This window comes from Pelobates fuscus, chromosome 1 (assembly GCF_036172605.1).
Source record: "Pelobates fuscus isolate aPelFus1 chromosome 1, aPelFus1.pri, whole genome shotgun sequence".
In the NCBI taxonomy this organism is placed as follows: Eukaryota; Metazoa; Chordata; class Amphibia; order Anura; family Pelobatidae; genus Pelobates; species Pelobates fuscus.
The window spans coordinates 441,537,971-441,682,149 of record NC_086317.1 but is presented as its reverse complement, the minus strand read 5'-3'; the positions used below and the strand labels follow the sequence as shown (position 1 = coordinate 441,682,149).

General features: G+C 43.5%; 2 protein-coding genes across 2 annotated transcripts; one reads left to right on the top strand and one right to left on the bottom strand.

The window, feature by feature from the left end:
• Positions 1 to 29,910: 29,910 nt before the first annotated feature.
• Positions 29,911 to 73,204, bottom strand: LATS2 (large tumor suppressor kinase 2). Its single transcript, XM_063429838.1, has 9 exons — positions 73,023 to 73,204; positions 70,122 to 70,356; positions 66,849 to 67,341; positions 43,956 to 44,088; positions 40,839 to 42,361; positions 34,352 to 34,934; positions 33,144 to 33,326; positions 32,201 to 32,307; positions 29,911 to 31,955 (listed from the first exon to the last, which is right to left on the bottom strand). Exons 3-9 carry the CDS (start codon positions 67,188 to 67,190, stop codon positions 31,464 to 31,466), a joined length of 3,363 nt encoding a protein of 1,120 aa, XP_063285908.1. The 5' UTR covers positions 67,191 to 67,341; positions 70,122 to 70,356; positions 73,023 to 73,204; the 3' UTR covers positions 29,911 to 31,463.
• Positions 73,205 to 124,106: 50,902 nt separating this feature from the next.
• Positions 124,107 to 132,454, top strand: SAP18 (Sin3A associated protein 18). The gene is made up of 4 exons (XM_063444895.1): positions 124,107 to 124,259; positions 130,611 to 130,720; positions 131,705 to 131,827; positions 132,237 to 132,454. The coding sequence occupies exons 1-4, from the start codon at positions 124,188 to 124,190 to the stop codon at positions 132,391 to 132,393; spliced, it is 462 nt and encodes a 153-aa protein (XP_063300965.1). The 5' UTR covers positions 124,107 to 124,187; the 3' UTR covers positions 132,394 to 132,454.
• Positions 132,455 to 144,179: the final 11,725 nt, after the last annotated feature.

Below are 144,179 nucleotides of genomic sequence, written 5' to 3'. Positions count from 1 at the left end.
ATGGCATGGTTAGTGATGGGGAGAGGGCGATGGCATGGTTAGTGATGGGGAGAGGGCAATGGCATGGTTAGTGATGGGGAGAGGGCAATGGAATGGTTAGTGATGGGGACAGGGCGATGACATGGTTAGTGATGGGGAGAGGGTGATGGAATGGTTAGTGATGGGGAGAGGGTGATGGAATGGTTAGTGATGGGGAGAGGGTGATGGCATGGTTAGTGATGGGGAGAGGGTGATGGAATGGTTAGTGATGGGGAGAGGGGGATGGCATATTTTGTGATGGGGAGAGGATGATGGAATGGTTAGCGATGGGGAGAGGGTGATGGAATGGTTAGTGATGGGGAGAGGGTGATGGCATGGTTAGTGATGGGGAGAGCGGTGATGGAATGGTTAGTGATGGGGAGAGGGTGATGGAATGGTTAGCGATGGGGAGAGGGTGATGGCATGGTTAGTGATGGGGAGAGGGTGATGGAATGGTTAGTGATGGGGAGAGGGTGATGGAATGGTTAGTGATGGGGAGAGGGTGATGGAATGGTTAGTGATGGGGAGAGGGTGATGGAATGGTTATTGATGGGGAGAGGGTGATGGAATGGTTAGTGATGGGGAGAGGGTGATGGAATGGTTATTGATGGGGAGAGGGTGATGGCATGGTTAGTGATGGGGAGAGGGGGATGGCATGGTTAGTGATGGGGAGAGGGTGATGACATGGTTAGTGATAGGGAGAGGGTGATGGAAAGATTAGTGATGGGGAGAGGGTGATTGCATGTTTAGTGAGGGGAGAGGGGGGTGGCATGGTTAGTGATGGGGAGAGGGTGATGGAAAGATTAGTGATGGGGAGAGGGTGATGGAATGGTTAGCGATGGGGAGAGGGTGATGGCATGGTTAGTGATGGGGAGAGGGTGATGGAATGGTTAGTGATGGGGAGAGGGTGATGGAATGGTTAGTGATGGGGAGAGCGTGATGGAATGGTTATTGATGGGGAGAGGGTGATGGCATGGTTAGTGATGGGGAGAGGGGGATGGCATGGTTAGTGATGGGGAGAGGGTAATGACATGGTTAGTGATGGGGAGAGGGTGATGGAAAGATTAGTGATGGGGAGAGGGTGATTGCATGTTTAGTGAGGGGAGAGGGGGATGGCATGGTTAGTGATGGGGAGAGGGTGATGGCATGGTTAGTGATGGGGAGAGGATGATGGAATGGTTAGTGATGGGGAGAGGGTGATGGAATGGTTAGTGATAGGGAGAGGGTGATGGAATGGTTATTGATGGGGAGAGGGTGATGGCATGGTTAGTGATGGGGAGAGGGGGATGGCATGGTTAGTGATGGGGAGAGGGTGATGACATGGTTAGTGATGGGGAGAGAGTGATGGAAAGATTAGTGATGGGGAGAGGGTGATTGCATGTTTAGTGAGGGGAGAGGGGGATGGAATGGGTGATGGAGTGGTTAGTGATGGGGAGAGGGGGATGGAATGGTTAGTGATGGGGAGAGGGGGATGGCATGGTTAGTGATGGGGAGAGGGTGATGGAAAGATTAGTGATGGGGAGAGGGTGATGGAATGGTTAGCGATGGGGAGAGGGTGATGGAATGGTTAGTGATGGGGAGAGGGTGATGGAATGGTTAGTGATGGGGAGAGCGTGATGGAATGGTTAGTGATGGGGAGAGCGTGATGGAATGGTTATTGATGGGGAGAGGGGGATGGCATGGTTAGTGATGGGGAGAGGGTGATGACATGGTTAGTGATGGGGAGAGGATGATGGAATTGTTAGTGATGGGGAGAGGGTAATGACATGGTTAGTGATGGGGAGAGGATGATGGAATTGTTAGTGATGGGGAGAGGGTAATGACATGGTTAGTGATGGGGAAGAGGGTGGTGACATGGTTAGTGATGGGGAGAGGGTAATGGCATGGTTAGTGATGGGGAGAGGGTAATGGCATGGTTAGCGATGGGGAAGAGGGTGGTGACATGGTTAGTGATGGGGAGAGGGTGATGGAATGGTTAGTGATGGGGAAGAGGGTGGTGACATGGTTAGTGATGGGGAAGAGGGTGGTGACATGGTTAGTGATGGGGAGAGGGTAATGGCATGGTTAGTGATGGGGAAGAGGGAGGTGACATGGTTAGTGATGGGAGAGGGGGATGGCATGGTTAGTGATGGGGAGAGGGTGATGGAGTGGTTAGTGATGGGGAGAGGGGGATGGAATGGTTAGTGATGGGGAGAGGGGGATGGAATGGTTAGTGATGGGGAGAGGGTGATGGAATGGTTAGTGATGGGGAGAGGGTAATGGCATGGTTAGTGATGGGGAGAGGGTAATGGCATGGTTAGCGATGGGGAAGAGGGTGGTGACATGGTTAGTGATGGGGAGAGGGTGATGGAATGGTTAGTGATGGGGAGAGGGTGATGGAATGGTTAGTGATGGGGAGAGGGTGATGGAATGGTTAGTGATGGGGAGAGGGTGATGGAATGGTTAGTGATGGGGAGAGGGGGATGGCATGGTTAGTGAGGGAAGAGGAGGATGGCATGGTTAGTGATGGGAGAGGGTGATGGAATGGTTAGTGATGGGGAGAGGGCGATGACATGGTTAGTGATGGGGAGAGGGCGATGGCATGGTTAGTGATGGGGAGAGGGTGATGGAATGGTTAGTGATGGGGAGAGAGTGATGGCATGGTTAGTGATGGGGAGAGGGTGATGGAATGGTTAGTGATGGGGAGAGGGTGATGGAATGGTTAGTGATGGGGAGAGGGTGATGGAATGGTTAGTGATGGGGAGAGGGTGATGGAATGGTTAGTGATGGGGAGAGGGTGATGGCATGGTTAGTGAGGGGAGAGGGGGATGGCATGGTTAGTGATGGGGAGAGGGTGATGACATGGTTAGTGATGGGGAGAGGGTGATGGAAAGATTAGTGATGGGGAGAGGGTGATTGCATGTTTAGTGAGGGGAGAGGGGGGTGGCATGGTTAGTGATGGGGAGAAGGTGATGGAAAGATTAGTGATGGGGAGAGGGTGATGGAATGGTTAGCGATGGGGAGAGGGTGATGGCATGGTTAGTGATGGGGAGAGGGTGATGGAATGGTTAGTGATGGGGAGAGGGTGATGGAATGGTTAGTGATGGGGAGAGCGTGATGGAATGGTTATTGATGGGGAGAGGGTGATGGCATGGTTAGTGATGGGGAGAGGGGGATGGCATGGTTAGTGATGGGGAGAGGGTAATGACATGGTTAGTGATGGGGAGAGGGTGATGGAAAGATTAGTGATGGGGAGAGGGTGATTGCATGTTTAGTGAGGGGAGAGGGGGATGGCATGGTTAGTGATGGGGAGAGGGTGATGGCATGGTTAGTGATGGGGAGAGGATGATGGAATGGTTAGTGATGGGGAGAGGGTGATGGAATGGTTAGTGATAGGGAGAGGGTGATGGAATGGTTATTGATGGGGAGAGGGTGATGGCATGGTTAGTGATGGGGAGAGGGGGATGGCATGGTTAGTGATGGGGAGAGGGTGATGACATGGTTAGTGATGGGGAGAGAGTGATGGAAAGATTAGTGATGGGGAGAGGGTGATTGCATGTTTAGTGAGGGGAGAGGGGGATGGCATGGGTGATGGAGTGGTTAGTGATGGGGAGAGGGGGATGGAATGGTTAGTGATGGGGAGAGGGGGATGGCATGGTTACTGATGGGGAGAGGGTGATGGAAAGATTAGTGATGGGGAGAGGGTGATGGAATGGTTAGCGATGGGGAGAGGGTGATGGCATGGTTAGTGATGGGGAGAGGGTGATGGAATGGTTAGTGATGGGGAGAGGGTGTTGGAATGGTTAGTGATGGGGAGAGCGTGATGGAATGGTTATTGATGGGGAGAGGGTGATGGCATGGTTAGTGATGGGGAGAGGGTGATGACATGGTTAGTGATGGGGAGAGGATGATGGAATTGTTAGTGATGGGGAGAGGGTAATGACATGGTTAGTGATGGGGAGAGGATGATGGAATTGTTAGTGATGGGGAGAGGGTAATGACATGGTTAGTGATGGGGAAGAGGGTGGTGACATGGTTAGTGATGGGGAGAGGGTAATGGCATGGTTAGTGATGGGGAGAGGGTAATGGCATGGTTAGCGATGGGGAAGAGGGTGGTGACATGGTTAGTGATGGGGAGAGGGTGATGGAATGGTTAGTGATGGGGAAGAGGGTGGTGACATGGTTAGTGATGGGGAAGAGGGTGGTGACATGGTTAGTGATGGGGAGAGGGTAATGGCATAGTTAGTGATGGGGAAGAGGGAGGTGACATGGTTAGTGATGGGAGAGGGGGATGGCATGGTTAGTGATGGGGAGAGGGTGATGGAGTGGTTAGTGATGGGGAGAGGGGGATGGAATGGTTAGTGATGGGGAGAGGGGGATGGAATGGTTAGTGATGGGGAGAGGGTGATGGAATGGTTAGTGATGGGGAGAGGGTAATGGCATGGTTAGTGATGGGGAGAGGGTAATGGCATGGTTAGCGATGGGGAAGAGGGTGGTGACATGGTTAGTGATGGGGAGAGGGTGATGGAATGGTTAGTGATGGGGAGAGGGTGATGGAATGGTTAGTGATGGGGAGAGGGTGATGGAATGGTTAGTGATGGGGAGAGGGTGATGGAATGGTTAGTGATGGGGAGAGGGGGATGGCATGGTTAGTGAGGGAAGAGGAGGATGGCATGGTTAGTGATGGGAGAGGGTGATGGAATGGTTAGTGATGGGGAGAGGGCGATGACATGGTTAGTGATGGGGAGAGGGCGATGGCATGGTTAGTGATGGGGAGAGGGTGATGGAATGGTTAGTGATGGGGAGAGAGTGATGGCATGGTTAGTGATGGGGAGAGGGTGATGGAATGGTTAGTGATGGGGAGAGGGTGATGGAATGGTTAGTGATGGGGAGAGGGTGATGGAATGGTTAGTGATGGGGAGAGGGTGATGGAATGGTTAGTGATGGGGAGAGGGTGATGGCATGGTTAGTGAGGGGAGAGGGGGATGGCATGGTTAGTGATGGGGAGAGGGTGATGACATGGTTAGTGATGGGGAGAGGGTGATGGAAAGATTAGTGATGGGGAGAGGGTGATTGCATGTTTAGTGAGGGGAGAGGGGGATGGCATGGTTAGTGATGGTGAGAGGGTGATGGCATGGTTGGTGATGGGGAGAGGGTAATGACATGGTTAGTGATGGGGAAGAGGGTGGTGACATGGTTAGTGATGGGGAGAGGGCGATGGCATGGTTAGTGATGGGGAGAGGGCGATGGCATGGTTAGTGATGGGGAGAGGGTGATGGAATGGTTAGTGATGGGGAGAGGGTAATGACATGGTTAGTGATGGGGAAGAGGGTGGTGACATGGTTAGTGATGGGGAGAGGGTAATGGCATGGTTAGTGATGGGGAGAGGGCGATGGCATGGTTAGTGATGGGGAGAGGGCAATGGCATGGTTAGTGATGGGGAGAGGGCAATGGAATGGTTAGTGATGGGGACAGGGCGATGACATGGTTAGTGATGGGGAGAGGGTGATGGAATGGTTAGTGATGGGGAGAGGGTGATGGAATGGTTAGTGATGGGGAGAGGGTGAGGGCATGGTTAGTGAGGGGAGAGGGTGATGGAATGGTTAGTGATGGGGAAGAGGGTGGTGACATGGTTAGTGATGGGGAGAGGATGATGGAATTGTTAGTGATGGGGAGAGGGTAATGACATGGTTAGTGATGGGGAAGAGGGTGGTGACATGGTTAGTGATGGGGAGAGGGTAATGGCATGGTTAGTGATGGGGAGAGGGTAATGGCATGGTTAGCGACGGGGAAGAGGGTGGTGACATGGTTAGTGATGGGGAGAGGGTGATGGAATGGTTAGTGATGGGGAAGAGAGTGGTGACATGGTTAGTGATGGGGAGAGGGTAATGGCATGGTTGGTGATGGGGAAGAGGGAGGTGACATGGTTAGTGATGGGGAGAGGGTGATGGAATGGTTAGTGATGGGGAGAGGGTGATGACATGGTTAGTGATGGGGAGAGGGCGATGACATGGTTAGTGATGGGGAGAGGGCGATTGAATGGTTAGTGATGGGGAGAGGGCAATTGAATGGTTAGTGATGGGGAGAGGGCGATGGCATGGTTAGTGATGGGGAGAGGGCAATGGAATGGTTAGTGATGGGGACAGGGCGATGACATGGTTAGTGATGGGGAGAGGGGGATGGAATGGTTAGTGATGGGGAGAGGGGGAGGGAATGGTTAGTGATGGGGAGAGGGTGATGACATGGTTAGTGATGGGGAGAGGGTAATGGCATGTTTTGTGATGGGGAGAGGATGATGGAATGGTTAGCGATGGGGAGAGGGTGATGGAATGGTTAGTGATGGGGAGAGGATGATGGAATGGTTAGCGATGGGGAGAGGGTGATGGAATGGTTAGTGATGGGGAGAGGGTGATGGCATGGTTAGTGATGGGGAGAGGGTGATGGAATGGTTAGTGATGGGGAGAGGGGGATGGCATGGTTAGTGATGGGGAGAGAGTGATGGCATGGTTAGTGATGGGAAGAGGGTGATGGAATGGTTAGTGATGGGGAGAGGGTGATGGAATGGTTAGTGATGGGGAGAGGGTGATGGAATGGTTAGTGATGGGGAGAGGGTGATGGAATGGTTAGTGATGGGGAGAGGGTGATGGCATGGTTAGTGAGGGGAGAGGGGGTTGGCATGGTTAGTGATGGGGAGAGGGTGATGACATGGTTAGTGATGGGGAGAGGGTGATGGAAAGATTAGTGATGGGGAGAGGGTGATTGCATGTTTAGTGAGGGGAGAGGGGGATGGCATGGTTAGTGATGGTGAGAGGGTGATGGCATGGTTGGTGATGGGGAGAGGGTAATGACATGGTTAGTGATGGGGAAGAGGGTGGTGACATGGTTAGTGATGGGGAGAGGGTAATGGCATGGTTAGTGATGGGGAGAGGGCGATGGCATGGTTAGTGATGGGGAGAGGGTGATGGAATGGTTAGTGATGGGGAGAGAGTGATGGCATGGTTAGTGATGGGGACAGGGCAATGGAATGGTTAGTGATGGGGACAGGGCGATGACATGGTTAGTGATGGGGAGAGGGGGATGGAATGGTTAGTGATGGGGAGAGGGGGAGGGAATGGTTAGTGATGGGGAGAGGGTGATGACATGGTTAGTGATGGGGAGAGGGTAATGGCATGTTTTGTGATGGGGAGAGGATGATGGAATGGTTAGCGATGGGGAGAGGGTGATGGAATGGTTAGTGATGGGGAGAGGATGATGGAATGGTTAGCGATGGGGAGAGGGTGATGGAATGGTTAGTGATGGGGAGAGGGTGATGGCATGGTTAGTGATGGGGAGAGGGTGATGGAATGGTTAGTGATGGGGAGAGGGGGATGGCATGGTTAGTGATGGGGAGAGAGTGATGGCATGGTTAGTGATGGGGAGAGGGTGATGGAATGGTTAGTGATGGGGAGAGGGTGATGGAATGGTTAGTGATGGGGAGAGGGTGATGGAATGGTTAGTGATGGGGAGAGAGTGATGGAATGGTTAGTGATGGGGAGAGGGTGATGGCATGGTTAGTGAGGGGAGAGGGGGTTGGCATGGTTAGTGATGGGGAGAGGGTGATGACATGGTTAGTGATGGGGAGAGGGTGATGGAAAGATTAGTGATGGGGAGAGGGTGATTGCATGTTTAGTGAGGGGAGAGGGGGATGGCATGGTTAGTGATGGTGAGAGGGTGATGGCATGGTTGGTGATGGGGAGAGGGTAATGACATGGTTAGTGATGGGGAAGAGGGTGGTGACATGGTTAGTGATGGGGAGAGGGTAATGGCATGGTTAGTGATGGGGAGAGGGCGATGGCATGGTTAGTGATGGGGAGAGGGTGATGGAATGGTTAGTGATGGGGAGAGAGTGATGGCATGGTTAGTGATGGGGAGAGGGTGATGGAATGGTTAGTGATGGGGAGAGGGTGATGGAATGGTTAGTGATGGGGAGAGGGTGATGGAATGGTTAGTGATGGGGAGAGGGTGATGGCATGGTTAGTGAGGGGAGAGGGTGATGGAATGGTTAGTGATGGGGAAGAGGGTGGTGACATGGTTAGTGATGGGGAGAGGGTAATGGCATGGTAAGTGATGGGGAAGAGGGAGGTGACATGGTTAGTGATGGGGAGAGGGTGATGGAATGGTTAGTGATGGGGAGAGGGTGATGACATGGTTAGTGATGGGGAGAGGGCGATTGAATGGTTAGTGATGGGGAGAGGGCGATTGAATGGTTAGTGATGGGGAGAGGGCGATTGAATGGTTAGTGATGGGGAGAGGGCGATGGCATGGTTAGTGATGGGGAGAGGGCAATGGAATGGTTAGTGATGGGGACAGGGCGATGACATGGTTAGTGATGGGGAGAGGGGGATGGAATGGTTAGTGATGGGGAGAGGGGGATGGAATGGTTAGTGATGGGGAGAGGGGGAGGGAATGGTTAGTGATGGGGAGAGGGTGATGACATGGTTAGTGATGGGGAGAGGGTAATGGCATGGTTAGTGATGGGGAGAGGGTGATGGCATGGTTAGTGATGGGGAGAGGGTGATGGCAAGGTTAGTGATGGGGAGAGGGTGATGGAATGGTTAGTGATGGGGAGAAGGTGATGGCATGGTTAGTGATGGGGAGAGGGGGTGGCATGGTTAGTGATTGGGAGAGGAGGATGGCATGTTTTGTGATGGGGAGAGGATGATGGAATGGTTAGCGATGGGGAGAGGGTGATGGAATGGTTAGTGATGGGGAGAGGATGATGGAATGGTTAGCGATGGGGAGAGGGTGATGGAATGGTTAGTGATGGGGAGAGGGTGATGGCATGGTTAGTGATGGGGAGAGGGTGATGGAATGGTTAGTGATGGGGAGAGGGTGATGGAATGGTTAGCGATGGGGAGAGGGTGATGGCATGGTTAGTGATGGGGAGAGGGTGATGGCATGGTTAGTGATGGGGAGAGGGTGATGGAATGGTTAGTGATGGGGAGAGGGTGATGGAATGGGTAGTGATGGGGAGAGGGTGATGGAATGGTTAGTGATGGGGAGAGGGGGATGGCATGGTTAGTGAGGGGAGAGGGGGATGGCATGATTAGTGATGGGGAGACGGTGATGGAGTGGTTAGTGATGGGGAGAGGGTGATGGAATGGTTAGTGATGGGGAGAGGGTGATGGAATGGTTAGTGATGGGGAGAGGGCGATGACATGGTTAGTGATGGGGAGAGGGCGATGGCATGGTTAGTGATGGGGAGAGGGCGATGGCATGGTTAGTGATGGGGAGTGGGTGATGGAATGGTTAGTGATGGGGAGAGAGTGATGGCATGGTTAGTGATGGGGAGAGGGTGATGGAATGGTTAGTGATGGGGAGAGGGTGATGGAATGGTTAGTGATGGGGAGAGGGTGATGGAATGGTTAGTGATGGGGAGAGGGTGATGGAATGGTTAGTGATGGGGAGAGGGTGATGGCATGGTTAGTGAGGGGAGAGGGGGATGGCATGGTTAGTGGTGGGGAGAGGGTGATGACATGGTTAGTGATGGGGAGAGGGTGATGGAAAGATTAGTGATGGGGAGAGGGTGATTGCATGTTTAGTGAGGGGAGAGGGGGATGGCATGGTTAGTGATGGTGAGAGGGTCATGGCATGGTTAGTGATGGGGAGAGGGTAATGACATGGTTAGTGATGGGGAGAGGGTAATGACATGGTTAGTGATGGGGAAGAGGGTGGTGACATGGTTAGTGATGGGGAGAGGGTAGTGGCATTGTTAGTGATGGGGAGAGGGCGATGGCATGGTTAGTAATGGGGAGAGGGTGATGGAATGGTTAGTGATGGGGAGAGAGTGATGGCATGGTTAGTGATGGGGAGAGGGTGATGGAATGGTTAGTGATGGGGAGAGGGTGATGGAATGGTTAGTGATGGGGAGAGGGTGATGGAATGGTTAGTGATGGGGAGAGGGTGATGGAATGGTTAGTGATGGGGAGAGGGTGATGGAATGGTTAGTGATGGGGAGAGGGTGATGGAATGGTTAGTGATGGGGAGAGGTTGATGACATGGTTAGTGATGGGGAGAGGGTGATGGAAAGATTAGTGATGGGGAGAGGGTGATTGCATGTTTAGTGAGGGGAGAGGGGGATGGCATGGTTAGTGATGGTGAGAGGGTGATGGCATGGTTAGCGATGGGGAGAGGGTAATGACATGTTTAGTGATGGGGAGAGGGTAATGGCATGGTTAGTGATGGGGAGAGGGTAATGGCATGGTTAGTGATGGGGAGAGGGTAATGGCATGGTTAGCGACGGGGAAGAGGGTGGTGACATGGTTAGTGATGGGGAGAGGGTGATGGAATGGTTAGTGATTGGGAAGAGGGTGGTGACATGGTTAGTGATGGGGAGAGGGTAATGGCATGGTTAGTGATGGGGAAGAGGGAAGTGACATGGTTAGTGATGGGGAGAGGGTGATGGAATGGTTAGTGATGGGGAGAGGGTTATGACATGGTTAGTGATGGGGAGAGGGCGAATGAATGGTTAGTGATGGGGAGAGGGCGATTGAATGGATAGTGATGGGGAGAGGGCGATTGAATGGTTAGTGATGGGGAGAGGGCGATGGCATGGTTAGTGATGGGGAGAGGGCAATGGAATGGTTAGTGATGGGGACAGGGTGATGACATGGTTAGTGATGGGGAGAGGGGGATGGAATGGTTAGTGATGGGGAGAGGGGGATGGAATGGTTAGTGATGGGGAAGAGGGAGGTGACATGGTTAGTGATGGGGAGAGGGTGATGAAATGGTTAGTGATGGGGAGAGGGTTATGACATGTTTAGTGATGGGGAGAGGGCGATTGAATGGTTAGTGATGGGGAGAGGGCGATTGAATGGTTAGTGATGGGGAGAGGGCGATTGAATGGTTAGTGATGGGGAGAGGGCGATGGCATGGTTAGTGATGGGGAGAGGGCAATGGAATGGTTAGTGATGGGGACAGGGCAATGACATGGTTAGTGATGGGGAGAGGGGGATGGAATGGTTAGTGATGGGGAGAGGGGGATGGAATGGTTAGTGATGGGGAGAGGGGGAGGGAATGGTTAGTGATGGGGAGAGGGTGATGACATGGTTAGTGATGGGGAGAGGGTAATGGCATGGTTAGTGATGGGGAGAGGGTGATGGCATGGTTAGTGATGGGGAGAGGGTGATGGAATGGTTAGTGATGGGGAGAGGGTGATGGAATGGTTAGTGATGGGGAGAGGGTGATGGCATGGTTAGTGATGGGGAGAGGATGATGGAATGGTTAGCGATGGGGAGAGGGTGATGTCAAGGTTAGTGATGGGGAGAGGGTGATGGAATGGTTAGTGATGGGGAGAAGGTGATGGCATGGTTAGTGATGGGGAGAGGGGGGTGGCATGTTTAGTGATGGGGAGAGGGGGATGGCATGTTTTGTGATGGGGAGAGGATGATGGAATGGTTAGCGATGGGGAGAGGGTGATGGAATGGTTAGTGATGGGGAGAGGGTGATGGCATGGTTAGTGATGGGGAGAGCGGTGATGGAATGGTTAGTGATGGGGAGAGGGTGATGGAATGGTTAGCGATGGGGAGAGGGTGATGGCATGGTTAGTGATGGGGAGAGGGTGATGGAATGGTTAGTGATGGGGAGAGGGTGATGGAATGGTTAGTGATGGGGAGAGGGGGATGGCATGGTTAGTGAGGGGAGAGGGGGATGGCATGGTTAGTGAGGGGAGAGGGGGGTGGCATGGTTAGTGATGGGGAGAGGGGGATGGCATGGTTAGTGATGGGGAGAGGGTGATGGAGTGGTTAGTGATGGGGAGAGGGTGATGGAATGGTTAGTGATGGGGAGAGGGCGATGACATGGTTAGTGATGGGGAGAGGGCGATGGCATGGTTAGTGATGGGGAGAGGGCGATGGCATGGTTAGTGATGTGGAGAGGGTGATGGAATGGTTAGTGATGGGGAGAGAGTGATGGCATGGTTAGTGATGGGGAGAGGGTGATGGAATGGTTAGTGATGGGGAGAGGGTGATGGAATGGTTAGTGATGGGGAGAGGGTGATGGAATGGTTAGTGATGGGGAGAGGGTGATGGAATGGTTAGTGAGGGGAGAGGGGGATGGCATGGTTAGTGATGGGGAGAGGGTGATGGAAAGATTAGTGATGGGGAGAGGGTGATTGCATGTTTAGTGAGGGGAGAGGGGGATGGCATGGTTAGTGATGGTGAGAGGGTGATGGCATGGTTAGTGATGGGGAGAGGGTAATGACATGGTTAGTGATGGGGAAGAGGGTGGTGACATGGTTAGACATGGGGAGAGGGTAATGGCATGGTTAGTGATGGGGAGAGGGTAATGGCATGGTTAGCGACGGGGAAGAGGGTGGTGACATGGTTAGTGATGGGGAGAGGGTGATGGAATGGTTAGTGATGGGGAAGAGGGTGGTGACATGGTTAGTGATGGGGAGAGGATGATGGAATTGTTAGTGATGGGAGAGGGTAATGACATGGTTAGTGATGGGGAAGAGGGTGGTGACATGGTTAGTGATGGGGAGAGGGTAATGGCATGTTAGTGATGGGGAGATGGTAATGGCATGGTTAGCGACGGGGAAGAGGGTGGTGACATGGTTAGTGATGGGGAGAGGGTGATGGAATGGTTAGTGATGTGGAGAGGGTGGTGACATGGTTAGTGATGGGGAGAGGGTAATGGCATGGTTAGTGATGGGGAAGAGGGTAATGGCATGGTTAGTGATGGGGAAGAGGGAGGTGACATGGTTAGTGATGGGGAGAGGGTGATGGAATGGTTAGTGATGGGGAGAGGGTGATGACATGGTTAGTGATGGGGAGAGGGCGAGGACATGGTTAGTGATGGGGAGAGGGCGATGACATGGTTAGTGATGGGGAGAGGGCGATTGAATGGTTAGTGATGGGGAGAGGGCGATGGCATGGTTAGTGATGGGGAGAGGGCAATGGAATGGTTAGTGATGGGGAGAGGGCGATGACATGGTTAGTGATGGGGAGAGGGGGATGGAATGGTTAGTGATGGGGAGAGGGGGATGGAATGGTTAGTGATGGGGAGAGGGGTAGGGAATGGTTAGTGATGGGGAGAGGGGGAGGGAATGGTTAGTGATGGGGAGAGGGGGCGGGAATGGTTAGTGATGGGGAGAGGGTGATGACATGGTTATTGATGGGGAGAGGGTAATGGCATGGTTAGTGTTGGGGAGAGGGTAATGGCATGGTTAGTGTTGGGGAGAGGGTAATGGCATGGTTAGTGATGGGGAGAGGATAATGGTATGGTTAGTGATGGGGAGAGGGTAATGGCATGTTTTGTGATGGGGAGAGGGTAATGGAATGGTTAGTGATGAGGAGAGGGTAATGAAATGGTTAGTGATGGGGAGAGGGTGATGGAATGGTTAGTGATGGGTAGAGGGCGATGACATGGTTAGTGATGGGGAGAGGGGGATGGAATGGTTAGTGATAGGGAAGAGGGTGATGGAATGGTTAGTGATGTGGAAGATGGTGATGGAATGGTTAGTGATGGGGAGAGGGTGATCGAATGGTTAGTGATGGGGAGAGGGTGATGGCATGGTTAGTGATGGGGAGAGGGTGATGGCATGGTTAGTGATGGGGAGAGGGTGATGGAATGGTTAGTGATGGGGAGAGAGTGATGGCATGGTTAGTGATGGGGAGAGGGGGGTGGCATGGTTAGTGATGGGGAGAGGGGGATGGCATGGTTAGTGATGGGGAAGAGGGTGATGGAATGGTTAGTGATGTGGAAGATGGTGATGGAATGGTTAGTAATGGGGAGAGGGATATGGAATGGTTAGTGATGGGGAGAGGGTGATGGCATGGTTAGTGAGGGGGGAGGGGGATGGAATGGTTAGTGATGGGGAGAGGGTGATGGAATGGTTAGTGATGGGGAGAGGGTGATTTAATGGTTATTGATGGGGAGAGGGTGATGGCATGGTTAGTGATGGGGAGAGGGTGATGGCATGGTTAGTGATGGGGAGAGGGTGATGGAATGGTTAGTGATGGGTGTAGGGATGTGAATAGCTGACACATTTCCATGCAGTTCTCTGAACATCACAGATTGTAGATTACTGGGCCAAGGTCCACACTGAAATCCAGGATGGTGAAAGGGTGGTAAAAGGGCAAAATAGGCAATTAGGGTAAACATGTTGCTGCTGCTGTCCCCTCGACCAAAGACCTCCATTGGCCCAACAGAATCCAAACTGGATAATAAAATAAAGTAATTATCTTGTGTAGTCACTCAATATATATCAGCTTTGACAAATTTGAATATTCAATTCGGTTGCACAAAATTTTCTGCAGCCAAATTTGACTCTGAATTAAGCAAGGCTCCTGAGGTATGGAACTTAAAGGAGCACTATAGGGTCAGGAACACAAACGTGTATTCCTGACCCTATAGTGTTAAAACCACCACACTCCCTGTCACACACACGCGCAGACAGCCACACACACACAGACATAGAATGTGACGGCATATAAGAACCATTCGGCCCATCTAGTCTGCCCAGACAGTCACACAGAGGCAGACAGCCACACAAAATCACACAGGCAGACACACATGCAGACAGCCGCACACAAACACAGAGGCAGACAGCCACACACAAACACACAGGCAGACATAGAATGTGACGGCAGGTAAGAACCATTCGGACCATCTAGTCTGCCCAGACAGTCACACATAAGCAGTCACACACACAGGCAGACAGTCAGACACACAGACAGACAAGCATACACACAGGCAGACAGTCACACACCCACACACAAAAAAGGGCAGACAGTCACACACACACAGGCAGAGAATCACACATAGTTACCTCTGTTTCTTGTGGAGGCAGACAGGCAGTGCAGCTCCTGGATTCTGGTTGTTGGGGGAAGCAGGGACTCCCTCCTGCTTCCCCTGCAGCAGTTACACTGCACTTTTAGCTCCGCCCCACCGCATGGTAAGCCCCGCCCCAACGCAATTTTTATTTATTTTTTATCCTGGCCAGCCATGTGTGAGCTGTGTCGGCCGCACGGCGCCCCCTGCTTCATGGCGCCCTGTGTGGCCGCACACCTCGCACAACCTAAGGCCAGCCCTGTCAGCTCCTTCCCACATATTGCATCCCATACGCACAAGTGAGCAGGCATACAACATGTGTAGTGATGTCGCGAACAAAAATGTTTCCGTTTGCGAACAGCGAACGCAAACTTCCGCAAATGTTCGCAAACGGGCGAACCGCCATAGACTTCAATAGGCAGGCGAATTTTAAAACCCACAGGGACTCTTTCTGGCCACAATAGTGATGGAAAAGTTGTTTCAAGAGGACTAACACCTGGACTGTGGCATGCCGGAGGGGGATCCATGGAAAATTACATAGTTGATGCAGAGTCTGGTTTTAATCCAAAAAGGGCATAAATCACCTAACATTCCTAAATTGTTTGGAATAACGTGCTTTAAAACATCAGGTATGATGTTGTATCGATCAGGTAGTGTAAGGGTTACGCCCGCTTCACAGTGACAGACCAAACTCCCCATTTAACGCACCGCAAACAACCGCAAACAGTCCATTTGCACAACTGCAAACTCCCCATTTGCACAAGGTTGGATACCAAGCTAGCCATGTCCCGTTCCTTGTCCTCACTGATGTCATTGAAGGTCTCTTCCTCCACCCAGCCACGTACAACACCAAGGGTCCCTGAAAGGTGACAACAAGCCCCCTGTATTTTTTTTTTTTTTTTTAAATGTACACTACTGTTACACCAGATATGAGTTGCACTGGTGTGACACTGTGCCCTGGCAGGCCCTGAAACGCACACGTGTGAAGGAAACTGACTGCTATTATATTACAGTCAAAAAAGTGTTTGTTTTTTTTAAATGCAAGCTATTGTGCAATTGCAATTATATTACACAGGGGAAAAAAAAGCAGATTGATGTTCTAGCCCTAAAAAGGGCTTTTTGGGGTGCTGTCCTTACAGCAGAGATCAGATGAGTCCTTCAGGACTGTAGTGGACACTGAATACACTAGCCTAGCTATCGATTTCCCTATGAAATCGGCAGCAGCTAAACTGTCCCTCCTCCCACTAAGAATGCAGCTTCCGGGGGGCGGGGCCTAGTTGTCATGGAGGAAAGACGCACTTCGTGTGAGCTCCCTCAATATCTCACTTTAAGCAGCTATCAACAAGCGAATTTCACCCCAGAAGGGGATGACCCAGCAATGTTGCTCCTACCTGACCGACCCGACATGCTTAATAGCGGTCAGCAACTCGACAGAGTCTTACGTACCTCCGCGTGGCAAGTGTGGCCTGGTGCTCACCGGGCGGGAGAGGCGGCCGATCTCCCGATCCTGGGATGCCCAGGAGCAGCTACTTCCCGGCAGGAGCTCCGTTACCCCCCCCCCCCCCCCTCGGACCGGTGGGGGTTATCCCGGTCCACCCCTGAGAGGCTGTCTGGAGCTAATGGACGCACAGAGCACAGCCGCCCAGGCTGACATACTCATCTGCGACTCTCCCAATATGGCGGCAGCCGCGTGTCCTGGTACCAGCAAAACATGGCAGGATATTGAGTCTAAGCTGGACAGACTCTTTAATCAATTTTGGAAGCAAATAACAAGCAGGAAGCCCAAACAAGCTCCACCACAGCCCCAACAAGCTCCACCACAGCTAAGCGAAGCAGTCCCCATTAAAATCCACCAACGCAAAAGGCGTCGAAGACGGGACCGGAGGCACAAACAGAAATACAGAGCCTGCCCCACGTCAAGCACTCGCCTCCACCTTAAGCCACCACAATCCCGCACCGGACGTGAAGCACCACCGGGACAGATCCGACCACCCGACAAAACAAGCTTCCACCACCTCAAGCCGCGAACCCGGCACTCAGCCAGAGACTTGCCTTTGTTGTTCCAGGTATCAGGGACTCCCAGGGTCTGCACCTGGCGCCCAGAAGGGATCGGATGAGCACAAGCAGTAAACAGCAGCCTGCCAAGCATGTCCCACTATAGCCGATCCTACACACCATGCCTTTGATCACATGAACTGCTCTCTGCACATTAACTAATCGTAAAGTAGCAAGCGTTTAAACATGTCATTATTTCACCTCCTAAAGAGTTTATTGTCGTAGTTCCTTACATGGCTTTACCTTAACCGTTCATGTATTATGTTATTCACTAGTCTCATCTCATGGGACGACTCACACTTGATTTATAACTAGTGCTGGAGCTGCTGATATAAATACACAATTGATAACGTGCAACAGAGGCGGCTCTAGACTTTATGAGGCGAAACTCAAACATGAGTCCCCACCAGGGCCGGACTGGGGATACAAAGCAGTCCTGGGAAAAAAAATCTATGCCAGCCCCATAAGTCATTGCGCCATATATTGTCGCATGTAATATGTAAGGCTATGTCTTGCCACCCCAGATGATTGAGTAATTATATATATTTCACTAATTTCACTAATATACATAAGCTCATTGACATAAAAATACAAGCTCACTCACTAGCAGACACACACACATGCAAGCAAGCAAACTCACTAGCAGGCGCACACACACACACAGCTTAATGTAGTGGTTCTGGTGTCTATAGCCTGTCCCTGCAGGCTTTTGAATGTAAACACTGATTTTCAGAGAAAAGGCAGTGTTTACATTGCTTCCTAGTGACAGACACTCAGACGGTCACTAGAGGCGCTTCCTGTGTCAGTGCGGATTGGCTGAGATCATCAAGCTTGATGATCTCAGTCATAGAGGCAGAGACCAGCATGACGTTGGAAAAAAAAAAAGTGAGTAAAACACTATTTTTACAAACACACACAGACACTACGACTGACACACACACACCATGACAGACATACACACACACCATGATACAGACACACAGTGACACAGAGACACACACACAAACACACAGCATGACACAGACACACACACAGCATGACACACACACACACACAGCATGACACAGACAGACACACTCCCACTGACATACATACTTGTTGCTACCTGTGTGGGTGGGTGGGCAGACTGATAGGTGCCCCTCCCCTTCTGTGCCCTCTTTTGCCTCCCGTGCCCTCTTTAGCCACCTCCCTTCCTGTGCCCTCTTTACCCCCCTCCCGTGCCCTCTTTAGCCACCTCCCTTCCTGTGCCCTCTTTAGCCCCATCCCGTGCCCTCTTTAGCCCCCCTTCCGACTTGTACCCTCTTCAGCCCCTTTTGTGCTCATCTTTTGGCCCCTCTCCCCTTCCTGTGCCCTTTGTTACCCCCCCTCCCCTCCTGTGCCCTTTGTTACCCCCCCTCCCCTCCTGTGCCCTTTGTTACCCCCCCTCCCCTTCCTGTGACCTCTTAGCCCCCTCCCCTCCTGTGCCCTTTGTTACCCCCCCTCCCCTTCCTGTGACCTCTTAGCCCCCTCCCCTCCTGTGCCATTTGTTACCCCCCTCCCCTTCCTGTGACCTCTTAGCCCCCTCCCCTCCTGTGCCCTTTGTTACCCCCCCTCCCCTCCTGCGCCCTTTGTTACCCCCACCCTCCCCTTCCTGTGACCTCTTAGCCCCCTCCCCTCCTGTGCCCTTTGTTACCCCCCCTCCCCTCCTGCGCCCTTTGTTACCCCCACCCTCCCCTTCCTGTGACCTCTTAGCCCCCTCCCCTCCTGTGCCCTTTGTTACCCCCCTCCCCTCCTGTGCCCTTTGTTACCCCCCACCCTCCCCTTCCTGTGACCTCTTAGCCCCCTCCCCTCCTGTGCCATTTGTTACCCCCCCTCCCCTCCTGTGCCATTTGTTACCCCCCCTCCCCTCCTGTGCCATTTGTTACCCCCCCTCCCCTCCTGTGCCCTTTGTTACCCCCCCTCATGTGCCCTTTGTTACCCCCCCTCCCCTCCTGTGCTCTTTGTTACCCCCCACCCTCCCCTTCCTGTGCCCTTTGTTACCCCCTCCCCTCCCCTCCTGTGCCCTTTGTTACCCCCTCCCCTCCTGTGCTCTTTGTTACCCCCCACCCTCCCCTTCCTGTGACCTTTGTTACTTCCCCCCCCCACCCCCTCCCCTCCCCTCCTGTGCTCACCTTCCAGCCCAGCCAGCCTTCCTGAAGCTCTTCTTGCGGCCGCAGGAGAAGCTCTTCTGGCGGCCGCTGGGGGAGCAGGCTGTTCTGTCTCTGCTCCCCCTCCCTCGCGCGCAGCTTAATGAGACCGGGGCCGGAATATGACGTCATATTCCGGCGCCGGTCTCTTTCTAGCGCGCGAGGGAGGGGGAGCAGAGACAGAACAGCCTGCTCCCCCAGCGGCCGCCAGAAGAGCTTCCCCTGCGGCCGCAAGGAGAGCTTCCCCTGCGGCCGCCATCCAAGCTCTCCATGCGGCCGCAGGACATCCACATGTCTCCCCGGCCCCAGGTGCCGACGGCCCACCGGGAAATTTCCCGGTATCCCGGTGGGCCAGTCCGGCCCTGGTCCCCACTAACAAAAAAGTGTCACATATACACATTGATGCACAGTTTACCTGTGTATGTGCCTGAGAGTGTGTCTGACAGAGAGTATCCTTGTGTGTGAGAATGTATGTCTCTGTGAGCATGTTTGCGTTTTTGTCTGAGACTGAAGTGTGTTGTGTGTATGGCGGGTGATGGTGTGAGGGGGTGATGGTGATAGGGAAAGGGGGGTGATGGTGAGAGTGAGCGGGGGTGATGTGAGAAAGAGGGGTGTTGATGTGAGAGGGAGGGGGGGTTGATGTGAGAGTGAGGGGGGGGTGATGTGAGAGTGAGGGGGTGATGTGAGGGGGGTGATGTGAGAAGGAGGGGGGGTGAGGCTGAGGGTGGTGAGGGGTGAGGCTGAGGGTGGTGAGGGGTGAGGCTGAGGAGGGTGGGGGGTGATGCTGAGGAGGGTGAGGGGGTGATGCTGAGGAGGGTGAGGGGGTGATGCTGCGGGTGGTTGGGGTGGGGAGGGTGATGCTGAGGGTGGTGAGGGGAGTTATGCTGAGGGTGGTGAGGCTGGTGAGGGAGGATGATGCTGAGGGTGGTGAGGGAGGGTGATGCTGAGGGTGGTGGGGAGGCTGAGGGTGCTGAGGCTTAGGGTGGTGGGGGCTGCTGAGGCTGAGGGTGGTGGGGGGTACTGAGGCTGGTGGGGAGGTGAGGAGGTGAGGCTGAGGGTGGTGGGGAGGGTGGTGAGGCTGAGGGTATTGGGGTGGGTGGGGAGGCTGAGGGGTGCTGAGGCTGAGGGTGGTGGGGGTGCTGAGGCTGAGGGTGGTGAGGCTGAAGGTGGTAGGGAGGCTGAGGGTGGTGAGGCTGAGGGTGGTGGGGAGGGTGGTAGGGAGGGTGGTGAGGCTGAGGGTGGTGGGGAGGGTGGTGATGCTGAGGGTGGTGAGGCTGGTAGGGAGGGTGATGAGGCTGAGGGTTTTCGCGAGACACATGGTCTGCAGCTCTGCTCGCTACGGAGCTGCAGACCGGTGTCTGCGGTGTCTGGCCGGGCAGCCAGGAGGGGCCTCGCACCCGGCGGCATACCGGGCAAGCCGCCGGGCCCCCTCCTGGTGTCAGGTCCTCGGTCAGTGACAGAGGACCTGACATAGTCTGCCCACAGGCGGTTTAGGCGGTTTAGGCCCCAGCCAGCACGAGGCCTTAGCCGGCCGCCTAAACCGCCTAATTAGAGAGCCGCCTCTGACGTGCAAGCTACACCCTAAACATGACAGCCATCTTTCACAACAATGTACTGCTATATACTCATACCCTCAGTGCAACTAGCCATGATATACGCATGTTCAGCCTAGCATGCTCAAATATAACACACTTCTGTCTAAAAAAAAAAAAAAAAAAATACAAACAAAAAGAATGCAGCTTCAGAACTAATCTAAATTTTATGCTGTCTAGGAGGTGGGAGGGTCTGGGAGGGAGGGTCTGCTGCTGATTGGCTGGAATGTGTCTGCTGACTGGGAGGTACAGGGTCAAAGTTTACTCAATGATGACGAATAGGGGGCGGACCGAACATCGCATATGTTCGCCATCCGTGGCGAACACGAAAAAGCTATGTTCGCCAGTGAACCGTTCGGGACATCACTAAACATGTGTTGAGTGGAGTGATCTCCACTATCTGTCCCTAGAAAACTATTAGCATGAGTTGTTTTAAAGAAAGTTTTGATCTTTGTTTTCCCTTCATTCATATATATAATTAAATCCAAAAAAATTGATAGTTACAGCGCTCCCCTCCTACCAGTTACTGAATGTAGCGTGGTCGAATCGCAGACCACAGTAGAGGTGCTTCTGTAACCTATACAGCGCCTTACTGCTTCCTGTCAGGCTAGGGAGAGCACACAGGAAATTCTCTATCGCAGTTTCGCCACACTATAAGAAAGAGATGAACTGGCAGGGGCTTGGGGGTGGACCACAAAGGAACAGGTAGGAGAAAGGGGGGGGGGGGTAAAGACACAATGAAGGGCTAGGGGGGGCGAATAAAGATCCACAATGGTGCTGGGGGTGGAAAGACCCAGAGTGGCTGGAGAATAGGAAAAAGAGACAAAGGAGTTGGGGGAAGAAAGTGACAAAGTTGGCTTTGTTTTGGGGGAGGAATACAAGTAGCTGGTCTTGCCTAGAGCGCAATAGTCTTGCACCAGCCCTGGATCTGGGAAGTGGCCAAACCCTCCAGCTCCTCCTGCTGCCTCATGGTTAGGTGTTGCTACCTTGGAGCCGGATAGAATCATACCAAGCCGTTTATGGGCATTCCATACACACTAGTTAGTTATCTATTACACAGTTTATTTCACCTCCAAAGGTGTTGTTTTATTTTTGCAGAAACCTGTTGTCTATGTCTATATAATGTAAAATGCGTTTCTTGCTGTATGCTTCTTGGTTATCTCTAAAATATTTTCTGGAATGTTGGGGTGTATTAAAGAGTTCGTAAGCCCTATGCTGCAATGCAGTGTTTCCCAACCCAGTCCTCAAGGCACACCTACCAGTCCAGGATTTAAGGATTACCCAGTTTTGTCTAAGGTGTTTTTAGAAAAAAAAGAAAAAACACCTTAGACACAACTGGGTCACCCCTAAATCCTGGACTGGTAGGTGTGCCTTGAGGACTGGGTTGGGAAACACTGCTGTAATGTATACGCCTGAAAAATGCAAATAAATATATATATAAATAAATCTATATATATACACACACACACCGGTATATATTTTAAAACTTCATTCCTGTATAGCAATATTTACACAAACTTCTATTTTGTTCTACATTTATGTACTATCCATCAAATGGCAGGTTTTAAATTACACTTTTTTCCATCAAGAAGTACTCCGTCAAACAAGTATACATGTAGACTTTTTCTTACAAACTTCTACATTTTGAGGCATCTAATTACCATAAGAACATCCTCAATTACAGGCAAGTGGCTACAGTTTGAGAGGGAGATGGATATGGATACACAATCTGACATTAAGATGATTAATATGTGAAATTTGAGAAGCTGGTACCTCACTGCAGCCTCATGTTTGGCAGACTGTCAGCAGTGACTTACATATATTCCTAACACGGTGAGGAGGTCAATGGTTGCATTACCTCTATCCAACCACTAGATGACAACCTTCGCAAACCATTTTAAGATTACTCTTGTGGTATGTAGCTATACATATTATCTACTAATATGAAATTGGCAATTTGTAGTTTGAATTATCTAACTTTAGGACCAGCTGAAAAAAAACACAAATTTTAATATTCTATCAAATTCCTTTAAAGGGTTACTCCAGGATCATAACCATTAGAGCCTGTTGGTGTGGTTATGTTGTCAGGACCTTTTAGCAACAGTTTGCCCCCTTACATGTGTCTCCACTGGGCTCCAATGTTCCCTGGTGTTCCATAGATGCACTTAAGTCCAGCAATTGACATTCATTGGCTGAGTGTGTCAGCTGACCAGCCAATGACTGTCATTCTGTGGAACCCTGGAAAACTAGTTCTGGCTGGCTGATGGCACCTCTATGGTGCGGCTGGAGGTGGGGTTACACCTCTGGCAACAGAAGGGTTAATCTCTGAATGTGCAGCATTTTATATCCAGACACCATAACCACTTTATATCTCTGAAGGGGTCATGAGAAGGCAAGCACCCTCAAGCAAGCATGCCTGCCACTTTTGTTAGCTCAGCGGAAGTAACAGAAGGAGGAAAAGAACCTTCCCAGCAGTTTGAGTCACAGCCAGTGAGGTGTTTCTTAATATAGATATAAAAGTGCCAATTTCTTAAAGAAATAGGCACTTTTGTAAAGTGCCATTAAAATGGGATACTCCAAACCCATTTTATTTTCACTGGAGTGCATCTAAAAACAGTTCACAAAAGCTGCATATCTTTTCTTTGCGGTCTTTGTAAGCCCTCCCCTTCTAACCCTGCCCAGACCTTCTGCGGCTGTCCAATCACAGACTTCCCAATGCAGCTCAATAAGAACTCCTTGCAAAGCAGGTGCTCTGGGCAATTGCTGCCTCTTGAGTTCACTTCCAGTGAGCTAAACTACCAGGAAGTAACAGGACCGGTTGTCTGATTGATAGCCAGGGGATGTAACAAGGTTAATGTATAAATGTGACTATTTCTGTTAAAATTTACACTTTTTGTAAAATGGAAAAAAACTACCACATATGAAGCACTTCAGCAAACTGAAGTGCTTAATTGGTCTTAAGTATATCTTTAAAGTGGCACTCTAGTATTACATTTTGGATGTCATCAGGGGACTTTGCACAACACAACTGCTAAACGGATTAGGAACCATTAAATATAAACTGGGACTATTCTTGGTAATCAGGGGGTGGTTGGCAAAAATTGCATTGATAACTAAACATTACTAAATCTAAAAGGGTAAAATCTAATGCTTTTACCATGAGTAAATTATATATAACACAATGAGATCATCTAAATGGAAACACAGAATAAAGGGTAGATTCACTAAACAGTGAATATGGGGGAAATTAATGCAGTGCAATATAGTATTCTAAAAGCATCAAGTGAGAATCTACTTGTAGAGCCTTGGGTGTTTTTTTTCTCCCTCTTTACCAGTTGCAGTGAGAGTTCTACATTTATTTTGAGCCTCTTGGCCATTCTCCTATTTGTGTTGACCAAGAGGAATTATTTGTTTAATTTCTTTTGGATTCTCCTTTTTGATTTGTTTTATATATGCACATTACAAAAGGCAGACAAGACGGAGCTTCAATTTATCCCAAACTCATCTAAATGGTTTGAAGTTAAAGTGGTGGACTGCACTAGGGTACAGATAGCCACATTTAGGCCAGAATTCCGACTTGTATTATGCACTCTGTTATTATAGCCTATTTGTAATTCTCTTGATCATATTTATTCAATGAGCTTAAAATAACATGGTTCTAAATTGTGCCCCAATGTGAAACTCTTGTAACACTAATTTTAATACATGCTTGGATGATATTTTACTATGACCAGAAAAAAAACCACACAGATATGGATTTATTAAGATTTTTTCTTTAATAATAAACTGTGCCAATAGAAGCTTTCAGAAGCGTTTATATAACAATAAATAACTTAAAATGAGTTCCTGAGAAAGAAACTGCCATGTTAAAAGCTGTCAGATAGGTGTATAAAACAAAATATCATAATTATTATAAAAGAAAGCCATAATACTGAATCTTAAAAGTCACAAGCGTATCCTAAGCCAAGCACAATGCTCATACCAGAGTAAATAAATACACAAAAATGACGAAACTTCGACTAAACCGAGAGAGCAACTGATAACTCTTGCCAAAAATGCACAATTACTCCTATCAGCCCCAACCAGACCCTGGTTGACTGGGTAGGTAGAATGAGCTATAAATCCCTATTATGTGTTACAGAGTTTGACATCAAAACAGTTGTGTTATGGCTTAACCCTTTCAGTGGCATGCTGCCTTCTTTTCATTATGGGGACCGATGATAAATAACAGTTTAAAACGCTGCATATAAAAAAAAAACTTAAATCTTTACCCAAATATTTTACAAATCTAATATTTGATGAACATTTTGGGCTGAACTTGAGTTGTATTTTTCAGCTTATATATAAAGACATTAAAAAATATAACTATGAACTAATTTTTCTTTTTTACGCAATATATTTCAGAGTTAAATTAGGTGGAAAACTATTCAGATGTCAATTATATTTTTATATATTTTGGAATTGAGAAATGCACGGTGTGTGTATACACACAGAAATCTTTACTTCATCGCTCTCAGTTCTTAATTCTGCTGTAAAAAGAATCAGCCTTCACTTTTTTGGGAGCTGTTAAAAGGAAAGTTACTTTGGAATGTTACTGTACAACAGTAACATTAAATGGATCCTACAGCCCCCCCCCCCCCCCCCCCCCCACATACCTCTGGGTTTAAAACCCCTTCAGCCACTTACCTTAATCCAGCGTCGGGCTCCTTCGGCACTGGTGACCTCTCCTCCCTCGCCGACGTCGGCTCCCTAGTGGAGCCGAATGCGCATGCGTGGCCAGAGGCGCGTGTGCATTCAAACCTGCCCATAGGAAAGCATTACTCAGTGCTTTCCTACCGGGATCTGAAATGACACTGGACTCTGTGAGGACGTCCAGCGTTAGATAAGTGCGATTTACTCAGTGTAAATCGCAAAAGCGCCTCTAGTGGCTGTCAGGGAGACAGTCACTAGAGGCTGGATTAACCCTCAGTGTAAACATAGCACTGGTTTAAGTTTATGTAAAAATATATTGTGGGAGGAAAAAACATCTGTAAAATTAATTCTTGTGTCAATGCCTTAACCCCTTAAGGACCAAACTTCTGGAATAAAAGGGAATAATGACATGTCACACATGCCATGTGTCCTTAAGGGGTTAAAGGACCACTATAGGCACCCAGACCACTTCAGCTTAATGAAATGGTCTGGGTGCCAGGTAAATCTAGGATTAACACTTTCTGCTGTAAACATAGCCGTTTCAGAGAAACGGCCATGTTTACAAATGGGTTAATCCAGCCTCTAGTGGCTGTCTCATTGACAGCCGTTAGAGGCGCTTCCGCGCTTTTCACTATGATTTTCACAGTGAGAAGACGCCAGCGTCCATAGGAAAGCATTGAGAATGCTTTCCTATGGACTGGCTGAATGTGCGCCTTCAGCCGATGACGGGGAAAGGAGGAGGAGAGTCCCCAGCTTCGAGGGAGCCCAGCGCTGGAAAAAAGGTAAGGGATTAACCCCTTACTCACCCTAGAGCCCGGCGGGAGGGGGGCCCAAGGACCCTATAGAGCCAGGAAAACGAGTATGTTTTTCTGGCATTATAGTGGTGCTTTAAGTGTCCCTTTAATGACACCCGCCACCTCAACTATTCATGAATCTATATTAGCTTCCAAACGGTCAATATAACTTACCGTAGTCTACCATATGCACAAGGTTTTAGAGTACTGCTGTACCCTCTGTGATCCCTTTCAGCTGTGATTTCTTCCAGCTGAAGTGGTAGAGGTTAACACAGTAAAGGAGTTTAAGCATGCGTGGGATAGGCATAAGGCTATCCTAACTATAAGATAAGGCCAGGGAATAATGAAAGTATTTAGAAAATTGGGCAGACTAGATGGGCCGGATGGTTTCACATTAATGACCATATTGGCAAAGTTGTCTTGACAAGCTCAAGGCTAAAGTGACATGCATTCCTATCACATATAGTGCTAAGGGCAAGCTGCAGAATCACTTTCAGATTACGCCACTTCTTCCTGTATTGCAAATAATTAATAGTAGGCGATAACTGATGGAGTTACCAGTAAAGAAAATTAAGTCCATGTTACCAGAAAAATTTTGAAATATTTTGCGAATAATCTTTGGCTCAAGAAACAATCAGAATAACAAAAAAATACCAAAAAACGGCAGAAAGTGTTTCCGACTAACAGACTATAAACATATATGTGCTCACATAAGAGTTGTGTATCAGTGAACATCACCCCAAAAGGGATCTTGGAACATTGTCAAACTGACATCACTGCTAATATGTGAGGGATCTCCATTATCAAAGTGAACTTTTGTTTACTTTAAAATATTAAAATTGTATGTAATAAAACGAAAATGTTCTCCATCTTAGCAAAAAGAAATAAAGATCTGATTTGCAGTTTTGTATAAAAATATCTGTTTAAAGTAGTGAAATGATAAATGAAATTTTTTTACAGTTTTTTTTTTTCGTTTCAACATTCGAGTACTGGCGTACAAAACTTTTTTTTTTCTTTTTTCTTTTTTTTTTTTAAACCGTTGTAAAAGAAGCTAACAATCTCAATCAAAACATCCTGGAATAAAACATATTGCTATTTTGTACTTGTTAAAAATAAAATTTAAAAATCACGGGGCCGGCCCATGTACCGGAAAGTCACAATGTATTATGTGAAAATCAGAACAACACAGTATTTAATTCATACATGATACTACCACATTCTTAATATAGATATCTCACCAAACCGTTACACAGCAGCTGAAAGCCTGCCCTTCTTTGGTATAGGGGCATTGAACAGAGACAAAATGTCACTATTTTAAAAAGGTACACTTAAAAAAAAAAAAAAAAAAAAAATTAAAAATCAGTTATGTGAATATACGACAGTAACAACTAAAAGCAATGAAAATGCAGACTACATTTTAACAAATATATTGCACAGAAAAATTCTATCACATATTCTTGGGTTAAATAGTCCTCTTGTAAGTTGTATTTTAGGTGAAATTCCAACTCTAGTAACTATGTATATATTTATAGAAATTTGTTTAGAATTTACAATTTACATTTTTTTTTTTTTTTTACCTATTTGATTACAAAGTCCTACTTTTTTTTTCTATGCCTAATACTCATAAGAGATCAGCATTAAAAAAAAATAAAAAAAAAATAGTAATAATAAAACCTTGGTTTCCATTTGGTTACATATTCCACATTGTGTATATAACAAAAAGTGATGGCTTTGCATTGCATTCCTCATCATGCCTAGTCGAAACAGCTGTGCTGTGCAGGAGCTGTTATAATCCAGGGGATAAAATAGATTTGACATTTGAATCTGAATTCTTTACAAAAACTTCTTAACATTGCAAAATCCTCTATCAATCGGCTCAGACCTGACTGAAGGTTCTATAAAGGTTTTTGGCAATGTTTAAAGAGGAACGGTCACTTCTCGGGATTTGTAATATTACTTATCTGTATATTTAACAAATATGTATATGTAAAATTAATGTCGTATTCACACCTCTTTAACATGCCTATGTGCCTTCATTTTAGCTCCTGTTCAGTCTTTGTTATTAAGCTCTGTTCTCTGCTCCTGGCAGGCAGGATAGATAACTTATTATACAAAGATGATACATGAAACAAGGTTTCTATTTCTCCTCTTAATTTGCAGTGTTTGCCCTGGAATGTGATGTAATTATCTAAATCTTAAAAGTCTTAACGGACCACTAATATCACCCCAGACCACTTCAGCTCCATGAAGTGGTCCTGTCATTTTAATCCTGCAATGTAAAACATTGCATTTTATATTCACTTATTGTTTTTAGAAACTTGGGTTAACATGGTACTCCAACCATTTTTTTTTTCTTAATGTTTCTGTTTTCAAAGCAAAATGGCGTTATACTTGAGGACCAGAACCCCCTGTTAATTAAAAAAGAATCCACACCTCTTTGTAAATTAAGGGTAGCCGTGCAAGGTTCAATCATAGGTTTCTCACAGAGAAGACTATAATTGGACCATTTAGCTAGCTCAGAGGGCATGCGTGCACGCTGAACCGGCGAGGGAAGAAGGTGAGGGAGTAAGTGGGAAGATTAAAAAAAAAATTAATAATTATGTTTGCGATTGGAAAGAAGGAGAGCTTCATTAAAGTAAGGAAGGAAGGGGACAGTAAGCTTCTCCTTGCATGTGCTCACCCTGTAAGAGAGAAGACTATTTACATCAGTAGCCAGGATGTTATTTATAATAGGCAGTCAGGAATAGAGTTCTGGGCTGCCTAAGTGACGTGTGCTAGGGGTGTAACTAGCCAACGCAAAAAAAAGTGGAGATTACTCCGTATGTGCAGTGTTTAAAGTGTAACACTGCACACACATACTGCTACACCACCATGACCACTTTCAAATCACGGAATTGGACCTAGAGTGTCCCTTTAAATCCACCTCTTGCGGCAGTCATACCGACAGCTATTAGAGGCACTTCCGCTGTGCTGGCACAATAAAACTTTCCTGTAGGGGAGCTTGTAAACACCCACAATGCTTATTGTGCATGTGCATCAGGTCCCCAATGGTCCTCTATGAGGGCATTGTATTATACTATTACCGGAGGAGGCCATGCCTCCTCATTGATGTGGGAGGCAGAGGGGAAGTTGCTGGAAAAAAGGCGAGTAAAACCTTTATTCTAAGGCAAATAGGAGGCTTGTATTCCTAACGATATGTTGTATTTCTTTAAACTAAAACATTTTTTTCCCTGTAGTAATCCAAGCTTGCCAGCTTTTTATCCCCTCAAATAAAAAGAGACATTAAAGAGAATACTAACCTTACATCTCATCTCAAAACCAAGGTCTCCCTGCAGTCAGTTTCTACTTCTGTGAAAAACGTTGGGACACCGATGCCGTAGGTGAAATGCACCATGGTCAGCAAAACTGAATATCTCAGTATGTGCAGCATTACATACTGAAAAACTGCCCATGTAGATAAGTGGTCATGGTGCTTGGAGTAACCCTTTAAATATAAATGTAAAAGAAAACTGAGTATCTCTTGAAAAAGTGTTAACACAAATAAGTCATTTTCAATGTTTTATTGATTGATGTAACTTCCAGAGAAGTGACCGTTCCTTTTTAATCATAATCTTACCAGGTATTACAAAGATTCCAACCAGTTATTCAAACATTGATTGGAACCGAGAACTCCCAGCCAAAGTATAACCAACCGATGGAATCCTATTTAAGGATGGGTGGAGTTTTTTAACAAGTAAAATGAGCCAGAGGTCCAGTTGCACCAATCATAACACCAGATGAGAATAAACTGATACAAATACCGGCTTGCCCCCCAGTTAAGTAACCTGACACCTTAATTTAAAATACATTTTCTAATAGAACATTTTTCCAATTTAATGATTTGCCACATTCCCTTTATACATAAAAATGTAACAACTCACGAAGATTGCATGTAACATGACTACTATGCCACGCTATACTATACAGTATAGTTGATGCACAGTGATCCATATTTCCTGTTTAACATGTCCTCAAAACGCTTGTAAAGAATAACATTATAAAAGTCTGAATAAATGGCAAAGGCTTACAATAATAAGCAACAGCACAATTAAGTTTCATTCATAACAGTAATACAAAGTGGGTATTAGAAATTACTTAAGTGCTCATTCTAAATTATAGTTATTGTGTAAGATGTACAGAAAAGTCTAGAAACAGATACACCTATCGTAATTACGTATTACAGGATGGAAAAAAATGACTGAATTCCTTTAGCGTACAAATATCTTGGAGACCGTTATGAAGATCACGTGTTCAGGGTTTATGGAGCAGCAAGTAATAAGAAGGATTTATAAGTCACAGAACAAAAGTGATGTTATTCTCACAGATACAGCTGGAAATATGTCAAAATCTACCTCACTAGGCCTCATGAAGAAACTCAAGCATTGTTAAATTGGTCATAAATACGCGCCTGGAAAATGCACGCAACAGGACAATCCAAACTCAGCAGGTGAACCCTGCACTTGGAATAATGTTCAAATGCTTAATTTCATCAATAAATAACATGAGATCTCAAAACCTTTATGAGAAACCCGAAGTAGACAGACTAAAATGCATTTTGAAAGCAGTGGACCACTTTGTACAACACAGCTTGCCGTAATGGGTTTTGTAAAGCTTTCAATGATCCGGATTACATTCCGTTGGCATCTTCGCATACTTTAACTCTGCAGGAGATAGAATGTTACTATACTTTTTACCACAAAATTCCATCTGTATTTAAAAAAAAAAAAAAAAAAGTATCATGTGGTGTGTTCTGAAGGAAATATCTAGGGACCCTCAAGTATATCAGATTCTGCTATAGTATGAACTTAATACAACTGTCTTCCCATAAATCCACCATCCTTCATTGTAGAACCTCTAGAAACTAAAAACACAAAACCAACAATTTCTCCCTTACATTAAATAACCAACTAAACTCTCTGGTCACCACCAGCTCTCAGGAGATTGGCACCAAAATGGATATAAAAATCACTAAAGCCCTTACATAGAAAGGCACAAATTGGGAGATTTCATCTCATACGTATAAAACTATAATATTAAAATCCCATTGTGAGCAACAGAATAACTGTTTTATTGCACCATTTTTGTCCAAATAGGTTTTCAGTTCTTGAGAAAATCAATACTGCTTGCTGTACTGTCAAGAATGGCAAGAATGGACACATATTGCCAAATAATATAAACAAATGTTTCACATAATCTGTAGAAATATGCCCTTATTAAAAACAAAGGTAACAGTCATAGTTTGAATTGTCTTCAAGGGTATAAGTGGGCTCCACCCTCTGATGGCAATTCAGGTTTACAATATCCAATATTTGATTTCATACATATACAGGCTGGCAGCCTTCCATTTCATTAGCTGAAACATTATGTTCCTCCTGGGTTTCTTCGTTAGGAGAACACTCCATCCTAGAAGGTTTTGGGTATCGAAAAGGATAGCCATTGTCATCAAAGAACCTCCGGAACGTGAACTCATAGAATGCATGTTCAGTATGTTTATTGGTAGGGCACACAAGTGCCTCCCATGTCATGGTACTATCACCACTATCATTCCAGGGACTCTCTTCTTCCACTGGGTCAAAATTGGAGGTATCCGTTGGGTGGCTAATTTTTGGGACATAAGGTGCTGGTTGGCGACGGAAATCAGCAGAAAAATCGATTGAGCTGAAGAAAGCGTGAGCCTTAATTTCATCCACCCCGTTTCTCCCCAGTCTGTCGTCAGGCGAGCAGCATAACTTGGTAATAAGGTCGGCTGCCTCTGGGCTTAACTTGACCTGGGAGGGAATCTGTAGACTGTTTTCCCAGTTTATTACCTGGAAAGACAGAAATTGAAAGTAAAAGACTGGTTTGAAAAGACAATGGATTATAGTTCAGTATTAAGATCACATATCAGCTAATATAGATTGTCAGAAGGAATATTTATTTGTGCAGTGCTAACATTAGGCCAAATAGGTTCAAAATAGGAAAGGTAAGGTGAGCTGGTCCTGCACAGCAGAGCTATGTGATGGCGATAGCCCTGAAACTAGTTACAGACAAACTTCCATATTAATATACCCACCCTCAGTTGAGTTTCGGTTGGGGTGGGGGCATAAAAAGGAGGCTGTCCCACCAGCATCTCATAGAGAATAACACCAACACTCCACCAATCACAGAGTTGAGTGTAACCTGCAGGACAATGGGAAAAAACAAAAGCAAAAAACAGGTTACCAGTCGTTCAAATACAGTGTGTTTCATAGTTACAAAAGAAAAATATTAAAATACCACTGCAAGCAACTAGAGTAATGAGGTCATTGCAATCACCATGCACAATGTACATGGTACAGACAGGCACATTCCAAATAACATTAAAAGCAGCACACCTTCAATGATCAGTTTGGAACTCTGTTTTGTTGCACACACCATTCAATGACAACACACAAATAACAGGTAATACGGCAAATCAGGACAGGCTAGTAAAGATAATATAATCATTCCAAAAGAAACCTTCTCATTCTTCCTTCAAGCATTGACCTAAAATCAGCCTCTGTTTAGGTTAAAGAAGAAACCATTAACCCACAAAATCAGTGCCTTTGCGCCACCCTTGACTGACTTCTCTTGCACTCCACAAAACCCTTCACCTCCTGCCTCTTTAATTCTGCTTCTCCATAATTCAATCAACTGATCATCAATCTCATGTTTGATCACACAACCCCTTCCTATCAGTAACTAGCACAGCTAATGTTCTGATTGAGAGTCCTTACATTGGATACTTTAGGATTCTATTTAAAAATCAGATGACACACTTGTGACACTGTATTCCAAATAACAACATCTAATTTCTAATTTGTGAAGAATCTTGCTTGGGTCCATCTACACTGTCAATTATCTTCACCTGTACTCCATTCACACAATCTGCTCCATACTTTGCTACTAGGGCTTCCCTAATTCTGTCCCATCCAATTCATTTTTGAATGAGCCCTTTAAGAAACCTAAAAAAACAAAATTAGGGATGTCAGACTTACCTTTTCGCAGAAGGACCTCCGGTGCTATGTAATTTGGTGTCCCAACTAATGAATGAGCCAGACACCTCTGGTGCTGTCGCTTGGCACGGTGTTCTAATGTCTTTAGCCGGTCTCCGCACCTGCAGTTTGACACATCATCCCAAAGTTCACTTGGTTCCATGCTGTCTTGTCTGATATGGCTTCCTAGAGGGGAGGTAGCAAATAAAGACAAGATCAAAGACATGTTGATCCAATTTCCATCAGTAGAACTGCAATGTACAAAATTATTAGCATGCAAAATAAATGCAATCGCTCTACTCCCTCCCTCCCCCCGTAAGTAAAGGGGAAAAAAAACAGTATTACAGTATTCTAGCAAAAATGCTAGAATACTGAACATTATAACCATAAACACGGATTTTGAATAGTAGAAAACCATCCTCCCCCCAAACAATTATTTAAAAAGCACTATAGGAATGGTTCTCTAACCAAAATCAGTGTTTTTCTTAATAAATGTTTAGTTATATCTATCATTTTTTATATTCATTATATCTAGTTCTACTTAGCCAGAACCTCCCCCTTTGAGGAGGGAGGACATGGGGGGCCATGCTGCTTTTAGATTCCTGTTGCCTGCATACTCATCCCAGATGATGTAGAATATGCACAGGATTGGCATTACCGGCCGTCAACTCTTGTTCTGGGCTGGCTAACGATGCCCCAATGACACTGCCGGAGGTGGAGTAATAAAGTAATTAAATGCAGTTCATGCAGTGCTTCATAATGAAAACGATACATCCTCCAGGCACCATGTACACTTTAAATCACTGAAGTCGTAATGGTGCATGGAGTAACCATTAAAGAACAAATGACAACATAGAACTGCATGAACGGAAAGTGCAGAAGAGACCATAAACTCGCAAAATCCAATGTTTAAAAATCTACAAACTGCAGGTATGTAGCAGTAAGACGCTGTAGGCCAGAGTTCCTCAAACTTTTTTCAAACTACGTACTTCCAGCAAATTATTGTTCACAAAAACAACCCCTAAAGATTGACTTATTGTGCAAAGAACGGCAATGTGAACAAAACATGAACCCTGATGAAATGATAAAGAAAATACATCATTAAAAGACTGAACAAAATTCACATGATTCAGGATTACTTGGCACAATGGACAGCAGCACAATTAAATAGCACTCTTGCACATTAACATGCTCAAAGTGCATCTTTTTACCTTTTTGGTAATATTTGGAGTTGTGGGTCCACCTAAATCCAGTACAAAGGCCAAAATCTGTCAGTTTGATATGACCATCCAAGTCTATGAGAATGTTGTCCGGCTTAATGTCCCTGTGAATAAATCCCATCTTGTGAACACTTTCAATGGCAAGAGTCAGTTCTGCAATATAGAACCTGGCAAGGTGCTCTGGAAACACCTCCATACGTATAAGGAGGCTCATCATGTCCCCACCCGGAATATAATCCATCACAAAGTACAAGTTGTCCTTATCCTGGAAGGAGTAGTAGAGTTTCACCACCCATTCATTGTCCGCCTCGGCCAGGATATCTCGCTCTGCTTTCACGTGAGCCACCTGATTTCGGTTCAGCACATCCTTCTTTCTCAGGGTTTTCATAGCATACAGAGCTTTAGTGTCCACTTTGCTTGCCAGGCACACTTCACCAAAAGCACCAATGCCCAATGTCTTTATCTTTACAAACAATGACTTGTCCATTTTGGCCCGTTTTAGTCTGTTGTAGTTGGACTCCTTCTGATAAAGGATTTTCCGCATTTGCTCTTGGACAGCTTCGCAGAGGCCAGCCTGTGGAACAGAAGCACAAAAATCAGTATTCTGAATCATTAGTAGAAAATAAAACTAAACAGAATAAAGCCATTTCCGTTCTTTCCTTTGCTCAGAAGACCTAAAGAAAGTATTAATCGTAAAAGACGCTGCATTCATAAGCTGCTCAGAAAGTTCACTAGAAACAAGAGTCAGACAGAAAGAGAAAGTTATTTTTTTTTTTTTTCAAACAAGAACATTCTAAAAATTCCAGTTGTTGGGGAAGGGGTGACACAGAGAGCACCTAGACACATACCAAGCCCTATTGTTGCATTAAAGAAGAAAAGGTAAAGCGAAAATAATTCAAAAGGCCCCCTGTCCCAATCTAGTGACAGGAAAAATAAAATGACGTGAATCAAATCTAAGGGATTTGGACACGAAGGTAAAAAGAAAACTTCCAACACATTACAATAGGGCAGGAGAAACGTATAGATTATTAAAATCCCAAAGCTGATCCTTACATTAAAAGTAAATATATTTGATATGCACATAATATCAGGCTAAGAAGGGACTTAAAAAAGGAAATACCTAATCTAAGATCTGATAAACACAAATGCTAATGTTGTGAATTAATTAGATAACGCATATAGTAAAACTGATAATGGAATGGAATCATCCTATCAATGAATTGTTAAAGCGAATATATTCTGCAGGTGTACCAATGATAAAGCCATACTACACTATCTACATTGATAACCTATCTGGCTCTGATAAATTACCCTAGTACATCATGTTTTTCTCAGCTAACTGGGTTTTGTTTTCAACCACATTACACTGGGACCTTGGGTAACAACAAACACAATCCATATTAAAGGGACACTGTAGTCACCAGAACATCTACAGCGGATTTTATTTGTTCTGTTGAGTTTAATCATTGCCTTTATGCTTGTTGCAGTTAACACTGTCCTTTCAGAGAAAATGCAGTGTTTACATTACAGCCTAGTGATAACTCCACTGGCCACTTCTCAGATGGCTACTAGAGGTGCTTACTGGGGCAGTGCTGCACAGTGTGACTGACATTCAGTGTCTCCACCCTCTGCATGGAGAACTGAACTTGCCTCATAGAGATGCATTGATTCAATGCCGTGTTTGGCTTGTGCTGGCTCTGCCCTTATCTGCCCTCCTTGACAAGCCCAGCCAATCCAATGTGATTGGCTCAGATCATCACTTCTAAAGATCTCAGCCAAGGAGGCAGATCAGGGACAGAGCCAGCAGCAGCAGACTGGAATAAAGCTAAGATTTTACTATAAATATAGGGACAAGGGGGGCTAGATGGAGGTTTTAACACTAAGGGTCAGGAATAGGTTTGTGTTCCTGACCCTATAGTGTTCTTTTAAATTTTAGACAGCACAATTCTAAATGTCATTTTATTTATGCTATAAATTCACTTTACTTTATCACAAACCCCAATTTTAGTCTGTTGCCAGCCATGTCTTACAAAAATGTCTGCTTAACTTTTTTATGATTATTGTTAATTCTTGAAAAAGACCTTACACTGTTTATAGGGTTATTATAAGTACCATAATAACTACAACACATCTTAAGTGTTATAATGCCAGAAATTCCCTGTCTATGGTAAGCTAGTACAGTACAGGAACGAAGATCAGTTTTACAGCCTACAGCAAGAATGTGGAGCACACTCATGGGTCATTATAATAAAAATAGCTTTCAAAGGAACAAAAATATTTATTAACCTTATAGTGTTCCTTACTATATATAAAATTAAATAAAACAATTAATGTACCTATAATAAAGAGCAAGGATAGTCTTTTCTTGGCAGACAAGCCACCTTCTAGTAGACCATCATCACTGCATGGTACACATTCAGTGAATATCAATGGTCTTAAGGAGAAGTACCTCTAGTGGCAATCAGTCTGACAGCCACTAGAGGTGTGGAATCTGACAAATTTAAACATTACTGAGAATGGACAGCATCCAGGTACCAAACCATGAATTAAGATGTAGTGGTCTTTGGTGTCCCTAAAGTTGACAAAAAAGGTGAAACTCCAAAGTCAACTTTTGTTTTGTCGAATTCCAGCAGCCATCTTATGAAGGTCCTCCATAGACCTTACAAGAGAGTACAGCACTGACCCGGCTCCTGGCAAATGAAGCACAAGGAACCAAAGAGGACAGCAGCATGAAGATGACGGCAGCCACAAGGGACAGCTTATGGCAAGTAAAACTACCTCCCCTGCAACCCATAGCACCAGATCCACAATGGGTCTGTCACTTTTGGGGACCTTTGGGAAATACAAAAAGATCCTCGAATCTGTGTTTCTCACTTATGTTTTGTCTTGTTTATTTCATTCTTGTGGTACCTGCGTGTACTTCATTACTATACCTTGATTCACGCACGCAATCTTAAATTGAAAACTAAACTAAAATAAATTTACACAAAAAAATCTGTGAAAGTGACAAAGCAGCTTTAATTATGATCTCCTAATTTGTTTGACAAAACAAAAAGTACAATTTTTTTTTCAAAAATACAAGTATCACAACTGCTACAAAATACAAACAAAAAAAAAACAGCTTCATAGGACAGCCTCCTAAAAACTATTGAACTTTACACTCAATTACATTAAGAACTTTAAAATCTACAAATATGTGCAAAATACCCCTTCTCATAACATCTGCAAAAATGAAACCAAATAGGTGTATAAATGGTAAATAAATTAATAAAATTCACGGACCTGAACGGAGTACATTGTGGATACAGGTAATTTTTTTCTGATAAAAAAAAAGGATGTAACGTGATCAATTTACGATTACATGTGTATTTACTACTGGAATCCTGTTTTAGGGTAGTCCAGACGAGGACCCTTGCTCACTGTGCCTAGAGGGGTATCAGCTACACCTCACTGACGAGGTCTAACAAGGCTAAATCGTTTGTAGGGGTTGCTGTATCTCTTGTACAGGAGGTAGTTAACTGGCATTTAGGGTCTTTCCAACAATTTTAAGGTGGGAAAAATATTTTGGTTGTTGTTTGCTCTCCGTATTCTCTTGCACGCAGTTTGGTTTTTTTTTTTACGTGTTTTTTTTCCATCTCGACTGCATTCACATAGTTGTGCTGTACTGTTCTTTATTTATTTTAAGGGACACTGTAATATGCAGTGTGTACTACCTGTACTCTAATACTATGGCAACCAATTCTAGTAATATGTTATCATGCAAGGATGTTCCCTGTTCCAGTGTACCCGCAAGTATGTGCTTACAATACTTTCCTTGGTGACAGACATCATAAAAGGAATCTGTGCTTATTCCTCTGCTCAAAACGTGCACACTATAAACGTCTACCCTGACTCTTCACTTGTTATTGTAAAGGAGCCTAAGTTGTAGCTGTGAACAGTCTCGACTGATAGACAACTTGAAAAAAAAATGAATCCGCAGTAAAGCTTCTATCCACATATGGAGCAGTTCATTTTATTTGATAAGCAAAATCTGTACAAATTGTTGATGACAAGTAGGTTATGGGTTAAAGGGGTTGCATAACTCCCATTAAAAACAATAAGAGCAACAGGATTGGCTGTGACCCTCACTTTCACTAAGGAAATGAAAAATCCTGTGGATTCGTAGCACATGTGGGCAGTACAATAACGTATGTATAGGATTTATTTATTTTTATGCTTAATAACGTTCTACAAAATACAGGTTGCATTCAGCCTTGAGTGTTCTTTTACCTGAACATACATTATAGTGACAAATTACTTGTTTTAAAGTTCTGCCCAGAAATACATTTTAAAAGGTATATAAACGCATCTCTTCGAAAACATACTCCTTTAATTTCTCAGAAACAATAACTCCATAGCAGTCACGCAATTCAATGAAAGTCAGTGACAGCTGTCTTTCCTCGGTGTGTCACATATTGATTTTAACAAATGCAAGGGGAGTACTAATGCACTGTATATTTATGGCCAACAGGCATTTAACATTGGGGTTTTTAGAAGGAGATAACGGGAGACTGACATCTGGCAATATTTCCATCAGGGAGATCCAGGCCGCTCTTATTTTGCCATGATATTGTTTGTACAGTTTGGAGAAGACATTTAAAGATTATTTTTCTAGACCATTGATTTTAATGTGTTTGAATATTATTCAAGTGCCCTTTAATGTTGTTATCTGCTGAACACGCTGGTTAACTCCGTTTTAACAGAAGGCATTTAAAAAAGCCTTCTCCCATATACATTTTTGTGTCCTTCAAGTTACTAAAAGTGTTCGAAATACCGTAAAAATAGGAATTATTTTTTACGTAAAATACAAAATAAGAAGAAAGTTCTTGGCACTATTCCTAGGACAACCATGCTTAATATGATGGCTAAGTGCATTATGCGCCATATCCTTCTAGGTGCTATTTTTAAGAGACTCTGAATTTAGTGGTTTAGATGTCATTTACACAAAAATAACTAGAGACAGCAAGGGAAGATTCTCACATTCTCAATAGTTTATTTCTTCCCCCGCAGCTGTCTGTACCAAGGTCATAATTAGACAATCTGCAAATACATTGTTCCCCAAATAACACCTAAACATAGCCAATCCATTACACCACTTTGTCCAGTCTAATTTGAGATGGATTTCTGAGCTGTTCTGGGTACAGTGAGAGAAGTCCATGGTTACGCCAAAAATAATTCAACCACTTAACTGCTTCTCTACCAAGTGAGTTATTTGTTACAAGTGTCAGGGAACAACGAGTAACATGATAGGGCAGTGCAAATTCTTAATGCTTCACTATGGACATGTCTTGCTGTCAATGATCAGCAATAGGAGACATATAAAAGGAGAGAGAGAATTCAAAAATGTGCTTTGTAAATACTCTGGTACATTAAAAAGGTAAAAGAATGGGGACATCATCCCGAAGAGTAAGAGGCCTAGAGGTGATAAGGTACCGTTAATGGAACCCAATAGGCAGACACAAAGTACACACTTACGAGTATACCTCTCCTCGAGCAGCAAACCGGTCACTCATATGACTACCCTAACGTGTTAAACGTAATCAAATACCATATCTGTATAGTACATAAAATTTTTCGAGTGATGTTCACACATTCTACGATGGGACCTGCGCGTCCACTATGTTCTGTTTGCTTGTTCAATCTATAGATTCATGCTGTTATACATTGCTCAGGGCACGCCCTGAAATGTTTATGTTTGAATAAAGCCATTTTGAACCTAAAAGAATGGGGACTATAACAGAACCCCATTTTCCAACATTCCAAAATGTGTCATTTACCGATGTGAGAGAGAGAGAAAGCAACACTTAATTTAATGAATATACAATACATGTACCAGTGTTAATTTTGTCGACCAACAATTTTAGACAACTAATTTTTTTCTGAGATTTAGTCGGCTAAAACTAAAACAATTTAGATGACCAAAACACGACTAAAACGAAAATGGAATTTTAGTCAAAAGACTATGACTAAAACTACATTGAAATTTGCTGCCAAAATTAAAACTGCACAGATGGACTGTGGAAGTTTAAAGAGAGACAGACCAGGGCTAGGGAGAGAGACATCTAGAGGGGTTGGGGAAGGGACAGAAGAGACAGATAGAGACTTTAACTAAACCCATCAGATTTTCCTACTGGAGATTTAGTCAACTAAAATGAAAACAATTCAGATGACTAAAATATGACTAAAATTGGCTTTTTAGTCAATAGACTATGACTAAAATTAAATTGAAATTTACTGCCAAATTCAACACTGGCATGCACACAGCTATTAAATGTGTTGGAATTTTTAAACTAACAAAACTGTACAAAAGTATTTATTTGGTAAGGCACTCAATCAAAATGAGATTAGAAGGTTGCTTGCCATAATGTGCCAGGACTACAGATAAAGAGACAGCAGTAAACATTTAAGTGTAGCGCAATGAAATATACCACACAATTACCTCTGCCATTTCTTGCTCCAACTGTAGCCTTCTATTGATCTTTTGCTGGTAGGTCTTCAGGACATTTTCCACATGCTGCTCCATGTAGAACTTAAAGGCAAAGGGTGAGTAACTCTTTATTCTGGACTCCCGCTTCTCTTCATCCTTAGTATTCTTACGCACCGGAACAGGGGATGTTTGGATTTGCTTTTTATCTTTCTTATCTTTTCCAGAGCCAACTTTGGGATTCTTGCTTACTTTCTCATTTTTGGTCTCCATGTTGACTTCTTCAACTGGAGCAGATGCCGTATTGTCCGCAAACCTAAGACTCTGGTCCACTCCCTTACATAAAGAGTTCACATCAAGCTGTTCTGAATTGTTCGGAGGCAAGAGACGCTTTGGATAAGGAGGTGGAGGAAATCTCATATCCTGATTTCCATAATCAACATCTATTCCATATGCACCAGCACCTTGAACTGGTACATTGTGAGACTCAATTATTTCTAAATTTTCTGTCACTTGTGCCTGAGCTGCCAACCAAGCTGGATGAGAAGGGCCTACAGCAGTTTGGGGTTCAGGTCTCATCACCCTCATGCTCTTCACTGGTTGGAGAATATGGGCTGATGTAACAGCCGTGATGGTATTCGGTACATCAGGTTTGCTTGGTGGAGTCTGTCGAATCTGCACCTGCTTTTGTTGTTGATGGTTATTGAAAGAATTTGTACGACTAGGCACCTGGGAATCTGGTCTGAACTGAACATGCTGTCGAGGTGATACATCCAACCCTGGTCCTTGGAGGGAATCTCTCCGAGACTGTGAATTTTGCCACTGACTGATATCATACAGATCCATATTTAAGCTATTTCTTGATGGGGTCATTAGGTTCTGAGGAGTGTCAGAAAACTCGCTTGTAAATGGGGAGCCCCTAGTAATAACATGCATTTGGTGAGAGGATGGACTTGATTGCTTGTGATGAGAGTGTTGCATATATAAACTAGCAGGCGGCTGCGGATATGCATGACTTGGACTGTTTTGAGGTATCTGACCTTTGCTTGGGATATTTACATAGGCTCCGTCTTGCTGTATTTTGTTTTGAAATGAAGGCGTTCTTTGTACTTGTACTCCATAACTCATGGGGTCTCCTTGCACAATGATGTTCTGGCGTCCATAGTGTGGATTGCTTGCGGTATGAGGAGGCTGCATCCCGAGACCTGCACCATTATGATTCCCAACAGCATAATTTATAGCCGCAGGCTCCAAATTTGTAGCATATGTCTTCTGCTGGAGCTGAAGGTTTCCAGGTGTACTATGAGCACTTACAGGAGGAGGCCTTTGTCCTGGTCCATTCATTGGTCCAGGAGGGGGTGCAGAAAGCAAGTAGTCCATATATGGCCGAGGAACGTCACCAAGCATGTTGGCACCTTCAACTGAAAAACCAGGCCCTTCATATCCTGTGTTGTTCATTGAATGGTATGATGGAAACGACTCATTTGATCCTTCAAAATTTGACCGGTGAGGCACATTATTTGGTATTGAGCCCTTACCTTTAACATCAAGAAACAAATATTTAATGTAATTTTTACTTTTTTTTTTTAAATCAAATTTATCAACAACATTTTAATACATACATGTCGCACAATTCTTGTAATTTAAAAAACTTAAGAAAGAATGTATCCATTGGTGTTCATATTAATAACTTAAAAAGGCAGACATATTTTTAGACAAAAACACGAGATTGATTGATCCTATATTACAAATTTATGGTTGTTTTGACTGGGAAAACTAAATTACTGCAATTAAATCCCAGGGGATTATTCATGTGGCATATATTACGCACCACATCATGAAGGGACATTTGAAGCACTAAACCCACTTCATATTATTCTGTGTGTGTAATTACAACATATAAATAAAAAATAATGTAAATTGAATCTACTCCTTAAAAATCCTGCAGCAGCAGGAAAATCCTTTGGATCTGTTATATCTGCAGTGAGTTCCCTCTCATCCAGGAGGAGGGGTAGCCTCTAAACCTGGTGGTGCTGTGTATATCCTGTTTCAGTACTACCAACTCTTTGCTGAAAGATGAACAGCAAGCAGCAGACCTGGTTGTGATTAACTTAATTCACAAAAAAACATGAATGGTGTAAAGTAACAGAAGTTGACAGTGCAGTGTATTAGTTTGTAGCTTCATTCATAGGTTTGTATTTTTAAATGAATGGAGTTACTGTGTGCCATGCATGCCCCTAGTAACAAGAACTCCCTCATAGAACATTAACATAGAATGGAATTCAAACCGGAACACAAACACAGACACAAACATACGGTGAATTCAAACCGGAACACAAATCTCATACAAATTGTACTAAGAGTATGCATGCAGACTGGGATCACACCAGCCCCATATTTCTGATTGGTTTAATACCAAAGGAACATTTATGGAACATCCATGTACCATAATCACTGCAGTCGACTGACCTGTCACCTAGTCTTTAGAAGAGTTTAACAAATTACCTGGGACCCCGTCACCCCAGGGTGCCTGTGCCACATCTGGTCTTTTCCTATACGAGAAAGCGGATGTCTTTATTCTGACACAAGGTCGCACTCATTGGATGAGAGAGTCCAGTTTACACTCTCAGCCAATGAGGACGACCCTACACTGCCCTGTTTAGAACAGTGGAGTTCCTTAGTCTACTGCATAGAGAATACAGAAACGGGATAAAACTCTGGGCACCCAGTGGGATCTAGATAAATTGGCAAATCATTCCAAAACAGTTTGAAAAATTGTTCTTAGTGGACACCAGAACATTCCTGGTACCATAATCTCTACAGCTGGTTATAGTGTTTACGGTGCTTGGATTGTTCCTTTAAAACCCTGGTATCAGCTAGGATTTGAGAGAGTAAGGCATCTTGCATGTAAACATTGCATAGAACATAAAGTTGTTGTTTTTTTTTGTGTATATTTTAGTGTACATAATAACGTGTAAAATGACAACCTGGTTAAGAATATTGGTAAAAATGACAATAAACCTCTCTACAGAAAAGATAGAACCTACACCTTTCATGCTTATAACTGTGGTAACAGGGCACCAATAAAAATGAAATAAGAACAACTCTTCTGTGTAGATCCAGAATTTTTACCTGGTGAGGTTTGCTTGATCACACGGACAATCTGCTCATTCCTTGGGTCCAGATATCCCATTTTGCTAATATATTCCAATGCAGCTTCAATACTTCTGCTCCCAGTCTGCTTCAGAGCTCGCACTGCCATTTCCTAAAAATAATTGTAAAAATAAAAGAAATTAAAAATAAAAACAAACCTCTACAGTGAAATGGTTAAAGCGGCTCTGTCAGTTCCAAGTACGTCCTAAAAATACAATCTTTATGAAATACTCATGTTGGCTGTTGGAATTTTAATTGAGGTTTCAACACAGCTTATTTATTTTATTTATAAAATATTTTACCAAGAAAGATACATTGAGATTTCTCTCGTTTTAAAAGATACCATAAGAAAAAGTAGGGACTACTTTATTGAAAACCCAGAGTTTGACAAACACCACCAGTATATGCACTGCAAAGTCTCTGCAAACTCCTGCCACAAACAAAGTTTACTCTATGCATTTGACGGAGAAGATGAGAATTAACAGTCACATCCTGTTACAGTTTGTGGATCATTTCTGGGTTTGGCTTCTGGTATCCAGTATTCTTTTTAGAATTCTGGTTTAGTTTTTCTTGTTTTTTTCTGGTTCTCTGTTCCATGTCTGGTTTTCTTTATGCTGGGTTTTCTGGGGTCATTCCTTTATTCCGTTCCTGGAATTCCCAGTCTCCTGGATTCCTTTAAATGTTTGTTTTTGTTTTGATCACACCCGTTCCTATGCAATTTATCATTTTTGTTTCAGGGTTCCCTGCTATCAGTGGTCTCATTCCTCTTCTCCTTTCTTTGCAGGTAGGTACTGGGTGTTTTATTGTTGTTCTTTTAGTCATGCATATCTAGGCAGTTATGACCCACCTTAATTGGAGTACTTTGGCGCAGTGGTGAGCTGCATACATCTTGGCCATTTATGTATGTCTAAATCTCCAATGTTTATTACATTTATAGTACTTGGTTCTCTCTCCTCTTGTTTTGCCTGGTTAGATTTTGTCTTGTATTCCCAGTTCATGTACAGTCATGTCCTGTTCTTGTGTACATGTTCTGGGTTCTGCTTTCTGTCCTGCTCCGGTTCTAGTCTGGTGCCTATTCTAGTCTTGCCTTGCCTTGTTTCTAGTACTGGATACATATCTGCATATTATCAAGCTGCTGGGATCTCCAGAAGCTGCATCAGGGCCCTGGTATGTGGCCGCACAAACCGTGGTACTCAACACCAGGGTGCGTGTGGTTACCCTGCACCAGACCCTGATCATTTCCACGCTGTGACTCCTGCTATCATCATGCATACAGGGGGTCCCGGTCTATGGTCCACCACCCATGACACTAACAAAACGTCATACAACTTGTAGTTCAAAATTCAACATGTTTGGCTGCTGAAGTACTTCGCATTACCTACCTCTCAATTTGAAATCTACAGATACATTTTACCTTCCTGCTACACACCCCTTTCCTCGTTTACCTTACTTTTTATCTCTTCCAGCTGGTCGCTTTCTCCTTCCTTATATTCTGTAAATTGTTCTTAGAGATATATTATTCTGTTTATTTGTTTTGAGAATTTAGTAGCAACTGTTCCTTGGTCCATGTTTATATGCCTGGATGTAATATCATTTATATAGCGTCAACACCTGGATACACAGTTTATTGTTTATATCAAACATTTCCTATTAGTAATACTGGATACTGGAAAAAAAATGTGTTCATTGTATTCTCCTGATTATTTTTATGTTACGTTTATTTATTTTTATATTTATTATTGATTGTTTTACTTACTTATTTATCATATGTTATTTTCATTATTGTTTTTTAAAAAATGTTAATAAAAAACAAACAAATTAAAAATAAAGTAAAGACAGTATGATTCAATTAATAGGTTAATGTTACCATTTCATTTTGGCCAGAAGATATGTAAGGTGGGGGGGGGGGGGGGGGGGTGTGTGAAATACTCGATTAAAAACATATGCGGGAGACAAATTAAAGCTTAGAATGCTTGTTGAACGTACTATGAAAGTCATCATTCCTGCCATTTTTCTCATTCTCTTGTTAGAATGTAAACATTTCATACCTGCTTATTAATGACACATTTCCAAGAACTGCACAGGAAAGGGGGGAGTTTAGTTAAAAAAATATTTCAATCTAAATAGAACTATTGCCATAAACTTTAAAAATCTCTTCTTCTATATTTAATTTTATATTTCACATAGATTGATTTCTTTTTTACATAGTATTGGTGATTTATGGTCATGATAAATGATGATAAACATTGGAAACAGGCCGAAATAATATTTTATTTAAGTATAACGTCTCGATTCTCCTCACAATAATTGTCCTGTATTGGTCATACTGGCCAAATAATAAAATGAACCGAGAACAACACGTGCAAACTAATTCTATATTTTCACCAAATATGAAGATGGCAAAGACGCCTTCAGGGAAAATTAGACAAGTTGATTACTTGCATTTCCATTAGTGAAGGGCTAAAAAAAAATAAAAAATTAAAGGGGCACCAACAGCTATATGCAGAGAGTGTCAGGCAACTAATGAACCAAACTCAGAAAGTGTAAGACAATCCTAAAAATTAGAACGTACTCCAGGTAAGGTATAAGAAATAAGCTACAAACATGTTAAGGAGTGTTCAAGAAACAAGCCATGGTGAAAAAGAACAGATAATTACTATATAGAAAAACAACCTAGGCTGAGAATACCAGAAGAGGATAATCAGGAAATTAGGTCAAAACCAAACAGAATCAATCAGCTTGGTAATGGTCAACAATGACAATGAAGGCCATTCCTTCGTGCAAAACCCTACCGAATGTCAAGCAGTCGGTTGATCAGAATTCACCAATGTGAATGTAACATTCTCTTTTGTCTGTGACACAAAAATAGTCTGTAAACCAAGCCGGCAAACAGTTATAAAAAAATACTGTCAGTTATGTTAGGAATCTCTCTTCACAGTCAGGATTAACAGTTTAGGCCACATTACCTTCCTAGCTATGTCAAGTATCTGTTGAACCAGCAGCATTTAGAAATAATGAAGACTCCAAAAATAATGTGTCCACAAAGAGCACGGTCAAGGGATTATTCATTCCCAAAATGGAAGAGACGTTTTTTTAATGGGCTAAGTTACCGTCTGTAAGCGCTCCATAAATAAGGGAACGTATCAGAGATTACGCCTAAGAGAACATACCGACATTCCTGTCTTGTTAATGCCGAGAGTATGTGACGAGCAGCAGAAGCAATGTCTCTTCCTTATGAATGAGAATCTATAAACTATACCTGGGGTACTAAAAGAAGTAGCAAAATAAATATACAAAACAATAATAGGATTGACATGGTGTTTGGCCATCAATTTAACTTACTGCTGGATTTCCAGCAAGTGGAGAAAAGTCAAGTGGTTGACCACAACTTTACATTTACATCAATATTGCATTTGGCCATCAATGTATTTAATGTGAATTACCGTAGGAATCCCAACAGAGGGGTAGGGGAACATAGTTTTACATTTCAGTTGATATTGAATATTGCCACCTATGTAGATAATATGGATTACCGTAGGTCTTTCAGCAGGCGGTGAGGGACCGTCCAAGTAGAAGCATGAAGAAACACTGTGTAAATTCCATTTTGCTAAATTTCCGTTCACAAATGAACTAAACTAAAATAAGGTGTTTTAAGAAGTTTAACCACTTAAGGACCAAACATCTGGAATAAAAGGGAATCATGACATGACACACCTCATGTGTCCTTAAGGGGTTAAAATACACCAGGGTACATGAAGAATAAAGAACCCTACTGACAAAAGCTTTCTACTAATTAGCAGAAGTGTATTGACATCTGTGGCTAATCTCTATTAGATCCTCTCAGTCTCCAAAACTGGGGACATAACAAATACGGTCCATTCCAAAGCAAGAATTCGTAATGAGGCATCACACAAATAATATGCAAATAGAACTTTGACCAAGAAAAAAAAAAGTTTAGAAATGTGCCATGGCTCCGTTTACAACTGGCAGTTGCCACATTTATTTAACAAAACTAAATAAAAGGTTTGTATCTCCAGTCTTCCTGACATGACACCATAAGTTAGCCGGGAATGTGAGGTACAATACGCAAAGCTGGGCGCAAGTCAACTCAACAATTGAAAAGAAAAAGAAAGGACCGCATCACTTTAAGAGATAATAGTCCACTAAATGGGTTTACACTTATTCCGACTGTGGCGTATATTTATAATTTGCAATTAAATTATTGCATCAAAATGGACGTTAATATTTATGTGGCAATCTGCTACAACATTCAAATCGCAAGCCATGCATGATATCTGGTAGAAATCTTAAGATACAAGAATCATCATTCATTCAGAACATGCCAATTCAATTTCACATTGACAATAAAAAACTGTAGATATTTTTTTCCCCCCAAAGAAAAGGGTTATATTGCCATCAGAAGCCTTCAGTGATCATGCATGCCTACATAGAACAGAACCAAAGCAAAGCTGGCAAAACGCGGAAGGATTACAGAGAAACGAGAGACAGATGTTGATGTGTACGTTTAGATTTTGCCCCCGGAGCTCGTAGACTGGATTGAATTTTCCTAATCCCAGCTTCTCCTCCCAGTTAAAATCTCACAGGATCAGTAATGTCAATATGGACCAGTCGCAGGGGCTTTGTGGTCTGTACAGGCACGCACACACACTTAAGGAAGAGTTAGAATGATTAGTTCTAACAGGATATCGGCACAGGAACAGAGTGGGACGTCGTTACTGCTCTATAGTATAGGAGAAATGAATGGAATTTATTGCTACTAAAAAGAAGCCTGCAAGAAAAAAAAGTTAACATTTCTGTGATTGAGCATTGTTTGTGCAGTGAATTCCCATGGTTGCTCACTATTAGTTTGTTTATTGCTCGGTCACGCTTTGAGAAGAACAGACTGCAAAACGGATAAACTAAATTTCTTTATTTAAAAAATATATTTTTTTATTTTCTAGACAATTTGTGAAATGCATCACAGTAAGTGACAAACCCCCCCCCCCCCCCCCTGTAGGATTAATTTCACGGAGATATTGAGGGGAAATTGGATTGGTGACTGAAACAGGCTCTCATACCGTGAAGTTACGCATGCGCAGTGCCGTGATTCTTTATGGCAGAATCTTAGGTGCATCGCGAAGAGCACCGCGCATGCGCCCAAGGCCCCCAATGCTCCTCTATGGGTGACGTCACTCGAAGAGGTTGCGGCAGCACCGAGGGAGAAACGGTGCTAGAGAAAATGTGTTATTTTAATTTATTTTCCTCAATCTGGGGGAGCCATAAATTAAACGGCCACATCAGAACTGTGGCTTTATCAATAGATATGTATGCCTAAAGCTACAGTGTTCGAATGTACCCAATTTTACTGCTATACATAAGGAAACATAGTTCATACATATTTTATGAAAACTAGAGTACTCAGGAAAAAACAAAAATTATATTCAGAAAAATGGATTTATATATTAGCAGATTAGATGCAGTTTATTTTTGGAGATATAGCCGCTTTAAACTGATGCTGTAACTGGATAAGTTGCATTTAGAATGCACGCTTATTTCAGGAGTACCAACGAAAGTACGTTGAATGGATCATCACTACCAGGAAATTTACAAGATAATCTGCCTGTATGTAAATTAAATGTATTTCTGATTCCTGGTTTATAGATCTTATCTTGTATTTTGACTATATTAATTCTGTATCACTGACCTTGGCTAGTTCATCGATTCGGTGTACCTCTATAGACCTCTGCTTGTTTCTTGACATACATATTCCTTGTATTTTGCACATTGAGCCCAGCCACTCTACAAGATAATAAGTATCTCTTATCTATTGTTTTCCTTGTCCTGTGTGGATTCATTCTGCATGTTGGGTTATACCTAACCTGACACCAATACAGAAAGCATGAGATCTGTGCCTTTAGTGCCAGATAACACAATCAATTCTCTATGGCTGATAAAATGTTTGTAACTTGCTTTGTGTGTGCACAAAATGCAGAGAGCACAAACTTAGACATGAAAAACTAGCAAAGATTATATCTAATAAAAAAAAAAAAAGTAAAAATAATTTTTTTTTAAAAAACCTTTCAGGGTCAGGAGATACGCATTCAGAGAATTATTGAAATTCTTCATACATAACTGACCAGCAGAAGATTCCACAGGAGCAGGACAATCCATCCCTTCATATCCCCTGACAGCAGCTGTAATCCCCTTACCACAAGACAAGTCTGGACAAAATAGTCCCTAACTCTTCACTGTAGTCTTGTAGATTTGATGAAGAGCAACAGACAGAACATCAGGACACGTGCTAAAAGAAGGGTCTAGAAACAGTGGTGTTTTGAAAGGTACGTCCAGCATCAGATAATGGACCAAATGTCTGTTTCGATTCAGGAAACACTCTAGTGGCTGTCTGGTAGACATCCACTGGAGGCAGACTTAGTGCTGCAATGTAAACATTGCAGTTCTCTGAAAGTGCAATATTTTACATTGCAGCACTAAGTGCAATAGGGACACTGCACCCAGATCACTTCAATTAGCTGAAGTGGTCTGGGTGCCTAAAGGTGGCATATGGATATTTTTATTTTCCAAAAGGGTATGAAGGACAGATGATCTCGAACACAAAGAAGTCACTCAATTGCCCCAGAAATTGACTTATGTACTCACATATTAGTAGAATTTATTATTATTATTTTTTTTTTTTTAAATCATGTGGTTTCAAATCATCCTTAAAAGGGAAACCAACATCTCTCTTGAAATTACACCATTACAATAAAACACTAATAATTTGGAACCTGTGTTCATTATTTTTTCATGTGATGCTCTGCATTCTTATAAAATGTACATTAAAGATTTAGCAATTTACATCACAATCCGCATCAATCCAAGCACAGCCAGGGCAAACACTCCATCACCAGAACATAATAGACTGCTCTTTCTCTCTCTGTGCGATAGGGTGTGTAACATTTTAGCGATACTGTGCCAAAAAAAAAATACTTTGAAGTCCCTTGGCGTGCTGGTCCTATTTCTTTAATTTTTTTTTAAATTAACTTGTGTGTAAGTTGCCATATGAAGCTCGGTCACTTCTAAGGACCGCCAAGATGTTCGTGTGTCCAATTATCTAAACTAGGTTTTGTACACTGCGTGTTGGGGTCATAGACCATGACATTGTGTTATGTATGGGTGCTGAAGCTGTTTTGTAGGGTTTTATTTGAGGGTATGTGGGCTATGTTACAATGTGTAGATGTGAGAGTGGTTTTTGGTATTGGGGTATTTGTGGTACCTCTCCAAGAGCACACGGTCAGAGCACAAAGTTTAACATTGCCACATACACTGCTAGACACACACAATGCTACGCGTGCACACGGTCACACTTCTAGACGCAAACAACTACTCCAACCACAGACCATACTTATTTTTGGTTACCTTTCTTTATTGTTCACCACTTAGCAGCAGGAAGGTAGCTTCCCTGTGGTCTAGTAGAGAGTCAGCTGGACGGGTATAGGGCAAGGGCAGGTGCCTTAGCAGGTTGCTCTCCTCTCGCATTGTTTCCCCTTCACAAGTGCATAGATCGGTTCCTCCTAGCTCTGCCACAAGTAAATTGATGGCTGCCCCTCACTTCTAGTTGCAGTCAGGCCAGCTCTGGGGGAGGTCCTCCGATCTCCACAGTCTGTGTGCATCTGGCAGCCTGGCGTGCCATAGATTGCTGACCCGGGCCGTGTGTATGCTGACTACTAAGTGCAAAGGACAGAGCTAATAACAATGATTGACAGGAAGCCAAGATGGAGACACCCAATTCCAGGATTCAGGGGTATAGATTTCTACTATTTATTTTGATTTTCATACCTCAAAAATGTGTTTATTGGGGGGGCGGAGCCAACGCTTAACCTGAACGGTCGCACACTCACAGGGCTCCGGCAAGCAGGATCCCGAAAGCCCCAAATTCAGCCCGAAAACGCTGTCACTGGCACTGACAGAAGGCCAGACGACACCCCAACACTAATGGGGAAGAAAACAAAAAAATTGTGACCAGATCGGCCCAGGCAATCTGCCGATATAGGTGATCTCTTGCGGAGGCCGCATGGCCCGGCGGGACCCAAGATGGCGGCTGACTTTGCCGACTTCGATGACTACTCTGATGGTTCAGAAGATACCATGCTGCATTACTCAGAGACCCTGGGATTTCGGAGGCCAGCACAGCCTGAACAGCCTGCACAGCCCGCACAGCCTGCACAGCCAGCACAGCCCGCACAGCCAGCACAGCCTGCACAGCCAGCACAGCCTGCACAGCCTGCACAGCCTGCACAGCCTGCACAGCATGCACAGCCAGCACAGCAGCTGGATCACCCGATCACTACAGCAATACTCACCGCTCTCCTCGCGGACTTACGCCAGTCGTTGTCAGCAGAGATATCCCAAGTAAGGGGAGATGTAAGAGAGTTCACAGCCCGCCTCACCACAGTAGAACAACTCACGCAAACTCATACAGCAGAGGTGCTTGACCTCCAGACACAGGTGAGAGACCTCACCATGGCCCACGCTGCAATGTCCCACCAAATAGCCGACATAGAAGATAAACGCAGGTGGAAACACATCAAAGTCAGAGGTATTTCCGACACGATGTCCCCAGCTGAAATGCCCCATTTCCTCCGCAGGCTATTCTCCACTTTACTGCCTCACAGACAAGCGAAGGGGATACAGCTGGATGGCATGTTCCGCCTGCCCAAACCTCCACAGCTCACAGGCGCCACAACCGGCGATCTCTTAATCAAGCTCCAAAACGGGCAGGATAAAGCAGCACTTATGGATGCCATAAAGGGGAAGACTCCACTCAGCTTTGAGGGCATGGACATAGCATTCTACTCAGACCTGTCACGCACAACCCTGCGATGGCGGCAAACCCTCAGACCGCTGACAACGCTACTACAGGCCAGCGGGGTGCCATACCGATGGGGACCAGCTCATGTGCTTATAATACAACACCAGGGCACTGAACAGCGGGTCAAGGACATAGCAGAGATGGACACTGTGGTGGCCAAACTTGGACTTGCAACCCCGAAAACAATGGCTTGGGACCCGGCCAATGTCATCCCGTTTGTTCCGACCAGCGAGGGTGCCGCCGGGAAAAAGACCTGAACTACCAGCTGCCGGCTGTATACCTATGTTTTATAAGTTGTTATTTGCCTCCCACACCTATCTCCCATGTTTCATATATTTCATACGCTCTGACTACTTATTTAAAGGGATACTAGGCACCCACTATAGACACCGGGAATAACCCGGACAATTGGCTCCAATATACCACCCTACCCCCCTCCCCCAGCTCCAAACAGCTCCCACCATATCTCAGCCTCACTACACGGAGCTGGCTCCTAAGCCATAAATATACTCCACCGAAATCCCCTACTTTAACCAACGTGCTTGTTTATACACTAGATTTCGTTCTGTACCTCTTCTTTTTATTATTTTTCTTTTATCCTACAAGCCTACACAACTCTGGGCCGCACACTCGCCCCCACTGACGGCACAACGCCGGACCACACCAGTTGGCATACCTAGGCTGTTTCCCCACACCTTAACAGCACAGACTCACCAGTCCCAACTAACGAAAGCAGACCAAGCAAAATCGCACTTTAAGACACACAAGGGACGCTCACTAGGCCCACTACCACTAGCCTACAATATTAACCTGAGATAAATAAGATGTTGTCACGTTGAGTTTTTCTTTCTCTTTTTATCACATGCTCTCCTTTTTAAAAAAATGTGCAGTACCTCCTATGCCATGATATTGTTTTCAACTGTTACTGTTATGAAGCTTGATATGGCTGTCGTGGCTACTCAAGTATGATGTAATGCTTGCACAACCAAAATAAAGAATTAAAAAAAAAAAAAATTTGTTTATTAAAACTAGTAGCTAAATAAACAGAATATTAAAAACCATGGGAAGAATAGTTCCCCCTTTAACCCCTTAAGGACACACGTGTGTGACATGTCAGGATTCCATTTTATTCCAGAAGCTTGGTCCTTAAGGGGTTTTAAAGGGACAAGGCTGGCACTATAACCATTTCATCTCATTGAATTGGTTATAATATCTCAGGTCTCCTGGCACAGTCCCTCCGTTCAGTGTTAAATTATTTTTCAGCAATTTACTAACTAAATAATTGTTCCAGGCTTCCCATATCCCAACCCCACTTGAGGAGTGGCTAAGGCAAAAAACACACACTTCCATCTAGCCATACCAACTCATACCTACAATGGGTGCTGTGATAGGCTGAATGCAATCAGCTGACACTCTCCGCCAATCACAGCCGCTCATTGCTGATCAGGCTTAGGTTCACACTTCAATCGCCCAGCACAGAAGGGAGCACACTGAATGGATAGATGTCACTAGGGGACCCGGTAGCCACTTCAATTAGATAAGTTAACGTCAGATATAGAGGGCATAAAGATTGGTAATGTCCACAATGTAGGTTTGTTTGCGGATGATATCCTTTCAATTAAAAGTCCATTTAAATCTATACATGCACTAAATTCTATTTTAAAGGAGTTTGGAGAAGTGTCATATTATAAAATCAATTCTCCCAAAACACAAGCACATAATATTTTCATATCTTGATTTGGATAAACTTTAAAAATAATAATAATAATAATAATACTTATTTGATGGGAAAATACTTTTGTTGTATATCTTGGTATAAACTTATGCAAAAACCTAAACAATATACATATAATTTACAAAAAAAAAAATGGCCCGACCTACAAAAAGACAAAAAGAAAGATTTTGATCTTACATGGGTGGGAAGAATGACATCAAGATGAAGATTCTTCCCCAAATATTATATTTTTTTTCAAACTATTCCTTTATCTATACCATTAAACTATTTTAATAAAATTAATTCAACTTTAATAAAATTTATATAGAAAAATAAACCAAGCAGGGTAAAATTTACTACTTTACAACATCTAAAGATAAATGGTGGAGTAGGAGTTCCAGACTTTCGTAAATATTATACATCAACAAATGCTGCTTCCGCTATTATGTTTAATATAGACTTCAACAAACCAAGATAGCTGGAGATGGAGTCAGATAAAATAAATTCCATTTCAATTAAAGACAGACATTTTATGATTACCTGCAAATAAAAAACTCCCCAAAAATTCTGATATGTTTCCTACTACCAAAATTACCCTTAAAGCTTGGGACACTATTTTTAAAACCGTTCGTCAATCATCTGGTTTATCAAGAGCCATGCCACTATCTATTTTGAATCATCATATTTTTCCATTAACATGACATTTTTGCAATTCATATTCTATATTCCATTTACATGGATTTTTTTTTTTTTTTTTTTTTTTTAGGAAATTCCATTATGTCATTTGTTAAAATGAAAGAAAAAATGTGATCTACTGGACCATGTTATCCCAGAATTCAATTTAATGACAAATTAAAATAATGCTTTAACTCCTTAAGGACCACGGACGTACTAGATACGTCCGACAAATATTACTATATTTATATATATATATATATAATATATATATAATATTACTTGCCCGATCGCCGCCGTTCCCCCCGGCGATTGGTGTTGCTCCCGGTCTGGGCGAACTGCCTGACAGCCCAGACAGTCCTCCCATGGCAAATTAGGTCCCCGTAAGCCATGTGATCGCTCTAAAAGAGCGATCACATGGCCGCAATAGGAGTCCATGTATCTGCCTGCAGGGGGACTGCCTAAACGGACAGGCAAAAAAATTAAATAAATAAAATTATAAAAAAAAAACAAAAACAAAAAAACCTATGTCTGACCCTACTATTTGAATTAGAACACACATCTGATAATTATAAATGTAATGTGGATAAAATATTCACACCACTTTAATACAAAGAAATGTATACCGTTTTTCTCTATATTTATATAAATATTTACAAATTGACAAACCATGTAAAATTAAACCAGGAGTTACACAATATCTATTGGAGAAGTTAAAAAAAATTCCCTTGATCTCAGAGTGACCAGTCTCATCATGTTTCTTGGGTCAGTTTGATACTGTAGATATTCCCAGTCACAGTGACACATCTGGTATTGTAGCATCTCTTGAAGTGCTCTGTGCTTTAAACACATGTGAGGTGAGAGTGAAGTGTCATTGTTGCTCAGAGTGGAAGAAGTGTGCTCTTCCAGTAATATATAAACAAAATCGGTTTTATTAAAGAATAAATATGAACCCTCCCTCCCCCAAGACTGATGTGATCAATATGCTTAAAGGGTTATGCCAACCGTCATGACCACTTTGGCTTATATTTTGACAGAAGCTAGTCGGTAGCTGGGCTGTCAAAATATCAGTCTTGTGCACACAGCGAGTTGGTGACAGATGTAATGATATTCTCACTCACGTTGCACATTAAAAAATGAGGAAGCTTTAATGTTTATTCCCTCTGCTCCCCGCCTCCCTCCACTTTCAAGATTATTTTTTAAATGATGAATGCCCTCTCTACGCTTGTGGACCAGAGTGCACACATGCGCTCAGAGTTGGCGAATGGTCAAATCAAACGTTTCTCTATGAGACGCAATTGATTGGACCTCGAACCACGTACCGCTTGATTGGAATATGTAGAACAAGCCAGGTCAGGATCACAGAGGTAAACTAGCCAAGGTTAAAACCAGAAAACAAAACTAGGAAACTCACTAATCGGGAAGCATTGTAAAAATGACAGTAGGGCACAGAACTAGGGTCAATCAGGATTATATAGGGTTATCTAGTCTCTGATTGGTCCAATTGCCCCAGAAAAGTGCCTGAACTGGCAGCGTTGATGAGGTATCGTTACGGATGCTAGGGTCAAGCATCTCAGAAACCTGGCGAAGGTGCGTGTGGGTGGGAAGGGGGGTCAAAAAAACCTATGGTAGCTGCAGATGTGTGTAAAACCAGGTAAATGTATGTTCCAATGCATTATAAACACATTATACACTGGCAGTAGTAATGTCACTGGCTTAGAACTTGAGGAAACCCAAATCCTCATGGATTGTAAGCTTGTTTGAGTAGGGCCATTTACCTCTTGCCATTCTACAATTGTTAAGCACTGCGGAATGCAAGTTATAAAAATGACAATTAAGAAGTATAATTTCCCATAGGACTGATCATAAACTGGATCATGCCAAAATTAGGGAACATTAAGGGGACAATGTTAACGGACTGTTAAAATCTGTATATATTCAATGTATGACTGTGTCCCTTTAAAAAGATTCAGTGTAGGAGTCCCATGTCACAATAACAAGAAGAACAGACATACAAGAAAAAACAGGTAGCGAGGATAGGCAATATAAACCGCTGTGTATTGAGGAATGTTCTGAATGCATATCAGCTCCCACATGCCTTGCCAAAAGTAGGAATAGATCATGTTTTAGGTTTTAATTATGTTTACAGACAGCAATAATTTTCTTAGCATGCTTTGTTCTGTTTAACCAATTCAGAGCTAAGGAAGGGACAACGCCCCCTTTGAAAAGAAAGAAAAAAGAAAAAGAAAAAACCTGGAATGCTAGTAATTATCCTGACACATTTCCTCTGGCTGTAAGGGAATTCAGCTTGCCCCCTCCAAAGGACCACACTGCACAGTCTGTACAAAGACTTCTACCACTGGAATGCTCAGATATTCTTAACACTAAGAACAAAACCTTCAAACTACCCACTATTTTTTTACAGTCAGATACAGGGGGTAAAAAGGTCCAAAATGAGAAACATAGAATGTGACGGCAGATAAGAACCATTCGGCCCATCTAGTCTGCCCAATTTTATAAATACTTTCATTAGTCCCTGGCCTTATTTTATAGCTATCCACGCATGCTTAAACTCCTTTACTGTGTTAACCTCTACCACTTCAGCTGGAAGACTATTCCTTGCATCCACTACCCTCTCAGTAAAGTAATACTTCCGGATAATATTTTTAAACCTTTGCCCCTCTAATTTAAGACTAAGTCCTCTTGTTGTGGTAGTTTTTCTTCTTTTAACCCCTTAAGGACACATGATATGTGTGACAGGTCATGATTCCCTTTTATTCCAGAAGCTTGGTCCTTAAGGGGTTAAATATAGTCTCCTCCTTTACTGTGTTGATTCCCTTTATGTATTTGAATGTTTCTATCATATCCCCCCTGTCTCGTCTTTCCTCCAAGCTATACATGTTAAAGGACCACTATAGGCACCCAGACCACTTCAGCTTAATGAAGTGGTCTGGATGCCAGGTCCATCTAGGATTAACCCTTTCTGCTGTAAACTTAGCAGTTTCAGAGAAACTGCTATCTTTACATATGGGTTAATCCAGCCTCTAGTGGCTGTCTCATTGACAGCCGCTAGAGGCGCTTTCGCGCTTCTCACTGTGATATTCACAGTGAGAAGACGCCAGCGTCCATAGGAAAGCATTGAGAATGCTTTCCTATGGACTGGCTGAATGCGCGCGCGGCTCTTGCCACGCATGCACATTCAGCCGATAACATGAGAAGAGGGAGGAGAGTCACAGCGCCGAGGGAGCCCGGTGCTGCAAAAAAGGTAAGGGATTAACCCCTTCCTTCAGCGCAGCGGAAGTGGTACCCTGAGGGTAGGGGCACCCTCGGGGCACTATAGTGCCAGAAAAATTAGTTTGTTTTCCTGGCACTATAGTGGTCCTTTAACCTTTCCTTGTAAGTTGTATCATGCAATCCATGAACCAGTTTAGTAGCCCTTCTCTGAACTCTAAAGTTTCAATATCCTTCTGGAGATTCGGTCTCCAGTACTGCGTACAATACTCCAAGTGAGGTCTCACCAGTGTTCTGTACAATGGCATGAGCACTTCTCTCCTTCTACTGCCGATACCTTTCCCAATACAACCCTATGCAATGAGGGACCAGGAGATAACATCTCACTCCATCCAAGCAACACATAATGAACACAAGAATCTTAGGCAGAATATTCCAGATTTATAAAGGAAATTATTAAATTCAGATCCAAAATCCAAAAAGTTAAGGGAATTGCGTACGGAGGTTTCGCTGTAGGTTAACCTAATTTAATTGATGTGACTATAAGGAATAATAAGCAAGCTTCAAAGCAGTGAAGGACAACATCTGAAACCCCAGTCTATACGGCGGCGGCAGAGCATCATCGGAGTTGTAGTCTTACAACAGCAAGAAACAGACTTCAGTGAAAAAAAAGTTATACTGAATCCTCTCACGAGTCCTAAATTAAATGGTTGTTGGGGATGCGCGAGCCATTTCTGTTTAACCCATTAGGTTTGCTGGGCTAGCATTGAATGGCCTACTACTCATTTAGCAAAGGACATTCTTAAGGGGAAGGGTGGGGGGGAGTGGATACCACAAATTCAGGAGACTATAAAGATCTGAACGGAATAATTACTGGAATCTTGTAAGTATTTGTTACTCTGAGATGAAATGTATCCATTGGACAGCGCTACGGAATCTGATGGCGCTATATAAATAATAATAATTTAATATACTTCCTTGCATAAAGAAAAGTTTAAAACAAAATCAAAAATATACAAATATAAAAGAGAAATACATTTCACCATACAGCACCAACCTTTATAGCATAGAATAACCTAAAAGGGGGGGGGGGGGAAGCAAAGTTAACACTTCAGCTATTTAATTTTGGTTTTGTATACATCTCCGTAGATTATACTGTAATGGTCTATTTATGCATTAAGAGATTTATTCACCTAACATTTGCAGTGAGTTAAAGGTGAAAATTGTAGAGGACAATTTGTCCAAAATAAGAAGCTTTCAGTAAGTTTTGTACTCTGGTTTCAGAAGTCAAGGTAGATGTGGCTCCTAAGAGGTTAATGAGATTGCAGGGTTTCTATTAAGAAGTTAGAAGAAATATGCACGGAGGAACTGGTCCACCCTTTACCATTGTACATTAGTTTCCTGTGACATTGCAAACATCTCTAACATTTTCGTCATAAGCACATTGTATTCATGCTCGTGACACAAGGGAGACGCTCCCCTTTCTTCACACCAAAAACCACGAGATTTCTGTAATTTTATCTCTTGTGCCCCGGATTACAGTGCGGTTCTTGATCCACAGAAAGAACAACATTAAGGAACATTTTCTAAATACTTCCTAGATGTGTACATGTTATCGGAATGTTCAGCACACCTAACACAGTGGATGCGGCATTACACCCATACAGAAACTCAAAAGGGAACAGATTAAAAGGATTTTGACATGAACATGACAGTCTTATTATTCCCCTTCTTCATCTTGCGGCAGGCAATAACAACACAACATTAGTACGTACAAATCAATAAAAGGATAGAATGCTTTTGGCACAAATTTTGGAACAGATAACAGGAAGTATAGTCAAAACCAGTCTTAAAGAGGCACTCCACCCGGATAACCTAATGCCAATGAGACCTTTCTTACCTTACAGGGTTAAACCTTTTTCCAAAAGTAAACTTCATGCCAACGTTTTGTTCATTAACGTTTAACCCCTTAAGGACCAAACTTCTGGAATAAAAGGGAATCATGACATGTCACACATGTCATGTGTCCTTAAGGGGTTAAACTAACCATCTTATTAATCTTATAACAAAATCTATCAACAATCTATCAATTAAGGGGACACAGTAAGTAAAACACTTCTAATTGTTTATGAAATGGGAATATTTGGCCTAGGCCTAAATTGTAAGCATATGTGTCCACAGGCCTAGCCTGGACCTAAAAGTTGCACATTATTTGGGGGTTCAGTTTATCTGGAAAATATAGGCCTAAACGTACAGGTGTATATTTATACACCCGAATATATGGTAGAGCTAGCTGAAATTTTTTAGAATGAGTAAATTAGGAAGAAAACAAAAAAACTATTAATAAATAATTCAAGCAAAGCACGGTGTATGATTTGTGAAATGTAATTAACAAAATCATCAACATTTAAAAGGACACTCAAAGCACCGTGACCACCACAGAATATTGTAATGGTGCAAGGAGTCACTGAATGCCATTAGATGGTTTGACTGAAAATGGGAGGCTAACCATTTCCAAAAAAAAAAAAAAAAAAGAAAGAAAACAGGGTTTGTCCAATCACTCACTTACCCTAATAAACATAGAATATGAAAGTTTCATTTTTTGTGTTATCCATTTAAATCTGTTCTAACAGAAAACGCTATGAACATCGGAGCCCAGCATGCACAGCCTATCAAGGTCCATTTAAAGACTTATTGCACCATAATCACTACAATAACATATAGCCAGGGTTTCCTTAAAATATAAGCATTAGTTTAGCTTTTTTTACATGTCTAATTCGGGTTCAAAAATTGTTTTCAGGGGCGGAGCCTAACCGCCGAGCTGGCAGGACGTGCTGAACATCAGCTCCCGCCGAAACGCAACGAAAACCGGGGTATACACCCCGAAAATCGGCGCGTCCACCAGCCGGATGGTAAGAGACAGAGTGGGGACACCCGGGGGCACAAAACGACACCAAAATCGAGCACCCCAAAGCCCGGAAACCCACAAAACGCGCCTGAGGCCTACCAGAGACTGAGACGGGGAGAGGCGGCCGCTCTCCTCGAAGACAAAGCCACGTACAGAAACCTCGGCGTGCCTGCATATCTTCCCCCCCCCCCAGGACCGGTGGGGGTCATCCCGGTCCTCACTAGACACCAGGGCTACCAACTGGCACGACCTACCAAGCCTGGGCCTCTGCCTCACAGTGATAGCTCCTCACAAGACGAGCCCAAGATGGCGGCTTGCGGCGAGAGGCACACAGCAAGCAGACTGGCAACAATGGCTGACATAGCACCCACAGCAGCTACGAGAGGCCCACTGGAGCCTCGGTCTGCAACAAGCAACTGGACAAGCGGCAACGAGCTGAGCCTACAATATGGGGCAATACAGCAACAAGATCGGCGAACACGAGACGCTGCTAAAATGGCGACCGTGAAAGCACAAAGTGAGCTACATGAACACCACTCAGTCATGCCAAACTACGAAGCCAGACTCACCGCTCTCTTCGATGCCTTTTGGGCACAACTGGAGCGCCGGGCATGGCTGAATAAACAGGACACACGCCAGAGCCAGGAGCCAACACAGCACCATAACGGCCGATGCCTCACTCCTAAAAGGCACAGAGCCCCAAGATGGCGCCGCAGGGGGAGAGATCCTCAGCCTGCAGGCGTAATCATAAAGAAGAAACAAGCATCGGAGCACTGCAGCAGACCACGGGGGACCCCCCGTACATCCAGGTACGCACCCAAGAGCTCTCCCCACTCTTCTTCCGGGCTGGGAGCCCACCCGAGGGTTACTCCTCACCGCCACCCATACACCCAAGGGAACAACCGGACTCCGGCAAAGCCTTGGGCCCACGACCCTGGAGATGGGGTCAATGGACTTGTGGCAAGGGTCTCCGATACGGCCTTGGGCCGAAGACAAGGGACACTCAAGCGGCAGCGCACTAGGAATAACACCAGGGGCACCTTAACCCAGAGGGCTAAGCACTCAGCGGGCCAAAACGCCCACTATAGAGAAACGGACCCGGGCCTCCATGGAGCGGTGGAACAAATAGGCAGCCCCCCACAACCAAGTAGATTGGACCATGCGTGCTACAACACAACTCCTCCATGTGGGGTGGGCTGAATAACAGCATGGACACCTGCTACGCTCGAGGCCTTGGACTGTCCCAAGTAACCGCAAGAGACACACTGTTACACCCTGAGGGTTTTACCCATACAAATTTCCATGCTCCGTATTGTTTAATTTTTCTTTATACAGTTAATACTTTATGATTTCCAGCTAGCAGCTAGATACATACTATGTTGCCAGCCTGCCTTAGTAATTTCACTCGTACCTATTAGGTCTAACTCCCATTGCTGTGCGCCTCTTGGTAATTCGTTTTCACTACTAGCCTAGCATGCTTAATGTCATGTTGTCAATAGCCTGACTTCATAGCCTGACTTGATTTAATATCCTGTGTTAACAGCCTGAGTTAATAGCCTGAGTTAATAGCCTGATTTAATAGCCTGATTTAATAGCCTGATTTAATAGCCTGATTTCATAGCCTGATTTCATAGCCTGATTTCATAGCCTGATTTCATAACTTGATTTCATAGCTTGATCTGATAGCCTGATTTAATAGCCTGACATAATAACTTGATTCAAAAGCCTGATTTAAACGCCTGTATTAGAATCTTGTTTTCTATGACTGATTTATGAACCTGTTTTCTCAACCTGATTTATAAAAAAAAAAAAAAAAACAAAGCATCGCTATCCCAGAAATGTAATAGTTTAAAGCTGACAATGTTTAAACCCTCTACGGTAATCATACTATGCGTTTCCCTCCTTTCCTTCTGTACCCTATCAAAAATGCTTCAATAAAAGAAAGATTGACAAAAAAAATTGTTTTCATATTAAGTAAAGATTACATTTCCTTCCAACAGAAATGAGTCTAGCAAGTCAAATTTGTTATCGAACGGAATCATGACTTGACCTGAACCACCAACTACCCACAACGGGTACAATCATATTTCGAATGCCATGCATTGTTTGTGGCCCTTGCTATCAGAAAGACAAACATTCTCAACATCATTTTGTTTACACTACATTTAGATTGAATTCCAACTGTGGCAAATCCTTATATATCTTTGCCGGGATTGCAAATCTAAACGATGCCTCTTTTATAGGTTACAGAAACCAGATGATGCAAGTCTTGTGTAAGGACGATGACTAATGAACAGGAGGAACTGCATATAATTTAAAGAGAACCTGTATCGTACAATATTAGGAGGTGTGGAAGAGATTCTCAAAATAAATTGTGTATCAGTGATGACTAGCAAGCGGCGGATTTTGGAATTGGTTAATTGCTGAATAAGACAGTGGCCGACCTATATGTTACAGGCATGCACAACACAGCAATGTCTAAATATCCGGTACTGAAAGTGTGGGCATAAAATGGAACGATACTGTACTTCCGTGGCCATAGTAAACAGCCGACCGTACAAAGAAATAATTTACAATTGAAAAATGATTTACGGCTCTTGACAGGGGGGGGGGGGGCGGGGGGGGGAAGAGCATTGGAATGGCACACTTTTTACATTTCCGCGCATCTGATTTAGTGACCAGTCCTTTCAATGGACCCCTGATATCAGGATAAGACCACTGTAATAGTATTCTATAAGTATTTTTTATAGAAATCTTAGTACCTGTCTTTTGACAAACATAGCCATAATCAGGTGAAAGGAGATTTCTATGCAGTCCTCATTAAAGAGCAGTTGATTGTCTCTGAATGTCAATAGTCAAGGATTTGAGACACACACTGGATGTGGTTTTATGAATGTATCGCAATGTGAAGAAGTGGGCTAATGGGCACTTACCGGTAGTTATTAGTTATAAGTAGAAAAGAAAAAAAGAAAATCAGTGTCATGCTACTATTTTGCTGTCAACATAGCTCATGGCGCACCAACGCTTCCAAAGGGGGAAGAAATAATTTAATAACACAGCAAAACAACATAACGCATGACACACACATCAAAGGATTGTGGAATTTGATCAATAAAAATAAAGATAAGCAAGTACTTGAATTCCAAGACAAAACTGTAACGCACATTGCAAGATCAACCGGGCACAGGCACAGCTTATCGTGAAAATGTTGCATCCATTATTTTAGACTAGCAGAATGTAGTCCTGGAGGTTTAAAAGCACTCCACTTTGGAATGCTGGGGGATTACAGCCTGCATGGGAGAGAAACGCAATTGTATTTATCTCCAACTGTGGAATCTGTACAATTTAACTTAAAAAAATAAAATCAGTTGGGAAGGGTGCATCTTTGTAATTTTGTAATTAATCCTGTTACTTCCTGGTTTGGTTAGCTCAGTGGAGCTAAACTCAAGAGGTAGGCTAACTGCCCAGAGCACCTGCCTTGCAAAGACTTCTCATTGAGCTGCACTTGGAAGCCTGTGATTTGGACAGCCACAGAAAGTATGGGCTGGGGAAGAAGGGAAGGACTTGCTGTAACTCTAGATACTAGAACTACAGCTATTGCAAGTCAAGATTTCATATACCTCCAACAACAACAACAAAAAACACATGTAAAACAAACTGTATGCATATTCTCTTTGGGGATTCATCAACTAAGCTGTTATTTGTTATTACTAGAGTGTTCCTTTAAAACAACAAAAAAAAAAAAAACATTCATTTGTGACAATTACCTAAAAAAAAATAATTCATCGTGTGAAATGGACATTTATTTATTTTTTAGTGCAGGTCTATCTCGTATTCCTCCAGTCTGTTTGGTACTCCAAAGGAACATTAGTCAAAGACAGATCGAACTCCTAAATGAGAATACAGCCAGTGGCATGCAAAGTTTTATAAGACATGTAGTCACATAATGGCATGTGCTAAATACTTAACCACCCTCTTTCACTGGTCTAATTGTGGTCATAAGTTCCATTATTCCGATGAATAGACAGCTTGTTACTTCAATATCATGGACATAAATAAAATACTTGGCTTTTCTGTGGTTACATTTTTTAATTTCTCTCCCTATCAACTGTTGCATTATAGCATAATATAAATCATCTTATTGTGAAATGTTTTTTGGCATTGAAACGCTGAGGGGCCCACTCCTGATAAGAAATACTTCAAATATTTTTTGGTAATTTGATTAAGATACAGGAGGGCCCTTCTTTCTCTGATCCTTCTTTCCTCTCTCTGTTTGCTTTCTACTGTCACTTTAGTGAACGGACATCGTGGTGGGGCTCTCATATTGTTAAATGTCGAGGGCCTTAACGCCTTAACATCACCAAGCTTCCATAATTCACTTTAGAGAGAGTGGTGCCCGTTCATCTAACAATAGGAAATTTCAGTGGCTCCCCAGTGGATAAAAAACTATTTCAAAGCAGATTTTTTTACTTTCAGGGGTTTTCGCACATTTTGCTAAGGCGCAAAACAGTGAAAATTAGAAGAAATCTGAAGACTCTAGTAAAAAGCATGGCCCTTTTAATTGCACAGAACCCAGTGTAGCCCTCCAATTCCTTCTAATTTTGAATTTCTTACTAAGGGAATTAGCGGTTCCCCCTGCACTGGGTGGTGCTCCGGAGACGTGGACCATCAGTGCTCTGGGAGTGGGGGCTGACCGAGCCTCATTCCTTGTGTGCATACTCACCTTATGTTTATTTTGAAGGTGACATGATTGCAATGCATCAGCTCAAGGGTGAAGCTAAAGCCTAAAGCGCCCCTAATCTTCTTTCCTCGACTATTAGCACTTTATGTGCCAGGAGCCCAATTCACTGATGTGATCTAGTATATGCAACATGGTGCCACACTGGGGTCTAATGACAATTCCATCGGATAAACCATAGATCTAGTCTTTAGAAAATTAACAGAAGTTGACTGAATGCAGTTGAATTTCAATGGAATGCTAACATGAGTATTTAATAAACAAGTAATCTTAAAGTGACACTATAGCCACTAGAACAACTACAGCTTATTGTATTTGTTCTGATGAGTATAATCATCCCCTTCTGGCTTTTTTGCAGAGAAAATGCAGTGTTTACATTACAGCCTAGGTATACTTCCACTGGCACTGGCTCCACATTGTGCAGCACTGCCATTCAGCGTATTCACCCTCTGTATGCAGACACTGAACTTTCTTCATAGAGATGCATTGATTCAAGAGGTGCTGTTTGGCTTCTACTGGCTCTGGCTCCTTGACAGTCTCAGCCAGGAGGGAAAGCATTGTGATTGGCTGAGACCACCACTTCTGATGATGTCAGTCAAGCAGGCAGATTAGGGGCAAAGCCAGCAGCAGCAGACAGTAATAAAAGGTAAGATTTTACAAAATTTAACTGCTGCTATATTGGACATCATGCATCTTGTACATCATGCTTTATTTCAAAGAAACATGACATAACATACCTGATCGCAACCCACATTCACCAGCTCCTGCAGCATCTGCCGATTCACTTCAATAGCAGCTGGACTTCCTGACTCATTGGCAAATGGCAGCAGGGAGTATCTGATCTCTCGCAAAGCCTTCTGATAAGGTGCAAACTTGGCAGGCTGCCGAAGTTGTTGCTGCTGCCTTGTTGACTCTTTGCCATGCAGAACTTTTGGGTCCAACAGAATCTCATTGGGGGGGGCAGCTAGTAAACCCTGAGCTGGAGGTTTGGCTGGCTGTTTAAGTCCCTCTCGAATTTCCTGCAGTCTCTGCCGGCTGTTTCCAGAATATGTAGTTGCGGGGAAAGTCTTTGGCCTCATTGTTGATACAGATTACTCCCACATACACATTTACTACGCCGCTATGCTCGATGCCAGATTACTCTGTGCATGCTGCCTGCAAAACTGTCCGTTACTGTATCACAGGATGTGCGATTTGGCAGCACCACACAGAGAGATTTTCATTCTCAATCTGAAAGACAATATATAACATAACATTATTAACTTTAGATTGGAAGACCATTAGTGAAGGGGCTACCAAATACATTTTTCCATGCAGATTAAATGCTAGCACACTGTGGAACATTTTACAAAAAAAAAATTAAATAAAAAATAATGTATATGTATATGTATTTTCTATAAAAACAATACAGAGATGAAGAAAAATATTGCATATCACTTTGTAGACAACTATGCCTGTGACAAAGTAAGGACAGAGCACAATAACAAACATGCACATTATTGCCAAAATGTGTGAAAAAGAATATCAGGAGCCACATTGTCACTGAACAGATAGATTCTATTGCAACACTTGATGTCCTTAATACAGCATAACATTAACCCGGTGGTTTAATCAGGCTTCAGGAAATGTCCACAAATAAGGTTTACTATAAGTTGGAACATTGCTTTCCTTAGTGCCTTCTCAAAACCTTGACACTTGAAGGAGTTTAATGATTTTTGTAGAAGTTATTATTGCAAATACTATCACACCAAATTATTGGGTAGATCAGATCAGAATCACTATATACTGTCTCAATAAATCACAAATTTCTAGTTCCCAAGTTCTAATCACCAAGTCCCCAAATCAGACCTTGTGGGGCGTTTTAGAGGTAAAAGGTTAGAAACAAATCCCCCCCAATTAATAGTTTAAAGATTTGCTCCACTTTTACAAGTTTATTTTAGACCAGGCATCTTATCAATCAGTCCTTCCTCCCTGTCTGACATGCTGTAATTCATCTCATTTAATTTTAGAATCTGGTCTCATTTAATTTTAGAATGTCAATTACTTAACACATATGCATGTGTAATCAGAAGTAAAAATATAGGGGGAAATTTACCAAAGTATCAAATACAGTTTTGCATTAGGTTTCGAGACATTTAAGAATCCTGCCCCCACCCCATTTTTTGGCCCTAAACATAACTTAAATTTTGTGATATTTTTTGGGATACATAGGAGAACCTTATCAATCTTTCCATCAACTGTCCTGTCATAAAAGTGATCTATTTAGCCAAATTGTGTTGTGCATTACTTAACTTTTGGTTCTGTCTTTGTAAACCAAACGTATGTGCATTGCAGGTTAATTATTATTCAGGGTAAAAAATACAATGTACTGAATCTATGCTTATTAACTTCTGATCTCTGATCTGATTCTTATGCCCCTGTAAATAACCTCCAATAACCAGAGATTTGGGTTTAAGGGCTGAGCCCCCAAGGCTGGAGGAAATCTACATCAATGCCCGGTTTGCTATAAATTTAGAGACTTATGGTCCATAAGCCCTTGAGTTACAAGTTGTATTACGATAATGATTCTGGATGCCCTTTTTCACTTATACAAACAGCATATCAGGTTCAGTGATATGGGTTATGTGCACATCTGGGCAAGAATGTCATGTTGCCCAACATTCTTGCGCACAGACAATGTACATTGCAGGAGGTCAACATATACAATGTTACTGTAACTGTGTATCTACAACACATCTTACTTTCTTCCATAGAAGACCTGCCAAAGGAGTTAAAATAGTTTAAGAATCGCTGTAAGAATACTTGTGCAGTAGACAGAAAGCACAGAATTCCCTTCTATTTAAACCTCAAGCATCCAACAAAAACAAGACTTACTCATAACTGCAGAATTCAAGTGACCAGCTGTGCTCTGCATACCAATGGTCACACTTACCCAATTACACTAAAAAACACAGGATACAAGACTATTAAACGTACTACACCCTTTTCTTTTAGAATGTAAATTTTTATTTTATTTTTTTAAATTCGGCTTTCCCCTAAACTTGATTTTGAGTGGTTTGAGTGCATAAAACCATCTAGGCCGATTCATTATATAACAATGCCTTGTACTATAATAATTAACATGTTGCCATGTTATGTGCCCCCTTCTTCCACCAAGGGTTAGTATAACGTATTTAGCACATTAACATCAACGGTTACGGGTATCAACAGCAAATGAATACATGCAGATTTTTTTTTTTTTTTTTTTTAAGTATTAAACCCCCCCCCCAATTTCCAATGTTAAACATATTGCCCATTGTGAGCATTAGGTCAAGAATAGTTCATAATGACTGTAAAGACAAAAGTTAAATGGACACTATAGTCACCAGAACCTTTACAGCTTAATGTAGTGGTTCTGGAGTCTATACCCGGACAATACAGGTTAAGCACTGTAAACACTGTCTTTTTAGAGAAAAGGTAGTGTTTACAGTGCTGCCTAGGAACACCTCTAGTGGCAGTCACAGTGTGCAGCACTGGCGTTCAGCGTCTCCATGGACTCATCGAGGTGCTAAAAGTTCCCCGTAGAGATGCACTGATTCAATGCAACTCTACGAGGAGATGCTAACTGGCGCATTGTTTTGCCGCACTTGCGCAACAGCCTCCCAATTCTTTCCTATGAGAAGGCAATGGATTGGCGGAGGGGTTGTCTTAAAGTAAAGGAGGGTCAGCTGGATTTTAGTAACTAACCTGATTATTCCCACTACCCAACCAATGCACAGAACGTATGCTTGAAAGGAACACAAGTAAAGAAATGTTTAATCTCTCCCCCTCTGACTGTATTTACATGAAACAAAATCAGAAACCTCATGCAATCTTAGTAGTATGTGCCTTTGCACACTTACCTGTGGCTCACACAACACCTTCCTCCTAATAAGAGGTATAGGAAATGAGCAGTTTGTTGACAAGTCAGTTTAAAGTTCCAGTCGAAACAAGAAACACATTGCGAAAGAATAAGGGGCCGCATACCTTACCTTGGCAGCATTCTTAGACTTTAACTCTCCGAGCTCCATTTAATCTCATCTTCCTTTGCAAGTTAGAGAAATTATCTTTGAAGACTGCTATGGAAGTCCAGGGGAGAAAAAAAACAAAACGATGGTTCCTCTCTCTTTGGGAAGTTGCTCCAAGTCCTGCTACGGCCGCCTCCTCTTCCACCGCCTCCTTTTTCCTCTTGGCGTCAACTCCTCAGTCACAGAGGCACATTCCAAGCTGGGGAGAATTTACAGTCTGATCAGTACAGAAAAAAAAAAAACATGTGCCTGCTCATGCAATAGGAATAAATAGGGCCCAGCCAACTACACAGAGCCATGTCAGTACTGTTAAACCACACGTTATACACTAAACAGAGGACTGGAATTTTTTTTTTTTATTTAAATACTTAACATCACAGACGTCAGATATCAGCATTGAAAACTTTTTTGGCTGGGGGGGAAAAATGTCCCTAACTGCTTAGTAAATTAGAAGGCACATAGAGGCTTATATCCAAAACGATCTTGTGAGACAAACTTAAAAACGAATGGTGCAATCAAAGTAAACAAAATGAAATGTTTCTACTGAATGCTCCAATTTTAGAACTCAACAACATATTTGTTCTTTGTACAAGGAATAAAAAGAAAAAAAATTTAAAATTAAAATAAAAAAACTTTTCTAGCCATCAAATTAAAGTCATGAAAAATAAAAAGGGATTGGGACATGCAGGTTATCTTAATTTTTTTTATTTATTTTTTTAAGAATTACATCTAGCAAGCATAATGTAAAGATAAAATTATTAACAGGACTCACATTATGTGAGCCCCCTCTTACAATCAACAGCAGCTAGTGAAGACATGACATTTTAAATAGCATTTTCTATAGCTTTTCGAACAGTTTAGCTGCTTGTGTTTAATATTTTTTTTCTGCAATAGATTTAGGATTTGAAAGAGCATTAATTCTATAAACATGTATGTCATGTTGACGATGATCTTTTTGTAGGCAAGGGAATCCAAAGACTTTTTGTATATAATTTTGTTCCCAAGTGCCTTATGCCAAATATTGTCCCACTAATACAAGTTTTAAAGAAAATGTGTTATAATTTGGATTTTAAATCTTAAAAGGAAAAATAGACAATGGGTGGTATATATTTTTTTCTTTTGGATGTGTTTTGTAAGGTTAGGACACAGATCATCTCTATGGCCAAAATTAACTATGTAGCACTGTCTGAAGGCACAGCAAGGCACCAGAAGAACACCAACCATATTTCATTTTTTACCATCACTCAATTACAAAGGAATTGCAATTAGATCATTATTTTGGCCACATATTCTTTGCGTTCACATACCAATCAGAGCATGAGAAGGAGGAAGAAAAAATAAATAAATAAAAAAGACATGATCTACCATTAGCGATGGAGAACATTAAATGAGACAATGGTTTCTTCCAGAGTAGAACTATTCTTCAAACAAGCTACTCATTGGTATGAAGAAATAAAAATAATACATGTATTTGCTATTTGTTAAAACTCTAGTTGATGTGTACAGAGTGAGGTAAAAATCATAAAATACCCAAACTTAATAGATCTGCTTTAATAAGGAAAATATGAAGTAGAATGTGTTGGATTGCTGAGTGTACTTCTCAAGTGAGAGGGTTTGCAAGTAGTTCTACCATGCACTGTAATATGTATAATGTTTCACTACAAATAACAGTGTGTAGGCTATTCACACCTGAACATCAATGAATAGCGCTTTCACAAATTTATTAGAATCAAACTGCTCCTACATACAACAGAGAAAGCGAATTGTGTGCACCCCTGCTGTTGCTGTGGACTACTATTCCCATTACGCCAGCTGCTACATAAGGTAAGAACAGTGCCTGTTACAAGCAGTGGTTACTAAAGATGGATCTACTCAGCTGTTAAACTATAACTCCCATGATCCTTTGAATGGCAAAAGACAATTGGAATTGGAAGCTTGAAAACAGCTGGAGCATGTAAATTTTGCAACGCATTGGGTACATATATCCTGTATAGGGGGGGAGGGGGGGGGGAAGGAGCGCAGACATGCCATATACAGGGGGGGCAAAGCAGCGCAGACATGCCGTATCCAGGGGGGGCAAAGGAGCGCAGACATGCCGTATCCAGGGGGGCAAAGGAGCGCGGACATGCCGTATCCGGGGGGGGGGGGGCAAAGGAGCGCGGACATGCCGTATACAGGGGTAAAGGAGCGCAGCCTTGCTGTATACAGGGGTAAAGGAGCGCAGCCTTGCTGTATACAGGGGGTAAAGGAGCGCAGCCTTGCTGTATACAGGGGGTAAAGGAGCGCAGCCTTGCTGTATACAGGGGGGTAAAGGAGCGCAGCATTGCTGTATACAGGGGGGTAAAGGAGCGCAGCATTGCTGTATACAGGGGGGGTAAAGGAGCGCAGCATTGCTGTATACAGGGGGGTAAAGGAGCGCAGCATTGCTGTATACAGGGGGGTAAAGGAGCGCAGCATTGCTGTATACAGGGGGTGTAAAGGAGCGCAGCATTGCTGTATACAGGGGGTGTAAAGGAGCGCAGCATTGCTGTATACAGGGGGTGTAAAGGAGCGCAGCATTGCTGTATACAGGGGGTGTAAAGGAGCGCAGCATTGCTGTATACAGGGGTGTAAAGGAGCGCAGCATTGCTGTATACAGGGGGTGTAAAGGAGCGCAGCATTGCTATATACAGGGGTAAAGGAGCACATCCATGTATTGTCTCAAGCAGGGGGTTACAATGTGCCGGCATGCAGGGGGTTAATCCGTGCAGCCATGCTGTCAGCGCACCTAGACTAAAGGTTAGTGTGGAACGCTCAGCACCGCGGGTTTACGTGTCATTAACATGTCGCGCGGGGAATACCCACACGTGACAAATGGCACATTACCGGTCTGGGGGAGATCGGGTCCGACTTGGTACAGTCCGGCCTGTAGTTGGGGGTACGCTTGGCGGGTCTCTGGTTTGCTTTCCACCCCCCTCCCCGACTATCCAACTGGGCACAACCGATAGAATGCAGCGGGACGGACTTGGACGTTCGCCGCATTGTTTGCATTCCATTGCGGTCACGTGCCAGGCCCCTGCCTGCGTCATTTCATTGGCAGCCGCGGGTTGGAGGAGGCTTGCCCAGAGGAAAGAGGGGGCGGGGTTTTGATTGGATGGACTCTGCTTTCCCCCACTCATTGGCCTCGCTGATAGTTAACCCATTCGGTCCTGGAAGAAAAAGAAAAAAACATTACAATCTTCCCAGCAAGGTTTTCATTTATTTCATTTACAGTCTTACCTTTGCAAAATTAGCCTGTATGTCAGATACTCTTACAATAAAAAATAATAATAATAAATACAATAATTTTTTTCCAGCTAATAATGTTTTAATAAAACACAGTAAAAGAGGAGACTAGACTTAAATACAAAATAATAATAATAAATACAATAATTTTTTCCAGCTAATAATGTTTTAATAAAACACAGTAAAAGAGGAGACTAGACTTAAAAGAAAAAAAACTACCACAACAAGAGGACATTATTATTATTATCGCCATTTATATAGCGCCAACAGATTCCGTAGCGCTTTACAATATTATGAGAGGGGGGATTTAACTATAAGGACAATTACAAGAAAACTTACAGGAACAATCGGTTGAAGAGGACCCTGCTCAAATGAGCTTACAGTCTATAGGAGGTGGGGTACATAGTCTTAAATTAGAGGGGCAAATGTTTAAAAATAATGTGGTGGAATCTCGGTAAAAATAAATTTAGTAGGCCGAGATTACCACGTGGCATGTGTACGTGCATATGCTGACGTATCGATCAGTTGGTTGCACGAGGCAAGATACGATCAGTAGTGTACGGAGCATGTGCAAGAATACAGGATGTAGTATTCCCCCTCCTCCATTGTGCTGGACAAGCCATGCGGTCAAACAGGAAGTTAATTCTTATTTGTGTTGATTGGTTAAGAGAATGTGCGGGTGGAGCTTAATATGGGAGGAGTTATGTGCCTATATAAGGAGCCTGCACTATTGTCCGGGGCTCAGAACTTGCTGTATTTTGGTGACGTTAGTCCCTCTGAGTCCCGATCGGTGATCCAATAAAGAATCTCTTCCTTCCTGAAGAAACCTGTGTCCATCTCTCTGTGCTTCGCTTCCGTCAGTTTCTCCGGTATCATTTGGTGCATTGGCCGGGAAGCTCATCGTTCAACGGTAGCTGAGAGGCAGAGGCGTGAGACGGTCTATCTTTGCCCACGTTCTCTACGGCTGCACCCCTGAACTTCTGCGTGGACCTCCCTTCGTCTCGGCGCCACTGGTCTGTTGTCCAGGAGATCATCGGCCTCTACGTAAGAAGTGCTGGGGTGTCCCCGTCGATGAGTGTGAACTCAGGTTCAGGAACGAGGAGGTAAGACAACTGCTGTTTTAGACAGCAGGACCCACTAGGGGTATACCGATTGTGCGGTAGGCCCAAAGGGGTTTGAATCTGTGTATCTGCCCCCTCTGTCGGAGGGAAGGAGCGAAGGCGCACCGCTCGATCGAACGCTCTTTAGTCAGACCGTTTGATTTTGTTAGTCAGGCGGGGTCCTGGTGTAAATAGCCCTAGCCGGACACCGGTGTCTTGTCTAGACTAGCGTTCTAGGGTGTATATTACGTTCGCTAGGTCGGAGGGACCGGGAGACTAAGCGGCGCCTGTGTAAATTCGGTTCGCTAGCTCTCAACCTATCTGGGCTAAGTGGGAAGGCGTGTAAATTTGGAACCCACTAGACTTTTGATAGTGCGACTAAGAGGCGCCTGTGTAAATTCGGTTCTCTAGCTCGCTATATGTGGTGATTGGGCAGTGTGGCTAACCAAAACGGGTGTATATAGTTTTAGGTAGTCCATTCAAGGTACTGGCCAATAGTTTAGTTGGGAATTGTAAATGTGTTAACGATTGTTTAGTAAAGTGTATATCTTGTTAGATAGAGCGAGCTCAGCCGTCTAGCGAGAGTGTTAATAGTGTGTTGCTGTATTATAGTGCACGGTACCATAACCCTGTATATTTACTGACACTGTATATAAGTACTAATCATTGTCGTCCATTGCATGTTTAACACCATAACCACTAATAATTGTATTGTGACCTTAACTTGTGCTTTGACCTATGCTAACCGTACTGTAACCGCTATTTGTAAAAGACGATGTTACTGGGGTGTGTTATAGACGGGTAATTCGTATATAGAGAATTATAGCGTGGGTGACTGTATAGTTACGCCAAAGGGCATAATATTGATTATATAGTGACTGGTGTAGCAGCTGTGTGTGTACGGGAATTCCCTGAGTGTTTATTGTTATTGTGTACGTTTCACTTGGTAACCGTACCACGTGGTGCTGTTGCCAGAGGAAACGGGTGTGACTGTTGAATAGTACGCGTGCATAGTATTCGTTGTCGACGACGTTCCATTGTTAAGTATGGGTGCGTCGCAGTCAACGATTCCGGATCCCTTAGGTTGTATGGTGAAGAATTTTAAAAAGGGATTCAAAACTTGTGATTTTGGGGTTAAAATGTCTCCTGTACGTTTGGTCACTTTGTGTACTAGGGAGTGGCCTACTTTGGTTGCGGCATGGCCGCCACGTGGCAGTTTGGATCCAACTCTGGTACAGCGCTTACACGTGGCTGTATCGGGTAGGCCTGAACTTTACGGCCAGTTTCCTTATATTGATTGTTGGAGACAGGCCGTAAATGACTCGCCAAAATGGCTCCGGACATGCCACGAGGAGCAGTGTCGCCTCATGGTAGCTAGGACTTGTTCGTCCACTAGGACTGGTGTTAGGCCCATTTTGGACACGCCCCCTGAGTCCGAGATCCCTTTGCCGCCCCCTTACTTTCCGTTAAGAGGAAGTGACGCAAACGCAGGAAGTCCTGCAACCCTCCCCTCATTACCCTCATCCACTTCCGCTTCCTCCTCCAGTACAGGATCCACCCCCCCTCGTACTAAATCTCCCCTTCCAGAATCAGAACCAACCCCCATTAAAAACAAATATCCTGATTTGGCGCCACTTCAGACTTCCGGTCAAGCTTCATCTAGCTCGGCTCGAAGTGTTTTATTTACAACCTTTTCCCAAAACCAAGCTCCCATATCCCCATACCCTATTTCTCCCCGACTGGAACCTATGACTGACGCCCCTCCACGTAGCCCCATACAGACCCGACAGTTGACCGGTGCCCAACAATTAAGACACTATCAGATGCCTCTTCGTCTGAATCCTGGGTCAGCCTATATCGATGCCGCAGGCCAAATGGCACATGCTGACCCAGTCTTTGTATATGTCCCATTCACGACAACCGATCTTTTAAATTGGAAGACCCACAATTCCTCGTATACTGAGAAACCACAAGCTATGACTGATCTGTTCACCTCAATAGTACAGACACATAACCCGACATGGGCTGATTGCCAGCAGTTATTAATGACTTTGTTTAACAATGAGGAAAGGACAAGAATTAACCAAGCAGCCATTAAAGCACTAGAGGATAGAGCCCGTGCTTTGAACCAAGCTAATCCAGCAGCATGGGCCGCAACACATTATCCCAACACCGATCCCGATTGGAACGTAAATGGTGCTGATAGGGTCCAACTCAGAGCCTATAGAGACGCTATAATTGCTGGCATGAAAGCCGGAGGAAAGAAAGCTATTAACATGTCGAAGACAGTTGAGGTGATTCAGAAAAGCGATGAAGCGCCCAGTGTCTTTTATGACCGATTATTGGAGGCATACCGCTTGTATACCCCCTTTAATCCGGAAGACGCAGATAATTCCCGAATGGTGAACTCCGCCTTTGTCAGCCAAGCTTACGGAGATATTAAGCGCAAGCTACAAAAGTTAGAAGGGTTTGCAGGTATGTCAATCACCCAACTAATGGAGGTAGCGAATAAAGTTTATATGAATAGGGAAACAGAAAGTAAGAAAGAGGAAGAGCGCAAGATGCGTAAAAAGGCTGATATGCTAGCGGTAGCGATCGCAGGCGTAGATAGACGGGGCCCAGATAGAGGCGATAGTAGATGGAGTAGGGAGCCTTTGAGTAGGAATCAGTGCGCGTATTGCAAGGAAGAAGGGCATTGGAGGAACGAATGTCCGCAAAGAGAGCAGTACGAGAGAGACCTACCCAGGGCAGGCTACGGAAACTTTAGAGGCAGAGCGAGAGGTAGAGGAGGCCCCGGAGGGAGTAATGGTAATAGAGGGAGTAATGGGAACAGAGGAAGTGTTAGGGAAGACAGGTATATTCCAGCAGCGCAAAGGTCCCGCGATAGAGAAGGTAGGGACTTCGTAGGATTGGCTGACACGGTCATGGAGGACTATTGATACCGACCGGGCTCCATCCCCCTTGGTCGAGCGGAGCCTATGGTCGATGTATCAATAGGGGGAAAAAGGAGTGCGTTCATGATCGACACTGGTGCTGAACATTCAGTGGTGACTAATCTAGTTGCTCCTCCATCTGGAAGGACTATTACTGTGATAGGAGCAACTGGAAGAAGTGCTGAAAAACCGGTTCTTAAAAGTCGACTCTGTACATTGGGAGGCCACGTAGTAAAACATCAATTCCTCTATATGCCTGAATGTCCAGTCCAATTGCTGGGACGTGATATGCTATCAAAATTACAAGCGCAGATTACGTTCCTACCAAATGGAACAACATCTTTAAAGTTTAATGGACCTTCAGGTATCATGACATTATCCGTACCAAAGGAAGAAGAGTGGCGACTTTATACAGTGTTGACTAGCCAAAACCCTAGGAGTGATGAGACATTATTTAACATACCAGGAGTTTGGGCAGAGAACAACCCACCAGGACTGGCCCGCAATATTCCACCTATAAAAATTGAACTAAAACTTGGGGTTTATCCAGTGAGCCTAAGACAATACCACATCCCGCAGAAGGCTAAGAAGAACATCCAATCCTATCTGGATAAGTTCATACGGTATGGTATCCTAAAATTCTGTACTTCCCCCTGGAACACCCCATTGCTGCCTGTTCAAAAGCCCGGTACAGATGAGTATCGACCTGTGCAGGACTTGAGAGCAGTCAATGATGCGGTTGTTAGTATACATCCAGTTGTACCCAATCCATATAACCTGCTTGCTTTAATTCCGGGCGGGGCTACTTACTTCACAGTCTTAGATCTCAAAGATGCCTTCTTTTGCCTCCGAATTGCCGCAGAAAGTCAATGTATTTTCGCTTTCCAATGGGAGAACGCTGTAACGGGCTCAAAACGCCAGATGACTTGGACAAGACTGCCCCAACGGTTTAAAAATTCACCTACCCTATTTGGTTCAGCCCTAAGTCAAGATCTACTGGATTTCGAGTCCATCCCAGGAGAGTGTGTATTGTTACAATATGTAGATGACTTGTTGATAGCAGCAGTTACAAAAGAGATCTGTCAGCAAGCAACGCACGATCTACTACACATTCTCTGGAAGGCAGGATACAAGGTGTCTAGAAAGAAGGCTCAGTTGTGTTTGCCAACTGTCAAATATCTGGGATTCCATATCTCTGAAGGTCAAAGAATTATGGGGCCAGAGAGAAAAGAAGCTGTCTGCCAAATACCAATACCCAAGAATAGAAGACAAGTGCGAGAATTCTTGGGGGCAGCAGGCTTCTGTAGGATATGGATTCCCAGCTATGCGATACTGGCAAAACCTCTGTACGCAGCTATCAAAGGTACAGAGCACGACCCCTTCTTATGGACCCAAGAACAGCAAACGGCATTTGAAGATGTGAAGAAGGCTTTGATGAGTGCCCCAGCATTAGGTCTACCTGATCACACACGACCATTCTACTTATATGTACATGAGCAAAGAAGAATGGCTGTGGGAGTATTGACACAGTACTTGGGATCATGGCAAAGACCTGTTGCCTATATGTCTAAGCAATTGGATGCAGTGGCCAGCGGACTTCCACCTTGTCTAAGAGCCGTAGCTGCAGCCGCCCTGCTAGTAGCTGAAGCCGATAAACTCACTCTGGGTCAAGAACTTTATGTACGAGTCCCACATGCAGTACAGACGTTGTTGGATTACAAAGGAAATCATTGGTTTAGTAACAGCCGTATGACCAAGTATCAAGCAATGTTGTGTGAAAACCCAAGAGTGCATTTAGAGACTGTAAACACCTTAAATCCAGCTACCCTTTTGCCACAACCTACTGAAAGTCAACATGATTGTTTGGAAGTAATGGATGAAGTATTCTCAAGTAGACCAGATCTTCGTGATTTTCCCATCCAGAACCCCGATGTTCAATATTATACCGACGGCAGTAGTTATGTGAAAGAAGGGATCCGCTATGCAGGATATGCAGTAACAACAATAGACAAGGTGATAGAAGCTCGGCCACTGGCGAAAGGAACATCAGCACAAAAGGCAGAATTAATAGCACTAACACGAGCGTTACAATTGGCTGAAGGTTTAAGAGTGAATATCTATACGGACTCTAAGTATGCGTTTTTAACCACTCATGCCCACGGAGCTTTGTATAAAGAAAGAGGACTACTGAATTCAGAAGGCAAAGAAATCAAATACGCAGCTGAAATCCTACAACTATTGGAAGCAGTGTGGGAGCCGAAAGAAGTCGGTATCATACATTGTCGAGCGCATCTGAGAGGAGATGGTGATGTAACCAAGGGAAATCGGATGGCAGATAGTGCAGCTAAGCGTGCTGCTGAATCAGGAAGACAGGAGTATGTGGGGCATATAGCTGCTCTTATACCAACTCCACTGTCCCAATGGACTCCAGTTTATACAGCTCAAGAAGAGGAGTGGTTAAAGACTGAACCAGGAAAGTATTTGGAGAACAAGTGGTATCAGCTAGAAGATGGAAGAATAGTCATACCAGCATCACTAGCGGTAGAAATTGTCCAAAATTATCATAACGGGACACATTCTGGGAGAGACAGCACTGAAGAATCTCTTAGAAAACATTTCTACATACCAAGATTGTCCAACTTGACTCAGGCCATTGTACGAAGATGTGTAACGTGTGCTAAAAATAATGCAAGACAAGGACCAGTAAAGCCACCAGGAGTCCAGTTTATGGGGGGACTCCCCATGTCCGATCTACAAATAGACTTTACAGTGATGCCTAAATCGGGTGGACATCGTTACCTGTTGGTAATTGTGTGCACCTATTCAGGCTGGGTAGAAGCATGTCCTACTCGTACAGAGAAAGCAGGAGAAGTTGTAAGATTCCTGCTACGAGAAATAATACCCCGATATGGACTACCCTGTTCTATAGGATCGGACAATGGTCCAGCTTTTGTTCATCAGTGCCTACAACAACTGACTCATATGCTTGGTATAAAGTGGAGGCTTCATACTGCATATAGACCCCAGAGTTCTGGTAAGGTAGAGAGAATGAATAGAACTATTAAGAATCAGTTGGCTAAAATGTGTCAGGAAACCCAACTTAAGTGGAACGTTCTCTTACCCATAGCTCTATTGCGAATCCGCAGTACCCCTACCAGAAGGATGGGCCTCTCTCCTTTTGAAATCATGTATGGACGACCACCTCCCGTACTTGGTAACTTAAGGGGGGACTTGAGTCAGTTGGGAGAAGGAATTACCCGGCAGCAGGTTGTAGAGTTGGGTAAGACTATGGAGGAGGTACAGAAATGGGTACAAGATAGATTACCTGTGAATATTTATCCCCCTGTTCATAGTTATCATCCAGGAGATCAAGTGTGGATTAAAGAGTGGAATAATGTACCGTTAGGGCCCAAGTGGAGAGGTCCTTATGTTGTTCTTTTGTCTACCCCTACAGCGATAAAAGTAGCCGAAGTGACTCCGTGGATACATCACTCCAGGGTTAAACCAGCAGCAGTCGATTCTTGGCAAGTTACAGCAGATCCAGAGAATCCCTGCAAGATCCGGTTAAAACGCACTACTCAGTCGGAGTAACGAGGAATCGTGTGGATTACAAATTTTATTGTTACAGGGATTTGGTGCGTGAGTGAGAAGGCCATAATAAAGCCTGTCCGCTTACCAACACATAGTATATAAGCCAGGAAAGTCTCGAAGGGACACCTGTGAAGACGAGCAGGACTCCATTCCCTGCAGCCCTCACATCCTGGAAGCTGAGGCGCCTTCGCACGGACGAAGACTGAGGATGACGGCGAAAGATGTGCTTTTGATAGTGTTTATTTATATGTGTTTTTATATTCAGGAAGGTAGAGGTACCGACACTCCTAGCTGTGAGGTATGCATTAAGACTACGAGAACAGGTAACCATATTTCCCAAACCCTAATTTGGCATTCACAATACGAGTGTAAAGGAGATGTATCGAGATGTAGATACTTAAATATAGACTATAGTGTGTGCCATTTAGGAGTAGGAGAACCTAAGTGCTTCAGTCCAGAGTATCAACCTCGTACAATTTGGTTGACTCTCAGGAATGGAGATCCTCAGGGGACCCTAATTAACAAGACGGTGTTAGAATCCATACATTCTTCGGGTGTTCTGCTATTTGATGCGTGTAAAGCGATATCGAGTGGTAGAAAGCCGTGGAATGTATGTGGGGATCTTAGATGGGAGAGGACGTATGGGTCTAATGATAAATATATTTGTCCCAGTAGTAAAAATAAATATGTGAGTCCTAGATGCCCAAATAAAGATTATAACTTTTGCCCATATTGGTCTTGTGTGGGGTGGGCGACTTGGGGACAGACAGTAGACAAAGACATGATAGTGACTAAGTTGCCGACTAGCCCATATTGTAAGTCTATGGAATGTAATCCCATCCATATACTTATAAATAACCCCGATAAGTTCTTAGACAAATATGGCAATTTATTTGGATTTCAGATATACGGGACGGGTTTAGATCCTGGGACATTATTGTTTATAGGGATAGAGACTGATACGGTATCCTCCCAAACTCATCAAGTATACCATTCCTTTTATGAAGAGATGAGTATAGATAATAAGATCCCCCATAATGCTAAAAACCTGTTCATCGATTTAGCCGAAAGTATTGCCGGTAGTCTTAATGTTACCAACTGCTATGTGTGTGGAGGTACTAACATGGGAGACCAATGGCCTTGGGAAGCAAAGGAGGTAATGTCCGGTTCTGAGGCAGTTGACCAACTGATATCTACACAAGCCGATTATCATATGAGTGTTAGAAGTAAATCTGAGTGGAGATTAAAGACCTCCATCATAGGTTATGTTTGCATAGCAAGGAAAGGAATAATGTATAATACTTCTGTAGGAGAATTAACTTGTCTAGGGCAAAAAGCTTATGATGATGATACAAAGAATACAACTTGGTGGTCGGCTTCAAATGTCTCGGAACCATCTAACCCGTTTGCTAGATACGCCAATTTAAAGGATGTGTGGTTTGATTTATCCATCACATCTACCTGGAGAGCCCCAGCAAATTTGTACTGGATCTGTGGTAAGAAAGCCTATTCGGAGTTGCCACAGGACTGGGAAGGGGCATGTGTGTTGGGTATGCTCAAACCATCCTTCTTCTTGTTACCGATTGAAACAGGTGAGACTTTAGGTGTTAAAGTGTATGATGTGAATCATAGGAAGAAAAGGGGACCCATAGAGATAGGCGCCTGGGAAGATAATGAATGGCCTCCCCAGCGTCTCATAGATTATTATGGGCCAGCCACGTGGGCTGAGGATGGTACCTTTGGTTACAGAACCCCTATTTATATGCTCAACCGTATTATAAGATTACAGGCGGTGGTTGAGATTATTACTAACGAGACATCACAAGCGCTCAATCTTCTAGCAAAGCATAACACCAGGATGAGGACAGCAGTCTACCAAAATAGATTAGCCTTGGATTACCTTTTGGCAGTAGAGGGAGGTGTATGTGGGAAGTTTAACCTGAGCAATTGCTGTCTTCAAATAGATGACGAAGGGCAAGCAATAGCTGAGCTTACTAGCCATATGGTTAAACTAGCGCATGTGCCTACTCAGGTATGGAAAGGGTATAATCCAAGTAGTTGGTTTGGTAGCTGGTATGAGTGGTTTGGAGGGCTTAAGGCAGTGGTAGGTGGAGTCCTACTGATTTTAATGTTGTGTCTACTCCTGCCGTGTCTTATACCCTTAGTAGTTAGGTCTGTGCAAAGCCTGATAGAAAATATAGCAGAGAGGAAGGCTGCTGCACAGATAATGGCGATTTATAAGTATAAGGCTCTAAATCAGGGAGAACCAATGCAAGAAGATGAGTGTTGAAGATTCACATCATAAGATAAGTCTGGTCTGGTTCAAGGTAACTTGCGGTGTATGCAAACCAAGGTTAAGTGATGCCTCAAGTAATTGTGAAATATCAAGAGGCATCAAAGGGGGGAATGTGGTGGAATCTCGGTAAAAATAAATTTAGTAGGCCGAGATTACCACGTGGCATGTGTACGTGCATATGCTGACGTATCGATCAGTTGGTTGCACGAGGCAAGATACGATCAGTAGTGTACGGAGCATGTGCAAGAATACAGGATGTAGTATTCCCCCTCCTCCATTGTGCTGGACAAGCCATGCGGTCAAACAGGAAGTTAATTCTTATTTGTGTTGATTGGTTAAGAGAATGTGCGGGTGGAGCTTAATATGGGAGGAGTTATGTGCCTATATAAGGAGCCTGCACTATTGTCCGGGGCTCAGAACTTGCTGTATTTTGGTGACGTTAGTCCCTCTGAGTCCCGATCGGTGATCCAATAAAGAATCTCTTCCTTCCTGAAGAAACCTGTGTCCATCTCTCTGTGCTTCGCTTCCGTCAGTTTCTCCGGTATCAATAATATCAGGAAGTATTGCTTTGCTGAGAGGGTAGTGGATGCATGGAATAGGCTTCCAGCTGAAGTGGTAGAGGTTAACACAGTAAAGCAGTTTAAGCATGCGTGGGATAGGCATAAGGCTATCCTAACTATAAGATAAGGCCAGGGAATAATGAAAGTATTTAGAAAATTGGGCAGACTCGATGGGCCGAATGGTTCTTATCTGCCGTCACATTCTATGTTTCTATGTAGAGAAATATATTGATAGTAAATATAAGTGGGCGTTCTTCATTAATATTTTCTACATAGACCGCGCATGCATAATTATTTCTTTCATTCCTACAGCTTTGAGGAATATTTCCTAAACAGAGAATTATGGAGAGTCGCCGAGGGATTTGCAATTTTAAGCGCAAAATATATATTTTTCAGTATAATTCAGGATTTAGTGAATAACCCTGAAGTCAATGGACTGGTGTAAAATGCTTATTCGGAATCCCTTCACGTCATGGTAGCAATCTTATTTAAAGAAAGAGAGTGGGGATTTTCAAGAAATCAAATTTTAGCATGAAATAGACAAACTGAAAACTTAGCTGACTTAGACATCTTAATGCAGTTTGCTTATTGATGGCCTAAATTTTAAAATTTACATTGAATTCACTTGAAATTCTCAGCAATTCATTCTCAGCGCTCATGGAAGTGGTATAGGTAAAAAGTCCCTTTACCCTTAACCCTGAAAGTGAAAACATTTCAATTTCAGTTTAACTATGATGTTTATATTGCAGGAATTAAGACAACCTCTGGTGGTTATCTTTTACACAGCCACTAGAGGCGTTCCCTGGCTTCTAATGAAGTTTAACTCAGTGAAACAACGTTGGACATCCTCACGCTTTGGATGACATACAGCATCTTAAAACTACCATAGGAAAGCATTGATTCAATGCTTTCATATGGGGCAGCTCTAATGCGCAAGTAGCCCTCACCGTGCATGTGCATTAGGTCCTCCATCGGTGTGATGTTGTGGGAGGAGACCGATCCAACGCCAAGGGACCTTGGCGCTGGAATTAAGGTAAGTGTTAATAGGGTTTCTAACTCTTTAACACTCACAGGGGCGGTAGACCTAAAGTTAGGGACAGGGGCATACTATAGCATTAGGAATACAGTTTTATATTCCTAACACTATAGTGTTCCTTAAAGGGAAACTCTACTGGCCGAAATGAAAGCTATTTTTCATCCTAAACTCAATTCTCCCCTTTCCTTGGACCCTTGTAGCCTTTTAACCTATAAAAACGGTGTTTAAACCCCTTCAGCCACTTACCTTAATCCAGCGCTGGTGACCTCTTCTCCCCCTCCGACGTCAGAGTGGAGCCGAATGCGCATGTGTGGCCAAAGCCGCGCGCGCATTCAAACCGCCCATAGGAAAGCATTACTCAATGCTCTCCTATGGACGTTCTGCGTGCACAATGCGATTTTCGCATTGAGCGTCGCGGAAGCAACCTCGGGAAGACAGCCACTAGAGGCTGGATTCAGGGCCGCCATCAGGGGGTGACAACCATGGGATGGAATCTCCCCCCTCCCTGCTTACCTGTGTCTAGGGAGGAATTAAGGTAAGTGTTAATAGGGTTTCTAACTCTTTAACACTCACAGGGGCGGTAGACCTAAAGTTAGGGACAGGGGCATACTATAGCATTAGGAATACAGTTTTATATTCCTAACACTATAGTGTTCCTTAAAGGGAAACTCTACTGGCCGAAATGAAAGCTATTTTTCATCCTAAACTCAATTCTCCCCTTTCCTTGGACCCTTGTAGCCTTTTAACCTATAAAAACGGTGTTTAAACCCCTTCAGCCACTTACCTTAATCCAGCGCTGGTGACCTCTTCTCCCCCTCCGACGTCAGAGTGGAGCCGAATGCGCATGTGTGGCCAAAGCCGCGCGCGCATTCAAACCGCCCATAGGAAAGCATTACTCAATGCTCTCCTATGGACGTTCTGCGTGCACAATGCGATTTTCGCATTGAGCGTCGCGGAAGCAACCTCGGGAAGACAGCCACTAGAGGCTGGATTCAGGGCCGCCATCAGGGGGTGACAACCATGGGATGGAATCTCCCCCCTCCCTGCTTACCTGTGTCTAGGGAGGAATTAAGGTAAGTGTTAATAGGGTTTCTAACTCTTTAACACTCACAGGGGCGGTAGACCTAAAGTTAGGGACAGGGGCATACTATAGCATTAGGAATACAGTTTTATATTCCTAACACTATAGTGTTCCTTAAAGGGAAACTCTACTGGCCGAAATGAAAGCTATTTTTCATCCTAAACTCAATTCTCCCCTTTCCTTGGACCCTTGTAGCCTTTTAACCTATAAAAACGGTGTTTAAACCCCTTCAGCCACTTACCTTAATCCAGCGCTGGTGACCTCTTCTCCCCCTCCGACGTCAGAGTGGAGCCGAATGCGCATGTGTGGCCAAAGCCGCGCGCGCATTCAAACCGCCCATAGGAAAGCATTACTCAATGCTCTCCTATGGACGTTCTGCGTGCACAATGCGATTTTCGCATTGAGCGTCGCGGAAGCAACCTCGGGAAGACAGCCACTAGAGGCTGGATTCAGGGCCGCCATCAGGGGGTGACAACCATGGGATGGAATCTCCCCCCTCCCTGCTTACCTGTGTCTAGGGAGGAATTAAGGTAAGTGTTAATAGGGTTTCTAACTCTTTAACACTCACAGGGGCGGTAGACCTAAAGTTAGGGACAGGGGCATACTATAGCATTAGGAATACAGTTTTATATTCCTAACACTATAGTGTTCCTTAAAGGGAAACTCTACTGGCCGAAATGAAAGCTATTTTTCATCCTAAACTCAATTCTCCCCTTTCCTTGGACCCTTGTAGCCTTTTAACCTATAAAAACGGTGTTTAAACCCCTTCAGCCACTTACCTTAATCCAGCGCTGGTGACCTCTTCTCCCCCTCCGACGTCAGAGTGGAGCCGAATGCGCATGTGTGGCCAAAGCCGCGCGCGCATTCAAACCGCCCATAGGAAAGCATTGCTCAATGCTCTCCTATGGACGTTCTGCGTGCACAATGCGATTTTCGCATTGAGCGTCGCGGAAGCAACCTCGGGAAGACAGCCACTAGAGGCTGGATTCAGGGCCGCCATCAGGGGGTGACAACCATGGGATGGAATCTCCCCCCTCCCTAGACACAGGTAAGCAGGGAGGGGGGAGAAACAATTTAATTAAATTATTATTATTATTTTTTTTTAATGTTAAAATGCCCCCCCTCACCCCAGATTGCACATTTACACACACACACTACATACACTGACACAACACACACACACACACACTGCATACACTGACACAACACACACACACATTGCATACACTGACACAACACACACACACACACACACACTGCATACACTGACACAACACACACACACACACTATATACACTGACACAACACACACACACTACATACACTGACACAACACACACACTACATACACTGACACAACACACACACACACTTCATACACTGACACAACACACACACACTATACATACACTAACACAACACACACTACATACACTGACACCACACACACACTGCATACACTGACAACACATACACTACATACACTGACACAACACACAATACATACACTGACACAACACACACACTACATACACTAACATAACACACACTCTGCATACACTGACACAACACACTCTGGATACACCAACACAACACACACTGCATATACTAACACAACACACACATTGCATACACTAACACAGCACACACACACACTGCATACACTAACACAACACACACTCTGCATACACTGACACAACACACACACTCTGCATACACTAACACAACACACACTGCATACACTAACACAACACACACTCTGCATACACTGACACAACACACACTGCATACACTAATACAAAACACACTGCATACACTAACACACACACTGCATACACTAACACAACATACATACTGCATACACTAACACAACACACACACTGCATACACTAATACAACACACACTGCATACACTAACACACACAGTGCATACACTAATACAACACACACACACTGCATTCACTAATACAACATGCACTCTGCACCCACTACACACTAACACACTCACTGCATCCACTATACTGACACACACTCTGCATTTGCTACACATTAACACACTCTGCATTCACTACACTAACACACACTCTGCATCCGCTACACACTAACACACTCTCTGCATTCACTACACATTAACACTCTGGATTCACTACACTAACACACTCTCTGCATTCACTACACTAACACACTTTCTGCATTCACTACACTAACACACTCTCTGCATTCACTACACATTAACACACACTCTGCATTCACTACAAATTTACATACACACAACATTCATTACACTGACACACTCTGCATTCACTACACCCTAACACACACTCTGCATTTATTACACACTAACACACACTCTGCATTCACTAAACTATGCACACACTCTGCATTCACTACACTAACATACACTCTGCATCAACTGTACACACAGCGTCCACTACACAAACATCCTGTATTCACAGTACACACACTACATCCACCATAAATTGAAACACTCTGCATTCACTATACACAGACACTGCGTCTAATACACACACACTAAATCCACTACAGACACTGCATCCACTAAACACATTTCATCTAGTACATACAAACACTACATCCACTACACAAACACACACTACATCACTGTACACACACTACATCCACTACTTAAACACTCTCTGCATTCACTACACATTAGCACTCTGCATTCATTATACACAGACACTGTGTCTAATACACACACTACATCCACTACAGACACTGCATCCACTAAACACATTTCATCTAGTACATACAAACACTACATCCACTACACAAACACACACTACATCACAGTACACACACTATATCCACTACTCAAACACTCTCTGCATTCACTACACATTAACACTCTGCATTCACTACACTAACACACACTCTGCATCCGCTACACACTAACACACACTCTGCATCCGCTACACACTAACACACCCTCTGCATTCACTACACATTAACACACTGCATTCACTACACTAACACACACTCGGCATCCGCTACACACTAACACACTCTCTGCATTCACTACACATTTACACACACTCTGCATTCACTGCACTAACACACACACTACATTCATTACACTGACACACTCTGCATTCACTACACACTAACACACACTCTGCATTCATTACACACTAACACACACTCTGCATTCACTAAACTATGCACACACTCTGGATTCACTATACTGACACACACTCTGCATTAACTGTACACACAGCATCCACTACACAAACATCCTGTATTCACAGTACACACACTACATCCACCACAAATTGAAACACTCTGCATTCACTATACACAGACACTGCGTCTAATACACACACTACATCCACTACAGACACTGCATCCACTAAACACATTTCATCTAGTACATACAAATACTACATCCACTACACAAACACACACTACATCACTGTACACACACTACATCCACTACTCAAACACACTCTGCATTCACTATACACGCTGCATCTGCTACACAAACACACACTGCATTCACTGCACAAACAGTATCTAATACACACAAACACTACACCCATTACACACATTCTAATTCACTTCCACTATACACACCACATTCAGTCCCGCATCATTGTCAGCGGACTAGGTAGGGCGTGGGCGTGCCCGGGAGGGAGGGGGCAGCGGGGGCCCAGACCTTGTGCTTTGTCAGGGGCCCCAAAATTTCTGATGGCAGCCCTGGCTGGATTAACCCTACAATGTAAACATAGCAGTTTCACTGAAACTGCTATGTTTACAGCTGCAGGGTTAAAAACTGGGGGACCTGGCACCCAGACCACTTCATTGAGGTGACTATAGTGGTCCTTTAAGTGACTCAGAACCAAGTGAGTTGGACCAGTAGAATGTACATTTATATGTTGTGCAAAACTGTATTACCCTATGGTCTTTTCTCTTTATTTATATTTTTAGATTACACTCTACAATATATTGTGGTAATTTATATATGTATTGAGTGCTCTCACCTTTTAATTTTATATTTATATTTTCATTTTATTTGTGTGTATTTGAGTGATTCACACAGGTGATTGTAGCACTATCTTTTATCATATTCGTACTATCATATTTTTTATTGTCACTATTAATCCATCTTGTAAGAAGTGGTGAAAGTGTTTGCAGAACGATATGGACAAGAAATTTGGAATGAATAATGTTAGAACAAATTAAAGAATTAACATTAGTGATGATTTAGACACAATATGTCAGCATTTAAAAAGACTTTTAATAAAAGAGATTAAAATAAAATGGGAGATATTTACATTAGAGAAATACATCAGTCTCCATATAACACCAAGAGGTCTCATGTTTTTTAAACTCCCTACTTTTGACCAGGAGAAAATATTTTTATGGGAATTTGGGATAAGGCCCTCGAATCCTTCTCCGTACACCTGATAGGGATTGTTATAGAACAAAGGACATTAACCTTACATCAATTAGGTTAAGACATTAAAGATATCAGTAGAAACTTGAACCCTTCACAGATATGGAGGAGTTTAAGGATCTTATGGAAAAAATTGTAAAAAAAAAAAAGTTAATGACACAGAGATAAAAGTTATAGAGACCGGGCGGAGCCTAACACCGCACCGGAGCAGACACCATTTCTCGGAGCTCCGAGAAAATAAACGGCAATCCGCCGACATCGGGACCACAAAGCGACACCCGTGGTCTTAAAAGATACCGCAGCATACGGGCAGACTTACCAGCTAGGCTGATGCCATTTTTTGCAGCACCCGGAGTGAAATCCCGAAAACAAGGCGTTAAGGCCTACCGCACGGGCGGACAGCACGGAGACAGAGTGGAGTGGGACTGGCCGTGGCACTTACCTTCCACAGCAGACCAACAGATCAGCCAGCATAACGCAGGTGAGATGGGACGGAAAACCCCAAAACCGACCCCAGTCACAACAAAATCACGGCAGGACATTGGCCTACTGCTACAAACGCCCAGGGTGGTAAAAGCACCCACTCCGCGTGAGGCCTCACCTGCGCCCTCAGACGAGGACTATATCCATGAAAGTCCCCCACCAGGCCCATATAGACCAGAACCCTCACAGGCACGTGAGGACAGCACCCCAGCCACGAAGGGAGACATCCAGAATATGCTGTCAGGCCTCCAACGCAATCTTAAACAAATGTGGGAAGCAGACTTGGCAACGCTCACCACACAAGTGCAAGCAGTGACAGCACGCACTCAAGCAACAGAGGGGGACATAACAGACTTAAAACACAGCATACACACAATGGACAACAAGATTCGACAACTGCACACCGCCCAAGAAAATCTCTCCAACCAAGTCCATTTACTGGACGACAGGAGCCGACGCAAAAATATAAAAATCAGAGGGGTACTGGAGACCGTACCACTAGAGGAACTGCCCCACTACATTAGACGCCTGGTGTCAGAGGTATTGCCGACAAGGCAGGCTAAATCTTTTATATTTGATGGGGTATACAGGATTTCCAAATCGCCACAGGCCCCCAGCGCAGCCCCAAGGGACATTATACTCAGATGTCAAACAATGTCAGACAAGCTTGGGCTGCTGGCGGCACTTCGGGGGAAGACCCCATTGGAATTTGAGTCTTGCCAACTCTCATTTTTTCAGGACTTAAGCAGATCCACACTCCTGTGGCGCAGGGACATGCAACCGGTAACCAAACCACTTCACGCAGCTGGAATACCTTACAAATGGGCAACCCCCAGAACCTTATGGGTGACTGTAAATGGAGAACAACACAAGGCTACGACCCCCCAAGACGGTCACACTATACTGGGCATACTGGGACTCTCAAGTCAAAGCGACACGACAGCTCCACATCCTCAACCGAAGACAGCGGACAAAGAGACAGTCTTTCGATCCAGAACGACGGGACCTCCACAGACATGAAATGGGCCACCTCTTCAGCACCGCCCGTGCGATCCACTGGTCTAATTCCGACCATACAGAACTGCTCTCTCTCTTAATTCTGTTTAATAAGTTTACTTTAATTTTCACTATGCTCTAGAAACTGCAACACATTGCTCCCCGAAGGCGGAGAAAACACCCTCACAGGGCTGACCTTAACTGCTCCGGTGATAACCCCCCCCCCCTCACCCCTGGGACATGGGGACGAGCACACATGGAGCCATCAATAGCTAACCCACTCCATGCCGCGACTAGCGCTATAGCGACTTAGCGGCGTGCACCCCTAGGCTCCACATTACACAGGGTTGAAATAGATGTACCTTTTCAAAATCGACAAACAGCGCTAACACATAGCCCTAGTAATTCACGAGGACACACACCGACCCCTACGCCATCACTCGTTATGACATTTCAGCATGTACTGTTACGCTCTCTGTTATGTTAATATGTTATATCTCTTGTTTTATGACGTGCCACACACACAGAGAAGTCTCTCACCCTAATCAGCCCTCACTCTAAGCAGCAAACATATACTCCCTATAATAATGTAAAGCAGACGACGCTAGGCCACTTCATCACGACCTGACCTCTCCTGTACACACGTACAAGCTCTAGAAAGGTACGCAGAAAAGTACCAGGTAATAAGTTGACTCATATGTTATGCTGTATCTTGTATCTTGAATCTATTATATACCAAAATGTGCCATATTTACTCACGCTACACCACTGTTGTATCCTGATGTACACAAAAGAGTATGTGTTAGTTGTTGTGGCAACGCAGACTCTGATGTATTTCCGTGCACGACAAAAATAAAAAATTTTAAAAAAAAAAGTTATAGAGACCAAAAAGAGGAAACTTAAATTACAACTACAATTCCGATTACATGAGGGAGGTTTGGGGGTACCAGACGTCCATAAATACTATGCGGCCACTATATTGGCACAGATAGGAGGCCTCCATGACAAAACCAAATAAATCCCCTTTGGTATACACTAATCTTGGTGATCGCCCCACATTCTATTTTAACCCTATTGTGGCTCCCGGACCATCTACAGCCCACCCATATACACCCTCTGTCCACCACTTCAGTTTCCCTTCATTTGTGGAATAAGTGGGCTAGAGCTCTGTTGACTCCGAACAACCCACTGTGGTTTGCCCCACTACAGTGGCTGCAATACCACATCAAGGACTTACAGCTCCAACCATGGATCACTGCAGATATACAGAAAATTTACCAATTATTTGGGGAATCCGGACTAGAATCATTCCCCAGTCTGCAAAAGAATTTTGCGCTCTCCAACAAGTAACTCTTTACATACCTGAGAATTAAACATATGGTACGGGAGATCATAGGCCCAAAACCAAACCCGGCCCTGATGGGTTACTTTTAACAACTATATGTGGGTGGGAAACTTGGCAGGAAGTTGTTATCGGCCTGCTACAGAGCCCTTCAGGATACTCAGAGAACCCTGAAGTTCTCATATATGATTAATTGGGAAACAGAGATCCACCAGTAATTTACCACTTATCAGTGGAAGCAGGTACTAATATAAACAAAAGCAGCTTCTGGAAGCATAGACCACCTAGAGGAGACATATAAGGTATGGATGAGGTGGTACATGACCCTCCAGAGGCTCTCATGTTTTTATGCCAATTCGGCCCTCAGGTGTTGGAGATGCGGGGACGAGAAATGTTCGATTAGCCATACAGGGAGTGCAGAATTATTAGGCAAGTTGTATTTTTGAGGATTAATTTTATTATTGAACAACAACCATGTTCTCGATGAACCCAAAAAACTCATTAATATCAAAGCTGAATATTTTTGGAAGTAGTTTTTAGTTTGTTTTTAGTTATAGCTATTTTAGGGGGATATCTGTGTGTGCAGGTGACTATTACTGTGCATAATTATTAGGCAACTTAACAAAAAACAAATATATACCCATTTCAATTATTTATTTTTACCAGTGAAACCAATATAACATCTCAACATTCACAAATATACATTTCTGACATTCAAAAACATAACAAAAACAAATCAGTGACCAATATAGCCACCTTTCTTTGCAAGGACACTCAAAAGCCTGCCATCCATGGATTCTGTCAGTGTTTTGATCTGTTCACCATCAACATTGCGTGCAGCAGCAACCACAGCCTCCCAGACACTGTTCAGAGAGGTGTACTGTTTTCCCTCCTTGTAAATCTCACATTTGATGATGGACCACAGGTTCTCAATGGGGTTCAGATCAGGTGAACAAGGAGGGCATGTCATTAGATTTTCTTCTTTTATACCCTTTCTTGCCAGCCACGCTGTGGAGTACTTGGACGCGTGTGATGGAGCATTGTCCTGCATGAAAATCATGTTTTTCTTGAAGGATGCAGACTTCTTCCTGTACTACTGCTTGAAGAAGGTGTCTTCCAGAAACTGGAAGTTGAGCTTGACTCCATCCTCAACCCGAAAAGGCCCCACAAGCTCATCTTTGATGATACCAGCCCAAACCAGTACTCCACCTCCACCTTGCTGGCGTCTGAGTCGGACTGGAGCTCTCTGCCCTTTACCAATCCATCCATCTGGCCCATCAAGACTCACTCTCATTTCATCAGTCCATAAAACCTTAGAAAAATCAGTCTTGAGATATTTCTTGGCCAAGTCTTGACGTTTCAGCTTGTGTGTCTTGTTCAGTGGTGGTCGTCTTTCAGCCTTTCTTACCTTGGCCATGTCTCTGAGTATTGCACACCTTGTGCTTTCGGGCACTCCAGTGATGTTGCAGCTCTGAAATATGGCCAAACTGGTGGCAAGTGGCATCTTGGCAGCTGCACGCTTGACTTTTCTCAGTTCATGGGCAGTTATTTTGCGCCTTGGTTTCTCCACACGCTTCTTGCGACCCTGTTGACTATTTTGAATGAAACGCTTGATTGTTCGATGATCACGCTTCAGAAGCTTTGCAATTTTAAGAGTGCTGCATCCCTCTGCAAGATATCTCACTATTTATAACTTTTCTGAGCCTGTCAAGTCCTTCGTTTGACCCATTTTGCCAAAGGAAAGGAGGTTGCCTAATAATTATGCACACCTGATATAGGGTGTTGATGTCATTAGACCACACCCCTTCTCATTACAGAGATGCACATCACCTAATATGCTTAATTGGTAGTAGGCTTTCGAGCCTATACAGCTTGGAGTAAGACAACATGCATAAAGAGGATGATGTGGTCAAAATACTCATTTGCCTAATAATTCCGCACGCAGTGTATGTTCTGGTCTTGCAAATCACTTCACCCTTTTTGATCACAAATCAAAGAGATGATATTCACTATGACAGGGCACGATCTGCCTCTTCACATTGCACCCAACATACTACACATCTTCCCAAAGGTGTACAAAAAAAGCGGAAAGATTGGCAATTATCCAATGTTCTGATAGCTGCAAAGAATTGCATAGCATCCTTCTGGGGGGGAAAAAAGCAGGCCCCACCACTGAATATGGTACTGGAAAAACTCAATAAGACCAGAGTGTATGAAGTAATGTCCCACTTACTGGCTAACACGAACCAGACAATGGCAAATGCCGCACAATAATGTCTGCAATGCGGATGTAGTGGTATCACCAACCCCACTTGTTGTACCCTATCCCCGCAAAAGTTATTGTTGGACATATTGGATATCTGTAATGCATATTGAAAAACACAATACAAATTGATTCAATTGAAAAAAACAAAACGGTTTATAATGAATGAAAAGGGTGGCACCAGGGGACTCCAGATACTGTAACCGGTTAAATTAGATGATGCAAATACAGCACCTACAATGTCCCTCTAAGTGCATGCCTATGGGTTCTAAAAATTTAAATTCACTTGCCATTCATTCCTTTACTATTCCCACTTTAGTAAACACCCCAAAATGAAGTTGTTGTTTTTCTTCCTATAATTATCCAATCTTAATTGGGAATTGGTGGTCACCTCATTGTATTCATTACACTGTAGTAAAGTTATACTGACCAATACAATAAGGGTAGGTTTAATACAAAATTAAAACTTACTGCTCTGCTGAGATCAGGACAGGCGTTAAAAGCCAACAATGCAGTTTCTGACCATTCAATATTACTACCCACATTACTATAATAATGCTTTTATTTGTAGTTTAACACTTTAAATGCCAAAGGGTGCAATAAAGCTAACTCTCAAGGTGACTGTACCGTATCACAGCTCACTATTTGGGGATAAAGGATGGACAATGTGCCAAAACTTGATTGATCTTTCTGATGACTAACCATGAATTGGCACATTAAAAAGGAAACCTTTGAAATGCTGGCTGGTAAACTAGTTAATGTGTTTCCCCATGTTTAGAGAGCACAGTTCAGCATTATGGCCAGTTATCACCACGAGAGGTCTTTTTTTATTTTATTTTTTAAATTAAATAGGTGCTCATTATTTGTCAACAATACGGGAACAAGAACCGCATGCATTGCAAAGTCTTTAAATGCTCTCAAACAAATAAGGCCAGTAGCCTTCAGCAGTGCTGCTGCTTGTAGTATACTAGTATGGCTACCATATGTGCCAAATGTTTAGAGATTGTGCCGAATGTTCATCTTTTGTCCTGAGGGGAAATCAGAATGCTTGGAAACGGGTCAGATAAAATGCAGGGTTTAAATCCAAGGGAATTCTTTTGGCTGACCCTATCACAAGGAAAAAAAACATCAAGAAAAAATGTCCTTGTTAACTCGAATATATGTTATCTTTATTTATTTATAAAGTTTAGAATTTCCTCAAAGCTAGACACATTATACATTCAAATGGCCTGATGGTCAGAATCTTGCACAATAGATATCTTTAAAAAAATAAGTACCACAATTTGACTCCATATTTTGAAGATCTCGGTCCAGGGATTGATGTAAACCAAGGCTGCATTGATAGAAATATCTCTCAGAATGTATGCACTGTAATTACCAAAATGGGATCCACAAACCAACATGTCACCATTCATTGAGATTATTCTCTGTTATCATAGGGCACAGCTAAGCACAGTCTTCATTGCATATTGAATGGATTTTAGTTGAGATCCTAGTGTATTGCTTGCTAATTTTATCTGCCATGGTCGGCCTGACTTTTTCGTGTTTTTACTAACACTTTTACCACCTCATGCCAAATCACATCGTGACTAAACCACAAAACAATAATGAAACACAGTATAAACGCTTTTGTATATTTATGATAGGTAGAATCCCATTTATCATTGGGATTTCTTTGAATCACAGGAGTGTCAAGTTATTTGGCTGGCAAATTCCAACAAAGCCTGGATCAAAGGAATGTATGTGTACAGTAACTAGCCATTGTTTTAGCAACATCACGTCTTCTTGTATGTCCTAACTCTCATGCACCCCTGCCCTGCCCCCTCCTCTCAATGGCAATCTTTCATATGGCACTTGTTTTCCAATAGATGAAAGAACAGGACTGTAACCCATTCAAGACCACTGCAAATTCCTTAGAATGTGAAGAATGTAAGCAGTCTGCATTCCAGCACCTTATGTAATTCCACTAAGCCAGTTTGGACAATTATGGGGTCTGTTCCCTTTCTGGCTAGAGCGACTGTAACATTCTTCACTATTTGTAATAAACATCGCTATTCATAAGGGAATATATATATAGTACCCCCAGTGAGCTGTTCTTTCTTCCAAATTTGGACCAACGAAAAGAGGAAACGTATATAGTTCAGATCGTAATACATGAGAATTGAAAGCAAGCTTTTATTCATTATTGATTTAAAAACATAAATTGAGCAAATCAAATACAGGGGGTCACGCACAATCTCGGTCCTGCTGCAACAAGTCCTTCTGTACAAGTTCCCTCACTGGACCTACGCGTTTCGATGTCCTCATGGTTAAAAACTGTCCTTTGTGTTGGAACCCTTAGGAGCTCCTATTTTTTTTTTTTTTTTTTTTTTATCAGACAGTATTATGATAGAAGTCTGATACATGTTTCAGCCCCACATTATATATACAACTTTCAGGCCTTGATTCACAAACCTAGCACACAGCAAAAACTCAGACTTTTGCAACTTTAAGGTACTGACAAACATTGGAAGACTGTCCTTATTTTCTCTACCTTTGTCTCCATATTACTATTTTCACTATAACATGTTGTTTACCACTGTCATTTTCTGTGCATACTGTTTTTCAGTGAATGTATTCCACCAATAGACCCTCCCCTAGTGGTCTATCCTCCACCCCCCCCTCCCTTAGCGGTCTCTCCTCACCCCCCTCCCCTAGTGGTCTCTCCACCACCCCCTCCCTCCTTTAGTGGTCTCTCCCTCCGACACGTTATCCTCAACCCCCCCTCCCTGTGTTTTCATCTCCCCCCGTGTTCTCCTCTTATTCCCCCCTCCCTGTGTTCTCCACTTCTTCCCCCACCCTGTGTTCTCCACTTCTTCTCCCCCCTCCCTCCCTGTAATACTCTCCCCCCGCCCTCCCTGTAATATTCTCCCCCCTCCCTCCCTCCCTGTAATATTCCCCCCTCCCTGTAATATTCTCCCTCCTCCACTCCAATCTTCTCCTCACCTTCCTTGTAGCGTGGCCGAGCTCCTCTCCGGTCCGTGACCTGGCCGGACTGACAGGAAGTGCACACTGAGAGTGTGCACTTCCTGTCAGTCCGGCCGGGTCGCGGACCGGAGAGGAGCTCGGCCACACTACAGGGAAGGGGAGGTGAGGCAGTGCAGCAGCCGTCTGAGCGCTCTCTACAGAGTACACTGCCACATGTAGCCATTTGTGTTGTGACTGTGTGTGTGATTGTGTGTCTGTATTATGTAAATGTGTGTGTCCATGGTTTTATGAGAATGTATGATTGCATATCTGTATATGCATGCATGCCACTGTGTAAAGTATGTGGGGTAAAAAAGAAACAGACAAGAGGTAAGGGGGTTTAAGAGATATAGAAGAAGTCACTGGGGTTATGAGACACACAAGAAAGTGTAATGGTATAAGAGACACACAAGGTTGAAAGGGGTATTATTAGAAACACACAGGAAGAGTTAGTAGATACACACAAAGAGATGAATGGATGTGAAACCGACACACATGAATTTAAAATGCATTGCTCTGATGCATCTTTCAGTGAAACATGGATTGGTCATGGCAGTACCTTTGAAAAATTCCTTAAAATTGCCTTTTATTTTTATTTTTTTTATATGGTCACACATCCTTTCAATCTATCACTTACCTCTTCCTGTGTCACATGGCTCCAGATTAGATTTAGTCCCATACCAATTAATTATAAAAGGGTCACATTTTAAAGGGAATCCATCACTTCCCAGGATTTTTTACATTGCGACTACTTATTCCCTATATTTAACTGCTTGTGAGGTGTGAACCAACTTAAAGGGACACTATAGGTGCCCAGACCAGTTCAGCTCATTGAAGTGCTCTGGGTGCAGTGTCCCATCATTCTTAACCCTGAGCATGTAATTACTGCAGTTTTTAATAAACTGAAATAATTACCCGCCAGGGTTACCTCCTCCTAGCAGACAGCCACTAGACGGACGTCCAGGTCTTTTGGCGACTGTTGGTCGCCTAAATGATGCTGGACGTCATCACGCTATGTATGAGGACTTCCAGCGTCACTGGAATCATGCTTTATCATGTTGTAATGCGAGCACAGCCATTGCCGTTCATGCACATTAAGTCTTATCTGTCGGCAGACCCGAGCCAGTGCCGAGGGACATCGGCGCTGGACCGATGTTAGTGACAGAAGGGGTCCCTTTTGCACCATGGGATGGGGGTAGAGGGCCATGATGGAGGGGGAAGCTATAGTGCCAGGAAATCAAGTTTGTTTTCCTGGCACTATAGTTTCCATGAAAATGTGTAAATCCTCACATAACTATCCTGCAACTGGATGCTTCCATCCTGGTTCCCTGACAATCTCTGTTAAAAGCTCTGTCCTTTGTCCCTGGTAGCAGCATTTTAGAAAAAGAAAAAAAAAAAAGCGAGAGGAGGAGAAAAAAAAAAGACATTTCTCCTCCTCATTTGCATTGTGTGCCTTGGTTATGCCGGAATGAGCTGGATTGTAATTCTATTTGTTACATTTGGAAATTGATCATTACTGTAACTGAGAGGTGTTTTTCAATGTTTTATTCAATGATATAATTTACAGATTCCCTTTAAAGTGAAGAAACATACATATTTCTGTGTAAGGTTTGGACATTAAAAAGGGACAGTGATTGCAAGTTTAATGCTCTATTTAGTTATGAAAGTATATTGAGCACATAGCTTAGCTAAATGCATTGTTGTACACTTCCCTTGCAATCACAGAGTTAAATAAAAGTATCATTGAGGTCTAATAAATACCAGCGTTATATTCTAGCATACTGTATCCATCAGTTTTCCTTTCTGGTTGCTATGAACTTGTTACCCCTCTGGGAAGCAATCAGATGTCTTTTTAGAATCCTGAAACACATGATCATAATACACATTAGCAATGCTACGCTTATCAAGTGTGTTGTGAAGAGAGAAATTGTTTATATGGCTTTATAAAGTTTTCCTTGCAACCCCATGTCAAATTGATTGCTTTTTCCCATGTAAAGATTGTAGAATATGGTGGGGGGTATGTTGGAAAGCATGCCGTACACAAAAAAAATATATATATAGATATTTGTGTGTGTGTGAACAAATAATTAAAACCATTTTTGCATTTAGCACTAATAATAACATATGGGAAAGCATTGAATTGACTGAGATTGTAAAATTGATGATCTCAGCCAAGGAAGCGGGGGCCAGTTGTGGAGAGAGCAGAGAGGCGTGGGATAAAAGGTACCGTATATACTCGAGTATAAGCCGACCCCCTAAATTTACCCCAAAAAACTGAGAAAACTTATTGACTCGCGTATAAGACTAGGGTGGGAAATGCAGCAGCTACTGGTAAATTTCTAAATAAAATTAGATCCTAACAAAATTATATTAATTGAATATTTATTTGCAGTGTGTGTGTATGAATGCAGTGTGTTTGTATGAATGCAGTGCGTGTGTATGAATGCAGTGTGTTTGTATGAATGCAGTGTGTGTATGAGTGCAGTGTGTGTGTATGAGTGCAGTGTGTGTGTGTGTGTGTGTGTGATGCAGTGTGTGTGTTGCAGAGCCTTGGTGGGGGGTGGGCATTTTTATTGTTATTTTTTAAATTATTATTTTAATTATTTTTTAGTTGTTAAATTATTATTTTTTGTTTTATTCATTTTTGTATTAATTTGTATTAATTTGTATTTTATTATTATTTTTTAAAATATTATTGTATTATTATTCATTATATATTTTTTTTCTTCGTCCCCCCTCCCTGCTTGATACATGGCAGGGAGGGGGGCTCTCACTCCCTGGTGGTCCAGTGGCATTGGCAGTTCAGTGGAGGGGGGCTGTCAGGAAGCACTTACCTCTCTTGCAGATCCTGTCAGATCCCTTCTCCTCCGCGTCGGTCCGGTCAGCTCCCCTGTCAGCTCACAGTGTAAGTCTCGCGAGAGCCGCACTATGACCCCGCGGCTCCCGCGAGACTTACAGTGGGAGCTGACCGGACCGGCGCGGAGGAGGAGGGAGCTGACAGGAGCTGCAGGAGAGGTAAGTGCTTCCTGCCAGTCCCCCTCCTACACAGCCCCTTGTCTGTATAATGGCAATGTAAATTGGCAAAATACAGACATTGACTCGAGTATAAGACGAGTATGGGGTTTTTCAGCACAAAAAATGTGCTGAAAAACTCGTCTTATACTCGAGTATATACGGTAAGTAAAATATATTTGTAACTCTTGAGGGGGAAGGACACAGTCACCTATACAGTGACTTGAACACCATAGTGTGAGAAATACATATTTGTTATTTTTGTACAAAACCCTTTCCTTTACTTACTTCTGGTCTATTGCCCAATGATGTTAATTAGTAGACCCATGGGGTGTGTACTGATTTGTACAATGTTATTATATCTTAGATTGGACTGACAGTAATTGGCCATTATTATGGCAAAATTAGGATGTGCGTCAGTTGACGGCTAGCAAGTTTTCATTAAAGATACACTATGGTGCTGGGAATACAAAGTTGTATTCCTAACACTAAAGTGTCCATCTGCTCCTGTGACCCAATCCTCCAGTCTCTCCTCTGGCCATGCAAAGGGTTAAAAAACTATTTAAAAACTTTCCTGATTCCAGTGCCGATGTTCCTCTGTGTTGGGTTGGGCTCCTCCACTGACATCAGCCAATGGCAATGTAAGAATGTATTCCTGCAAATTATGACAACATTTAATATCCCCCCCCCCGTGAAATGTTCAATTATCTACGAATTAAGAGTTTCCTAGCAAAACACCTCTATAAAAACAAGGGGGAGAATACCATAAACCTTATACATCTATTTGAATTAAAGAATTATACAAATCTACTGGCAAAATGGGCTAAAGTTGCATACAGATGGAGACATGACAAACCGATAGCACAAAAGATTGTTAGGGTTAGGCCCTTTCAAGTTGCATAGTTAACAATTCATAGACCTTACACTTTCTTTTTTATCTTCAAACCGATAGCACTAATTAATAAATGGGGAGAAGAACTACAAGAACATATAGAAGAAGAATGTATAAGCTCTTTAACCCCTTAAGGACACAGCTTCAGAAGCTTGTCTTACGCTTAATGACACAAGCAATTTTTGCATTTTCTTGCTGTTTGCGTTCAACTGCAATTTGCATCTCTCTCTTTGATTGCACCGACACATATTATATACTGTTTTTTAAAGGACAGAAAGGGCTTTAATTTGATGTAACATATATATATAAATGCTTATTTATTATCAAAAAAATACAGAAAAATGCAACAACAAAAAAACAAATTGTTTTGTTTTACAGTTTTTGCAATAATAATGTGTGCCTAGTTAGTGCAGGTTAAAGAGAGCAATTAAAAATAAATTCATTTAGTTGTTCTGATTTACAGAATATATAATGTGTCTGGGATTTTCAGTTTTTTTTGGTAGTTACAGGTCACAAAGGACAAGGAATAAAATAAACTTTTAATGTGGAGCAATTTTAGAATTTGGTATGTTTGTCTTGTAAGCTTAATAGCTATAAAAGAAAACAAAATTGCAGCACAAAAGTATATATTTATATAAAGTAGACATCACAGGCTATTTACCTAAGGTTGTTTTGACACTTTCTACGTAGTCATTTCACCGACAACCTCTGCTAAATATTGGAGAAATTGTGTTTTTTTGGTTTTTGGCACACAAACTTATAACAAAGAACTTCTCATGTGTATTTTGTAAAGTTGGTGTGTGCTATTCCTTTACAAAGTTTTATTTTGTGTTCAGTTACACCTGCTGAGTAAAATGACACCCCTTTGTATGTATTTGGCACTATTTCGTGAAGCTACAGTGCCATATATGAGACCTGTCCTTTTCAGTATTCACAGTAGAATTTTGAGAGACGGATTTAATGAGCCTATGCTTCCGTTTGGGGTATTATAACAGTTTGACTGTTCAAAAAAAAACCACAAAGGCCCACCATTTGTAAAAGTAGACACTCCAGGGTATCTCATATGGTGCATATTGTGCCTTAACATGCCCCCATTTTTTCACCAATATATGCCAAAGTATGTGGTAAAAAAATATTTTGGGCATTTTTTACATACGGATTACATTTTTGCTGGGCCTTTTGTATATTTCATATGTGCCACTAAAATCAAACCTCCCAAATTATGCTCAGCTAAGTCTTCTGAGTAAAATGACACCCCCATTGTATGTCTTTGGCAATATTTTGTGAAGTTACAGTGCTGTAAAAGAGACGTGACAAGTTTACGTTTTTAAGTGTGAATTTTCATGGAGGGTTTGATGTGTCCGTGTTCCACTTTGGAGCACTTGAGCAGGCTACATATTACAACTACACCATAAAGGCATACCATTTCTTAAAGAACACATCCCAGGATATTTCAAAAGGCATATTTTGAACCTTAGCGTGGGATAATTTTTCCGCTAGCTTGTACCAAGTGTAGTTTTTTTCTGCCTTTTTGACACACAAAGTGAGTTTGCACAGTATATTTTGCAAACCTTATGTGTGCTACGACTGTAAAATACTTTGTATGTTGCTCAGCTATGTTGGCTGAGTACAGAAATACCCCCGTATGTACATTTGCCAGGTATATGTGGACATTGGAGGGGCACATTTGGGACATAGCCATTCCAGTTTTTTTCAAACTTTAAATTTTTGCGCTCTGCCCATGTCCCATTTTAGAGTATTTTACCAGGCTATATAAACCAAATACCCCATAAAGCTATACCATTTCTCAAAGGTGACATCCCAGGGTATTTCAAAAATCATATTTTGAACCTTAGCATGGGATCATTTTTCCGCTAGCTTGTACAAAGTGTAGTGGTAATAAGCATTTTTTCTGCCTTTTTGACACACAAAGTGAGTTTGCGCAGTATATTTTGCAAACCTTATGTGTGCTATGACTGTATAATACTTCATATGTTGCTCAGCTATGTTGTCTGAGTACAGCAATACCCCCGTATGTACCTTTGCCAGGTACAGGGGCGGGCTGGGCCGGGGGGCAGGGAGGCAATTGCCCCCCAGGCCGCCCGAAATTCTTTTAGGACCGGCCGCGGCGGGCCGGCCCTTTAAATGCTGCAGCCGCCGAGCGCTCTGTAAAGAGCGCTCAGACGGCTGCAGCAGCTTTTCCCTCCCTCCCCTCCCCTGTAGGTGGCCGAGCTGCACTCCGGTCCGCGGTCCCGGCCGGAGTGATGGGAAGGTGCACACTGAGTGTGCACTTCCTGTCAGTCCGGCCGGGTACAGGAAACAGAAACTCCTGTTCCGCGCGGAACAGGAGTTTCTGTTTCCTGTACCCGGCCGGACTGACAGGAAGGTGCACACTGAGCACCTTCCTATCACTCCGGCCGGGACCGCGGACCGGAGTGCAGCTCGGCCACCTACAGGGGAGGGGGTAAGAAGAAGGGGGGGGGGAGAGTAAAAAGAGGGGAGGGGGGAGAGTAAAAAGAGGGGAGGGGGGGGAGAGTAAAAAGAGGGGAGGGGAGGGAGGGGGAGAGTAAGAAGAGGGGAGGGGGGGGAGAGTAAGAAGAGGGGAGGGAGGGGGGGAGAGTAAGAAGAGGGGAGGGAGGGGGGGAGAGTAAGAAGAGGGGAGGGAGGGGGGAGAGTAAGAAGAGGGGAGGGAGGGGGGGAGAGTATGAAGAGGGGAGGGAGGGGGGGAGAGTAAGAAGAGGGGAGGGGGGGAGAGTAAGAAGAGGGGAGGGAGGGAGGGGGGGAGAGTAAGAAGAGGGGAGGGAGGGGGAGAGTAAGAAGAGGGGAGGGAGGGGGGGAGAGTAAGAAGAGGGGAGGGAGGGGGGGAGAGTAAGAAGAGGGGAGGGAGGGGGGGGAGTAAGAAGAGGGGAGGGAGGGGGGAGAGTAAGAAGAGGGGAGGGAGGGGGGGAGAGTAAGAAGAGGGGAGGGAGGGGGGGAGAGTAAGAAGAGGGGAGGGAGGGGGGGGAGTAAGAAGAGGGGAGGGAGGGGGGGGAGAGTAAGAAGAGGGGAGGGAGGGGGGGGAGAGTAAGAAGAGGGGAGGGAGGGGGGGAGAGTAAGAAGAGGGGAGGGAGGGGGGAGAGTAAGAAGAGGGGAGGGAGGGGGGGAGAGTAAGAAGAGGGGAGGGGAAGGAGGGGGGGAGAGTAAGAAGAAGGGGGGAGTAAGAAGAGGGGAGGGGGAGTAAGAAGAGGGGAGGGGGAGTAAGAAGAGGGGAGGGGGGAGTAAGAAGAGGGGAGGGGGGAGTAAGAAGAGGGGAGGGGGGAGTAAGAGGGGCGGGGGGAGTAAGAAGAGGGAAGAGAGGGAGTAAGAAGAGGGAAGAGAGGGAGTAAGAAGAGGGGGGAGTAAGAAGAAGGGGAGATAAGAAAAAGAGGGGGGTAAGAAGAAGAAGGGGGGAGTAAGAACAAGAGTGGGGAGTAATTAGAAGAGGGGGTAAGAAGAAGAAGGGGGAGTAAGAAGAAGAGGGGGGAGTAAGAAGAAGAGGGGGGAGTAAAAAGAAGAAGGGGGTAAGAAGAAGAAGGGGGGTAAGAAGAAGAAGGAAGGGGTAAGAAGAAGAAGAAGGGAGTAATAAGAAGAAGGGGGTAAGAAGAACAAGGGGGGGAGTAAGAAGAACACAGGGAGGAGGGATGGTAAGAAGAACACAGGGGGGGGTGAAAACACACAGAGGGAGGAGTGAGAAGAACACAGGGAGGGTGGAGGGGGGATGAGAAGAGCACAGGGAGGGTGGGTGAGTGTGAGAAGAGACCGCTAGGGGAGGGTGGGGGAGAGGAGAGACCACTAAGGGGCAGGGGAGAGCTCTAAGGGACAGAAGGGACAGCTCTATAGGACAGGGGGCAAGACAGGGAGCTCTTTAACACTACGCGCACACACACACACACACAATGCATCCCTATACATACACAGAAACACACAATGCATCCCGATACATACACAGAAACACACAATGCATCCCTATACATACACAGAAACAGAACAGGCTTCCCTTACACACAGAGAAACACACAATGCATCCATTACACACACACACAATGCAACCCTTACACACAAAGACAATGCATCATTTGCACACATACACAGAAACATACACTGCAAACCCTTACACACACATGCAAACACACACACTGTTTTTCTTACATACACACAGAAACACAATGCATCTCTTACACTCAATGCACACACATACAGACACACACCTTGCATCCCTTATGCATACAAACACAGATTCACACAATGCATCCCTCACACACAACCAGAAACACATAATACATCCCTTATACACAAATACACACTGTTCCACTACACACAAACACACCGCATCACCTGCACAAACTGGTATCCCTATACACTACATACCATAAGCACACATATTAGATAACACATAACACATCCCCTACACACTCCACTCCCTGTGAGCGAGCTCATGGGTGGGTGGAACATATAAGTGGACTTATGAGTGGGCCTTATGGGCATACTCACCGTCAGGCACTGGAGCCCAGACCTTGAGCTGTGTAAGAGGCCCCCAAAAAATGGAGCTGCTTCCAATTCTCCTAGAACGTTGAATTTTGTGACCACAGTTGCAAACAGCCTCCAGAGGTCCTGTTCTACACCAGACCAGTGGAGCCAAACTGCAGCCCATCATCATCCTCATCCAATTGTAAGTAGGCAATCTAGTATATTATTAGTGACACTAATCTATAATTTACCTCACATTAAAGGGACACTATAGCTTAATGAAGTGGTTCTGGTGTCTATAGCTGGTCCCTGCATGCTTTTTAATGTAAACACACACTGTGTGCAGCACTGGCGTTAGTTCATATGGCAGATCATATGGGTGGGGCATTGTGATGTCACATGGGGGGGTGGCGCAATGGGCCACTTGACTGGTTTTGCCCCCCAGGCCTAAGGCTGCCAGCCCTCCCCTGGCCAGGTATATGTGAATGTTGAAGGGGCACATTTGAGACGCAGCCATTCAGTTTTTTTCTAACTTTGAAGTTTTACGCTGTGTCCATGTTCCATTTAGGAGTAGTTTAGATGGTTGGTTATTGAAACTTCCCCCCAATTCAAAAGGCATATTTTGAACCTTAGCGTGGGATCATTTTTTCTCTAGTTTGTTCCAGGTGTAGTGGTAATGAGTATTTTTTAATGTATTTTTTTACTTTTTTAAACTTTTTAAACTTTTTAAAACTAGTTTGTAAACTTTTGTTTTGCTTATTTTTTTTAAACTTTCTTAAAACTTTTTTTTTACAGATTTAACATTTTTCTAAGCTTTTTTTACCGTTAACCCCTACCTAGCAGTAAGCAGCACTAACCGTAAATTCCCCATTTGCCCATAACTCCCACCCCAGCTAGCAAAATATATAATTATAAAATATTTAAATTAATTAAATAAATTGAACCCCTGAGAGTTAATAAATAAATAAAAGTTAATCCTCAGGGATTAAAACAAATTAGATCACAGTATAATACTGTGATCTGTATTTTGATCACTGTAGGCATTGATCGACTGGCAGGGAAGGGGTTAATTTTTATTTGGACTGGGTAAAGGCGGGTGTCTTTTTTATTTTGTACTTAAACGTTATTAAAACTTTTTTAAAAAGTAATTTTTAACTTTTTAAAGCTTATTTTAAAACGTTTTCAACGTTAACCCCTAGTTAGCCTAACTCAAAATCCCCAAATTCCCCACTAACTTTCACCCACCCCAGTTAGCTAAATATATAATTTTAAAATATTTAAATTAATTACTAAAATAAATTTAACCCCTGAGGGTTAAAAAAATAATAATTAACCCTCAGGGGTTAAAAAATAAAATCAGATGACAGTAAAATGTAAGGAAGGGGTTAATTTTTTATTAAAATGGGTAAAGGGGGGTGGGATTTTATTAAAACTTTATTTTTTTTACACAGGGGGCCGGATCAGCATTGATCCGTCTCCCTGCACTTCACAGTGAACCCGGAAGTGCACGGAGGCGGAAGGTGAGTATACACAGCACATGTGCTTGCTCTGACATGTTGTCAGAGCGGGCACATGTGCTGGGACAGCCCGATCCAGGGCTCTTGGTCTGCCTCTAATGCAGAGGCAGACTGGAGCACCATTAACCCCGCGATCGCCGCAATCGCGGCGATCTGGGGTTGATTTTACCGCGTGACGGACAAGGTCCGTCACCCGTCGTTAAGGGTATCCCCAGGATGACGGACCTTGTCCGTCACGCGTCCTGAAGGGGTTAAACAAACTAAATAAAAATATACACTGTTTAAACCTTACAGAAACCCAATTTAAACAATCAAATAGATGGTACCTAACACCGAAACGCTTAAAGAAAATCTCCCGGGAGTTATCAGATAGATGCTGGAAATGTAATATTAATTAAGGTAATTTGATCCATATTTGGTGGCAGTGCACACCCATAAACAAATTTTGGAAAGAAGTAATTAAGATAATATACCAAATAATGGAAATAAAATTACCTCTTAAGCCTGAAGTGGTCTTACTAAACATGAACTGGCCAAATATGACAAAAAGAACATTAATGTTAATATAACACATATTCACGGCAGCTAAATTACTTTTAGCACGTAATTGGGAAAACAGGGATAATTCCACGTACCAACGAACTAATAAAACAAGTTATATGGCAAGCAAGAATGGAAAGGGGTATTCTGGTGAATTTAGGAAACAGATTTAAGCAAATAGAAGACTGGGACACATGGATAAACAAATTGGATAATATACCAGGCTTTTGATTTTTTTTTTGTTACTTCTTTAAGAATTTAGATCACAATAACCAACAGAGAGAGAGCGCATGCTTAGTCACAGTGAAGGGAAGTATTAGACCAGATGAGGGGAGAAGAAAGGAAAATAATACAACCCCAAAAAGGGGAGACAAATAGAATAATAAAACATCAAAACTATATAGGATATAAGAGGTTCTCTCTTTCTCCAAGACCGGATGAGTAAAGTAAACAGACAAAAACTTATACTAAGAATTAATAGGGATAGGGGGGATCCGGGTGGGAGGGATTAGTAAGATTAATAGAATTGCAAGATATATTTATAATATTGATGATGACATTGTACCAAGGCCTGAATTACATAAGAATCATCAAAACTTATATAAGGCAGGTACACGTCTGAAAAAAAAATTAAAAAAAAGAATGTATTCCTGCACCAAACATATAGTAGAGACATGGAGAGATTGTGGGGATCTATTCACTAAACCACGTACCATAGTGAAGTGATAACAGATTTACAGACAAAATAGTAGAATTGGGATTACCTTGTTTGGATATTATAATTTAGATTTTGTAAACTGGTTGTAGTGAATCATTGTTTTGCGAAAAATGTCTATAGCATTTTATTCTGTGTCATTCTGCCAATATTTAAAGGGACACAATAGGCAGCCAGACCACTTCTGCCCATCGAAGTAATCTGGGTTTAATGTCCCTGACCCACTTAGTCCTGCAATGTAAATCATTGCAGTTTTAGAGAAGCTGCAACGATTACTTTGCAAGACTAAGACTAAGACTGCCTCTAGTGGCAGACAGACGCAAACACTTGCCTAGATATCCAGTTTAGTTTGGGAGGTTACCTGTTAAGGCTATCTGTCTGTAGTTTTGCTGTACTGTGCTTTACCACATAACACATTTGCTGTGAGCAGGAACTGATGGCCAATGTTTGCTTGCCACGGCTTGATTACTCATGCATCACCTATATACAAGCATCTAGCCGTATAAATAATGTCCCAGTTAAGTTTGAGGGCGATGAAAATTGATTTCCTGGTAGCAGGGGAGTTGCTGGGTGGCAAAAAGACAAGGGGCTTCAAACGAAGGATATGAAAAACTGGTATGGCCGAGGCGGAAGCATAGCTCTACCTCTGACATATCGTCATTGCAGGCTGGACTGCTTGCCAATGGGGACTGAGAACTTCTACGAATGTAGTGCTTGATTAATATAGGGGCTAATGGAGCTGACGTTCCAATAAATATTTTTAAAATTACTTTTCACATGCTCTTGCTTTGTGCAGATGGAATTAAGTATGGGAACTTAGGAGGGATGTAGGGTAACAAGACTTGTGTGGACTGGTAGACGATGAATTATTTAAGGTAAAGCTGACTTTACACACTGTGCAAATGTTATTGCTGCTTCAGTCTCTCTAACAGTGTGGCATGTCCCCATAAATCTGCACTCACTACATGTACATTTCTTTGCCCCAGACTACATACACATAGCTTCTGCTTGCTAAGAAGGTAAGGAGAGGAGTAAATAAGTGAGTGATAGGGGGGACATCAGAGAACTGTCCCCAATAGGCGTAGAGCAAGCACATTATTAGAACCGTTTGCACCAAGCTCAGGGTGCTGAAACAAAGCTGCCTGCATAGTCACGCCAGGCTGACCTTCCAATTCTTTGGGCAGACCCAACCCCTTTGTGGGCATGTCTATCCCTCTGGGTGGTGCCAGTGATGTGATTCACGTCATTGGCCCACCTTGTTTTATCCTGCCCAGCAGCGTCCTACTTTACAGGACGCCGATGTTGGGGGATATGAGTTTGGATAAGAGATAAAAGCAAGAAATTAGCATAGGGTATGTGTTTTATTATAAATGCATCCTGTGAGGTTCCTCCAGCACCACCTCCACCAGATACATAATACTTGGGAGGTATGACTGTTTCACTGTTTTCTTTCCATAAGATTCTGTAATTAGGCCGATCATACTCATTAACACAAGGTATATTGTGCTCTTAATCCGGCCCTGACTAAATGATGAGCCAAGTGTTTAGTGGTGATGTAGGACCCAGCACCTTCAGACTAATACATTAAGTGGTTATGATGTCTACAGAGTCCCTTATGCTTTTATTTCACATTTTCTGTGATGTGTCCCTTAATTTCATTTCTTATCATTACGTTATTTCTCCCTGCACATTGGAGGTACCATGGTGGTCTAGTAGAACAGGATCAAGCTCTCTCCATGTTAATCACATCCTAGGCATGTTGTCATTGCTATTTTTCCGTGTCTGTTAATTGTTCACGCCTAGATCTGTTGTCATATCCTTTGCTGCGAAATATCATTCAGTGCTGAAGCAGTTTCATTCATAGAAAGACATTTTCAGTTATTCAGGCAGATTAGAAATTTTCCAACCTATTAGGGTGCTTCTCAGAGGGAACATTTGACTTTTTCTTGTAAATTTTGCGAGAGTTGGGGAGGTTTTACAGACAAAATTATTTTTGCAATAGAGTACCGGGCAGGAGACCCGCTTGCGCCATTACCTGTTGGTTGTTATAGTTCCCCATTTAATATAGTGCCTTTCAAAGATATGAGATAACAATACAACCTACCATCCCATGACTATCATGGTTAGGGGGAGTGTGATGTCGACCACTTGTCCGTGCAGGAATAAGTATAGATTTTCCCTTTAGTCTATTGCGTTGTTTATAAAATATGCAGTAGCAATTTAAAACATCCAAATGAGGTGCACATTTACTTAATGTCTGGCCATAAAGATATTTATTGTAACATTTCAGTTCTCCCCTACAGTGCTGGAAAAAAAAAGAATATAAATTCCACATGATATTTTCAACATACTTGGCACTCTTAGCTCTTAGGTATTTAAATCTGTCAGGTTTAATTTCTCCAAAAATAAAAAGCAATGTCCCATAATAGCAGGCTCCTAGAGGCCAGCAAATTATATGAATCGGACAGGGTTCTTAACATATCTCTTCATTGGCTTTGCATTGACATGAGGAGGTCACTGCTCTAAGACAAAAAGACAAAGAACTATATTGTGACCAAAGTTCCACAAGTATTGAGTGATACAAAAAATGAGTTTACTATAAGTAGCATTTATCTGTTGTCTTTTTCTTCATAAAGTCGTACAAGGGTATAGGTTTTTAGCTTTTTTAATATCAAGTCCTTTAACCCCTTAAGGGCCAAACTTCTGAAATAAAAGGGAATTATGACATGTCACACATGCGATATAGATGCAGCTAACTGAGACAAAGTATGAGTTGAAGTTAGCTGTAACGGTTTTGTTTTATCGAAGGACTTTGAAGACAGGAAATAACAGCTTTGAAATGCAACGCTTATCACAGAGGTTTTACTTAGCTTCCGGCACATAGAACACTGGTTCCCGAGATCTCCTCAGAGGCGGTTATCCTGAAAGGAGAGAGTTCAGCTTTAGTCGTGGAAGAGGAGAGGTGAAGGGAACTTGAAGTCTTCTAGTCCGGTCCGGTAACAGAGGGCTTTCACAACGATGTTGTAGCCGGTTCGTGAGTACGGAACGTAGTTCAATAATCCAGCGTCGATCAGCTGGTGCGGTCGGATTAAATAGGGAGACCGTGTCATAAAGAGGTGTGGCTAAGCTCCGTGGAACCAGGAAGTAAGAGGATACCATAGTTAAGGCATGACACCCCCACACACACGCACCCCCCTCCCCCCACACACACACGCACCCCCTCCACACACACACACGCCCCCCCCACACACACACACGCACCCCCCACACACACACGCCCCCCCCACACGCACACACACAGCACCCCCCCCACACACGCACCCCTCCCCCCACACACGCACCCCCCCCACACACACACACAGCACCCCCCACACACACAGCACCCCCCCCACACACACAGCAACCCCCCCCACACACACAGCACCCCCCCACACACACACACAGCACCCCCCCCCACACACACACAGCACCCTCCCCACACACACAGCACCCCCCCCACACACACAGCACCCCTCATACACACACACACAGCACCCCTCATACACACATACTGTGATGTAATTCCAGTAAAATACAAGTTTAGCAGGCTAAGATTGCCACAAGGCATATGTATGTATATGTGTTTGTAGTATCAGTTAGTTAATAACACGTAGCTAAGATACTGTTATCACTGTACTGACCAGGTGCAGGAATGTAAGAACTGGAATTACGCGTCCCTCTCCTTTGTATCAGATGAGCCACGTGGTTAGACCGGATGGATGAGTTTAGACTCTATTCATTAAATAGGTTAAGGGTATGTGTGGGTGTAGTTAATTGTGGGAGGAGCTACAGTGCTATATAAGGAATGTACTCTATGTATTCAGTACTCAGACTTTGCTGTATTTTGGTGACGCTAGTCCCTCTGAGTCCCGATCGGTGATCCAATAAAGAATCTCTTCCTTCCTGAAGAAACCTGTGTCCATCTCTCTGTGCTTGGCTTCCGTCAGTTTCTCCGGTATCATTTGGTGCATTGGCCGGGAAGCTCATCGTTCAACGGTAGCTGAGAGGCAGAGGCGTGAGACGGTCTATCTTTGCCCACGTTCTCTACGGCTGCACCCCTGAACTTCTGCGTGGACCTCCCTTCGTCTCGGCGCCACTGGTCTGTTGTCCAGGAGATCATCGGCCTCTACGTGAGAAGTGCTGGGGTGTCCCCGTCGATGAGTGTGAACTCAGGTTCAGGAACGAGGAGGTAAGATAACTGCTGTTTTAGACGGCAGGACCCGCTAGGGGTATACCGATTGTGCGGTAGGCCCAAAGGGGTTTTTGAATCTGTATCTGCCCCCTCTGTCGGAGGGAAGGAGCGAAGGCGCACCGCTCGATCGAACGCTCTTTAGTCAGACCGTTTGATTTGGTTAGTCAGGCGGGGTCCTGGTGTAAGATAGCCCTAGCCGGACACCGGTGTCTTGTCTAGACTAGCGTTCTAGGGTGTATATTACGTTCGCTAGGTCGGAGGGACCGGGAGACTAAGCGGCGCCTGTGTAAATTCGGTTCGCTAGTTCTCATCCTATCTGGGCTAAGTGGGAAGGCGTGTAAATTTGGAACCCACTAGACTTTTGATAGTGCGACTAAGAGGCGCCTGTGTAAATTCGGTTCTCTAGCTCGCTATATATGTGGTGATTGGGCAGTGTGGCTAACCAAAACGGGTGTATATAGTTTTAGGTAGTCCATTCAAGGTACTGGCCAATAGTTTAGTTGGGAATTGTAAATGTGTTAACGAATGTTTTAGTAAAGTGTATATCTTGTTAGATAGCGCGAGCTCAGCCGTCTAGCGAGAGTGTTAATAGTGTGTTGCTGTATTATAGTGCACGGTACCATAACCCTGTATATTTACTGACATTATATAATAAGTACTAATCATTGTCGTCCATTGCATGTTTTAACACCATAACCACTAATAATTGTATTGTGACCTTAACTTGTGCTTTGACCTATGCTAACCGTACTGTAACCGCTATTTGTAAAAAACGATGTTACTGGGGTGTGTTATAGACGGGTAATTCGTATATAGAGAATTATAGCGTGGGTGACTGTGTAGTTACGCCAAAGGGCATAATATTGATTATATAGTGACTGGTGTAGCAGCTGTGTGTGTACGGGAATTCCCTGAGTGTTTATTGTTATTGTGTACGTTTCACTTGGTAACCGTACCACGTGGTGCTGTTGCCAGAGGAAACGGGTGTGACTGTTGAATAGTACGCGTGTATAGTAATCGTTGTCAACGACGTTCCACTGTTAAATATGGGTGCGTCGCAGTCAACGATTCCGGATCCCTTAGGATGTATGGTTAAGAATTTTAAAAAGGGATTCAAAGTTTGTGATTTTGGGGTAAAGATGTCTCCTGTACGTTTGGTCACTTTGTGCACTAGGGAGTGGCCTACTTTGGTTGCGGCATGGCCGCCACGTGGCAGTTTGGATCCAACTCTGGTACAGCGCTTACACGTGGCTGTATCAGGTAGGCCTGAACTTTACGGCCAGTTTCCTTATATTGATTGTTGGAGACAGGCCGTAAATGACTCGCCAAAATGGCTCCGGACATGCCACGAGGAACAGTGTCGCCTCATGGTAGCTAGGACTTGCTCGTCCACTAGGACTGGTGTTAGGCCCATTTTGGACACGCCCCCTGAGTCCGAGATCCCTTTGCCGCCCCCTTACTTTCCGTTAAGAAGAAGTGACGCAAACGCAGGAAGTCCTGCACCCCTCCCCTCATTACCCTCATCCACTTCCGCTTCCTCCTCCAGTACAGGATCCACCCCCCCTCGTACTAAATCTCCCCTTCCGGAACCAGAACCCACCCCCATTAGAAACGAATATCCTGATTTGGCGCCACTTCAGACTTCCGGTCAAGCTTCATCTAGCTCGGCCCGAAGTGTTCTATTCACGACCTTTTCCCAAAACCGACCTCCCACATCCCCATACCCTATCTCTCCCCGACCGGAACCCATGACTGACGCCTCTCTACGTAGCCCCATCCAAACCCGACAGTTGACTGGTGCCCAACAATTAAAGCACTATCAGATGCCTCTTCGTCTGAATCCCGGGTCAGCTTATATCGATGCCGCAGGTCAAATGGCACACGCTGACCCAGTCTTCGTATATGTCCCATTTACCACAACCGATCTTTTAAACTGGAAGACCCATAATTCCTCGTATACTGAGAAACCACAAGCTATGACTGATCTGTTCACCTCAATAGTACAGACGCATAATCCGACATGGGCTGATTGCCAGCAGTTACTAATGACTTTATTTAACAATGAGGAAAGGACAAGAATAAATCAAGCAGCCATTAAAGCATTAGAGGATAGAGCCCGTGCTTTGAACCAAGCTAATCCAGCAGCATGGGCCGCAACACATTATCCCAACACTGATCCCGATTGGAACGTAAATGGTGCTGATATGGTTCAACTCAGAGCCTATAGAGACGCTATAATTGCTGGCATGAAAGCCGGAGGAAAGAAAGCCATTAACATGTCGAAGACAGTTGAGGTGATCCAGAAAAGCGATGAAGCGCCCAGTGTCTTTTATGACCGATTATTGGAGGCGTACCGCTTGTACACCCCCTTTAATCCGGAAGACGCAGACAATTCCCGAATGGTGAACTCCGCCTTTGTCAGCCAAGCTTACGGAGATATTAAGCGCAAGCTACAAAAGTTAGAAGGGTTTGCAGGTATGTCAATCACCCAACTAATGGAGGTAGCTAATAAGGTCTATATGAATAGGGAAACAGAAAGCAAGAAAGAGGAGGAGCGCAAGATGCGTAAAAAGGCTGATATGCTAGCGGTAGCGATCGCAGGCGTAGATAAACGGGGCCCAGATAGAGGCAATAATAGATGGAGTAGGGAGCCTTTGAGTAGGGATCAATGCGCGTATTGCAAGGAAGAAGGGCATTGGAGGAACGAATGTCCGCAAAGAGAGCAGTACGAGAGAGACCAACCCAGGGCAGGCTACGGAAACTTTAGAGGTAGAGCGAGAGGTAGAGGAGGCCCCGGAGGGAGTAATGGTTATAGAGGGAGTAATGGGAACAGAGGAAGTGTTAGGGAAGACAGGTATATTCCAGCAGCGCAAAGGTCCCGCGATAGAGAAGGTAGGGACTTTGTAGGATTGGCTGACACTGTCATGGAGGACTATTGATACCGACCGGGCTCCTTCCCCCTTGGTCGAGCGGAGCCTATGGTCGATGTATCAATAGGGGGGAAAAGGAGTGCGTTCATGATCGACACTGGTGCTGAACATTCAGTGGTGACTAATCTAGTTGCTCCTCCATCTGGAAGGACTATTACTGTGATAGGAGCAACTGGAAGAAGTGCTGAAAGACCGGTTCTTAAAAGTCGACTCTGTACATTGGGAGGCCACGTAGTAAAATACCAATTCCTTTATATGCCTGAATGTCCAGTCCAATTGCTGGGACGTGATATGCTATCCAAATTACAAGCGCAGATTACGTTCCTACCAGATGGAACAACATCTTTAAAGTTTAATGGACCTTCAGGTATTATGACTTTATCCGTACCAAAGGAAGAAGAGTGGCGACTTTATACAGTGTTGACTAGCCAAAACCCTAGGAGTGATGAGACATTGTTTAACATACCAGGAGTTTGGGCAGAGAACAACCCACCAGGACTGGCCCGCAATATTCCACCAATAAAAATTGAACTGAAACATGGGGTTTATCCAGTGAGCCTAAGACAATATCACATTCCGCAGAAGGCTAAGAAGAACATCCAATCCTATCTGGATAAGTTCATACGGTATGGTATCCTAAAATTCTGTACTTCCCCCTGGAACACCCCATTGCTGCCTGTTCAAAAGCCCGGCACAGATGAGTATCGACCTGTGCAGGACTTAAGAGCAGTCAATGATGCGGTTGTTAGTATACATCCAGTTGTACCCAATCCATATAACCTGCTTGCTTTAATTCCGGGCGGGGCTACTTACTTCACAGTTTTAGACCTCAAAGATGCCTTCTTTTGCCTCCGAATTGCCGCAGGAAGTCAATGTATTTTTGCTTTCCAATGGGAGAACGCTGTAACGGGCTCAAAACGCCAAATGACTTGGACAAGACTGCCCCAAGGGTTTAAAAATTCACCTACCCTATTTGGTTCAGCTCTAAGTCAAGATCTACTGGATTTCGAGTCTATCCCAGGAGAATGTGTATTGTTACAATATGTAGATGACTTGTTGATAGCAGCAGTTACAAAAGAAAAATGTCAGCAAGCAACGCACGATCTACTACATATTCTCTGGAAGGCAGGATACAAGGTGTCCAGGAAGAAGGCTCAGTTGTGTTTGCCAACTGTCAAGTATCTGGGATTCCATATCTCTGAAGGTCAAAGGATTATGGGGCCAGAGAGAAAAGAAGCTGTCTGCCAAATACCAATACCCAAGAATAGAAGACAAGTGCGAGAATTCTTGGGGGCAGCAGGCTTCTGTAGGATATGGATTCCCAGCTATGCGATACTGGCAAAACCTCTGTACGCAGCCATCAAAGGTACAGAGCACGACCCCTTCTTATGGACCCAAGAACAGCAAACGGCATTTGAAGATGTGAAGAAGGCTTTGATGAGTGCCCCAGCATTAGGTCTACCTGATCACACACGACCATTCTACTTATATGTACACGAGCAAAGAAGAATGGCTGTGGGAGTATTGACACAGTACTTGGGATCATGGCAAAGACCTGTTGCCTACATGTCTAAGCAACTGGATGCAGTGGCCAGCGGACTTCCACCTTGTCTAAGAGCCGTAGCTGCAGCCGCCCTGCTAGTAGCTGAAGCCGATAAACTCACTCTGGGTCAAGAACTTTATGTACGAGTCCCACATGCAGTACAGACGTTGTTGGATTACAAAGGAAATCATTGGTTTAGTAACAGCCGTATGACCAAGTATCAAGCAATGTTGTGTGAAAACCCAAGAGTGCATTTAGAGACTGTAAACACCTTAAATCCAGCTACCCTTTTGCCACAACCTACTGAAAGTCAACATGATTGTTTGGAAGTAATGGATGAAGTATTCTCAAGTAGACCAGATCTTCGTGATTTTTCCATCCAGAACCCCGATGTTCAATATTATACAGACGGCAGTAGTTATGTGAAAGAAGGGATCCGCTATGCAGGATATGCAGTAACAACCATAGACAAGGTGATAGAAGCTCGGCCATTGGCGAAAGGAACATCAGCACAAAAGGCAGAATTAATAGCACTAACACGAGCGTTACAATTGGCTGAAGGTTTAAGAGTAAATATCTATACGGACTCTAAGTATGCGTTTTTAACCACTCATGCCCACGGAGCTTTGTATAAAGAAAGAGGACTACTGAATTCAGAAGGCAAAGAAATCAAGTACGCAGCTGAAATCCTACAACTATTGGAAGCAGTGTGGGAGCCGAAAGAAGTCGGTATCATACATTGTCGAGCGCATCTGAGAGGAGATGGTGATGTAACCAAGGGAAATCGGATGGCAGATAGTGCAGCTAAGCGTGCTGCTGAATCAGGAAGACAGGAGTATGTAGGGCATATAGCTGCTCTTATACCAACTCCACTGTCCCAATGGACTCCAGTTTATACAGCTCAAGAAGAGGAGTGGTTAAAGACTGAACCGGGAAAGTATCTGGAGAACAAGTGGTATCAGCTAGAAGATGGAAGAATAGTTATACCAGCATCGCTAGCGGTAGAAATTGTCCAAAATTATCACAACGGGACACATTCTGGGAGAGACAGTACTGAAGAATCTCTTAGAAAACATTTCTACATACCAAGATTGTCCAACTTGACTCAGGCCATTGTACGCAGATGTGTAACGTGTGCTAAGAATAATGCAAGACAAGGACCAGTAAAGCCACCAGGAGTTCAGTTTATGGGGGGACTCCCCATGTCCGATCTACAAATAGACTTTACAGTGATGCCTAAATCGGGTGGACATCGTTACCTGCTGGTAATTGTGTGCACCTATTCAGGCTGGGTAGAAGCATGTCCTACTCGTACAGAGAAAGCAGGAGAAGTTGTAAGATTCCTGCTACGAGAAATAATACCCCGATATGGACTACCCTGTTCTATAGGATCGGACAATGGTCCAGCTTTTGTTCATCAGTGCCTACAACAACTGACTCATATGCTTGGTATAAAGTGGAGGCTTCATACTGCATATAGACCCCAGAGTTCTGGTAAGGTAGAGAGAATGAATAGAACTATAAAGAACCAGTTGGCTAAAATGTGTCAGGAAACCCAACTTAAGTGGAACGTTCTCTTACCCATAGCTTTATTGCGAATCCGCAGTACCCCTACCAGAAGGATGGGCCTCTCTCCTTTTGAAATCATGTATGGGCGACCACCTCCCGTACTTGGTAACTTAAGGGGGGACTTGAGTCAGTTGGGAGAAGGAATTACCCGGCAGCAGGTTGTAGAGTTGGGTAAGACTATGGAGGAGGTACAGAAATGGGTACAAGATAGATTACCTGTGAATATTTATCCCCCTGTTCATAGTTATCATCCAGGAGATCAAGTGTGGATTAAAGAGTGGAATAATGTACCGTTAGGGCCCAAGTGGAGAGGTCCTTATGTTGTTCTTTTGTCTACCCCTACAGCAATAAAAGTAGCAGAAGTGACTCCGTGGATACATCACTCCAGGGTTAAACCAGCAGCAGTCGATTCTTGGCAAGTTACAGCAGATCCAGAGAATCCCTGCAAGATCCGGTTAAAACGCACTACTCAGTCGGAGTAACGAGGAATTATTGTGGATTACAAATTTTATTGTTACAGGTGTGAGTGAGAAGGCCATAATAAAGCCTGTCCGCTTACCATCACATAGTGTATAAGCCAGGAAAGTCTCGAAGGGACACCTGTGAAGACGAGCAGAACTCCATTCCCTGCAGCCCTCACATCCTGGAAGCTGAGGCGCCATCGCACGGACGAAGACTGAGGATGACGGCGAAAGATGTGCTTTTGATAGTGTTTATTTATATGTGTTTTTATATTCAGGAAGGTAGAGGTACCGACACTCCTAGCTGTGAGGTATGCATTAAGACTACGAGAACAGGTAACCATATTTCCCAAACCCTAATTTGGCATTCACAATACGAATGTAAAGGAGATGTATCGAGATGTAGATACTTAAATATAGATTATAGTGTGTGCCATTTAGGAGTAGGAGAACCTAAGTGCTTCAGTCCGGAGTATCAACCTCGTACAATTTGGTTGACTCTCAGGAATGGAGATCCTCAGGGGACCCTAATTAATAAAACGGTGTTAGAATCCGTACATTCTTCGGGTGTTCTGCTATTTGATGCGTGTAAAGCGATATCGAGTGGTAGAAAGCCGTGGAATGTATGTGGGGATCTTAGATGGGAGAGGACGTATGGGTCTAACGATAAATATATTTGTCCCAGTAGCAAAAATAAATATGTAAGTCCTAGATGCCCAAATAGAGATTATAACTTTTGCCCATATTGGTCTTGTGTGGGGTGGGCAACTTGGGGACAGACAGTAGACAAAGACATGATAGTGACTAAGTTGCCTACCAATCCATACTGTAAGTCTATGGAATGCAATCCAGTCCATATTCTTATAAATAACCCCGACAAGTTCTTAGATAAGTATGGTAATTTATTTGGGTTTCAAATATACGGGACGGGTTTAGACCCTGGGACAATATTATTTATAGGGATAGAGACTGATACGGTATCCTCCCAGACTCATCAAGTATACCATTCCTTTTACGAAGAGATGAGTATAGATAATAAGATCCCCCATAATGCTAAAAACCTGTTCATTGATCTAGCTGAAAGTATTGCCGGTAGTCTTAATGTTACCAACTGCTATGTGTGTGGAGGTACTAACATGGGAGACCAATGGCCTTAGGAAGCAAAGGAGGTAATGTCCGGTTCTGAGGCAGTTCAACAATTAATATCTTCACAAGCCGATTATCAGATGAGTGTTAGAGGTAAATCTGAGTGGAGATTAAAGACCTCCATCATAGGTTATGTTTGCATAGCAAGGAAAGGAATAATGTATAATACTTCTGTAGGAGAATTAACTTGTCTAGGGCAAAAAGCTTATGATGATGATACAAAGAATACAACTTGGTGGTCGGCTTCAAATGTCTCAGAACCATCTAACCCGTTTGCTAGATATGCCAATTTAAAGGATGTGTGGTTTGATCTATCCATCACATCTACTTGGAGAGCCCCAGCAAATTTGTACTGGATCTGTGGTAAGAAAGCCTATTCGGAGCTGCCACAGGACTGGGAAGGGGCATGTGTGTTGGGTATGCTCAAACCATCCTTCTTCTTGTTACCGATTGAAACAGGTGAGACTTTAGGTGTTAAAGTGTATGATGTGAATCATAGGAAGAAAAGGGGACCCATAGAGATAGGCGCCTGGGAAGATGATGAATGGCCTCCCCAGCGTATTATAGATTACTATGGGCCAGCCACGTGGGCTGAGGATGGTACCTTTGGTTATAGAACCCCTATTTATATGCTCAACCGTATTATAAGATTACAGGCGGTGGTTGAGATTATCACAAATGAGACATCACAAGCGCTCAATCTTCTAGCGAAGCATAACACCAGGATGAGGACAGCAGTCTACCAAAATAGATTAGCCTTGGATTACCTTTTGGCAGTAGAGGGAGGTGTATGTGGGAAGTTTAACCTAAGTAATTGCTGTCTTCAAATAGATGACGAAGGGCAAGCAATAGCTGAGCTTACTAGCCATATGGTTAAACTAGCGCATGTGCCTACTCAGGTATGGAAAGGGTACAATACAAGTAGTTGGTTTGGTAGCTGGTATGAGTGGTTTGGAGGGCTTAAGGCAGTGGTAGGTGGAGTCCTACTGATTTTACTGTTGTGTCTACTCCTACCGTGTCTTATACCCTTAGTAGTTAGGTCTGTGCAAAGCCTGATAGGAAGTATAGCAGAGAGGAAGGCTGCTGCACAGATAATGGCGATATATAAGTATAAGGCTCTAGATCAGGGAGAACCAATGCAAGAAGATGAATGTTGAAGATTCACATCATAAGATAAGTCTGGTCTGGTTCATGGTAACCTGAGGTATATGCAAACCAAGGTTAAGTGATGCCTCAAGTAATTGTGAAATATCAGAGGCATCAAAGGGGGGAATGTGATGTAATTCCAGTAAAATACAAGTTTAGCAGGCTAAGATTGCCACAAGGCATATGTATGTATATGTGTTTGTAGTATCAGTTAGTTAATAACACGTAGCTAAGATACTGTTATCACTGTACTGACCAGGTGCAGGAATGTAAGAACTGGAATTACGCGTCCCTCTCCTTTGTATCAGATGAGCCACGTGGTTAGACCGGATGGATGAGTTTAGACTCTATTCATTAAATAGGTTAAGGGTATGTGTGGGTGTAGTTAATTGTGGGAGGAGCTACAGTGCTATATAAGGAATGTACTCTATGTATTCAGTACTCAGACTTTGCTGTATTTTGGTGACGCTAGTCCCTCTGAGTCCCGATCGGTGATCCAATAAAGAATCTCTTCCTTCCTGAAGAAACCTGTGTCCATCTCTCTGTGCTTGGCTTCCGTCAGTTTCTCCGGTATCAATACAACACCCACACACACGCACCCCCCCCCCACACACGCACCCCCCTCCCCCCACACACACACACGCACCCCCCCCACACACACACACGCGCAATTGCCGTGTTGGCACTTTAAGGAAAAAAAAGTTGGCATGTATTGCGGTTTGGGCACTCGGGCTCAAAAAGGTTCGCCATCACTGGGCTAGATTAAACCAAATGTAAACATAGCAGGTTTACAGCAGAAAGGGTTAATCCTAGATGGACCTGGCACCCAGACCACTTCATTGAGCTGAAGTGGTCTGGGTGCCTATAGTGGTCCTTTAAGTCAGCTATTGTTTCAAGTTGGCTACTCTGGTAAATTTAGAATCAACTTTGTGTATAATAAGTGTTTTATTTAAGCGGTAAAAGAAAAAGCAACTTTTACATAAAAAAAACCAAACATTTGGTGAGCAAATAAAAATAGAAAGTCTGCATGATTATGTGGTCGGACATGTCTCTAAGAATTCACTTTAGTAAACAATCCCGTTAGTTGAGTGACATAAAAATAACCATCCTTCTTTACCTCCAAAAATGACATTCAAACACAAAAAAAACTGCCTTTTCTGCCATGTTATATACAAGTCACAGATATTGAGGAGAAAGTTTTTCTCTATCAAGAGCAGGATAAACCCCAGGCTCCAACAAAATGGCCGCCCTATCTCTACTACCAGGGACGCTTAATTTGTACGGTGGCCATCTTTCTGAAGACAATCACACCAATGCTATTGGCTCCCCAGAAATGGCCTTTCATCCCCTTCCGCCTATCTGGACCATTCGTACCGCCCACTAGCCGGAACGGAATGACGTGAACTTAAAGCGCCGGAAGTAGGTTTTTGGTCGCTGGACGCGAGGTTTTACGGTGGTTTGAAAACTGGAGAAAATGGCGGTAGAATCCCGGGTGACCCAGGAGGAGATTAAGAAAGAACCTGAGAAACCCGTGGACCGAGAGAAGGTAAAAGGTCTGGGGGCGGGAGCGAGGTCGGCAACAGGGCTATGGGGGCTGCTATTAGGGATAGTCTGGAGTCCTGTATCCTGGGTACAAATATTATAATATACTACTGTGGGGGGCTGCTAATAGGGATAGTCTGGAGTCCTGGGTACAAATATTATATTATACTACTGTGGGGGGCTGCTAATAGGGATAGCCTGGAGTCCTGTATCATGGGTACAAATATTATATTATACTACTGTGGGGGGCTGCTAATAGGGATAGCCTGGAGTCCTGTATCATGGGTACAAATATTATATTATAATACTGTGGGGGGCTACTAATAGGGATAGCCTGGAGTCCTGTATCCTGGGTACAAATATTATATTATAATACTATGGGGGCTGCTAATAGGGATAGTCTGGAGTCCTGTATCCTGGGTACAAATATTATAATATAATACTATGGGGGGCTGCTAATAGGGATAGCCTGGAGTCCTGTATCATGGGTACAAATATTATATTATACTACTGTGGGGGGCTGCTAATAGGGATAGTCTGGAGTCCTGTATCCTGGGTACAAATATTATAATATAATACTATGGGGGGCTGCTAATAGGGATAGCCTGGAGTCCTGTATCCTGGGTACAAATATTATAATATAATACTATGGGGGGCTGCTAATAGGGATAGCCTGGAGTCCTGTATCCTGGGTACAAATATTATAATATAATACTATGGGGGGCTGCTAATAGGGATAGCCTGGAGTCCTGTATCCTGGGTACAAATATTATAATATAATACTATGGGGGGCTGCTAATAGGGATAGCCTGGAGTCCAGTATCCTGGGTACAAATATTATAATATAATACTATGGGGGGCTGCTAATAGGGATAGCCTGGAGTCCTGTATCCTGGGTACAAATATTATATTATACTACTGTGGGGGGCTGCTAATAGGGATAGCCTGGAGTCCTGTATCCTGGGTACAAATATTATATTATAATACTATGGGGGGCTGCTAATAGGGATAGCCTGGAGTCCTGTATCCTGGGTACAAATATTATATTCTAAAACTATGGGGGCTGCTAATAGGGATAGCCTGGAGTCCTGTATCCTGGGTACAAATATTATAATATAATACTATGGGGGGCTGCTAATAGGGATAGCCTGGAGTCCTGTATCCTGGGTACAAATATTATAATATAATACTATGGGGGGCTGCTAATAGGGATAGCCTGGAGTCCTGTATCCTGGGTACAAATATTATATTATAATACTATGGGGGCTGCTAATAGGGATAGCCTGGAGTCCTGTATCCTGGGTACAAATATTATATTATAATAGTATATAATATAATACTATTATAATACTATGGGGGCCCTGCTAATAGGGATAGCCTGGAGTCCTGTATCCTGGGTACAAATATTATAATATAATACTATAGGGGTTGCTAATAGGGATAGCCTGGAGTCCTGTATCCTGGGTACACATATATTATATTATAATACTATGGAGGCCCTGCTAATAGGGATAGACTGGAGTCCTGTATCCTGGGTACAAATATTATAATACTATGGGGGCTGCTAATAGGGATAGCCTGGAGTCCTGTATCCTGGGTACAAATATTATATTATAATACTATGGGGGCTGCTAATAGGGATAGTCTGGAGTCCTGTATCCTGGGTACAAATATATTATAATACCATGGGGCCCTGCTAATAGGGATAGCCTGGAGTCCTGTATCCTGGGTACAAATATTATATTATAATACTATGGGGGCCCTGCTAATAGGGATAGCCTGGAGTCCTGTATCCTGGGCACAAATATTATATTATAATACCATGGGGGCCCTGCTAATAGGGATAGCCTGGAGTCCCGTGTCCTGGGTACAAATATTATAATACTATGGGGGCTGCTAATAGGGATAGCCTGGAGTCCTGTATCCTGGGTACAAATATTATATTATAATACTATGGGGGCCCTGCTAATAGGGGTAGCCTGGAGTCCTGTATCCTGGGTACAAATATTATATTATAATACTATGGGGGGCTGCTAATAGGGATAGCCTGGAGTCCTGTATCCTGGGTACAAATATTATATTCTAAAACTATGGGGGCTGCTAATAGGGATAGCCTGGAGTCCTGTATCCTGGGTACAAATATTATATTATAATACTATGGGGGTTACTAATAGGGATAGCCTGGAGTCCTGTATCCTGGGTACAAATATTATATTATAATACTATGGGGGGCTGCCAATAGGGATAGCCTGGAGTCCTGTATCCTGGGTACAAATATTATAATATAATACTATGGGGGGCTGCTAATAGGGATAGCCTGGAGTCCTGTATCCTGGGTACAAATATTATAATATAATACTATGGGGGGCTGCTAATAGGGATAGCCTGGAGTCCTGTATCCTGGGTACAAATATTATATTATACTACTGTGGGGGGCTGCTAATAGGGATAGCCTGGAGTCCTGTATCCTGGGTACAAATATTATATTATAATACTGTGGGGGGCTACTAATAGGGATAGCCTGGAGTCCTGTATCCTGGGTACAAATATTATAATATAATACTATGGGGGGCTGCTAATAGGGATAGCCTGGAGTCCTGTATCCTGGGTACAAATATTATAATATAATACTATGGGGGGCTGCTAATAGGGATAGCCTGGAGTCCTGTATCCTGGGTACAAATATTATAATATAATACTATGGGGGGCTGCTAATAGGGATAGCCTGGAGTCCTGTATCCTGGGTACAAATATTATATTATAATACTATGGGGGCTGCTAATAGGGATAGCCTGAAGTCCTGTATCCTGGGTACAAATATTATATTATAATAGTATATAATATAATACTATTATAATACTATGGGGGCCCTGCTAATAGGGATAGCCTGGAGTCCTGTATCCTGGGTACAAATATTATAATATAATACTATAGGGGTTGCTAATAGGGATAGCCTGGAGTCCTGTATCCTGGGTACACATATATTATATTATAATACTATGGAGGCCCTGCTAATAGGGATAGACTGGAGTCCTGTATCCTGGGTACAAATATTATAATACTATGGGGGCTGCTAATAGGGATAGCCTGGAGTCCTGTATCCTGGGTACAAATATTATATTATAATACTATGGGGGCTGCTAATAGGGATAGTCTGGAGTCCTGTATCCTGGGTACAAATATATTATAATACCATGGGGCCCTGCTAATAGGGATAGCCTGGAGTCCTGTATCCTGGGTACAAATATTATATTATAATACTATGGGGGCCCTGCTAATAGGGATAGCCTGGAGTCCTGTATCCTGGGCACAAATATTATATTATAATACCATGGGGGCCCTGCTAATAGGGATAGCCTGGAGTCCCGTGTCCTGGGTACAAATATTATAATACTATGGGGGCTGCTAATAGGGATAGCCTGGAGTCCTGTATCCTGGGTACAAATATTATATTATAATACTATGGGGGCCCTGCTAATAGGGATAGCCTGGAGTCCTGTATCCTGGGTACAAATATTATATTATAATACTATGGGGGGCTGCTAATAGGGATAGCCTGGAGTCCTGTATCCTGGGTACAAATATTATATTCTAAAACTATGGGGGCTGCTAATAGGGATAGCCTGGAGTCCTGTATCCTGGGTACAAATATTATATTATAATACTATGGGGGTTACTAATAGGGATAGCCTGGAGTCCTGTATCCTGGGTACAAATATTATATTATAATACTATGGGGGGCTGCCAATAGGGATAGCCTGGAGTCCTGTATCCTGGGTACAAATATTATATTCTAAAACTATGGGGGCTGCTAATAGGGATAGCCTGGAGTCCTGTATCCTGGGTACAAATATTATATTATAATACTATGGGGGTTACTAATAGGGATAGCCTGGAGTCCTGTATCCTGGGTACAAATATTATATTATAATACTATGGGGGGCTGCCAATAGGGATAGCCTGGAGTCCTGTATCCTGGGTACAAATATTATAATATAATACTATGGGGGGCTGCTAATAGGGATAGCCTGGAGTCCTGTATCCTGGGTACAAATATTATAATATAATACTATGGGGGGCTGCTAATAGGGATAGCCTGGAGTCCTGTATCCTGGGTACAAATATTATATTATACTACTGTGGGGGGCTGCTAATAGGGATAGCCTGGAGTCCTGTATCCTGGGTACAAATATTATATTATAATACTGTGGGGGGCTACTAATAGGGATAGCCTGGAGTCCTGTATCCTGGGTACAAATATTATAATATAATACTATGGGGGGCTGCTAATAGGGATAGCCTGGAGTCCTGTATCCTGGGTACAAATATTATAATATAATACTATGGGGGGCTGCTAATAGGGATAGCCTGGAGTCCTGTATCCTGGGTACAAATATTATAATATAATACTATGGGGGGCTGCTAATAGGGATAGCCTGGAGTCCTGTATCCTGGGTACAAATATTATATTATAATACTATGGGGGCTGCTAATAGGGATAGCCTGGAGTCCTGTATCCTGGGTACAAATATTATAATATAATACTATAGGGGTTGCTAATAGGGATAGCCTGGAGTCCTGTATCCTGGGTACACATATATTATATTATAATACTATGGAGGCCCTGCTAATAGGGATAGCCTGGAGTCCTGTATCCTGGGTACAAATATTATAATATAATACTATAGGGGTTGCTAATAGGGATAGCCTGGAGTCCTGTATCCTGGGTACAAATATTATAATATAATACTATAGGGGTTGCTAATAGGGATAGCCTGGAGTCCTGTATCCTGGGTACACATATATTATATTATAATACTATGGAGGCCCTGCTAATAGGGATAGACTGGAGTCCTGTATCCTGGGTACAAATATTATAATACTATGGGGGCTGCTAATAGGGATAGCCTGGAGTCCTGTATCCTGGGTACAAATATTATATTATAATACTATGGGGGCTGCTAATAGGGATAGTCTGGAGTCCTGTATCCTGGGTACAAATATATTATAATACCATGGGGCCCTGCTAATAGGGATAGCCTGGAGTCCTGTATCCTGGGTACAAATATTATATTATAATACTATGGGGGCCCTGCTAATAGGGATAGCCTGGAGTCCTGTATCCTGGGCACAAATATTATATTATAATACCATGGGGGCCCTGCTAATAGGGATAGCCTGGAGTCCCGTGTCCTGGGTACAAATATTATAATACTATGGGGGCTGCTAATAGGGATAGCCTGGAGTCCTGTATCCTGGGTACAAATATTATATTATAATACTATGGGGGCCCTGCTAATAGGGATAGCCTGGAGTCCTGTATCCTGGGTACAAATATTATATTATAATACTATGGGGGGCTGCTAATAGGGATAGCCTGGAGTCCTGTATCCTGGGTACAAATATTATATTCTAAAACTATGGGGGCTGCTAATAGGGATAGCCTGGAGTCCTGTATCCTGGGTACAAATATTATATTATAATACTATGGGGGTTACTAATAGGGATAGCCTGGAGTCCTGTATCCTGGGTACAAATATTATATTATAATACTATGGGGGGCTGCCAATAGGGATAGCCTGGAGTCCTGTATCCTGGGTACAAATATTATATTATAATACTATGGGGGGCTGCCAATAGGGATAGTCTGGAGTCCTATATCCTGGGTACAAATATTATATTATAATACTATGGGGGCCCTGCTAATAGGGATAGCCTGGAGTCCTGTATCCTGGGTACAAATATTATATTATAATACTATGGGGGCCCTGCTAATAGGGATAGCCTGGAGTCCCGTGTCCTGGGTACAAATATTATAATACTATGGGGGCTGCTAATAGGGATAGCCTGGAGTCCTGTATCCTGGGTACAAATATTATATTGTAATACTATGGGGGGCTGCTAATAGGGATAGCCTGGAGTCCTGTATCCTGGGTACAAATATTATATTATAATACTATGGGGGTTACTAATATGGATAGCCTGGAGTCCTGTATCCTGGGTACAAATATTATATTATAATACTATGGGGGGCTGCCAATAGGGATAGTCTGGAGTCCTATATCCTGGGTACAAATATTATATTATAATACTATGGGGGCCCTGCTAATAGGGATAGCCTGGAGTCTATCCTAAATTACAGGGTAAAGGGGCACATTGATATGAAGTGATCTGGATTAATTTAATGATCTTTTAAACCTCAGTCACTTATTTTAGAATTGTCTTATATAATTATCATTAATTGTCAAATCTCTTACTACATGAAAGGTTTTCTACACATAAACCTATTGTTAAATGTATCTTTGTCACTGTTAATCTTCTTGCTAATTTATAATAAGCTTATTTCATTTTATAGACATGCCCTCTTCTTTTGAGAGTGTTTACTACAAACACTGGTAGACATCACAGAATGGATGAATTTGCCAGAGGAAATGTCCCATCCAGTGAGCTGCAGATCTATACCTGGTGAGTCATATGTTCAGCAATATAAAACTGGACTGTTAAACCTTTTTCCCCCAGCACTGTAAGTTTATCAAGCTGCTTTAAATGAATGCTATAGGTGCAGGAACACAAATATGTTAGAAACACCATCTAGGTCCCCCTGCCTGTCCCTCACCACCTAAATATAGTGTATTCTTACTTTTATACTGTTGCTGTGGGCTATGCCCCTAATCTCCCTCTTCGGCTGTGATCAGAAGTGGTGATCTCAGCCAATCCAATGCTTAGGAAAGCATTGGATTGGCTGAGATTGTCAAGGAGGCAAATTGGGGCAGAGCCAGCACAAGCCAAACAAAGACATAGCCAATCAGTATCTCCTCATAGAGATGCATTGAACCAATGCATCTCTATGAGTAAAGTTCAGTGTCTCCATGCAGAGGTCATTCACACTGTGCAGCACTGCCCCAGGTAGCAAATCTAGCGGCCATCTGAGGAGTGGCCAGTGGAGGTTGTAATTTCACTGAAAGGACAGTGTTTGCTGCAAAAAGCCTAACGGGACTGATTATACTTTTCAGAACAAATATAATGTAGTTGTTCTGGTGACTATAGTGTCACTTTTCAAAAAACACTAATCACTCCAGCTGGCTGTAGTGGTTATGGTGACTAAGGAGTCCCTTGGCGCTATCCCGTGGTTAAGAATAAAATAATTTTTAAATGGTTTGACACTTACCTGGGTGCCGCAGTCTTTTCCCTCTTCAGATATGCTAATACCTAATACATTCTATCGGTCTCTTGCAAATTCAGTCGTATTGAGGATGTAATTGGTGATATGTTTACTATGGAGGGGGAATTAAAGGGAGGTTGTGCTTGTGTAGGGGTTATGGTGCTTAATGCCCATTTAATAAAACAAAGCTACTCAAGGATGGATGTTTTAAAAGTAATGACTGGCAATCTGCAACTGTTCTTTACATCTGGGGTTATAATGTTTCCCTCCTTGATTTTCTGTTTTAGGATGGATGCAACCTTGAAAGAACTAACCAGCTTAGTTAAAGAAGTCTACCCAGAAGCTCGGAAAAAAGGCACTCATTTCAATTTTGCTATTGTTTATCCAGATCCCCAACGACCTGGTTACAGGTATGGAAATACTAAATGTATCCATGTTACTTAACCTCTTAATATTTCAAGCACTACAACCACAAAAACCAAAAAGACTTGCTGTAGAATCAGCTGCATGTTTATGCCGCTGTTGTAATGCTATGCACGTGTTCTGCATGATATCTTCTATAGATCTGCTTCTGATTATGCTAGCACTGCATATGGATAATTTTTTATTTTTGTTTAAATGGGACCTTGTCGTCCACACCTTATTTTGTATACAATTTTAATTTCTCCATTTAGAGTAGAAATAATTGGTTTTCAATGTCAAAAATGCTGAATACAGACCCCATTTTTGGTGCTTTCTGTAGTATTTTAATTATATTTAGACTATAGGAGTGAATACATTAAGTTTAACCAGTATGCTAACTGATCTATTTCATTACAGAGTAAAGGAGATTGGTAGCACGATTTCAGGAAGAAAGGGAACAGATGATGCCATGACTCTACAGTCTCAGAGGTTCCATATTGGAGATTATCTGGACATAGCGATAACTCCTCCTAACAGAGCACCGCCCCCTCAAGGGCGCATGAGACCATATTGAGTGTTGAGGATATGTGGATTTTTTTTGTCAATTTATATTTTTTTCCCCATGAACTTTTTTTGTTTTTTTTAATAAAATACTTCCGCATATTGCAGATTTATGTAGACATTTACAGTTTTAACTAACATTCATGTAATCTGTGCATTTTAAATCATAAATTAGTTCTTTTTTTGTTATTAACTGATCTCTGAATTTGTATGTTTTATTTGCATACTTTATGTACAGCTTATGGTAAAGAAGGTGAACATGTTAAATATTCAGACTTGGCTTCTTACTTGACATAGCAAAGAGATGTGAGAAGCATTGTTTTTTGTTTTTTTTGTGAGTTATGGTGTATTAGTGTGAAGGGTCAGTGTATGTGTGGGCAGGGGCTTATATTGGTACTGCTTTGTTGTCACTTGGCACTAACGCCGTCCCATTATCACTTCTGCATAACCATATCTTTATCTTCTTGGAATATAACGGCAGTACAGGTGGGATGTTCTACCTTAAGGTTGATTAGTAGCCTTTGAAATAAATATGCAAGTTAGTTGCAACTCCCCTCTTACCTTAAGTACTGATTCCTGATACAGAGTCCCTAGTTCTTACTTATCCTGTGCGTGGGACAGATGGGTCCTCTGAGCCTTAGATTATGGAGAAGCATACAGGTTGTTACTGGGGGGCATAGCCCAATATCTATCAACCTAGATGGTGAGCTGCATGGCACCCGGCTTATAGCTGGTTGAAGTTACGGAGTGTCTGGAAAGCACCATGTTATGTGAAGCACTCCGGAGGTGCTTGCAGGCAAAGGTAGTCTGTGCACAGCAGTGGAATGCGCACACACAGACGGCCTTGTGTTCAGTTAGGGATTCTTATTGCACTACTTTGCATGCACAATTCTTAGGTCTCATTGAATTGAAAAACCCAGAGAAAACCAGCCTTTTATTTCTAAGCATTTTAAAAATATTTTTTCAAGATTTGTGTTTTTAGTTGTACCTTATCTTCACAATTGGTTCCTAAAAAGCCAACTTGAGGCTTCATCTTCAAGGAAATATTTAAACCACACTCCAAACATTGCAGGAACATCAATAGTTGTTGACTGATGAGTTGTTCCCAGTTCAACTGCTACAAGAAATTAGGTTGTAGGTGTAATTCTACAAAGGCCGTAGACGGGACAATTCCGCTTTAATTTTAATTGGTATAGAATACTTATTTTCTCCAAGCTGGTGGCTGTGTCCACACAACTACAGTTATCATAGTTGGATGTTTGCTACTTGTCCTGGGAAAGAGGAAAGTGCATTTAAAAGGTTTAAAGGAACACAAACCTGTATTCCTGGCCCTATGTTTTAAACCCACTTGCCTCTCCTTAGAAGGGGTTAAAACATTTTAACCTTATTTCCAGTGAGTCTGCTGGTGCTGGCCCTGCCTCCTTGGTGACATCAGAATTTATAATTTTTTAGCCAATCCAATGCTTTCCCATTGGCAAAGAGGTAGGATAGAGAGGCTATAAATAGTTTTGGCCAATCAGCAGCACCTCAGAGATGCACTGAATCAATGCATCTCTGAGGAAAAGTTAGCATCTCCATGCAGGGCTGCCCAGGAAGCACCTCCAGTGGCCACAGGAGGTATCCCAAGGGGGCAATGTAAACACTGCCTTTTCTCTGATCTGTGGGGTTACAAAAGCCAAATTTTAACATGTGGTTTCATCCAAATGTGATTATACATGACTGTATATACACTTAGACATGTACATGCCGGTATATAAAATGGATGAACTTGCATAATAAAATAACGAATAAATCCAATACATTGCATAAAAAAACAAACAAACGGGGCGGAGCCTAACAGCCGAGCAGAGCGGTCGCACAGCATATAAGCTCCTGGCTTAAAAGCCTAAAATCGATTAAAACTACTGCAAACTTACTCACACAGCCAGCTTTCCAGCCCCAATACTAGAGCTACACGATGGAGAAACATCTAACCCGAGACCCGGACCAACTCTGGCGACTGCATCTGGAAAATAGCCCTGAGTCCTAACCAGACGGCATGGGGGAGATTGCTGATCCCCCAGCTGACTGTGACCAAGTACGCTAGAGGCCTGCCCGGAACAAATTCTCCCCCACCACCCCCTGCTGGTGGGGGTTATCCTGGCAACCAAAACAGGTAGCCCAAAGCAGAGGTACCAACCCCAGCATACTACCCCCGCTGGGCCATCGACACTTAAAATGGCAGAGACCACGCACCCGAGCCCTACCTACTCCTGCTGTCGGAAAAGGATAGCACGACTGCTGGCAGACTTCTGGGCCAAGATAGAGGGCTGCGGGGACACCCTGGAGGAGGTCCTATCGGCATCAGCTACAAGGGACCCCATACAGGAACCTACAAAAGCAATATGGGCCCAGAGAGAGCAGGAGACCCGTTGCAAGCCCGAGCACCCCAACTCTTGACCACGGGTGAGTCGCCAAAAGCCTCAACAGGGGCTCACCCTGCATCGCTCCCCCTTAAGCACAAGCAGCAACAAAGGACACTACAAATATCGGATGACCACTCAGCTAGACAATCACCACTCTCCTCCCAGCAACAACCTGCAGAGAACAGAGATGTAAGATGGAGGCAGAGAGCTTAGCACTTACCTCACCTGTGCAAAGCGGAGGGGACCGGAGAAGGCAGGGCCTCTTCAGTTGTCCACCACATCAGGGGGGACCCTGCTCCAGCCACACGGCCCAGCATCTCGACACCAGAAGAACTTGTTCAGCGGGACCCATGGAAGTGACTCCCGTTCCAGGTATGAGAGGGAGTGGGGGAGGGGGGGGCAAGGGAGCGAGATTCCCATGTCCTGTCTATCTGCCGCTCAAGTTCTTGCTACAGTCGGGATCCTTTTGGGGTTGTACCCTGTTGGGTGGTCCTTCTGATGTGACTAACAGTTGTGTCTCTTAAGTCCGGGACTCCTGTCCTGTCCTGTGGGTGTCCTACCCTGTCCTGTCTATATCCCTTTTCTGTCGTTGGTTCGAACCTGATGTATAAGGCGTGTGTGGGATGTCCACTCTAATGCCCTTCGTTATTGTGAGCTTCCCATCTAGTTATGGCCTCCCTGAATCTCTGGTTGTTGCCCTGTGCTTGTCTGGTCACGGCTTCATACCTTAAGTTAGTAGATATTTGTCTCTTCAGGGAGGGTATTGTCGGTGCCGTGGTAGCCTTCCATTCCCTGGCTATGAGTGTCAGTGCTGCTACGAGGATGTGGAAGGTCAGGATTGTCTCGCTGTTTCGTCGGGAGCTCATGTTCATGAATAGAAGACATAGTTCTGGAGTCATCGTGACGTCACTATCTACTGTCATCTTGATCATGTCTACCACTATCTCCCAATAGGGTCTAATCTCTTTGCAGGTCCACCAAATATGGTACATTGTTCCTTCCTCTTCCCCACAACGCCAGCATTGGGTTGGCGTTCCCGGGTAAATGTGTGCCAGCCTTGTCGGTACCATGTACCACCTATAATACAGAAAAAAAAGTGGGGAGTAGGTTAGCGCTAATAATATATAAAAAAGGCAGCAACCTTACAGAGGGTCACCCTCTAACCCTCTGAGATAAGGATGTATAGGTAAAAGGAGAGAAAAGGCTGCGCCAAAAATGACTTAAAAATACAATAAAATAAGTCCCAATAAAAGTAAACAAGTAAAACGAAGGATAAATGTCAATGTTTGTTGTACTGGATACACTGGTGGAGTGTTCTCTCTTCTTGTGATGCTTTGAATCCTCCCGTGATATGTAAAATATAAAAGGGAAAAGGACCAATTGTGCAGGTTGTGGGGTACGTAGTAGGTAAAAAAAAAATGTGTAAAGAACTCACATTTTCATGAGCTATAACCAGCTCAAGTGGAATAGGCGTTCTGCAGTATAATCCCTGCTAGTAGGATATCACGGAAATCTGGTCCACTTTGGGTCTGGTGCTGTCCAATTCTCAGGAGAAGGGAGAGAAATATATAGACAACAGATAGTGCTCTCCGTAGATAAAATGTGGTATAGATGCAAAACAATAATAAATATACTCACAGTGTAAAGTGCAGATGACACTGCACTTGAGATATGGCGTGGGTGGTATAATCCCCACCTTAGGATGTATAAAATAGCCAGGAAAGGAGAATATAAAATAGTAGTAATAAAAATATTAGTAATAAAAATATGAATGGCACAAATGTAAAGCCAAACGTAATTTATTGTTTAAAAGTATATAATAAAATCCATTAACGCGTTTCACCACTAAGGTTTTTTCAAAATGGAATAACCACCTATAATACACCTTCCTCATCAGTTCTAAGTGCGATGTGCAGGAAGACCTCCCTCTGTACGCTGTGAGTGCTTTCGACCATTGCGTTGCCTCAAACGTTTTCCCCAGGTCTGCCTGCCAGGCTACCCTGAACCTATCTGGAGGAGCCGGATTGGGATCCGTTAGGAGTGAGTAACATAGTGAGATAGTCCCCTTCTTATGTTTGGGGTTCAGACATGTTAGTTCAAATTTTGTAAGTGTACTTGGGCCCTCTCTAGTGGGTGTCTGGGATCCAAGCATAGATTTAATTTGTAGGTATGGGAATATAAGTTTAGGGGGTAGCCGGAACCTGTCCTGGAGTGTGGGGAACGGCAGTATGTCCTGCACCTTTACTAGATCCTTTATGTGTGTGCAGCCCCTCTGGTCCATTCCCTATGTGCCAGGGTGTCATTGATCACGGTTAAGCTAGATAGTGGCGTCGCTGGCGACCACGGTGTCAGGGATGTTAGGTCGTCTTTAACCTTGTCCCACGTCCTTAACAAGGTTTTTGTGGTTTGTAGCATGTTGGGTTGTATCGGCCTCATCTGCTTGGGTACCCAAAGTAGCTGTCTAAGTGTTGTTCCCTGTATCCAGGGGTCCTCTATATCTATCCATTGCGGGGAGGAGCCTCCTGAGTGCATTTCCACCACTGGCGCCAGTAGTGACGCCTGGTAGTAGGTCCTAACGTTGGGGAGTGCCAGTCCCCCTTCTTGGGTTGGCCTGTAGAGGAATTTTGACGCCACTCTCACTTTCTTGTTGGCCCAGATGAATTTTGACATCAGTGTCTGAGTCTTGTGTAAGTAGGACGTCGGTACATCTATCTGCAGCGTCCGAAAGAGATACTGTAGCCTGGGGAGGAGAGACATTTTAACTGCTGCCATTCTCCCCAACCAGGAGAGGTGTTTGTCTCCCCATCCGTTCAGTCTGGTTTCTAGTTCCCTGTATAGGGTCTCGTAGTTAGCCTTGAACAGGCCACCCATCGACTTAGTCAATTTAATTCCCAGAAATGTGACATAGTCTGTCCTCCAGTCTAGCTCAAACTTTCCCTGCAGCACTTGCATTATGTCATTGGGTATCCCTATCCCTATGGCCTGGGTCTTTGTCACGTTCAGTTTGTAATACGAACTATCCCCGTATTCCCTTATTACATTTAGAAGGTTTGGCATGGAGACCAGCGGTTGGGTCAGGGTCAGCAGTACGTCGTCTGCAAACAGATTAGCCTTATATTCCCTCTTCCCTATGGTCACCCCATGAATAGATTTGTGCTGTCTGATCCTGGCTGCTAGTGGTTCCAATGCCATGACGTATAGCAGGGGTGAGAGAGGGCACCCCTGCCTCGTCCCGTTGGAAATGCTAAAGGGTTCAGATAGGAAACCTGCGTTGAGTACCTGTGCGGTTGGAGCGTTATACAGTGCCTTGACCGCTGACCTGAACCTTTCCGGCATGCCAAATTTGGTCATAACCGTTTCCAGGAATGTCCAGTGCAGGCGGTCAAAGGCTTTCTCCGCATCTAGGGACATGATCAGTCCTCCCCCTTTGTGTAGTTTGGGCAAGCTGTGTAGGATATCCAGTACTTTGCGTGTGTTTTCCGCCCCCTGTCTCCCTGACACAAACCCGACCTGGTCGTTGTGAATTAGCTCTGGGAGGATGGTGCTCAGTCTGATTGCGAAAAGTTTGGCGAATATCTTCGCGTCCGTATTGAGCAGGGATATGGGTCTGAAGTTTTGGGGGTATACGGGTGGTTTCCCTGGTTTCGGCAGTGTAATGATATGTGCTAGCAACGTATCTCGTGGTAGGGTCTGTGTGCTGGTCGCCTTAGTATATGTGAGTGCAAGATGGGGCACCAGAATGTGTTGGAATTGTATATAATAGGTGTTGTCCAGCCCATCCGGACCTGGGGCTTTGCCCTTCGGCAGGTTTTTTATCACGGAGTGGAGTTCCTCTCTGGTTATGGGCTTAATGAGGTCATCGGCCTGTGGTGGTGTCAGTGTCAGTAGATCTATCTTATCCAAGTAGGAATTGATGTGTTCCTGTGTGGGCTGCAATGTGGATTTGTTTGTGTTCAAATTGTACAGGGTGGCATAATATGCTGCAAATTCGTTGCAGATATCTTTAGGGATCATTTTCTTTTCTCCCGATGGGGTCATAAGGTAGGCTATTTTTTGGTTCGCCCTTTGTTCTTGCAGCCTCCTAGCTAAGAGTTTGCTAGCTTTGTTCCCCTGTGTGTATTGTCTTGCTTTTAGTCTCTGGAGCATATAGGCCGTTTGCTCTAGTGCTTGTTGGTGTAACTTGTGTGGACCGCACATACTACATAAAAGAAATAGAATCACAATTAACGGATAAGACAAACTACCTACCTATAGGCCAAGATCCCACACACAACCTGAAGCACACATTAGAAAGACTTAACCAATGGGCCCTCTCTAAAAATATCATTTCACAGGGAGAATACAAATACATGAATGAGAAATACCCACGAATTCCAGTATTCTACACCTTGCCCAAGATTCATAAAAATCCTCTCTTTCCACCAGGCAGACCAATTGTTAGCGGTACTGGGTCCATATTTCAACACCCAGCAGAGATACTGGATAAATTTCTCATCAAATATGTCCCATCACAGAAATCATACCTCAAGGACACAACCACGTTCCTTACGCTCTTAGCAGATATAAAGATTCCATCAGGTGACTTCTGGTTAGTGACCATGGATGTTCAATCTTTATATACATCCATTGATCATGAAAGAGGGATTGAGGCAGTAGACTGGACACTAAACAAAGACCCACGATTGACCCAACAAGAGGAGACAAGACAATATATCAGGGAACTACTGACCTTCATTCTAACAGAGAACTACTTCCTATTTGGTGACAGGTATTACAAGCAGATCAAAGGGACTGCCATGGGCTCGAATGTCGCTCCAACATATGCTAATATTTATATGAATCGTATGGAGGAAACTTGTATCTATCCGCATCCTTTATTCTCTAAATGTCTAGTCTGGAAAAGATATATAGACGACGTATTCATATGTTGGAGCGGCACGAGGGCCCTCCTGCAGGAATTTTTTGATTCATTAAACACACTCGATGCTAACATTAAATTCACCATGTATTGTGACATTACAACTGTTCCCTTCTTAGATGTCCAGGTCCAGAGGGCACACGACTGCCTCCATAGTGACTTATATGTAAAACCAACTGACCGCAATAATCTACTGACTTACTCCAGCTTCCATCCGACTCATTTAAAAAATGGGTTACCATATAGCCAACTACTAAGGGTAAAAAGGATAGTCTCACAGGAGGATAAGGTGATCACGGGCTTAGACTTTATGGCCAAAAAATTCATAGAGAGGGGCTATCCCGCACATGTGGTTGATAACCAGCGACAGAGGGTTGATACCCTTTCCCGACAAGATACTCTATCGGGAACCAGGACAACAGAGAAAGTAGAAAGACTTACACTTGTGACGCCATATACCCCACTTAATAGGGACATAAGACAAGTTATATTAAAGCACTGGCAACTTTTCCAGGGAGATACCCAACTACCCCCGATATTTCAACAACCACCGCTCTTTGCCTATCAGAGGGCCTCTAATCTGAGGGACATGGTAGTGAAGTCTGATATCGGTAGCTCCAAGAAACAAACTAGGTTTTTCTCAGAACCCAAGAAGGGCACCTTTCCATGTCTTAACTGTTCACATTGTAACAGTGTGATTAAGGGGGAATATTTCGTTCATCCCAGATCAGGTAAAAAATTTTATGTTAAAGATTATTACACATGCAATTCAGACTTTGTCGTGTATGCTCTAAAGTGTCCCTGTGGGCTCCTTTATGTGGGGGAGACCATCAGGCCAGTGAAAGAGCGGATAGGGGAGCACAAAAGGAGCATCAGGGCGGCATTACTACACAATAAAGTGGAAGCTCCGGTACCTAGGCATTTTAAAATACATGACCATAATGTGAACCAACTGAGGTTTCAAATCCTAGACAGAATCCCACCCCTACGAAGGGGGGGAGACAGACATAAGCTCTTACTCCAGAGAGAAACTAAGTGGATAAGTACCTTGGAGACTCTGTCACCACTAGGACTCAATGAGGATTATGATCTCAAACATTTTTATAATATATACTTTGTGGTATCCTCACTAGTGTCTGCTCTATGACTTTGTGCTCCTTACAGAGGCTCCCCATGACCAACTTTGGTCCGTGGCTCTTTCCTGCCAAGAATTTGACCCCTCTGGGTCCGCTACCTGTCGTCAGTTCAGGGTCCCTCACAGACAGGGCCCAGGGACACAATGGGGCCATATTAGACAGGTGAGTTACATTTCCAAAATTTCACTTGTTGCTTATGTTAGAATAAAAAAAAATTCTCCCTTTTTTTGTAATTTTAACTAAAACGTTTCCCCCCCCCCCCCCCTTTCCCCCCCCCCTTCTTTGGAGAATATGATTAAAGATAATATTTGTTTTCTCCTTTTTATACAGCTGGTTACCCAACTAGCTTTCTCACATCAAGACTTCTCTTTTCCCTCTTGATCTCCTGTTACAGGTGAGCATTAACATAACTATACAGTACACTACTCTGTGTTTTAGATTTATGCAAGACTGTTTCTAAGAGATGTATCTATTGATGCAGTACCTGTGTACTATTGTTGGAGTGCATACTAATCCACCGTTAACATACAATTTATATCTTTATGTTTACTTGGATTTATATTCATATTCCTACCACAGGGTCTGATTTGCATTTGTATCTGCATATGTACTGTGGTATTACAATAAGCTTGTGTTTTCGCTAGCTCAATAGCTTTACCAGAATGTCTGTTAACAATAAAGTTTTGTGAAACACGCATGACGCACGTATACGTCGGAATGCGGAAGCAGGATCGTGGATTAGACGCGGCAGTGTCTAGCCGCCAAAACTTAGGATATTTAAACCCTGATGTTCTTCTCTTGGCAGCACGGACACTGGGGCCTTTGAAGGGACTCATATGAATGGGCGATTGACTTCGCCCATTCACAGGAAAGCCCTACGATTGACTTCAATCTACCTACAGCAGAGCCTTACGATTGACTGCATTCACTACAACAGGATTGACCAGCTACCCGTTGATTCAGGGTGGCGATCACTTTAACAACCATCAGGAATTCGTTCCATCCCCTCCATTCAGACCATCTTTCACAGACTACAGAATCTTCCTACAGGACACAGCATAAAGAAATAGACGACATTGGTGAGATCAACCCACAGATAGTGGGTAACATATAGTGCACTATATACTGGACTGCTACTTATCAGGACCTTAGTATTTTGCATTTTTTTCATTTCAATTTTTCCCTTTTTTTCATTTTTTTATTTTTATTTTTCCTGTTTTTTTCAACTTTTTTCATTTTTTACACTTTTTTTCGATTTTCCTAGAGTTTTTTCTTATTGTTTCACTGTCTTATTTTTTCATTTTCCCACACGTCTTTTTGCTTTATTTTTGCGCTTAAGATCACCAATCAATGTGTACAGATATACAGACTTTGAACTATTCATTGAACAAAGGAGGATACTGTGTCTAGATATATGTATATAGTTGGTGTGTATAGGATGAATTTTGTGTTACTTTGATGAAATACCATCACCTTTATGAATTATTCTTAAAAGCTTTTCAATAAATACTATGAAATTGAACATAGGTTTAACTATCATTTAATGTCATTGATTGAGTGCGGTATTCATATTTTGTTTATGATATTGATTAGGTGGTTTTTTGTGGGGTTATACCTCGAATACCGGCACCTAACACTTAATTGAGTGCCAGCACATATTGTTTTTTTGTAACTTGTGTGTGATGGTGGAAATTTGCCTTTTTAATTCAGGGGTCGGTGATAGTTGGTTGCGAGTGTTCAATTGGTGGAGTTCTTTCCTCCATTGGGTGGTTTGGGCCGTGGCCTGTTTTCGCAGGAATGCCGCTCGTTTTATAAATATCCCCCTAATCACTGCTTTGTGGGCAGCCCATATTGTGTTCTGGGGCATCCCTGCAGTGGTGTTCTCCTGAAAGTATTTATTTAGAGCCTCCTCCACTTCTCTTTTAAATGTGGGGTCTGTGATCAAGGAAGCATTCAGTCTCCAAGGGCTTCGCTGTTTATAGTCATATTGGTCCCTGACTGTCAGTGTAACTGGGGCATGGTCTGTCCAGGTAATCTGGCCTATGTCGCAACTTGATATTTGGTTCAGTCCCTGACCCTGCATGAGAATCCCGTCTATTCTTGAGTATGTATTATGGACTTGCGAGAAGTGCGTGTATGCTTTCTCTGAGGTATTAGTGATTCTCCACGTATCGTAGTAGTGGTGTATACTAAGGAGTTTCTGTATCTGTTTGCACTGCCTGTTCAGTTTTTTATATCTCGGGCTATGTCCTGAAATGAAAGGAACTGACTCTGTTTCGTGTTGGGGGAGTAAACACTCGTTATTGTATAGTACATGTTATTAATAGTACATTTTACAATTATATACCTCCCGTTTTCGTCCACCTCTGTAGAAATCAAGGTAAACGCTACTTTCCCAGATATCAGTATGGACGTCCCTTTAGATTTGGTAGAGGACGTCGCAAATATGCCATATTCGGCTAAGGTACTACTCGGTACCTGTGGGGGTGGAAGCTGTAGCTCCCTCCTGGTGGGGTGTGCTCCCCTAGTGAACCCACTCTAAGTATTGTATACTTGGTCTCGGCATATGGTGGCTGGGTGGCTCCCACCATATCATGCAACCTCTTCTTTTCCCCCCCCCCCTCTTTTTTTTTATATTTATTTATTTATTTATGTTTTTTTGTTTTGTTTTTTTGTGTTTTGTTTTTTGTGTGTACGAATTTGTACAGTACGGTTGTGGTAAGGTGGGGTGTAGCATATAATCATACAACAGTCATATAATTTGTGTGGTGCATGTATACGATACCCTCGGTGAATAGCCTTAAGCTTGAATCCTCTGGTCATCCTGGAGACCAACTTGTAGAGCAGTCCCTATATTTGTTAAGAAGCAGTCTTGTTACAGCAGTCTTCACGTAGGTGTCTAGACTTGTGCCCGTCCGCGGGTATTGGTCAGTCTGTGCGGACTGCGGCGGTGATCCTGCTCAGTTAGTCCCCATCTTTGCAACAGACATGTGCCCTCTTCTGGTGAGTTGATGGTCGTCACTTTACCTCCTCTAGTTACCAATATTTTCACCGGGTAGCCCCAGCGGTATGGAATTTTGTGTGTCCGCAGCAGTTCCGTTACCGCCTTGAATTCTCGTCTTCGTTTTAGTGTGTACGTCGAGATGTCTGCAAACACTAACACTCCATCGTATGGCTTTGGGAGCATTTTCTTTGTGCGGCTTGTCTGAAGTACTACCTCTTTCACATGGTAGTAGTGCATTTTTATAAGCACATCCCGAGGGGTGTCTTGTGGTAGAAATCTAGGTTGCGCCGTTCTGTGGTAGCGGTCCATCAGTAGCTGGTCTTGTGGGATATCCGG

What these genes read in the sequence shown, in the direction of transcription:
- LATS2 (XM_063429838.1), bottom strand. Translation starts at nt 67,190, where the DNA reads ATGAGGCCAAAGACTTTCCCCGCAACTACATATTCTGGAAACAGCCGG. An exon ending in TGAATGTGGGTTGCGATCAG is followed by an intron (nt 44,089 to 66,848) that starts GTATGTTATGTC and finishes AATTATTTTTAG; the next exon opens with GAAATGGCAGTGCGAGCTCT. An exon ending in GGAGGTCCTTCTGCGAAAAG is followed by an intron (nt 32,308 to 33,143) that starts GTAAGTCTGACA and finishes ATTGTCCTGCAG; the next exon opens with GTTACACTCAACTCTGTGAT.
- SAP18 (XM_063444895.1), top strand. Translation starts at nt 124,188, where the DNA reads ATGGCGGTAGAATCCCGGGTGACCCAGGAGGAGATTAAGAAAGAACCT. An exon ending in GAGCTGCAGATCTATACCTG is followed by an intron (nt 130,721 to 131,704) that starts GTGAGTCATATG and finishes TTTCTGTTTTAG; the next exon opens with GATGGATGCAACCTTGAAAG. An exon ending in CCCCAACGACCTGGTTACAG is followed by an intron (nt 131,828 to 132,236) that starts GTATGGAAATAC and finishes ATTTCATTACAG; the next exon opens with AGTAAAGGAGATTGGTAGCA.